The sequence below is a fragment of the Delphinapterus leucas genome, chromosome 17 (genome assembly GCF_059928025.1).
Source record: "Delphinapterus leucas isolate spDelLeu-1000000601 "Yukka" chromosome 17, BTC_Dleu_Yukka2, whole genome shotgun sequence".
Lineage (NCBI taxonomy): Eukaryota > Metazoa > Chordata > Mammalia > Artiodactyla > Monodontidae > Delphinapterus > Delphinapterus leucas.
The window spans coordinates 83821825-83966003 of NC_143145.1; the positions used below are offsets into that span (position 1 = coordinate 83821825).

A 144179-nucleotide genomic window follows, 5' to 3' on the forward strand; every position below is an offset into this window, starting at 1 on the left:
AATTTAATTTATTTATTTTTCGCTGTGTTGGGTCTTCGTTGCTGCGTGTGGGCTTTCTCTAGTTGCGGTGAGCGGGGGCTGCTCTTCGTTACGGTGTGCGGGCTTCTCACTGCGGTGGCTTCTCTTGTTGTGGAGTACGGGCCCTAGAGCACACGGGCTTCAGTAGTTGCAGCACCCGAGCTCAATAGTTGTGGCTCGCGGGCTCTAGAGTTCAGGCTCAGTAGTTGTGGTGCACGGGCTTAGTTACTCCGCGGCATGTGGAATATTCCCAAACCGGGGCTTGAACCCGTGTCCCCTGCATTGGCAGGCGGATTCTCAACCACTGCACCACCAGGGAAGCCCGGGACACACTACTGATACAAGCAACAACTTGGAAGGATATTAAAGACGTTAACCTGATTGAAAAATGCCAATCTCAAAATGTCATATTATTGTATGATTCCATGTTTATAACTTTCTTTACATGACAAAATTATAGACATGGAAGACAGATTAGTAGTTGACATGGGTTAGGAATGGTGGGGAAGGGGTGGATGTGATTATAAAGGGGCAATAGATGGGAGATCTTTGTGCTATGTCTTGACTGCAGTAGTGATTACAGGAATCTACACATGTAGTAAGATTACCTAGAGTTCTACATACAGAAGTCATGTCAGCAAGATGGTAGACTAAGACCTCCCAGCCCTCCTTCTCCCAGAAAAACAATGAACAACTACTCATGGAAGAAAGAAAGTAGCTCTGGGAAAGTTCCAGAATACAATTAAAATGCTTCAGCGACCCAGTGGAGCATAAAAACGAAGGATGGCTGCACAGCAAAGCGTAGGGAGCATTTTACCTGTGTCGGCCTCTTCCTGCAGACTGCACAGCTGAGTGTAGAGAGGGACGCCCTCAGCTGCAGCCTCCTTCTGGGGGGAAAGAGGAGAGCAGGATGGTCTCCTCAGTCTGCTGATGCTGATCGAGGGGCCGAAGACCCCACTCCTTCCCTCTGTGGAGCCACCTCTGCCCCCGCGGCCCCTGCCCAGCTGGAGGCGCCCCTGAGACCCTCTCACCGCACACCCCCGCATCTGCGGTGCCGTTGTGCTCCCCCAGAGCCCATGCCTCCACGACACCCCACATCCCTGGACGTGTCGCGGTGTGACCCCACCCCCACCCCAGCAGGCACCCTCGCACCTCTGCAGGGGAAGGTCTTTCCCACCCAAGCCAGTCCGTCAAGTCTGGTAGGGGCCACCATACACCCACCAAGGCTGCAAGGAACACACAAAATCAGAGAAATGTGACACTACCAAAGGAACACTGAATTTCTAGTAACCAACCCCAAATATGGAGATCTACAAATTGCCCGACAAAGAATTCAAAATAAGTGTTTTAAATAAGTTCAGTGAGAGCACTGATAGACAGTGAGATCAGGAAGACAATCCACGAACAAAACGAGAAGTTCAACAAAGAGAGAGAAATCATTCAAAAGAACCAAAGGTCGGTTCTGGAGCTGAAGAATTTAATGAATGAAATGAAAAATGCAACAGAGAGCTTCAGACTGGATCAAGCAGAAGAGTGCATACTGCACCAATGTCAAGCTCTTTGGTTTTTTTTGCTTTCTTTTTTTTTAATTTATTTTGGCCGTACAGTGCGGCTTGCTCTACGGGATCAAACCGGGGATCAAACCCAGGCCTCCGCAGTGAAAGCACCTAAACCTAACCACTAGGCCACCAGAGAACCCCCAAGCTGTTGGTTTTGATATCATATTATAAACACATCAGATATTAAACTAGGTAAAGGTACATGGGAACTCTCTGTACTATCGTTATCATTTCCTGTGGATCTATAATTATTTCCAAAAAAAATGTTAAGAAAAGGAACAGGTTGAAATGTATTCAAATAATGATTAAGAATTTAAGATAATAGAAATATACTGAAGAAGGAATATTTTTTCTTACTAATAAGGAAAACAAAAGTAGCCTTCAGAAGAAAAATGACAACAAAAAATTTGTAATCAAGCAAAATGACAACACGGGATAATTTTGAGAACATGGTAGATTATAACAAAGAAGCGCTAAGTTAAACATTTCCTCTGAAGTGGTCACTAAGTGTTTCTGGGGTGAGCAGTATTTGCAGAGCACTAGTAACAGCTGGGCTGAGGTAGTGACCTTCTGGCAGCATCAGACTGCAGCCACCAGACCCCTGGGCAAGCTTCCCCCGATCACACTGAGGCGAGGAGAACAATATGAACCAATGTGAAGAAATGAAAACTTGGTAAAGGATGGGCAGAATGTGCACAACAGCAGAACCCAGCCCAACTGACAGATAGGTACGAATACCATGCAGGTTATAAAGAGGCGACAAATTGCTCCAAGACAGCGACTAGGACTAGAATCTGATAACCCAGAGGCTGTGGTATGGTTTTCTATTGAAACATAAAGTTTCTCTCTACAGTCAAAACAAATGGTTAATTTCTTCAACAGGGATGCTAATGACCATGAAAGCATATGTATGAATTAGCTTAGATTTTTTTTTTTTTCTTTTTCTCCTGACTACTAGTTATGTTAGGGGCTAGGCAATACATATATATTTATGAAGTGTGCATTTGTTTTATGACTATTATTTTTAACTGGTAATATTCTCAAACTCAAAGGATCTTGAATCGTATTTTGGATTTTTTTCTTAGTGACAAACAAAACTTTAAACCCTCTTATCTTTTTTTTAATATATATTTTTAATAAATAAATAAATAAATTTATTTATTTTTGGCTGAGTTGGGTCTTTGTTGCTGCACACCGGCTTTCTCTAGTTGCAGCGAGCGGGGGCTACTCTTCATTGCGGTGAGCGGGCTTCTCATTGCAGTGGCTTCTCTTGTTGCAGAGCATGGGCTTCAGGCGCACGGGCTTCAGTAGTTGTGGCGCATGGGCTTAGTTGCTCCACAGCACGTGGGATCTTCCTGGACCAGGACTCGAACCTGTGTCCCCTGTGTTGGCAGGAGGATTCTTAACCACTGCGCCATCAAGGAACCTCAGGGAGTCACTTTGACTAGAACTGCGGCACGAGGGAAGTGGCAAAGAACTCATCCGCCTACTTGAGAGTACATTTTTCAGCTTCATAATATGACAATGAATAGGCCCCTTGGCTTCTTGCTTGAATAGCTAGCAGTGAGAGTTTTCACACTCATATTCTGCTCTTTTCTTCTCGGAAAATGGCAAAATTACCCACCCCTGCCCTTGCCAATAGTTTGAGCCGTATGAATAGTCCTGGCCAGCAAGTTGGATCATTTATTCGCTGGCATGAGACACTTTAAGAGCTCTCTTTTCCCGTTGTAAAGGTCGTGGAAAACACATGTTAATATGGTGGGGTCTAGAACCCTGAGCCAACCCACGGGGACAGCGGCCTAGAGTTCACCTGATAAACTTGTGTCGGGGGAAACCTCTGCAACTCTGTGTTGTTACAGAGGCAGAATCTAGCCCGTGCAGACGGTAGTTGAGAGTTTTGTTATCGGGGAGCCATGCAGTGTATCATCCAAACCTGCACACTTGAGAGTGAAAGGGTGCACTGTTAATAATCACGACAGGAGAGCAGTCATCAACTGGGACTGCCACGAGCAGACCAGGATGGATGGTCACCTTCAGTCTGTGGGCTGAGAATATCTGACCTCCAGACAGCCGTCCAGTAATATTCTCCAGTGGTATGTTGGAATGCAGTTAAAACCACAGCAGACTGTGCAATTTTAAAGCCTAAGTCAATACAGTCAAATATTTTTTCCTAGTCAAATGAAGCTTGAGTGTGAGTTCGTAACCTACGGAACCAATGAGAAATTTCCATTTGAATTATACTTGCAGGTCTCCTATGTCCGTAATGATTAAACCTCCTGGGTTCTTGTGTGAGGTCAAACCACCGAGGAGGCTGTCCTGGCCTGGAGCTATCAGCTCACAGTAGTTACTGCTGAGATGCCCGTTGTCCCACCTGGTGTAGACCCTTTGCTTCTGGAGGTCCTACTGAGTCCGTTCTACCCTACGGGCGTGAGAGAATGTAGTGCAACCAGAGAAATTCCGGCCTCTCCAGCTATACTGTGCATCCATTTTCTCCGAGTTCTCGCCCCTGGCTTGGTAAACAGGTTTTGGTTTTGTTTTGCTGCTCACTGGACGCAGGGTCATCTGTTTCATTCCCATCTGGGGAGGGAGGCCTTGGGGCATAATTGTGCTAACAAAGTCAGCTTTCTGTCCTGCCAACTTCACCTCTCCCACAAGGCAAGCAGCCACATGACTTGCCTACCTGCTCAAGCAGATCAAGGGAAAAGGAACAGATGCAGAATAAAAATATAAACTAGTGTCAGAGATGTATTTCATATTTCAGCCTTTTAATTAGAAATTGAAGGGAGCTAAGGAGACAGAAAGCCCTCTCCCTGTAACATCCAGTGGCGGCTTACCGCTGAGGCCAAAGTCCTCTGTGATTAGAACATCGTTAGTTAATTCCTTTGTAAGAATTCTACATTTTTTAGAGAGCTGTCTAAGTAAAAATACTCCTGGAGGGAAACCGAGCTGATTTAGTATATGAAGCATCTTGGCGTGAATCCCTTATCATAAGTTCTTTCCAACATGGTGCTACTCCTGGGTCCAACAGGACACATTGTAGAGAGGCAGAGGGAATGTTGGTGGGGAAGGTGGGGAATGAGACCACAGAGGGGGCGGGCAGCGTGACGGCACCAGGCAGAGAAGGAGAGCTGATGTGCTGCTCATGTTAAGTGCTGGTGTATAGCTGGTCCTGGCCGGGGAGCTGCGTGATCCAAGCACCTGTGTTCTTGGACTCCCTCTGTCACTTAACCATGACCTTCAAATTGGGCTACACTGAACACTCTTCCAGAGTGTTTGGGGTGGACCAGACTCTGTAAATATCTCCTTGAAAAAGCGTAGACTTTAAGTCACATTCTGATTTATACCACATTTTTGCCAAAAGGAAGGGTGTTGATGATTATTTAGGCCAAGGCTTTGTTTTAGGATTTTTCATTTAAATTCTCTGTTCTGCCCTAATAATGAATTTGTTGACACAACCCCTATTTTTAGTATTATTTTTAGCAAACTATTCCATTTAATGGGATTTTTAAAAAAACACTCTATTTGAAGGCCAGTTGGTTCTGGTCAATTCCTCCTAATTACTGTGTTCAAGATTATCAACCCATTTAGAGCAGGAAGAATCTATGAATACTAGTTATCATTTCAGTGCCTGGACTCATTATTATGGTTCAGTTATCTGATCAATAAAGATAGGCTTATTGACCAAGGAATTTATCATCTTCATCTCAGAATTCAGATGCCATAGCTTAAGCACGTGCCGCGTCATTTTCTTCCTTGCATTATTTGAATACAAGTTTATTAAGAAAGCAATGATGTCACACTTTGCTTCATATCTTGAACATCTATCACAGTTTCTCAGAAAATGTTCATTAAATTTTTAATAGATTCTTTAAAAATTAATTTAAAATTTAGTTACATATAAATGAAAAAAAATTAAATCTATAGTTTCAATGATCTAATTTACAAGCAGTATCCCTAGTGAAAGAAAAGCATCTCTATAGATTAAAAAACATATTAGAGTTGAAGTCACTATTTACTGCAGACAATGAAGTAGAAATGCTTATTTTCCTAAAATAAATTCCTTTTTTGTTGATAATTTTTATATTTCCTTTTCCTGGAAGAACTTCCAGTATCCTATCAATATGAAATCTACTGTAATTGCAAAGTTACAGTTAATACTCAATCCATCTGTTAAAACATGAGAGCTGACCAAATGCCTTCTAACGTAATGGTTAGCTCTGAAAGTCTTTATACTAGTGCCCCATAATTTCCTCTGTCTCTTTATGTACAGCTGCACTAAAATATGAGCTCTAAGAAGGCAGGGCCTTTTCCAGCTGTTACCTGCTGTATCTCCTTGCCCAGCAGAGCTCACATCCTAATAAACACTTGTTGAACGAATGAGCGCATCACTTAACCAGACTGCTTGTCTCTCTCCCGCAGAGGTTTATAGACTATGAACATTCTACTGATGCTTTTTTGGTAGAGCCCCTCCCGCGGGCCACTGTGCTAGGCCCTAGGCCTCTTTTAAGCTCCTCACAATCTATGTGGAGAGGCCTGTCAACACCATAAATTAAATGTGAACACAGCTGTAAGAGCTGTTAAAAATAAGACAATATGGGAATGATAATTCAAAAGGATTAGAAGAATCAATTAATTTGGCCTCTATGAATTTTACTAAATGGAGAGTGGGAGGCTTTTCCTTTCATATACATATACATATATATATGTATATATATGTATATTTCCTTTCATATACATATACATATATATGTATATATATGTATATTTCCTTTCATATACATATACATATATATGTATATATATATATTACAAATGTAATATATATATATTTTATAGAATATAATTCTCACAGTACCAAGGAATAGGAAGTATGAAAATGGGTACACTTCCAGTGTTTTTCTCCTTCTCAGTCATTCATTCATAAAAGACTAATCTTGGGAATTTCCTGGTGGTCCAGTGGTTAGGACTCAGTGCTTTCACTGCCGGGCCCGGGGTTCAATCCCTGTTCAGGGAACTAAGACCCACAAGAAGCGGGCGTGGCCCCAAAACAAACAAACAAAAAACCTAATCTTATCAAATTTGAAGGTAACACTGCATTACTTTTCAAGTTTATAATAGAAGTTTGCCCACAGGCAGCTCTCTGGAATAAGCTTTGATAGGAAAAAAAAAAAAATCTAAAGGTGGATCTGAATCCAGATGCAAGATGGTTAGATTTCTCTTCTCTTAAACGTTAATCATCTCTGAAAATGGAATAACTTCCTCTTTCCATTTACTAGTGCCTGAATGCCCACAGTAGAAAAGATGGTGAAGACGTGGAGAAAGGACGAGAGGAAGAGGCTGAAAGTTTTCATGGAAATAGAGTATCTTAAATGCTATTTTTGTCAATAAAAATATCTTCATTACATTTATTATGTTAGTAGCTTAAAATATATAAACCTATGATATATAGTTAGCTTATTAGGGCAATTTCTTCCCTAAGCTGTTATTCTAATGAAAAAGGAAACCACATAATCATATTTGAGTTCCAGAAAGAAGCCTATTTTGCAAAATTTGAAACAAAGATATAATGTAAATATTTGTCTTAGGGAAATGATTTTAACTTTTTGTACTTTGTCAGAGAGGGGGTGAAATCTGACATGTGGAGGGAACGCAGGTTCCAGAGTAAGAGAAAAAATAGGCAAAGATAACTATACAATCATTAAACAATTATTTCAATTAAAAAATTTAATTTAATTTAATTTATTTTATTTTTGGCTGCGTTGCGTCTTCGTTGCTGCGTGCGGGCTTTCTCCAGTTGTGGCGAGCGGGGTCTACTCTTCGTTGTGGTGCGCGGGCTTCTCATTGCGGTGGCTTCTCTTGTTGCAGAGCACGGGCTCTAGGCACGTGGGCTTCAGTAGTTGTGGCCTGCAGGCTCAGTAGTTGTGGCTCGCGGGCTCAGTAGTTGTGGTGCACGAGCTTAGTTGCTCTGCGGCATGTGGGATCTTCCCGGACCAGGGCTCGAACCCGTGTCCCCTGCATTGGCAGGCGGATTCTTAACCACTGCGCCACCAGGGAAGCCCTTCAATTGTTTAGGACGAAGCAATTAAACTTATGTCATCACTTCAAAATAGTTGTTTCATCTATTTAAGTGCATATAGTAATAAACTATCGAATTCATCAACATTTTAGACCCAATGTTTATCATATGAGATAAAAACATATGAACATAAATACAGCAATCTCTCAAATCTTTATATAAATGATATTTTCTCTTTAACGTGGCTGGCCCTTGTCCTTTTTTTTTCTTATTCTTATTTTCACTGAATCTCTATCAATTTACTTATTAATAAAATGGATATTATACATCACTTTGAAAACCATCTGGCCAATTTAATATTACATAGTATACAATTAGAGTCTTAGGCAAATGCAACAAGATAAGTAACCTTAAGACTTCTCAATTTAGGTGATCAAAGGGGCTATCTGCATAGCTTCTTTGAGTATAAAGACTTCTAAGCCAACAGAAAAGAGAAAAAGAGTTGATGTAGGAATCAGTAGTCCATTATCAGATAAGTTATTTTCAAGTAAATCCTGAGAAAGTGAGAAATGAGGCCTGAAATAGTCATTTAAATGTCTTTGGTATTATGTATTGTCAGACAGAATACATTTTATGTATTGTCAGATAGAATAAAAGGGATCTATATATAAAAACAGGGTAACACAAATAGATGTATATTATGGCTTAATATTATTAGAGATTAAATTTCCAATTAAAAGTCATTTCTAATTGAATATAGTCTGCACAAACAGGTTTCATTCTTAATGTTAAATAGAGCAGAAATTTTGGAAGTATCCACTCAAAGAATAGGGTCAAGTGACTTTGGGAAAGTATAATTTTAATTGCACATACAATTCCTTTATTACTTAGATTTCAATGGTTACTGAATTTGAGAAGCTAAAAGCAACTTTTCTGCTTTTCAGTGTTTTGCTGTAAATAGTTCCAGTGGAGGGAGGTGGTTAGACACAGCAAGGTATGTGTTTTTACATTTGTTGCTTGGTCTCAGAAGAATTGAATTCTTTGCTGTTCCAGGTTCCAGGTTTTTAAAGACTTACTATAAAATAACTTTACATAAATTTTGTTGTAGATTTTTGGTTTTTGTTTTTAACATATTAAGAAGTTTCAGAAAATACAGTATAGCTTTGAAATGCTGGGAAACTAATGGAGTCTGCAGATCGACGTGGCATTCTGGGTGGGTAGTTCAGAGGGAAAAAAAATACAGAAGAGCCACTAAAGGCTCAGGCCCACAGAAGTAGCGGTGGTGCACGATTCCAGGTGATTTTCCCACATGGGAAGGGTTGCTTGAGCAGTCTTTCCGTGCACACCCATCATCACGAATAGCATCTTTGAATGTGAAAAATATCAACAAAACAACATCATATTGTGGCTCAAAGGATTGAGAAAGGCCCATAAAGGAAGAAACACTGGGGAAGGTCCATGAACAATGAGTACACTTTCCTTACTAGGAGATGATTTATAGCCACTGGGAATACCAGGAATGGAGTATTTTCACCAAAGCAAGCCTGTTTTCCACCCAGTTTCATATCTATGAACTATATGTACTTTAGAAAAAAGATGTACTGAAAAAGTCTATTTTCAAACTTTCAGCACTGATCAGAATCGCCCAGAGGACTTGTTAAATTGGGGTTGGGCCCCCTGGATTTACACTTCTGGTGAGTTCCCTTATGATTTGATGCCTCTGGGCCCAGACTGAGGCAGGAAGTAGACTGGCCCCCGGGGCAAATGGTTGGAGTTCGTTCCATGTGGATTGATACTCAGATACTCCGAGGAGAATAACAGGACAATTGAGAGAGGAGGCTGGGCCCTGTCCAGATAGAAGATAAGAGACCACATCTTCCTCATTCTCCAAGTCAGGAGACCTCCCTGACTACACATGCCCAGAAAGGCTCCTTGGAGGTCAAAAGGGGAGTGATGCTAAGTGGCCCATAGGCCTCTTCAGTAGAATCCACCTTGGCTAAGAGACGTGCGCGCACACGTGGGGAAATCCTGAGATAAACCAAATACAGACTCAGATCAGGCAAATCAAAATGATTGGCCAAAGGAAACCAGGAGGAAATGCCCCATAAAAGTGATTCACTGATTCACAAGGGCACGACTCTCTCTCTGAGTCTGCCCGTGTGTCTCTCCACACGTACTGTGCTTTTTTTTCTCCTAATAAATACTTTACTTGTTTCACTACTTTCCGTCTTTGTGGGAATTCTTTTTCTGCAAAGCTGTAGGGCCAGGGCCTTGTCACTGACCTTTGGTCCAGTGGCTAGCATTCGGTGCTCTCACTGCTGTGACCCGACCTCAGTCACTGGCCGGGAACTGAAACCCTGCTTCAAGCCGCTGCAGGCTGAGGCCACCCGAGACCACATTTTGAGAACCACTGACTTAAAGTCTGTTTCACTTTTCTTCTAGAGGATAAGCTACTTTTATGTTGTCATAGAGAAATCCTGAATTTTGACTTTAATGTTTCTCAGTAATCTTAAGTGATCACAGTGGGACGCAACACCAAGGAGACACCTTGGAATAAAACAAAGTGCTAATGGCTATAAACAAAGGTTGTCACGAAGTTAAAAGATTCCCTTTCATCTGTCAGCTCTGAGACTGCTTTGTATTTCCTCGATTTGTAAATTATATAGATATCACTCCTCTGGAATGTAGGGTCTGAAGTTTTCTCCTTCGTTTCCAAATTCTAGTCCTACTCTAGAAACATGACCATCTTCCCCAAAAACCAAATTTATGTTTCTTAAAATCAGTAAGGAAATGCCGTTGTGTGGCTCTTGTTTTTCAAACAGAAAAGTAAGTACAGTGAAACTAATTCTCTTTTATTAGAGAGGAGATATTTATCTTTATTTTTTGTGGGGCGGGGAAGGAGGCGATGGACTTGTAACTGTACTGAAAATAGTACAAGGAAATTTAGTTGCAGAGCAAAACAGTTCCATATTTAGTAGGATTTAGCCCTGGATTTTCCCCAGACATTGCAGGTCAAATGAAAGATACAAAGAAATTCTTTCAGGCCTCAGACCAGACTTGGCACTCACTATAAACCATAACCAAGGCCCATTATGCAAGAGGTGTTTGCAAATAACTAGGTGATTTAAGGTTAATCTGGGCAACACACGAAGACCTCCAATCCTGAGGCTGAAGAGAACATGCAACAACTCTTGCCATGACTTTGGGAAATGTGAACTCCAGGATGGTGGCAGTAGTTTGTATTCTGAATTTGGTTTAGTTTAATAAGCATTTGCTGAACGCCCTGCCAACTACATACTGGCATTCGCCATCTACCTTTACAAGGATTAAACCATGAGCCGCTACAGCTGCTGACCTTCAGCACCCCCTGCAAGCAGCTCAGGTTGGAGATCAGGAATGAGGCGCTCTGTGCTCCGGGAAAAACTGGTGGAACAGGCTTTCAGACAGTCAGATAGTCTCGGAAGATTTTATGAGCCCAATTCTTGCATCTCCTCATACCTAGAAAAGCACTAAAAGCATAAGCAACGACATCTGCTCCTCGTGACTAGCAGCAAGCCTCTGCCAAAACGTGTGTGCACCCCCTGCACTAAAAACCTGTATAACACTGACCGTCCCCTACCTCCTTGGGGCAGCTTCTCAGGGCTATCTGAAAAGCTGTCTCCTGGGCTATAGTCCTGATCTTCCCGCAAATAAAACTTAACTCACAACTCTCACTTTGTGCATTTTTTTCCAGTCGACAGCCTTCTGCGTGCAACTAACAGAGCATTTCCGATATTACAAGGCTCCTGCCTACACAGGATTCTGTATTCATGAAGTATGCACTCTGGCTATGTCCTGCTTAATATTAAAACTGAAGCAACCTGGTGTGAAGAATTAAGTTACTGCAGCGAGTGTTACTTTCCCGTTGCCAGGACCACACTCGCTGCAACACTGGACCAAGAGCTCTAGGAATAAATTGTCTTGTGGGCATCTAGATTAATCAAAGTCTAAACAAATCTCTAAATAATTCTGGATGATGGGATAATTTAAAATTATATCAGCCATTCAACAGCTGCAGAGGACTAGTCTTGCAGGAGACCCTGTACTGGGTGCTGGAGAACAGCAGGGAACACCATAGGCCTGCGCCCAGACTTTGTGGATTACACATCAGTAGGAAGGCACACACTCACCAGAAGTAAATTATGCACGAGAAGTGCTAAATGCAGGCGTAATCAGAAATGGTCTGAAGGTGGAGAACCCCAGGAAGACACTGAACTGTCGGCCGATTTGCTGTTGAATCACTCACCCACAAGAACAGCACTTGGTCCCGTTTGCTAGCTACATCCTTACTGGTAGTCTTACTAAAAATGACATGTGGTCAAGTTTAATGCAGTTGCGGAAGAAGAAAAAGAAAAGTCTAGAACTCTGAAAAATTCCTATTGCAGAATGGGGAAAGTAAAGAAAATGCATAAAGAAATGAAGGGGAGAAAAGAGGGAAAATGCTGTGGCAGGTGATTCATGATTTCAGCTATTTTCCTAACTTGACCATTTTTACTTATTTAGCTTATAGTAGAAGACTTTCGGGTGCAGAAATTCCTGCTTGGGAATTTCAGAAAGCGAACCCTTTAAGACTGTTCCGTGACCCCAAAACGGTGAGTACACAGTTAGGGCCCGGGACCAGGAATGCAGGGGTCAAGGGCACCGCAGACAGAAAGACTGCAGGAGGAGCGGAGCGGCCGCCGGACCTGCATTTACACTCCATTCACTGCAAACACAGTTGCTGAACTGAACGCCGACCAGCTCTTAGCAACTCTGCTCCGTCTGCGAGCTCCTCCCTAGGGCTCTGACCTCGCCTGCAGGGTTTCCGCCAACAGTATCTGATTTAAACGCTTCTGCACACAGATAGCCACGGTGGGAAGCAGCACGGCATTCAAAGCGCTCTAACTGTGCACCCGCGGAGGCAGCCCGCGGACATGGTCCGCACGTCTGCAAGGCCGGCAGCCGCGGGCAGACCCCTCCCGCCGGGCAGCCCTCGGCCCCGCCTCCTCTCCCGGCGCCGCCCGAGGGGGTGGAAGCCGTCCGCCGTGACGGACGGACAAGCGCCCACACGCCGCCGGGAACCGCTGAGCAGCACCAGCTCACCCACCGGCCCGAGCTCCAGAAACAGCCGCCCCACGCGGGGAGGCGGGGGGGGAGGACGGCGGCGGCGGCGGCGGCTACGCGTCGGCTGCTCTCGCGGGATCTCTCTCTGCCTCCGTGTCTTCGGGCTCCGTAGAGATCTCGCGTGGTTTGGGCTAGGGGCGGGGCGAGTCGAGGGGCGGAGTCGGATGGGGCGTCCCCGGGCCTTGTTGATTTCAGCGTCCTCGCGGCGGCCCTCGCGCCTGCCGCCGTCCGCGCATGTCCGGTCCCCGCCGGCTCGGAGGCCGCGGCGCTCGGGCTTCCCCAACCAGCGTCCGGGCCCCGCCCCTTCCCCCGGCGGCGGCGGCGGCGGCGGCGGCGGACGTGTTGTTTTGGCGGCGGCGCCGGCTGCCGCGGAGCCCGCCGAGTCCCAGCGCCTCACCTGCGCCCGCTGCGGCGGGCCCACCGACCGCCTCGCCACAGGTAAGGCAGTCGCCTCGGGCTGGGGGCGGGGTCGGGGGGCCAAGGGGCCGGAAGGGCCGAAGGGGGCCGAGGGATTGAGGGAGTCAGGGGGTGGTCGGGGGCCGGGAGGAGGGAGGTCTGGGCCGGGCGGCCGAGGGTTCGGGGGAGGCTGGGCCCGGGGTTGGAGGAGGGTCTGGGGCCTGGAGGTCGGAAGGGCCGCGGGGCCGGGGTCGGAGGCCGGGAGGTCGGAAGGGCCGAGGGGCCGGAGGTCGGGGCCGGCGGCTGAGGGTTCGAGGGGGCCTGGGTGCTGAGGGGAGGCTGGCGGCCGCGGGGTCCAAGGAGGTGGAAGGGCCGGGGGCCCGGGCTCGGGCCCCGCCGCCGCGACTTTGTTGTTGTCGGCTTCGGAGGAGGCGGACCTGCCCGCGGCGCCTCGCGCGGCCTCGGCGCTACGGCTGGAGGGGGGGGTCTCGGGGGCTGGAGCGGCGCCGCCTTTTCTCGTTTTCGGGTCTCGGTTGGGCGGTTACTGCTGTAGAGTGCGGGCTCGTCCACCGCCGGAGTAGAGGGGACCCAGGCGTGGAACCACACGGGGAGAAATTTTGCGAATCCAATTATTTTATTGTTTGTTTGTTCCCCGCTTCCAGAACTGTGTTTCCATCTATCCTTTTCTTAAAATTTAGAGATCCTGTGTTTTTTAAATTACACATTGGCATCCTTTGGGTACGGAGGAGGAAGTACGGTCTTCCCGATAGTTTTTGCTCTTAGTTTGTTATGTATCATTGTTGCAGAAGTACTATGTGCTCTTTAAGGAAACACAGCGCAGCCGCACAGTGACGAAGTGTGTCCTCCCGCCGCGCCGGCCTCCCACCCATCTACCCCCCCCCCCCCCCCCCCGCTTACTGCCCAGGGGAACCAGTCTGCGAGTGTGGTGTTTAGCCATTAAGGATTTGTCTGTGCGTGTAATAAATACGGTTTAAAAACACAGTTGTCACGTTATTGTAAATCGACTATACTTCAATAAAACAAAAAAACTAAAATTGGGCTCATATATAGTATATAGTTCTTATTGGCCAGTTCTACTCATGGTTGTTTCTCCATTTTATGACATACCTCATTCTTTTAAAAACATACAGAGCTCTATTCTTTTAATCGATGTCCTTTTTAATTGTCGTCCATAGTTCTGTAATCTTTTAGCTTTTAGTTAGCTTTTAATAAGGTCTACAAACTAATGTTTTGAAACGTAATGTGGTAGAACTTTCAGACTGTCTGCCAGTTGGGGATACTTACATATTAGGAAGTTGAGTAATATGTTTACATAGAGCTTAATGGTAGCTTTCAGGAGGTCTGGGTGACTTCATAATGCAGGTTACTAAAATACTTCATTTTTTGTTTTTTTAAGTGCATTTTTCAGAGTAAACTTAAATTCCATATGCTCAGTTGAAAACAGATTCAGTCCCTCAAGTGTGAACTGGCCCCTGTGTGACGAAGAGGTGAAGGTAGGAGGCCAGTGGCCCGCAAGCTTGTGTCTCAGGCAGGTGAACCGTAGGGAGTAAGCTGTTAAGTGGAGGGATGAGAGCAGCTGCTTACTATTCAGGAGGACGGGGAACTAGGGGCTCTGCTACACTTGATATTTCTGCGTGCAGAACTGGAGGCTTTGTTGATCTAATCACCGCCTTGTATCTATTAAAAATGTGCTGTGCGTTCATCTTGGTGCTGGCTTCCAGGGAAAACAACTGAGTAAGGTAATCACAGAGAACCATCTGGTTCTCAACATGTATAGCCTGAAATCTGAGGCCCAGTTGTGTAGCATTTTATTATTTGGGAAACTGTGTTTAGAAGGAATAAAAAAACATCCGTGGCCTTTTTAGTTATCCTTGCTGGTAGTAGAATGCTCTCTCTTACGTATTTCTCACAACATAGGTGGCAGTCTCTCCATTAAATGAATTTTTAAACAGAGGCTCTGACAGATTAAACTGGTGAAGACCCCACTGCCTTTTTAGTGGTGCTGACTGCATTAGACTCAGGCATGCTTCATGCTTCAGACATGCATCCAAGAACCTGTTTTTTGCTCTACTGTGCTGCCCCCCATTAATGAAAATTACCTTACAAAATTACTGAACTTAGAGTTTCCTTCTCTTTTTTGGCTTGGAAACGTTCCTTACAAATAGAGAGATAAATATAATTGTATGTATTGAAAATAATCTAAAGGATAATTAGTGTGAAACTCTAACAATATCTATTTATTTATTTTTATTAATTTTTATTTTTGGCTGCTTTGGGTCTTTGTTGCTGTGCGCAGGCTTTCTCTAGTTGCGGCGAGCGGGGGCTACTCTTCGTTGCGGTGCGCGGGCTTTTCATTGCGGTGGCTTCTCTTGCTGCAGAGCATGGGCTCTAGGCACACGGGCTCAGTAGTTGTGGCTTGCAGGCTTAATTGCTCCGCGGCATGTGAGATGTTCCCGGACCAGGGCTCGAACCCGTGTCCCCTGCATTGGCAGGTGGATTCTTAACCACTGCGCCACCAGGGAAGTCCCTCTAATGATATCTTTTAGATGAGGTTTCTGATGGTGTATTATTAAAATATTGAATTCCTTGAGGTGATGCCATTAAGCAAGAAGATGGGGGATTGTGTTACTTTAGTTTTCAGTCACTCCATTTGATGCCATGCAAAATTTGGATGTCATAGTGAATTGTAGCTATTACAGATGCTTTTATTCCTTATAGACTAGTTTCATTTCATTTAGTATTATTTTTATGAACACCATTACACTCTTTGTAAACTAATATGATGAAAACAATACAAAGAGGGTCCTAAAAAGATTAAAATTTGCTTATTTATTTTGGCCACCTAAAACTGCATCATGACAGGCAGTTTAATAGAGTATATGTCATAATGTTATGGTTATTGATCTGTTTTGGTTTTCCAGCAGATGTGACAACTGTGTGGTTTAAAGAAATATAGCACGTACTGAAGTTAAAGTATGATCAGTTGTAATATGTATTTGAGAAGAAACCCACGTATAGGAAAATATTTGAGCTTTTTTTCCTTGGCATTTGTTAAGGATGGTAATTAGATTCACATTTAAATGGCATATCTGCCATCACTTGTCTCTTGGACGACTTACACTGGATGTGAGTGGGTTATATAGTTGTGGGATACAAAAAAACAATCCAGCACTAGCAAAATGTCTTTAGAATACGTTAGGACTTCCAGCTGTTGGAGGATGGGGAATCCAATTCTGTGTGTGCATAGTCTCAAAAATTAATAAGAGAGATCTTATGGCTCACGGGGAGAAATACAGTTTTCCATTTAGCCTAAAAATCCTTTTGGGGCGGCATACATTTATGAGTAGCTGTCAATAAACTATTTAGGGCCTATGAATGGTAACAGAAGCGTCAGCTATGATCTAGAGTTTAAAATCTAGATGAGATTTAAAAGCTAAGTATGAAAGAACTCTTGTGGCATTGCCTAAAGGACCTGTTCCCTGATAGCTCTGTTTCTAGGGAGAAAATAGCTAAGATGCAAGAGAGGCCAAAAGAGAGGGGAGATAATCTGAGAGTTGGCCCTCAGAGTAGACAGAGGGAAAGGGGAGCCCTCAAAGAGTCAGCTCCGTGGTTGGAGGTCAAGGGAGATAAGAACTTAAAAGTTATAGTTCTTTGAGATACTGAAAAAAAGTCTAATTACGATTATTACCCTGTGGTAGCTGTGTCCTGCTGGGGGTTGAGTTGGGATAATTAACACTTTGCAGTAACAGGCGGGCTCTTGTAAACCTGTAGTAACCACAGTGCAGTAAGTCAGTTCAGTGTATAACCTCAAGTGCAGTGAGCACCTGAGAGCTGTGGACTGTGAAGTGTCATGAGGCCCTTGTCTTCCCTGTTCCTGCTACAGGCCAGCACCTTGGACTTACGTACAGGTGTTACCTGAGATACAGTTCCCGTCTCCCTTTTTTGGAGCTGTGTTTTCTCCTTTCTGGCCGCCTCAGGCCCCCTGGATCCCCCTGTTCATTCCCTCTTTGCTGAGGTCCCAGTTTGCATCACCAGCTTCATTTTATTTCCAGAGCTTCAGACCTGCCTTCTGTTGTTTTCCTTGACAAACTCTTTAAAGTGCTGTCATTTTGTTATCTTGAATCAAATAGATTCAGAATTGAAGTGTTTTCCTTGCAAAGTTCATTCTTTTTCCTTCATTTACTTGTTTGTATTAATGATCCTCACATTTTCTTAGTCATCTAGACTCAAAATCAAAGGACACCTTTGACACTTTGCCCCTTATAAATGATTTGTCATTTTATTGCATGTGGTTCCTGATTCTCCTGCCTCTTTTCCGTTTTCCCAGCAGTTAAGTAATTTTAATCCCTTTGCTTCAACTGCCATTAACAGGAGTCATCCCTAATCTCTAGGTTTTACCATCCCATCATGTTTGCTGCTATCAAATTAATTGTACTAAATGCAGCTGCTATCCCATCATGTTTGCTGCTATCAAATTAATTGTACTAAATGCAGCCCTGATCATTTTTTTTCCCCTGCCTGCAAACAAAACAAAACCCCAAAACTTACGGAGTGTTTCTTCTGACAGCCACTGTGCTGGGTGCTTTGTCTCATTTGGTCCTCGTAATAGTTTTATTTTGTAGGTACTATTATGCCACTTTACAGAGGAAGAAATTGAGAGTTCATGAGCCTGAGGGAGTTGCTAGTGGGTAGGTGAACTGGAGTTGGAATCCCAAGCATGTCTTCCAATTTTGTGTTCTTGACCTTTGTGCCTGCACCGCGTGGCTCCTGATCCAGCTCTGGAATACAGTCCTTGTTCTTCACCTTTGCCTTTTCAAAACTGCATTACGTGGCCCCAGCGCTCCTCCTCAAATTGGTTCCTTGTTTTATTCAGACTTCTGGTTTCTTATGCATTTTCTTTCGGAGTTTCCTCCCTTTCCTGTCTCTGCTCTTTGAGGCCCTCCTTGTGGAAGGCTTGCTGATGCGCTGTATTTCGCTAGGGCTCCTCTTCCCGGCCTGTGAGTAAGGTCTCCTCTCATTCATATAGTTGCTTAACCTTGTGATGAGAACTTTCTACTCTGAATTTGTTTTTGAGTACTCTAAGAGTTGTAATTGGATTAAAAAATGCTCGAAAACAGAAACCGTGTGTTGTGGACGCTCAGGAGATGGGTGTGAATGAATATGAAAATGATCTCTGGTCACCTGCCCTGTTAATGGCAATTTAAGTAGTATTTGACTTTAGTTGGTAGATGACACCCAATAGTTTATTGGAGTTTTTAATTTTGTGTATGTGACAAAACCAGATTTTCTTGTTGTAGGCTATCAAATGAGTTCAGTTTTCAGATTCATTTCTAGGTAATTATGATAAGTTGTTTTATTTTTAAAAATTCAGTTTTGTTTTTTTTGTATGCATGTGTCTGAGTTATTGACAATTGTACATATGTATAATACATGTATATAAGTTCTTAAAATTAATGGTTTGACATTTGAATTCTTTTCGATGCGGTTAAGTTAGACATATTGTCAAATGAACTACAGTGCTCTCATAAGCTCTCTGGCCTCACACCTCTCTCCGCGCTTATGTAGACACGGCCTATCCTGCAGTGTCGTTTATTCCTTTTTTGTGACAGCAGGGAGCTCCAACTTTTTGGTCAGCTGAAATGCACTCACACAGATTATACATAAGTCTGCTTCCTGAAGAGTTCATGTGAAATTTCAGATTATTTTGAATCTATCAAGGTTAATGGTTACCATGCAAAGGTTAAAATTTTATATTTCTCTTATATCTGCCTCTGCATCTTGTATTATAGTGTAAGTAATACAATATAAGTATTATATTAAGTAATTCGTTTCTGCTTTATCATATAAAAATATAATCCTTTCTGTTAGGAGTTGAGAATGTAGGATATCTTGGTGATGGTGATAGGGGGACACATTTGGGGTTTCTTTTTGGAATACTAAATGCATGATTATAAAAGAGTGAGATTGATTCTCAGACTAATTATTAGTCTTCCTGCTCTCGACTTCATAAAGGATTAAAGTAATCACAAATACTTCTCTAAAGATAAAGCAAGTTTAAAATAAATGATTTTGAAAATCGGTACTGCAGTCACATGGTTCAAGGTTTAAGTGCTGTGAGAAGTTTCTAGCCTCAAGATGACTCCTCAGGCTGCCCTTTTCCCCGCTGGGAGGTAGCCACTTATCTCTGGAATGATACAAAAGAAACTATTTGTATGCGAGTAAATTTGAATAAATACTCTTCTTCTTTCCAGTTAGGATGAGGGTCACTGCAAACAGTTTCACTTGCATTTTTCACTGAGCGTATCTCTAATATTCCGTAACAGTAAAGAATTTCTTCATTCTTTAAAAAAATCTTTTTGCAGCCTCAAAGTATTTGCTATATATTGCTACATATGTAGATTGTTTGTATTATCATTTATTTAACCTTATTCCCTACTGATGGACATTTAGATTGTTTCCAGTTTTATACTGTTATACCCATTGAGGCACCCGTTTGAAGGAAGAGAAATAAAAAGTAGATCTTTCTCTCTAGGGAAAAATAAAAATTGAAAACTGAAATGGATGTTTCTTGGGGAATGAAATGGTTTCCTTTTCAGGCCTGATGATTACTGGTGAGAGAAGGACGGGCCATGTGAAGATGCTTGCTGGAGTCCCTAGTGACTGTGGGCGGAAGAGTAGGAATGGCAGTGGCAGTGGTGATTGGCCGCAGCTCCCAGGGCCAGTGTCCGCTCCGCGCGAGGCCACCTCTGCCTGCGGTTAGAAGTTCTGTACTTGGAAAGGGTTCTCCATATCTGGAAACTCGTCTCTGGGACTGTGGCCTGTAATAGTATATTTAACATAGGAAATCTGTTCAGGGAATGAACTAAGATCCCTGGGTGTCATCTAGAAGGAAATGTCATGGCCAATAATACAATATATTTTATGAGGTCATTGAATTTTTTACTGTAGTATTATTGTATGTTCAGGCATAAGATTTAAACTACTGAAATAAATGAAGTTTAACAGATTCCTCCTTCAGCAAACCTCTGTCATCCACATCTGTTCCTCATGGGTTGTTTGGGTAATAATGGCTTTTTAACAGTGTGGTGTGAATCCTTTCAGACTTTATGTATAAACAGAAATAACATTCATGTATCTTAAAAATGTCAGTCAGAATCCTATTGAATAACAAGTCACGGTAAGAATAATGAAAAGTCAGAATTGAATGTAATAACAAGTGAATAAGGTGATGATGGGATGTCAGGTAAATAATGAATGCACTTTCATTCCTTCTGACCAAGGGTGCTATAAATACAGACTGTCATTGTATACAAGTGTAACAGCTGCTAAAGTTGTGTAGCTGGTCTATCAGGTTACTCCTAACAAGTCATTTAAGGTTTCCCAAGCTGTGCCTTTTTTTTGTTTGTTTGTTTTTTAAACATAGTAGATATGGCTTACTGAACAGGGTGAGTTATCTTTTCTTTGTTATTTTTCAGTAATTCTGTTCTAAATATGGGATTTGAGTGTTTTTCTGATAGGCATCAAAACATGAGTTTTTTAGGTGTTTGGTAGCTATGTCATTTCTCTTTATGCTGGTACTGTATATGCTGCCTGGGTCCACATGGCTCAGGTTTTTGTAACAAGGATTCGTTTGCACTGACTCATTTCTGAACACCTATGATTCTCTTTTGGTCACTTATACACACTTTCCTGGCCATCGTAGAAATAATAGGTAAAAAGGTCATTTGTCTTTGTTCATCTCCAGATCCTGCCACATATAATAGCAGTAAGAATTCCTTGTAGAAAGACTAGAAAATATGGATAAAAAAGAAACAGATTGTCGGGAATGTAATCACCCGGGGTGTGTGTCCTCTAGTTAATTCTGAGAGATTTCTGTATTAATGAGAACACCAACTAGAAAAGCCCAGCTTTATAAATCCTGCTGCCATATAAGGCAAATACATTTGGTGATAGAAGCATGGAAAATGTGAGTGCTTGAATTTTCTCTGACCTGGATGCTTTGCCAGGTGACCAAGGCTGTGGTAGGGCCTCAGCTTAGCGTGTCAGGTGATTGGTGCGTGAACGGCCAAGTGCCGAGTGGTTTAGCTGCTGGTGATGGGAGCCCCACGTGTGTCAGTAGGTGGGTTAGTATATCCACCTCTGTTGCTGTTCCTGGTTTAATAATTCAGAGCTTTTATTCTGATTGTGTATCATTGTATTTTTGTAATCATCTTTAAAATACTGGATCTTAAGTTTATTAGAAAGAAATATTTAGAAATGCCATAGCTCAAAAACAAACACAAAATGAGCCTTTCTTTGTTTGACAGTATTTCGAAGGATGGTGTATTTTATCCCTGTGACCCCTGTGAGTCCTGGTACTCTTAGTCTCCTGTTTGCATTCTAGTCTCTTTTTAAAAATTAATCAATTAATTAATTTATTTTTGGCTGCATTAGGTCTTTGTTGCTGCACGCGGGCTTTTCTTTAGTTGCAGCGAGCGAGGGCTGCTCTTCGTTGCGGTGCGCGGGCTTCTCATTACAGTGGCTTCTCTGGCTGTGGCGCACGGGCTCTAGGTGTGCCGGCTTCAGTAGTTGCAGCACAGGGGCTCAGTAGTTGTGACTCGTAGGCTCTAGAGTGCAGGCTCAGTAGTCGTGGCTCACGGGCTTAGTTGCTCCGCGGCATGTGGCATCTTCCTGGACCAGACCTCGAACCCGTGTCCCCTGCATTGGCAGGCGGATTCTTAACCACTGCGCCACCAGGGAAGCCCCCTGCATTGTAGTCTCTTGATGACTAGAGTGGATTTTTAAATTCATGGTCACCTTGATACTCAAATACAAGAGCAGATTTTGGAACACATGAAGGTAGTTACTACAGTTTTAGTTTTAAGAAAAAGCCTGGTAGTGGTCTGTAGTGATTTAACATGTATTGTAAATACCACTGTGAAAGAATTACTTCAGATACTTCTAAACCATTTTAATGGTTTAATGGACTTGACTTTTTTCCTGCAAATAGAGTGATTTTGAACCTTTATTCTTTTATGAACCAGAGAAATTAGAAATGGCAAAAGAAAGATTTAGGCTTTTCTGCAGTGATTTATATAAATATCTGTATTGTAACTGTTCCTGAAATTGGTTTGATTCTGATGGAAAGGGAGAGATCACCATGGTCTTAAACTAGTTGAGCCGCCTTATTGTTTATGGCAAAAAAGCTTTTTGTAAGCTTTCTGTTTCTTGTTAAGGACTTGTTCAGTTGTCACTGTTTAATAATCCCTGGTTTTATTGTGCCTAGATAGTACATCCTGTATGTATTTGGGGCCACACCTGCATATGCACGTGCGCATGGACATCCGCGGCGCACGGCTCCAGGAGGCCCCACAGACACAGTGTGAGTGCCATTCCCTGCGCTGCCTCAGGAAGTCTCCTGTGTGCGACGGATGCTCCCTGGAACGGTGCAGTATGAGATGCTAATATCTTGGTGCTTTAACATTTTCACACTTTTGTATAACTTTCCCTTCATTTAATCTTTACAACAGCCTTGTCAAAGAGTGTCTTGTCTGGTGAGTATCATTAGTCTCATTTTATAGATGCATGAACTGAGATTCAGAGTTAGTTCCTTTTCCTGAATCTGCTGAATCTGCTTTCTTTCCTGTGAAATGATCTGCAGTCTTTAAGGACAGAGGGCTTGGTGCGAGAATAGACCTAGAACTCAAAGCCCGTTCTGCCTCCTAAGGAAGTTAGGTCATCCCTTTCCTTGGAAGTAATACTATTACACGGAGTTTTGTTAAGATTAAATGAATTAAAATGGCACCGCTTTATATGCAGTAAATGCTCAACTAATGAAAGTTGCACTAATGATAAAGGTAGTAATGCCTTATGAGTCACACACTGCTTTTCAAATATCATAAGATCAGTCGTCACTCGGCAGAGCGAGGGACTCGCACAGCAGTAGTGGCCATTTAAACGAGAGTCTAGCCTTGGGAGCAGCCTCGCGTCAGTATTGTGTGGGGGGTCAGGAGAAAAGGTGCCAGCTCTCACGTACAGGGTCTTAACTCATGCTGAACTGAATTTTTGTCAGCCCTCAGAATGAATCTGTGCAGTGGCTTCCCACTGTCCTAAAAGTAAGGGCGGGAATTGAGCAGGGTTGAGCCCTAAGTGGTTTTGAGCTTAGGCACAGCTTCGCCCAGTGGTGTAGCATATTAGGGATGCTCGAGTTTTTTTGTGATACTGCTCAAGGGTTATAGGACTGGGCATACGTTTTCATTTATAAAAAATGATTACATGCCTTAAGAATAACCAAATCAAAAAATTGATGGTTTTATTTGTTGCAGTGTTTCCAGTTAGTGCTTCAAAGTGAATTTCAGGGTCATCTTTAAAGTCCTTGTATAGTCGTCTGCAGTATAGTCATTGTTGTTTCAGGGGACTTCGGGTTGTCTTGGTGTGGCCGTGCCTTGTCTGTAAGAGAAAATGACTTCCGTGTTCCGTCAGGACCACGAGCTCTCTTGCCGCCGATTATCCTTGTGATCTCTTATTTTGTTTCCTGTGTCTTGGTGAGTAGCATGGATTCAGGCCCCAAGTGTACAGATTTAATTCCCTGTGGAGCAGCGTTTGGTTGTAGACTTCGGGCAGTGTGATAGATAATGCCCTCTTCCCCAGGGTGTTCCTGCTTTAATTCCTGGACCCTGTCAGTGTGTTACCCTGTATGGCTCAGGGGAATTAAGGTTGCTAATTAGCTGACTTTGATAGGGAGAGTGTCCAGTATTACTGTGATGGGCCCAGTGTGATCACAGGGTTCCTTAGAAGTAGAAGAAAGAGGCAGAGTGAGGACTCAGCCTGACGTGGCTGGCTTTGAAGATGGAGAAAAGGGTCATAAGCCAAAGAAAGCAGACGGACACTAGACTTTTGAAAATGCAAGAGTAACCCCCCTTAGAGCCTCCAGAAAGGAATGCAGCCCTGCCTGCACCCTGATCTTAGCCCAGTGAGACCTGTGTTAGACTCTGACCTCCGGGACTGTAATATAATGAACCTGTGTGGTTTTAGGCAGTTTCATTTGTGTTAATTTGTTAAGGCAGTGATAGAAAATGTATACAGGTAATAATAACACATTGTGATCATTTGATTCCTTAGTGAAGTGATTGCTAAGCAACCCCTTCCCCCAACAAAATGTTTAGATGACATTACAAAGCTGATAAAAAACTAGTACTGCTGTGTTTATTTTTATTAAAAAATTTTTTTAAAGGCTTGTTTAGAGCGTTTATAGTAGTGTCATTTTTATTTATTTATTTATTTTTGGCTTCGTTGCTGCGCTGGGGCTTTCTCCAGTTGCAGAGAGCGGGGGCTACTCTTTGTCGCGGTGCGCGGGCTCTAGGCGTGCGGGCTTCAGTAGTTGCGGCATGCGGGCTCAGTAGTTGTGGCTCGTGGGCTCTGGAGTGCAGGCTCAGTAGTTGTGGCACGTGGGCTCAGTAGTTGTGGCTCGTGGGCTCTAGAGCACAGGCTCAGTAGTTGTGACGCATGGGCTTATTTGCTCCACGGCATGTGGGACCTTCCCGGACCAGGGCTCGAACCCGTGTCCACTGCATTGGCAGGCGGATTCTTAGCCACTGTGCCACCAGGGAAGTCCTACTGCTGTTTTTAAATGGGGGTGGTCTTGAGCCCTGCCAGGTGGGATTTTCTCTCATTTTTGTAGCATCCTGGAGATACCTCTGAGTTTTTGGAGCTTCGTCCACTTTTTAATGACAAAAGTGGTGTATTGGGTAGGTGAATCAACATGGTGCACAGATGCTGTTGAAGTTGGGAGAACCACAAGTATGAAGACCGTCTTGAAGTTAGTTGTAGTAATCTAGCTAAAATTGATAAGGATGGTGATAGAATGGAATTTTCACTGAGAGCGGTGGGAGTAATTGAAGCGAGTAGCTGCCCTGCAGGGTGAGGGCTGTGTAGAAGGCTTTGGGTGTATTGTGTTTGAAGTGATGGTGGGGACCCCTGGCCCTGTGAAATTAATCTAGTAATTTATTAAATGCACTGGAAAATTTGTACTGAAGAGGAGGGTGACTTTGAATCAGCAGAGCAAGAGAAAGGAGAAATACATATCTGCGCTCAAAATCCTGAGGCAGTATGTTGGAGGAAGGCATGGACAAAATTAACAGCTATTTAAGTAGCTTTTCTGGCGGATAGAAGCTGGGGTCCTTGTGAATTTGCTACATGGAATCCTTCCAGTTTGGGGGAAGGAGTCTTATATTTGAAGAAGTTGTATATACTCTTTGTTCTCAGTAGGAAAGAAAGACTATCCCTCTGCATTCACTGTAAATAGACATAAGTAAATTTCTACCCTAGGCTCCCCTGCTGTAAAAAATGGAAAAATGACAGTAAGGTAGTTGGATAAGGTAAATTATTAGAGATTATTATTTTTGAACATTTTTTTTTTTTTTTTGCAGTACGTGGGCCTCTCACTGCTGTGGCCTCTCCCGTTGCGGAGCACAGGCTCCGGACGCGCAGGCTCAGCGGCCATGGCTCACGGGCCTACCCGCTCCGCGGCATGTGGGATCTTCCCGGACCGGGGCCCGAACCCGTGTCCCCTGCATCGGCAGGTGGACTCTCAACCACTGCGCCACCAGGGAAGCCCGAAAATAGTTTTGTTCTTCCAGAACACGTATACCTCCCCACACAACACACATTAAAATAAAACCAAATGCTCTGTAGAAGCATAAGGATGTCTTTCTGGCTAGTCCTGCTCTTCTCTGGTGTTCAGTGTATCACATTTTTAGGGCACAGCAGCAACGTTTATATGGCTTATTTACCATTTTTTACTGTTGCTTTCTTCCAAAATTATTTTCTGCAAAATGAGTAATACAACAAATCCATTGAATTCTTTAGGGCCTGTTTGTATATTTAGTTTTCCCTCTGTTCCTACAACTCTGGGACTGCATTTTCCAATAAATGTTTTTTGATGGTCTTCTTTCGATTTGAAATGCCACTGGCTAGAAAAAGTAACCTTTACTATTGCTTATCTCTGGCATTTGTTTCAAGAATTTGGCTTTGCTGTTTCCCTGTTCCTTCATTCCTTTGTGGGTCTCTATTTTTAGCCTGCCTACCATGTCTACATGAAATTTAATGAGTTTTTCATTGGTTTTATTTTGTCCTTTTCCAGGTGTGCTAATAATTATTGAAGTCTATACAGGGGAAACAAGGGAACCAGAAAGATGTTGTGTTTCAGTTAACAAGCTCATGTTTAAGCTGACTCCCAGTAGCTGAGGCTACCAGGCATCCTTCTGTCTAAGAGTGTGACCCAGTGATGGATCTCCTGAGAAGGAACTTTAATTAATTAATTAAGTTTTGGCTGTGTTGGGTCTTCGTTGCTGCGCCTGGGCTTTCTCTAGTTGCGGCGAGCGGGGGCTTCTCTTGTTGTGGAGCATGGGCTCTACGCGTGCGGGCTTCAGTAGTTGTGGCTCGTGGGCTCTAGAGCGCAGGCCCAGTAGTTGTGGTGCATGGGCTTCGTTGCTCTGCGGCCTGTGGGATCTTCCTGGACCAGGGCTCGAACCCGTGTCCCCTGCATTGGCAGGCGGATTCTTAGCCATGGCTCCCCCAGGAAAGTCCTCCTGAGCAAGAGCTTTAAGATGGCAGAATTGGCGCCTGCTGCCCTCAGACTCCTAGTTGCTGTTGGCCGTCTAACTTCCCTTTGTGATCATGGTGGACAGCTCTCATAGCACAGAAAAGCTGGTGACAAGTGTTTAACATTTTGCCAAGAAACTAAGATAAAACACAATCACATACTTAGAAGTTTTATAAAAAGGGGTGGTCGTTGCAGGGTATAGCAACTCACGTCAGATCCATGGGACTGTGGGTGTTTTGGCTGGCATAGTATCAGGGTCTCGTGTATCCTCAGTTCATTTTACTGCCTAACTGTCTTTCGTTCTCTGATGGACCTGAATGTAGTCTTTCTGGTTTTCAGGTTTGTATGAGTCTAGCTCGTACAGGAAAGGAAAACCACACGGTACTTTGAACAGGGAAAGTTTAATGTGAAGAATTGTTAGCTGTAATGGGATTGGCTAGTAAGTAAAGAGAGCCCTAAAGAATATAGAAACGGTATGAGGAGCAGCCACTACTCCTGGGGCTGGGATTGAGCGCTCCAGGAAGAGGCCCGCCTGGCGCTGAGATCCAGGCCTTGTTGGGAGGGTGTCTGGCTCATTGGATGGCAGAGAAGTTGCTCTGGTGCCTTCTTGATGGAATTTTCTAGAAATCTGCTCTCTGGGGTATGAGGCAAAAATGCTAGAGAGGTGTTTCACCAGAGGCTGCCTTCCGCAAAGTGGCTAGGGCAGCCGCTGAGGGAGCCAGGTGCCGGGAACCCTCTTGCTCTGTGGGAGCCCGCCGAGACATGGCTGGGCTGTCCAAGGTCAGGAGCCCGCAGGAGGAGTGAGGTGGAAAGCCCGGGCGAGGGACTGAGAGGGACAGGAGGAGGGGCAGAGTAAGGGGGTGAAGACTTGTTCGTGGGACCTGTTCAGTCTGGGAAGAAAGTGGTACTGGCGGGTGTTAGCAAATTGTGGCCCGTGGGTTAAACTGGGCCTGCTGTCTGTTTTTGTGTAGCCTGAAAACTAAGAAGGGTGTTTACATTTTCAGATGGTTGGAAAAATACTAAGAGTACTGTTTCATGATGTGAAAATTCTATGTAATTCAGGTTTCAGGGGTCCATAAATAAAATTTCTGGGACATAGCCACACTATTTGATTTATAAGTTGTTTGTAGCTGCCTTTGCTCTGGAAGCACACAGTTCAGAAGTTGTGATGGAAACTGTGGCTTGCAAATCCTAAAATACTTGCTCTCTGACCTTTTATAGAAAAAGTTAGCTCAAGGACTGGGGACACTGAAGGTTAAGTGTAGTGGTAGAAGGGTCAGCAAATTAGATGCAAGATGTGCCTGGAGAATGAAATAAGGATTCCCAGGGGCAGTGGGTGGGCAGGTCCTCAGACATGAGACAGTTGCTGTTGTTGGAGTTGTGGTGCTTGTTGAAGGTGCCCAGGATGATGGTGAGAGCTGGCGGCAGAGAACCTGCAGCTGAGGCGCCAGAGTCCCCACTGACACTGGGGGAGTGGACACCTCAGGGTCCTCAGTGTGTGGATGGGGAGATCAGTGTGCACAGATAGGAGAGTGGAGTGGGAGGTAGAAATGCACAACGTCTTCCGCACCTTTTCCAACAAGAGTGAAAAGCAGTCGCTGTCAATCTTCTAGGCCTTCTTAAACACGGAAGACTATGTATGTATATGTGTTTTCTCTAGCTTCTTATTTTTATATGTGTGTGTGTATATATACATGTATATGTGTACACACACACATATATATTTTATATGTATATATTTTAAACGCGTATCATGAGTTCACATTGATTCCTCCAGTTCCATCCAGCTCACGAGATATATCCTCGCAGTCTTGCCCCGATCTTTCCATGCTTTGGTTTCCCTCAGAAACACCGTAGGGTTTTTGAGATCTCATTGACAATTGGCACCTAACATCCACAGTATTTTATGTGTCTTTATTATATTTTATTGCTAGATTTCTATACATATGATGAATGTTTCTTGAAATGGAAACATGTTCTTTTGTGAGAGGACTAAGTAGGTCTGTATTAAATCATAAAAACAGCTGTTGAGCACATGGTGTGTGTTATGGAATGTCACAGGCAGTTTACGTAGATTATCCCATATATTTCTCACTAATCCTGAGGTAGTTATTATTATTAATATTGGGTTTACCATGTAGTAGCTGAGGCCTAGAGAGATGGATTATGTGTCCTGAGGCCGCATAGCTGGGAAGCTGTACAATTAGGTTCCGACGCAGAACCCGCACAGTATCCTATGAGCCTTTATTTAAGTATAATTTTTATTTTAAAAGAGCACTTTCTGTTAGAATATGATTCATAATGAACATACAACTTGATGTGAAGTTATGATTTGATATACTAGTACTCATTCTACAAATGATCATTCTACAAATGATCCTTGTAAGGGTAGCAAAGAGTAAAGTGAAATTAAGTTATATTCCTGTTGATGTGGCTCCTGTTGATTTCTGACCAGAATTTCACATTGCGGAGGGTTGTGGCTCAGCACCGTAACCTCTGTGCCTATCAGAGTTCCTGAGACTAGGTTATCAGTTTTTGTTTATTAAATGAGGAAATCATCAAGTAAAGTCTTTTTGTGCAAAACACTTAAAAATTAAAATATCCAAATGTAAGGTAATACTATTTGCTTTGAGTAACTTTTTGTTGAGGGAACGTGTAGTGTTTTAAATACGCTGTTAATAAACATGATTTTACTCACCCATTTTGACTACTGTTTATAGTTTGAAGACCGGTCTAATTTCATTTTAAAATGAAACGGTTTCTTACATTACTAGAGATCTTTAGTTCTGTAAATTCATTTTAGCCAAGTTAAAAGTAAATTTTAAACATTTTTTCTGAAAATATGCTAACTATTTAAGAGACTGATTTCCTTGAGCAGAGACTGTCTGTGTGCACTGAAGCCATCCTTTGACATCCTTTCCTCAGTGTGCCTGTGTCGTGCTCATCTTGCCGGATTCGTGGTGAAGAAGTGTTCAGTGCAGGCTGGAGAGAGGTACTGAACTATAGTTGTAAAAGCTTTTGCAAGCATTTTGATTGCTTAGTTTGGACAGTTTTCTGAAAATGAGATTTATTAACTAAAGGAACCATGGATGACAAATGAATCATTTGAACTTAAAAGGTGAAGCTCTTAGCACTCACTTCAGAGCCCATGTAGCATTGTTATGATTGTCTTAGGACGACAGTTCATTTCTCAGAACTTCTTAAACTTTCTCTGGGTTGTGAGTAAAAATAAGGATAGAAATATTTGTCCCCATAAATGAAATGAAGCTATAGTATCAATGTGGTGTGTGTGTGTGTTTGCATTTCTCAAGGGTCTCAGACCTGCATTTCTAGTCATTTTATTTCTGATAATGTGAATATTAGTAGTAGTGCATGACATAAGATCTATGAATAAGGCTGAAATATCTCTGTATTTAGGAAATCTAGAACAATTTACTCTTTCTCAGTTGGTTTTCTTCATTCATATGGTACAGGTAATACCACCTGTTTTGAAATACCCTAAGGTAATTAGGATATTATGTGAGTTGGTACTGAAATATAACAAGGTGTTTTTGTTTTATGCAGCTTTTACTAGTGTCTGTCTATAGATAAAGTGGCCATCATGGACTTCAGAAAGATGCCATTTTATAGAACTACCATACGACCTAGCAATTCCACTACCGGGCATTTACCCTGAGAAAACCATAATTCAAAGAGTCATGTACCACGATGTTCATTGCAGCTCTGTTTACAATAGCCAGGACGTGGAAGCAACCTAAGTGTCCATCGACAGATGAATGGATAAAGAAGATGTGGCACATATATACAATGGAATATTACTCAGCCATAAAAAGAAACGAAATTGAGTCATTTGTAGTGAGGTGGATGGACCTAGAGTCTGTCATACAGAGTGAAGTAAGTCAGAAATAGAAAAACAAATACTGTATGCTAACACATATATATGGAATCTAAGGAGGAAGAAGAAAAAAAAAAAAGGTCATGAAGAACCTAGGGGCAAGACAGGAATAAAGACACAGACCTACTAGAGAACGGACTTGAGGATATGGGGAGGGGGAAGGGTAAGCTGTGACAAAGTGAGAGAGTGCCATGGACATATATACATTACCAAATGTAAAATAGGTAGCTAGTGGGAAGCAGCCGCATAGCACAGGGAGATCAGCTCAGTGCTTTGTGACCACCTAGAGGGGTGGGATAGGGAGGGAGGGAGGGAGACGCAAGAGGGAGAGGATATGGGGATAGATGTATACGTATAGCTGATTCACTTTGTTATACAGCAGCAACTAACACACCATTGTAGAGCAATTATACTCCATTAAAGATGTTAAAAAAAAAGATGCCATTTTATAATACTGGAAAACGGTAGTTAACCTACTTACATTCTTTATCTTTGCTTAATAAAGCGCTTACTTAGACTTTTTGAAAGTTTTTAAAGGTGCCATCAAAATAATTTGATGTAATGACTGTGTCCCAGTTGAAAAAACGAAAACCAGAAAAGATAACCACTTGCTTAGAATCATACTGTGTGACAAGGCCAGTCTTTGCATTACACAGTACGTTAATATATAGAAAGAACATGTTTGGCGTGAGCTCAGCTTCGGGTTTATTTTATAACGACGTGTTGGAACAAATTAGTGGAAGGGAGCAGACACAGACCATCTGAGCTGATAGTAGCTTCCAGGCCATGGAGCTCTGCTTCGGAGTATTCTTGTATTTTTATTTGAATGTTGTCCTGTGTGACTGCATAATTTTTCAAATAAGCCCCACTTTGAAAGCGTGACCCAAGAGGAGCTGAAAATACGTATGCTTTTCTCTCATGCTTCCCCATCGATCTCATTACGTCCTAAGAAAATTGTCACTTAACGGACTGAAAGCGGACAGCACAGCTGCCATTTCAGTATTCTGGTTCAGACTTTTCCCGAGTTAGAGGAGGCAAACAACTTGCAGGCTGTGGCTCCTATGAGGATTGTTTTTAAGTGTTAAGGATTGTAGTATAGCACTTCTTAATACTCCTTGAAAAATGGAAAGATGTCAAGTAAATATCCTCAAACCTGATGAGGTTCTTCCCCGAGGATTGGTTTTGTTAGGTCACAGACACACGTGTGTAGTGAGGGTGTTTGTGGTCTGCGATTAGGGCTGTGCTCAGTGACCATGGGCTTGCGTGGCAGTGGTAGAGGTTTGACAAGGCCGTAGATTCAGATCTTTGAGTAAGAGGAGAGGAGAGACTTCTGGAGCTATATGAAGTTCTGTAATTTTCAAAATAGAAAAAAAATTCAGATTGAGTTGCTTCATATCTCTTCTTTTAAAAAAATGTGTATTTCTTTATCCCCTCATGTCCTGTACCTTGAACTCTTCAGCGAGCCACCACCTACTGCTTCTGTGTCCATCTGTGAGTTCATGCCGTTGTCCACTGTCCCAGGTGGGGAGGAGGGGAGAATTAGAAGAATGAGGGGCACTGTGGGGAAAGGCAGCAGGGGCAGCTCTGGAGTCGTGGGGCTGAGAAGGTAACTGAGAAGTCCGCACCTGTGAATATAGGCATCTTAGCACTTGCTGAATGTCAGAGTATCTAGTGTGGATGCTTGAACAGTGGCTTATCAGTTTGCCTTTCTTCCTGGCGCTCCAGCTTCAGGGTTCACACTCTCTCTCTAGAATCGTGTCTCACGGAGGCCACTCGCTAGGTGATAACTGCGCCAGATTCCAGAACTGGTGCTTCTTTGTGTTCCCTCTTTGGTCTTCTAGATTGAAAAATGAAAGTTTGGAATGTGCATTGTGTCATAGAAGTGAAAGAAAATGAAGTATTTACTGGATTTGTGTATTATTAGGAGCTTTATATGTAGCGTACTCTTTACTCTTCACAAATTGATGATGTGATTATTATTTTTCCCATTTTATAGATAGGGAAACTGAAGATCACAGTTTGCCTGAGGCTGTACAGTCATTAAATGACATCAGATGCTTAATTTCCCTCAAATCCAGGGGTCCCCAACCCCCGGGCTGCGGACCCGTTAGGAGGCGGGCCGCACAGCAGGAGGTGAGAGGCGGGTAACCGAGCCAGGCTTCGTCTGCCGCTGCCCACCGCTCGCGCCCCCGCCCCCGTCCATGGAAAAATTGTCTTCCACTAAACTGGTCCCTGGTGCCCAAAAGGTTGGGGACCGCTGTTCTAATCCATTCTTTCTTTGGAACCAAGAGTACAAAAGGGAGGAAAAAAAGGAAATGAGAGGTTGAGGAGAGGGAAGGAGATCTGAACTGAACATCTTTTCAGCTAAGAGAATGAAAGGTTCTTCGGAGTGAGAGGTCAGGAGCCTCTGGGTCAGCTGTTGTGTTTCAGGAGGGTCCATGGCTTGACAGACCGGATTTGCGTTGTGGCTCACCCCTGCCGGCTGTGAGCTTGTCTCGTGGTCTTTGAACTTTGTTCTTGTCAGTAAGATGAGGTTAGTGCTTCTTCGTAGGGATGCTGAAGAAACAGACTCCAGTGCCTGGTAGGTAGAGGTACACAGGGAATTGCATGTGTGTGTTATTAGTGGTAAAACAAGGGCAAGCTTTGCATTATCCTTGGACGTGGAGTTAATCAGATGCTCTCAGCAGCTTTTGGCATGGAGTAGCGAACCTTGGCTCACCCTAGTTTTTCTTTTTCTTCCTTTCATAAGTCTCTGTGTTTCCTCGTGTTTGTCTGTCATCATTGAGAAAGGTTCCCGTGCGGTTCTCTCTGTACTCAGAGCGGCCTTGGTCCACGACTCCCATGGCAAGATCCTTGAAGGCTTGAGGAAGAAAGAGCCTATGTTCGTGCCCTCCAGTAGTGTGTTCTCCTTTGTTTGGGTCACCAGTCTCCTTCCCCCAAAGCTGGGTGGGCTGCGTCCCCACCTGCGGGGACAGGAGCACAAGGAGTGACTGCTGGCCACCAGTGCCAGGAAGGCAGGGGAGGGGTCAGCCTTCCGCCTGTTCTCTTCCCGCCCCGTGGCGTCTGTCTGCCACCGGCTTGCTTCCTGCCTCCTTTGACTTGGCTTTAACCTTCCATAAAACATCCCTGAGCTGCCTGAAAGACACCATGATGTTGAATGGAGCTGCCAGTAGTTCTTTCCCACTGCCAGGTACATAAAGTCACAGACCTAATTTTGAAAGCATAGGGCAAGCAGCTTTTGGAGCACTTGGAAATCATGTCAGGTGAGCTTATGTGAATGTGCCCTTTGCTCCTCCACCCTCAGGAGTGAAAACTGTTCTTAGGAGTAAGTGCCACAGCTTCCTTCTGGGACATAACTGCTTAAGCTGTTCAGTCCTTTATTCTGACACTTTGTCCTATTCTACCTTTACCCTTTCTTCTTTTTCTCAGAATCCTTATTTTGCTTTTATTGTTTAATGCAGGACTTGAACACCCCTAAATTTTTTTTTTCTTCTATGTTACAGACAATGGCAGGAGTGGGGCAGAAAAAAATTGTGATTGAAGTAACAGAAATGCTGAGGCACAGACGCTCATTTCTAGATAACTAAAACTCAGTTGTATTCAATGCAGGTTTAACTGATGCCAAAATAGCAGAGAAATCAGAGCCTTGGGGTACCTTAGGAATCAGAGAATTAGCCTCTTCACAGGTGAGGAAGTGATGTTCTGGAGGGTTGCCCAGAGCCATTCAGCAAAGTTATCAATGGGATCAAGGCTAGACCTTGGTCTCTTGACTTGTGTTTGGCACTTTTCCATGATAGAGATGGAATTATCTCAGCATTAACAACTGGCAAACACATTCCATGACCTAATGCTGTAATGGCTTTTTTAATACTGTTTGCTTTACTCATAAAAAAGGAACTGTATTTCAAGTTAGGAGATTATTATTGTTTGCCTTACTCATAAAAAATGAACTGAATTTCACGTTAGGAGATGATTGTTGAATTATCAAAATATTCACTACAGATTTAACTTGCGAACTCCTCATATGTACATTGATTATAATCAGTTTAAAATCTCATGGTCCAGTAGTCAGGGGATTGGTTACTTGGTGCATCTGTCTGATGGAATATCACGCCCCTGGATTTTGGAAGAATTTTTGATGGCATGAATAAATGCTTAAGACATTAACTGAATGTCTGAAATAATATATACAGTTTAATACCAACATTGTGTTAAAAAAATATTGATGCTTAGAAAGTAAATAATAACAGTGACTCTTCAAAGGTTAGGCTTATCAATAATTTTTATTTTACTTGGTTTTCAGGTTTTCTGCAAATGCATATACTACTTTTATAATCAAATCAATGAATATTATAAAATGTAATTTATAATTATACGTACAATTTATATGTACTATGTGATTCATTTTTCACTCAGTTTTTCAGAACAATGTATATGATAAAATGACATCTTTGAAGCTCTGTAGTGTAAATTATTTATATTATGATCTCTTTTTTTGTTCCGTGGTTTTTCTGCTGTAGACTTATTTTATTTGTTAAATGTATTTTTATTCCTTAGGAAACTATTCTCCATGTGTCTTTATTGTACTTCTTCTGGTCTAAATAAATATATATAGCTGTCTTCATTTTTACCTTGTCAGTTTTGTTCAAATAATGCAGATACGCAGTTTAGAAAGTTAAGTGATACTACGAGCCTTGCAGACAAAGCATAGCAGTTCCTGGCTTCACCTGTCCCCCCCCAGGAGGCTCACACTCCAGAGGGAACTTAAAAAGATAGCTTTTACGTCCTGCTACAGATGAAGGGTTAACTCCCATACCCCCTTTACCTCCCTCTCATCCTCCCAGTGTGGTTAAATGACTATTCAAGTTAAATCAGCAATCATGTTTTCTGTTATGACTATGTAAATATTGCCTTCCACAGACCAAATAATGTATTCCAATTCTAACAGTCCCTTTCTTTTACGGTTTTGGTTTTCCCTTAACATCCTGTTTGAGTCATTCAGTGCGCTGCTCATTGTCTGAAATCCTTCCCTGGCTTGCCCCGTCTGCAGGAGGAGGTCCAGGCTCCATGTGCTGTGGCCTGCGAGTTTGCCAGGCCCCTTGGTCCTTCTGGCCTCAGGAGCACTGCTTTCTGTCCCCGGGCTCACCTCTGCGGTGCTATTTGCAGTGTTTGAGCGGGTGTATTGCCCCTGTCCCTTCTACATCCCGAAATGCCTTTACTGCTTTCTGCTGTCTCTGCTTCCCAGGCCTTCTTTAGGCAACTCGTGCGGTCCTTCCATCCCCTCCCCTCCCCCCACTGTGTCTGGGCTGGGTGCCCCCTAACACCTTGTGCAACTGCTGTGCCCTGTTCATCTGAGTTTGTAATCGTTTATGCCAGCTGCTTGCCACATGTGCTCTGGGGTCCTTGAGGTCTCCTAGGATCTTTTCAAGGGTCTGAGAGGTCAAGTACTGGGTTTTTCTACTATAACATCTGAAAACACCTAATGTTTTGCAAAACAGCAGGGCTTGTGGGAAAAATAGCGTTGGGGCACGCCACTCAAAGCCTGTGCAGCCAGCTTACCAGCAGAAACAATACCAATCCCAAGAAAATTTCTGGGACAGCTAAACCCCTACTGGGGTTTGCAGCTGGCATCACAGCCAGTCAGTCCTTCACAGCCTTAAACCCTAGGGTTCATCGTCCTCCTTTGACATTCAGGCCCTGGAAGACCATTTGCTTATGGGTTATCATTTTATTTGCATATAGATGTCATTTTTATTAAAATTAAAAAATCTGAACCTGGGTATAGGCTTCATTAGTCTGTTGTTTTAATTCAGGGAAAACGTCATACCATTTTTACATCTGCATCCACAGTCCCCCAGATCACTTGAAGACACTGTACCATCATCTAATTGTCTTACATAGGAAGGTACTCTATTCTAAGCTTTTCGCTTAAAGTCTTTATGAGCTGCTACGGTATGCCTTTAGTGTGTGGAAGCTTGTGCCTTCCTGTCACTTCAGAACACGAACATGTATTGTAAACCACCACACCTTCATTATCTCCACGTCATTACCGTGTATGCTGAACGTGTGAGCTCATTTGTGTTGAAGAAACATGCACTGCAGCAGGTTGTACCTCCTACTCCGGGAAGCCTTTCCTGACTTCCTCCCTCCTGCATAGCCTTTCAGCTTTCTGTTCAGATCTGTTTCTTTCCTACCAGACCAGAGAGAAAGGAGTCTGGGAAATCTGATTTTGCAGTTGGGCGCTACACGCTGTTGACAAAGGTGATGTTTTTTCCAGCCTTCTGAGTGCCTGGTCTGTTGCAGTAGATCTGAAACACAGATGCACTGCACTTTCTAAAATGGAAAAGTAATTTCCCTTGTTAATACCTGACTGACTCTGCTGCCTATAGTAGATGTTCCTAAACTGGCGTGGACTCCTGGGTCTCTAGGAACTCAGGAGCCTTCTAAAATTGTATGCAACACTTCTAATTTGTTTATTTTTTAATAGAGGGGAGTTTGTGATCAGACTCTCAAAAGGGTCCCCCCCAAAGAAATCACTGGCCTACAGGCTGAAGTCTACCCAGCTCCGTGTAATTTCTCTGCTCTCTTGACTTAGGCTGAGCTGTTTCCTCAGCCTGTAATTCCCTGACTCCCATTACTGTGTTGCACAGTCCATGCCCTTAGGAAAGCTTCCTTGATCCCGGGAGCCAGTTCCCTGTGGGCTCCGTGGGCTCCTTCAGCAGCGTCTGTCACGTGAGCTGTAGCTCCCCATCCTTTACGGACGGTTTCTCACTTGACAGTGGGCGTGCCAGGGCCTTCTTCCCAGGCTTACGGTGGCGTTGTGAGGCAGTACACAGATGGCGGCAAATGGCGGCAGTCCCTGCTCGCTTGGGTCTTCCCCTTGCCTTTCTCGCTGAGAGTGTGAGCTCCCGTGTGGTGCGGTCCACGCGTGCGTTTTGCTATGATGATTTTGGGTTAGAGTTCAGAAGGACCCGAGAAGGGTCAGGTCACTCTTCAGCCATAAAACAGAGCAGAAGGGAAATAATTTTTCAAGCTAGTAGATTACGGCGTTTCGGAAGAGCCGTGTGTAAAATGTCTCTGTGTAAAACGTAGTCGGAGCTGCTCTCTTCAGATCCTCAGCAAGTGCTGCCCGGGGGCGGCTGACGGCAGCCGCCGCAGCCCAGCGTCGCCAGCTTTTCTGTCGTCTCGGGAAGATTTTGAGGACCCGGTGAGAAAGCTATATAACCTGTGCTTAGAGGCCATGCTGTCAAAAACACCTCTAAATGGGGAATTCCCTGGCGGGCCAGCGGTAGGCCTCGAAGATCCCGCAAGCCTCACGGCGCGGCCCCAAATCCCACCACCTTTAAGTGCTGGAATCGCACCCCGCGCAGCGCGCGGTGCTTGAGCTGGAAAGGGTCTGTCCCCGTCCGCCTTCGTTGCGTGGCGGCTGCAGGACGCTCAGCTCGCGGGGAGGATGGCGCAGCGGGCCCTGGCCCTTTGCAAGGAGAGCGGGTGGGGACGTCGGAGCCAGCCGTTTGTGTGCGTGAGCTTGAGCGCGCTAGATAGGAGCGCGGCGCGAGTCTGCAGTGTTTCCCCTGCTTGGAGAGGAGGAGAGACAAGAGGGGCCCCGGCAGTGGGGCAGGCCCTGGGGGCGCGGCCGCTCTGTCCGGCTGCGGTCCGGCTGCAGTCCGGCTGCTCGCCTTCTCGCCAGTCAGGAGCGGACCGAGTGGGCTGTCAGAACTCTGGTTTTTGGCCATATGGGTGTTTTCGTTTCTCGCTTTCCCTCCCGCCTGATTTATCAATTCAGAAATTAATTGATACATGAATTTACTTATTAGCGCATTGAATAAAGCTTAAATTGTGTATTGAATAGTACTATTGAAATTCTTATTTTATCAAGTTGCACTTATGTTTCCGTTCAAAGATGCTGAGTTTGACTTGTTAGAAGTTCATTGTACCTACGTGTGTATAACGTATGTTCTAAGGCTTAAACTATTAAAGTTGTTAACAAAATTTGTGGTCTCATTTATCATGACAGGGTTTACCAAACACAACAATCTTAATATGTATATTTACATATATGTATATATATTTATTTCTATACACACATTTTAAACATGTTCCATTTTGTATCCTGTGTTTAGGTAATCTATTCTTCTTTATGTTAACCTTTTGAATTTATGTGGTGCATTTAGGAATTGATAGTGGATGTTTAAGTTTAGGAACTTTAAATCCAGTATCTCGTGTTTATTTACCTAGGCTTTCCACACTCTGAAGAAGGCCACGTGGCTCAGTGATGGAGGGGCGTGGTCTCTGGAGTCGGGAAGGCCGGGGGCCACGCCCCAGCCGCGCCCCCTTCCAGAGCAGCCTCTCCACCATGGCAGCCACTGGCCACGTGGGGCTCTTCAGCACTTGGAGTGTGGCCAGTGTGACTGAATTTTTAATTGTATTTAATTTTAATTAATTTAGGTCTGGGTAGCCATGTGTGACTGTGGCTGCCATACTGGGCCTCACAGTATGAGGTGATTTAACTTAGTTCTGTGTCCCAGGTTTCCTGTCTGTACAGAGGAGATCAAACTTAAGCTGCCTTTTGTGGTGGTTATAAGAATAAATAAAACAATATATTTAAAGAGCTTAACTCTGTGCCTGGAACAGAATATGTCCTTGAGAAATGGTAGTTAGTTATAATGACTATTATATATTTAATAAGCTGGAATTACTTTCCTTTTGAGCATTCATTTAAACCTGTTTATTTTTATTCTTCCCTTTCAGGATTAATTTATTTTTGGAAATCAAGTGCAATATTAAAGGAAAACAAACCACACTACATTATTGGAAGCCATTTCTGCTAATTTTATTACATTTTACAGTTTATGGTTTGATTTGAATTCTATCATGGGAGGCGCTGTGAGTGCTGGGGAAGATAATGATGACTTAATTGATAACTTAAAAGAAGCTCAGTATATCCGCACTGAAAGAGTGGAGCAAGCCTTCAGAGCGATTGATCGCGGAGATTACTATTTGGAAGGCTACCGAGACAATGCTTACAAAGACTTAGCCTGGAAGCATGGCAACATACACTTGTCAGCACCTTGCATTTATTCAGAAGTTATGGAAGCGTTGAAACTTCAACCAGGATTGTCTTTTCTTAACCTGGGAAGTGGAACCGGATATTTAAGTACAATGGTGGGCTTAATTTTAGGTAATTTAATTTTTGTAAAATTCTATTTTAAAAAGTAAGCTGAGTTTGTATTACTGTTTATGATTTATAGGGTTTGTAACTTTGTGTACAATGTATGTTTGAATGTATATTCTAAAAGTAGTTACCTTCCGTAAGTGTGGAAACACAAGGTCATAGTAGTAATCTTGCCTTATTTTCAGCCCTGACCCTGATAGTTAGCTTTGCGTTCAGTCCTAGACTTAAAAAGTTCTTGGAACTGTTTTTGAACCCCCAGCCATTGTCTGTACTTAGAATTGAACAGTTGGAAGGTGGGAAACTCAGGAGTATCATGTAATCTACTTCAGGTAAAGTGTCCTGACAGCTGGCATCCTGACAGCTGGCATAGAGAGTTTGATGGCTATCAGTCAGTGCCCCATGGTGAAGGGGATGGTGCTGTGCTCTTGTTAGGGTGCAGGAGTCTGTGGGGTATGGAGGGTGTGGCACTGTGGGGCAAAGCACAGGACCGGGGAGAGAAGTGTGTATGTCATTAAGTTTCAGCCATCTCGTTGAATGTCTCTCTGCTAGGCCTTATTTCTGGAGCGAGTATACAGCAGTGATCAAAAGGGACAAATGTCTCTGCCTTCAAGAAGCTTATTGGGTGCTTACTATGAGGGCTAGGCATTGCTGAAAGCACTTGACATACAGTAACTCATTTAATGCTCCCAGTAACCCTGTGAAGTATGTATTGTCATGATTCCTGCGTATGTCGGTGAGTAAACCGAGGCACAGAGGTTCAGTAACTCGCCTAGAGTCACGTAGCTAGGAAATGACAGCTGGGGGATTGAGGAGGCGGGTGGACAAAGCATGCACGCAGGAGCGTCTGCTCTGAGACATTGTGATGTTGGATGGAGGATGAACAATCATGAGTGTCACTGAGCCGCTTAGTATTTACCGAGAACTGCTGTGTGACAAGCATTAAGGTAGAGCATCAGGCCCATAACACGGACTCTTGCCCTTGAGTTTGCAGACTGGCAGGAGTGGAGAGACAGGAAGATGCACGGTTCTCATCCCGTGTGCTGTGTGCCGTGGTTGGGTGTGTGCCCACGTTACAGGGATGAGACTGGTTTACAGAGTATACTCTACAGTGATGGGGATCATGGAAGGATTTTAAATAGAGAAAAGGCTGTACTCTAGGAGGTCCTGGTGCGCTGAGGCAGTCCTGGTTTTTCCTGGTTATCCTAGCATCAATATTAGTGATGTCCTTTTCTTTCCCAAAGTGTCCCAGTCTGCACGGTAAATTATGTGTTCACATCGTACGACTTCAGGCATTTTCAGGCCTGAAGTCCCCCTTCCTAAACACTGACTAGCTCCGTACTTGCTCTCCTAGTCGTGGGACCTGCAGTCATTTCACTTTAAAAAAAAAAAAAAAAGCCCTTTCATCCCACAGCTGAGTCAGTTCCCGATACATAATAACTGGTCAAAAACGGTAACATTATTAATTTCTGCCAAGAAAGAAATTTAGCAGCTTACATTTAAATTTGGTGCTCTGCTGATCCTGAGATAGCAATTTTTCATCAGGTTGGGAATCCCAGAAACCTAGCACTTGTGTCATTAGAGCCTCTTTGAAAATGGAATCTCTAGGGTTTGAGACGGTCTCCAAATCAAAGGAACTTAGTGGAGGGGGAGTAGGGAGAGCTGCTTTTCCAAAGTGGGAGCTGCCTTCCTTGAGCCCGTGCATTTCTTGACTAGCTGTGGCTGCTTAAGACTCAAGTCCAGGCCTCACTCCACGTCCAAGCACCTGTTGTTCTGCCTTTCACTGTTCTAGCCGGCCAGCTGGCTCCTGCTGAGGGAGGGCAGTTTAGCCAAAGGCCTGGTGGGGGGAGAGCACGGGTCCTAACCAGCTGCCTGACCAGCAGTGAGGTCACCCTCCTAAACTCCATTCCTTAGTACTTGTCTCCAAGAAATTAGATGACTGGGGCCAGATGCATTTGTAGGCCGACTGCAAACGTCATCATATCTTGAATGCTTTCTCCTCTATACCCGCGGGCATTGTGGGGAAACAGACCCTGGTTTAGGTGACCCACAGTGATGCCGCTTCCTCCTGTTAGCAGGCTCCAGGAGGTCGCGAGTCTTCAGTCACATGTGTGACCGCGCTGACTGGACAGTATTCCAGCGTTTGTCTGTGTGTGGTCCTGCAGTCAAGACCAAGATAGAATACCTCTCCTTTTGCTGGTAAATAATTCATTTCATGAGAAAGATAAAGACATTTTAAAAAAGGAAAGGCAGAGAGAGCGGAGTCTGTAAGACTGTGATTACAGTTAATAAACCTTGGATCTCTCCAGCTTCTGAGGAAGCTAATCTTTTTTCCTCCTGCTCCCCTTTTTTGGTTTGTGTTTCTCGAGCATTTAATTAAAGTCAAGGAGGGGGATACATCCGTAAAAATCACTTAGAACCAGCTCCACAGGGGGCTGCTTCCGTGTTGCCTGTAATAATCTGAGAGCCGTGCGTCGGGCTTGGCCCAGTGCTTCGCAGTGGCCGTAGCAGCAGAAGCTGTCTCCTTGCTGCACTGCTCTAGCACCCTGGCCCTCAGCCCTGCTCTCCAGTCCCGAGACGGGCGGCACGTGCTCCCTGTGGGCAGCACTCCTCGCCCGAGGACACGCTCCGTGTGATCCGGAGGCTCTGGGCCGCACCGGGAGGGCAGAGCCCCTTGAGGGATCTCCCCTGGAGAGGGTGGGCTGCAGTCCTGAGAGCTCTCGTTCAGTGAGAGCTTAGGGTGATCCTGGCTGCAGGAAGTGTCTTGTGATTCCACCACATTTGGAGCAGCTACTCATAAATGGAATTTAGTTTTGCCGCGCACTGAGAAAATGGACTGCTCCAGGTTCTAAATCATGCCTCCTTCTGGACAACTTGTTTCGTTCCCAGTTGAAGATAAATTCTTGTTCCGCTCTCTTCTCCTTAGGAGTCTTCCTGGAGCAAAGGGTTTCCACACAGAATCTAGTCCTTAATTGACCCTCCTTTCAGTGCTGTCTTCTCCAGGGAAGCGCATTGAATGGGGTGCGGGAAAGAGGTCTCTCGTGTCCTCATTAAATATCAGAACCACGCAGGCACGTTACTCTGATCATCTTTCTGGTTCAGGTGGGGACGCTTCGTCTCCATTCTGGTCCTTTGTGCTGAGGGATTCACCCCTTATGTAACCCATAATATCAAACTTAGGTGTTGCTTATAAAACCTGTAACCTCGGGCTGAATGACTTTCTCAGCCTCTTGCCTAGGTCCTGAGTTAGCAGACGTGACTGTGGAGAGACTGCCAGAATCACCCAGCACTGCGTACGCCGCTGCCTCAACTCTGCAGCGTTAGTTCCTACAGGTCACACGGTGGGCAGGCTTGCGTGTCTGATGGGAAGAGCACTGCCAGTGTACCTAAATGCCCTCACCTCCCAGGGGGCTGGTCAAGCTGCGCGTGGCCGTCATGTTTGGTCTCTGTGCTCTTTCTCTTTACCACAGGACATTACGTGGTACTTACTTATTCAGCTACACTGACATTGCCTTTGACCTCAGACATTCATGTTTTCTCTCTCACTTTAGCCCTCTTCCTCACTTGGATGAAGTTCTAATTTACATGCCATAAAGTTCACCCATTTTAACTGTACATGTCAGGGAGTTTAAGTCTGTTAGCAGAGTTGTACAAACATGACCATAATCCAATTTGAGAGCACTTCCATCACCCATAAAGATCCCCTACCCCAGCCCCTGGCAGCCACTTAGCTACTTTCTGTCTCTGTAGATTTGCCTTTTCTGTACCTTTCATGTCAGTGGAGTCATGCAGTCTGTGATCTTGTGTGTATGGTTTCTGTCCTTTAGCGTTACATTTTCAGGGTTCATCTGTGCTGTAGCGTGTATCAGTGGTCCATTCCTTCTGGTGGCTGAGTAATCCTCCGTTGTGTGGGTGTACCACATTTTGTTTGTCCTTTCACCAGTTAATGCTGATTTTGAATGATGCTGATGTGAACATTCATGTACAAATCTTGTTGGAGACGGCCAGTTTCATTTCTCTTGGGTGGATTCCTAGGAGTGAAATTGCTGGGCTGTATGGTGAGTTTATGTTTAACTTTTTAAGAACTTGCCGAAGTGTTTTCTGGAGTGGCTTGCACCATTTTATATTCCCACCAACAATACACGAGGTTCTAGTTTCTCCATAGCCGCACTGATGGTTTTTTTTTTTTTTCTTTTATAGCCATCTTAGTGGGCATAAAGTGGTATCTTGTGGTTTTAGCTTGCACTTCCCTGATGCCTAATGATGTGGAGTATCTGTTCCTGTGCTTTTTGGTTATTCCTCTATTTTCTTTGGTGAAATGTCTGTTCAGATCTTTTCTCCATTTTTAAATTAATTTGTTGGTGTACTTATTATTGAGTTGTAAGTGTTCTTTATATATTTTAGGTACAAGCCCTTTAGCAGAAATATGATTTTCAAATAATCGTTTCACATCTTTTTAAGCACCCCTTTTAGAAAACCCCCATGGCTCACTTCAGGCCTGAGAATGAGGGAGATCCAGAGTGGTCTTCTGCCTCATCTCCCCCATCTTTTTTGGTGAGACAAAACCCATTTTGTAGGTTTCCAGGGTTCTCTCTAAGGTAGATTCTCTTCTCTTCTTCTCTGCATTAAGCCAAACCTCAGTTTTCCCTCTATATTTCTACCCTACTTCTTCTTTTTAAGGAGATTATTATTTTTTTTTTCTTTTTAAGAATTACAAAGACTGTTCTTGGTATGGGCTTTATTTTGGGCTCTGAGCAAATCTGTTTTGAAAAGAACCCTTGCGTCTAGGCCACTACCATTTTCTGAGACCAGTTAAGCTCCTTTACACCGTTACTTCTTAGCCCTGGTTGGGCTCCCGTGCATCTTTTTTCTGCCCATATGCCCTGCATTGAGTTGCTACCATTATTGTGTTTCTTGGGGCTTTCCCCTCACTTCTGGTTGTGGAGCGGAAGTCATTACTGACAGCCGGCTCCTTCATTGCTGCTCCTGTGGAAGTCCCCAGATGATGGTGTTTATGGGTGTTACTGCTGATTGTTACAGGGCAGCTAATAGTGATAAAAATACAGCTTTAGGGAACAGTGCAAGCTGTAGAAGTTTTACCAAGTTTTCATAGTAATTTCTTCTGGTTATATTTCTTCAAGCTCTCCTTCGAGGTTGAAAGGCCCTTCCCTCGGTGCTGTGAAAAGTCTCAGGTGGGTCACTTTGCATCCTGAGTTTTTACCTTCAGGCTTAACGCTCCCCAGCCTGGAGCGTCCATGCACCAAAACCAGTTGAACTGTATTTGCGAATTTGCCGACTTGCTGAAATGCGTCTGTAACGCTGATGTCAGTGTCTGTCATTGGCGCACACGTGCGGGTGCCGGCGGGGGCGGGTTGGTGGTGGTGGGAGCCGCTCTGTGGGCGTGGCCCCAGCTGGCCTGGGTCGAGGGATGGTTCTGCTCCTGGTTTCAGCGTCTCAGAGCAGCGGCCAGAGGATCGAGTCACAGTGCGGTGCGAGCAGCTTGGGTGCTGGGCCCCTTTCTCCTGAAGCTCGCTTCTTGTGCAAAATAGAGAAAGTAGACTCCACCAGGGTGAGTTTTTAGGACCGAACGTTATTATCTCTGTGAGGTACGTATGTATGTGTATGTGTGCGTATTTCTCTAGTAGCCGTGGTGTAGCATTTGCTTCGTAAGTATTTTCTGGACTTTACAGAACATAAACCACCTCAGACACCATGTGCTGACTGTGTACTCCAGAACACTCCTCACCCTCTCTGAATTTGTGTCTCTGTGTGAAATGACTTGTGAATCTCCGTCTCCCGGCGACTCCCTCCGGAGCTGGCGCCCACGCCCTGTCTCTCCCTGGCAGTCTCCTCTAGGCTGAGCTGGGTGCCGGACTGAGCACCCGCGTCAGAGGCTCACCTGTGTCGCAGGGCTGCTCCTGGAAGCTGCCTTCACGTCGTCTGTGCGGGAGCTCCTGCAGCCTCAGCCCGTCCAGCCTCCCTCACCTTTGGTGGAAAGAATCTTCCCCTGGATTCTGCTGCTCTTTGCGTTGCCTTTACATACACTTCCTCTGTCCTTTTGTGGAAGCTTCTTTGGCTTCAGCCTATGGTGAAGGGTGGCTCTTCCTTCTGTCTTCAGGTCACCTCCACAGGCAGAGGATTCCCAGGTTTCCAGCACCAGGTCTGTCTGCTGAGCTCTGGACACTCCGCATCCTCCAAGCTGGCCAACAAGCTGGATACTTGATTATGCAGTGCTTACTGCACGCCTCTTCTTCAGTGTGCACGAGATTCCCAAGTTCAGCCTGTCTCCAGCTCAAGTTGCCCTTCCTTACCCTCGCCCACACAAGACAGAGCAGCTCAAGTGGCTTATACCTCCTGTGTTTGCATTTTGGTGAAAGGTACTTTTTCCTACAAAAATTACTCAAGGCAGGGCCTGAACAGCAGTCTCTCTTCTCTGTCCTTAACTTCATCTTGCGGGATAGGCATGTTCACAGGGTTAGAAACCTGAAAGAACCGCCAGGCCCCTCACCTGTCTCCTCGCTTTGTCTCATCTTCCCACCTGAAGAGCAGTCAGCGCATGGAGCCCTGGGGACACCTCCGCTTCGGCACAGACTCGCAGGATGCTTAGAGGGTGGCAGTTGACTTGAAAGCAGAAGACCTTTCCTAGGTACAGAAAGGAAAGTCTGTATTGCATTTTAGAAGATTTCTAGCAAACAGCTAAAATTAGTAAGAAATTTATTTTCAATGACATATACTTTTCTGTAAGATCTACTTCTGTACAATGCCTCATTCTGTGATAAAATAGATTTGACACATGAAGACGTGACAAATACACATTTTTATGCTTTGTATATATATCACTTGCCTCAGTCTTCCTTGTGAACCTTTTAAATTTGGGATGGTAGCTAAGTTTATGTACTTTATCATTCTCCCAAAGAGTATTTATTATACGTGCCATTGAGCCCGCTGCTGAGGATACAGCAGTGCAGAAGACATATCCCACACCCTTGAAATCGTGCACGTCGCTTCTGAACTAGCAATAGAAGCGTTGGGTCAGATTTATTGGCTGTTCTTCATTTAGTTCAGGAATTTTTATTGAGTGTTGATGTGACTTGGTCACTGCACTGGCCCTGGAGTGTCTTCACAGGTGAATATGCAGTACAACAAAAGGGCTGATGAAATGGCTTCCATGGAAAGTGAGTGCGTTAACAGAGTTGGATCAAGACCTACGACTGTTCACGTTACCTTGTAAACCATGTTCTGCTCTGTCACAGTTGCGCACACTCCTCAGTTTACTGACTGCTTTGGCGTAGTGTCTGGTGTAGGCGTGTGAGAGATGGTCGTAAACTACTCTGGCCACGTTAGACTTGGGTATTATCAGCCCACTGGGTGGAAGTACCTGAAGCAGCGGATGGTGACATGTGTTCTTGATATTTGGACATTTTAGACATATAGTTTACTTAGGATCTTGGGGCCATGCTCCGTAACTGTTTAAACCGACACTTTCAGATTTCGTGTAAACATATTTTTAAGATTCACCTGTAGTAAAAGAAAACAGTACTTATATCCATAAGCTGAGAGAAGCCTGAGGGACTGGAACGTTCTGGTAAATTCCAAGGCTTGCTTCACGAGGCCTTTCCCAAACCTAGAGAGCAGAGAACAAGTCTCCGGTCTTAGGTATGTCCCACTAGCTAAAGAATTTTAAGCTTAACATGGCAAGATTCAGTAAATGTTTGACAGTGTCTTTTGTTAATATGCTTTGGTAACGTGATATAATAAGGCGGAGAACCATAAGAAAATATTTATATCGTAAGTGGAAATGCATTCGATCAGTTTCTCTTATCTGGTTATCGGTTACTTAATCTTTTGCTGATCTCATTTTTTCTCCCCTTTTCTTCATCTACCTTTGCAGTATTTTGTTTCTTGGCGTTATACCCCAGGGTGTCCATGGAAAGAAGGAATTAAACCTATTCTTGTCTGCTTTTCACCTGTTACCATCTCTGAATTCTTCTAAAGTTACTTGTAAATCTTCCCAAAGATGCCTACTCTATTCAACTGGAATTAGTAATAAAATATCATTGTAACTTGTTTAAAGGTGTTTTTACATATACAGTTGGTCCTCTGTATCCACGGGTTCTGCATCTATGGATTCATCTACCATGCATCAAGATATTGAGGGGAAAAAGTCCAGCAAGTCCCTAAAAGCAGAACTTGAATTTGTCACGTGCCGGCAACTATATACATAGCATTTACGCTGTATTTCCTATACGTAGCATTTATGTATTGGGTATTACAAGTAGTCAAGATGATTAGGGGAGGATGTACAGATGTGCAGGGTGCACGCGGATACTACCATTTATACGAGGGACTTGAGTTGCACAGATTTTGGTATTTGCAGGGGGTGGTCCTGGAACCAACCCCCCCCCCCCCCCCCCGCCCCAATACTGAAGGTTGACTTTTAATTCTCACTGAGAAACTTTATGCTAATTTCATGGAAACCGAATAACTGATTCACCTACTCCCTCTTGTGGTAAATATTTAGTTTTATCCCGATGCTTTTATTTGTAGTTATTAACTCTTGATTATCGTTTTAGCAAACGAGAGCACAGATTTGAATAGTCCAAAGAGATTTAAAAAGTCATTTAGATTGGGCATGGCAATAATTAGGAGGGTGTAGCTAGGGTGCTCAACCCAAGCTGCCTTGTTAGAGTCACCTGCAGAGCCTGGGCCTCACCCTGAGAGATTCCCTCCCCCTGTTTACAGTTTAAATCAAATTAAATTTAATCGACTTTGAAATTTGATTTTAAAATTCACAGGTTATTCTAACATGCAGTCAGGGTAGAGAACCACCTATAAGCTGCAGTTTTGCTTCTACAGTTAACCAGTTCTGTATTCAAGGGGAGAGCATGTTATAATTTCTAATGATTTGTACCCATCTTGTACTTTATGGTGTGTGAAAGACTTTTACATAATTTACATGATTTTCCCACAGACCCATTCCATACAGTAGGAAAGACCTCACATGCTAAGTGACTGGTCTGATGATACAGCTGTAGCAGGAGCCAGGATTGGAAACGAAGGCACTGGCCTTAAATCCACCCGGTTTCTCAGCACCCCGCAGTGCTTCGGTCTCACACGGACTGTGACTTGTTCATCTTCAGAGCTCCTCTGGTTATGTGCTGTGCACTGTGAGGTGCTTTTTGCTTGTGGCTGTTCCACGGATTAGCTCTCCGCGCAGCACGGAGGACACCAGGCATCCCGGGTGCTGTGCAGCTCTCAGGTGCCCGGGCCTGCACACCACACTCGGTGCTTCAGAGGGGGCGTGGGGTGCTGGGCGTCACACAGGGTCAGCAGCCATGTAGGTAAGAAATGGAGGTGTTGATAGACACTTGATCTAGACACTAGACCTAATAATCAGCGACCTTTATGTATAAGCTCTCATTATTGACTAGCTGGAAGATAATAAATAAGCTGGTTTAGGTCCAAATACTACAAAAGAAAAACAGTCTTTAGATTATTTTGTTATATAGGAATTTTGTTATATTATTGCTCTTAATAAATGGACTTTTGCCAGCCTTAAAAATAATTTCTAATATAGGATACCTATGCTTTTCTAATACCTGTATTTGTCTTAATAAACTTTGACTTCTGTGTAAGTTTCTGTTTTCTCTTTAGTATTTAGCAATTAAAGATAGTGGTCACCTGTCAGTACTTTGATTTTTTAAGAATTTATATGACAAAAATTAAGCTTTTATTATTTCATAGAAAAATCTCTTCACATTGGCACATACAAAATAACGCTGGCATCTATTCAGCACAGTCAAATTAACGTTTCATCTGTTAGATGGTGATAGGGAGTCTTAAGCTCTCGTCTTTTGGATGCCATTTCAGTTTTCTCCAGCAACAGTTTATTATGCCTTTCTATTAGAATTATTGTACATTACTTATTTATTTGAAAATCTTGTACTTTTTTTAAAAATCTCTTTGACTAAGCTCATTATTTTTTGATCGAAAAAGTTATACATGCATGTGTTAAGACACACTTCAGACAATAGAGTGTAATGGTGAGAATGCCTCCTTCCCACCCCAGGCATCTTAGTCCCCTTCCCTAGAAGCAGCTGTGTATGCTTTTTTAGTTTTCTGTGTTTTATTCTTCCATTCTATTTAATACAGGTGTCAAATGAGTTGTAATAAAGAGCATCGCACTGCAGTTTTATCATATGCTTGATGTGTTCTAGTTGTATATCACATTCTAAATAAATGAGATACTGGTGACATTGCCATTTAAGTTCTGCCTTCTATTAATGCATTCTTTTCAATTTATTTTTTTCAACATGTTAATTACTGTTCAGTTTATTAGTGATAACTAAAGATATATCTCCATGATATTTTAAAATTAAGCAATTCCACCCGTTAAAAAGTCATGAATGGTGTTTGTACTAGAAATTAATGATAGTATATCGTACATGTGTGTTTATGATACTATCAAACAAATCCATTGTATGTTAATGAAATTGTCTTTATTTTGTGTCAAGGTGATGTGAAAAACAACGTTAAGAAATTTTCTTAACAAACTTTAAACCTTATTTCCAAAAGGTGCCACTTTGCTTTTAGATACTGTATAAGCAGAAAGCAAGAAAAGGAAAATGAGACCAGTGGTGTCTTGAGTGACAAGCAGCCTACGTAGTCCCTTTTGACTTAGAGCTCTTAAGTTCAGACGCCCTCTGTTACTAAGGCAGTCTGAAATATTGAGCAGAAGCCTTGATTTCTACATTCTCTACTTGCCGCCTTTATTATAGTGTTTATCCATTCGGTCCTATTGGAAGCTTCAGCCCCAGCAATAGTGACCTTTTTTTATTGACCTCTCATCCATATAGCCCTCATTTTGTTTTCCAGATGGTTGATGAGTATAACTAGATTCTTAAAATGAAAAAAGTCTCCGTTATGTTTTACGTTCAGTGGATTACCTTAAAAGGGTAGAAGGAAAATTAGATTCATTTCCTAGAGCAATATTTTCCTTACTATGTATATAATGTTAAGTAACTGTAGTGTAATTTGAGTTTTTTTAAGTGAGGAAAACTTTACTCAGTGTTTCCTAGCCTTTTTTGTTTCCTTACGGAAATTCAAGTTTTCAAAATAGTCAGATTCAATACTAAATTAAAAAGTGACGTTACTACGTGTACTTCTCTAAGTTTATTTTTTTTGTGCCATTTTCGTTTGTTTTTTGAAAAAGGAAATTCTAGTTTTTGGCAATTTGTCTTTGGTAATATTAAGGAATTACAAGAGATCTTAAAAGATATTGGATGGGTGTCCCAGTTAGCAGATGAAGACTAATGGTTTGACAGTAAGGAAACAAAAAATGAGAAGCAAAACATTTAAGATTTCACTGATCAGAATAACTTATTTAAAAAAGTATAAAGCATTTCAAAGGAAGGTAATGCTATAAGTGTTGTGGTCTCATGGACCTTTTTATCTAATCTTTTTTTTAATCTGAATACATTTTCCAAGTAGAATCAGTTTTTTTTTTAATTAATCAAATGCAATAGAAATATAGTAGGTTTATCTGCTTTTGACCTGAAGATAGTATCTGAACATTTTGGTTTAATTTTTATAGTTAGGTAATTCCTAGATTACAAACCGGTAGTTTCATGTGCCCCCCTGTACATTCAAAAATGTTAATTGAGGACTGATTTTTTTGTTATTTTAAAGTTCTTAGAGGTCGGTAGAACTCCAGTATATGTTGTATTTTTAATGGCATTCAGTAGGGGGCACATCCAGTTAAGTAGTTCCTAAGATACATACCAGATACAGAAAATAACACACACACACACACACACACACACACTTTTTCCTGAGAGACCAATCTCAAAGTAAGACAGGAATATAACAAAAGCGTAGAATGGAAAACCTGGTTGGCTCAGTCTCAGAAGTTTGGGACGAATGAGATGACTAGCTCAGAACAGTGTGTTACTGTCGTGGGGTTGTGGGGCAGGCACAAGACACAGTAGCCTTAGGAGACGGGAAACCTGTTGGTCACATTCTCAGCCAGTACCAGGGTGGGGGAAGGAGCAGTCCCTAGGTCGTTGCCCTGTACCTCGTTCCTGGACTGTCACTCATCCTTGGCTGTGTGCAAAAAGAAATGCCAAGTAAGCGGTGTAAAGTGGGCGGGAACAGGAGAGTCAAACCAGCTCCGCCCGGCGCCACACTCCCCTGGACAGTGGGAGCTCCAGAGGCAGAGGGTGTGGTCTCAGCCCTGGAGGAAAGGAGCATTCACTGGGTCGGGGGTGGGGGGGTGGGGTGGGGTGGGGAGTGCTGTGCGAGGCCTTTGTCATACCTGTGTCAGCCCGTGGATGCAGACATTTGAGAATTACCAAATTTTTAACAAATGATAAAGGAGAAGATAATGGTAATTAACTTCAACTTCATATAGAAATATGATTATCTCTTTGGCAGTATTGTCCTGACAGATAAGCTACACCCTGGAGAGAACTCTTTGTGACTTATTTTTTTTTAAAGCAGTGTAAATAGGTTTCCATATAGCTTTTAAATCTGTGGCTAGCAGAGACATATTTCAAGCCCTCTTTAAATGCTCCTGTGATAGATAAATGAGCAGAAATTAAAAGAGCTCTATAAAGACATTCTTAATACTTTTTATAAATGCTGCTGCTACAATTGCAGGTCCTTTTGGAATAAATCATGGGATTGAGCTTCATTCAGATGTGGTGGAGTATGCCAAGGAAAAACTGGAGAGCTTCATCAAAAATAGTGATAGCTTTGATAAGTAAGTATTCATATCTATAGTTCTGCTTTGAAAGCACTTGATAAGTAGACACGTGTGACATGTCTGTTCCTCACTACTGTTAGTTTATTGATCCTGAGTTGTCAGTTGAGTGCAGCAAAAATCAGTGTGGTATAAAATGAGAGAAAAAATTAAGGTAGAAAACTGCTGTGATTTTTATTCTGTGTACGTATATAGTGAATTACAAATAAATAACTTCTATGTTTTAATTATATGCTACTGTCCCTTTATTAGTAGGGTAATGTTCCATTCATTAAACGTCATACAAGTACCTTTCCTGAAGATAGAATGTAAAGATGTGCTTGGCATTAGAATACTTTTTGGGAACTGTGTTTACACCTTTGGGATAGTAATTTAATAGTCTGCCCTCTTTGTTTGTAGCATAAGAGTGATACCTGTTAGAATATGGAGGACTTTCTTAAAAACATGAAGTTACTTAGTAATATAGCCAGAGGAAATTATCATCGAAGTATATTGATATATCCTGTGAGGGCTGTGTTTGACAAGTTTGCTTATAGAACCATTGTTTTGAACTCCTACTTTCCCTTAGAAGAAATACTGCACAGGCGTTGGCCCTTGCGTGGGCAAGGAAGTCTGTTTGCTGTGTAATGTCCCTAAAGTTCAGCAGTGGTAGTACTGTGGGGCAGAGACTGCTTCTGCTGAAGTCCGTGAACTCTTGTGAAACTGGAAAATTTGGAGGGCATTTATCTCTCTCAACTAGTCATATTTTCAAAGAGAGAAAGGCCTAAAACGGATAGGAATCAAGCTTAGAACCTAGTCCCTTTACTGTATAGCAGAGCTTTGGTCCAGGGTTCCAACCCAGCTTGTTGGGAGTGGGCCTCACTCAGCTCTGGCCTGGCCTGGCCTGGCCTTGCTTGGAGGTGGGGACCTGGGCTGGGGGTGGGTTCCGAGCTGAGGGCTGGTCCTAGGGTTCAGGCCTGGGGGTCAGCGCTAAGAAGGAAGCAGGAGGGCCTTTGAGGGTCTCCTGGAGCGTCTTCCCCTCTCTCCTCCCTTCTCTGCCCCTTCTCCCCTTCCTTCCCTGGCCCTTTTCTTTCCGTCCCCTTTGCCATGGCCAGTTTGTATGTGTCCCCTGGCAAGTGGCACTTGGTGGGTTGAAGAACAGAAAACCGAGGTGCCGCAGAGTCCGCAGTGCAGGGGGAAGGACCAGGGAGGGAGTGTGACTGGGTATTACCGGCGAGCTGGGAGCTGCGAGCGTGCCTGTGCTCAGCTCGGCTTTGGCTTTGTTCTGTAATCAAGCCAGTGGATCTGAGCAAGTCCCTTGAATTTTCTGCAGCAGTTTGCTGAACACAGTTCTTTATCTTATTTATAAAGAGTTAACATTTAGTTCATGTTTTTGAATCATTTTTCAAATGCTTACCATGTGGGTTCATATTCTGTTTCCAAGAATAACATACTGTTTGACAGAAATAAAATAGTTCTGAGTTCAAGTTATTTGATAAGAAATTGAGTTTCAATGTTAGTATCCTTTTGTGTCTTCATCATTTCCGTCTGTCTTATAATTAGTGGTATGGTAAGTGCTTAAGATACGGGCATGGCTAGTTTTTATTTTGGTTATTAGAACTATGGAACTTTGTTGAATTTATTGAATTTCTATTGTTCTAAGTATTTGCTTTGATGTTGAAACTTAACATACACATAAGACCTTTTGAATACAGGTAAACTTGGAAAATATGAAAGTAATATTACTAAAAGCAAATGTTTAAGGTCTTATCTTAAGAACTACTATATATTAGATAATATATTTCAGGTGTTAACACATAAAGGCACAGATAATTCACTTTTGGGTCATGAATCAGGCAGAACAAACTCAAGGAAGAACTTTGAATCATTGAAGTACCTCTTTACAATATCTGTGGAGTCAAGTTTCTTGCTGACAAGTGGGCATGGTCCTGGCAAACAGTAAAATATGTCATTCTTTATTTCTGTGTTGATGTAATTTAAATATTAAGTAATCTATAACACAGATAATTTTGAAGGTTTTATATATTTAAGTGTCTCAATTAAAATTTTTTTTTCTAAAATTGTTTTCATGTAATCGTAAGATGATCAAATGTCCTTGGCTTGTATTTCTTGAGTGTTGTTGTTACCGTGTTATACAGGTTTGTTATTCATAAAATGGTGAATCATCAAATATGGTGATATGACTGATCTGAATGTTTCTTTATAATTTTTAATGGTCTTGTTACTTTAGTTAATCAGACTTTATGATATGGTTGTTTCTGAAGTGTTACAACTTACTTTTAAAACAGATTCTTATATTAATAAACTATTCTGAAAAAAAAAAGACAGTTCTGGAAATGTTATCTATTCTGGTTTTCAAGTCGCTCCTGAAATAGTGGTTACGTACTTCAGATTATAAAGGTATCTTGCACATACAAGGGGTAGTAGGTACTGGGAAATGTTTCGTTTTGCACAAAGTCGTGAGTTGGGTGGAAGTTAAGTAATCAAAGTTGAGTCATTTAATGGGCTCCTTTAACATCATTTGGTTTTGGTGATAGAAATGATGAAGATGTAGTAGTTTTCTTCCTATCTTACTTGTGTTTTGATGATTTCTTTGATTTTTCTTGGCGTTTGTTGATAATATTCCTAGTTATTTTCAATTTTTAAATTTGAAAACCTTGCTTTGGAAAGTGATGTTTAAAATTCCGTTCCTAAGCAATTTTATTATATTTAATTGTGTACGGGTCATCAAAATACGTTTTAATTAATAAAATATAAAGTAACTCAGGAAAACAAATTGCTATTTATGTATTCCTTAGTACTGTTCCTTAGTACCAGGCTATCCTTGATTGTGTGTAACACGAAGACAGTAGAAAGCTAAAACCTAATACTTTTCCAGTCTTATTTATCCTGTTGGTTTGGATCTTTTTTATCAGTTCCTTTTTTGAAAGTATTGTCATGTCACTTATGATTTAAGTTGTATCTTTAAAGTTTTCTTATGTATATCTATTGGAGATCATAGTGAACTCTCAAACATAGTAGGCGGGAAAAGATTCAGTAAACTACTCAACATTAGAATATGTAATGTAAGATACATATTTAAAAAACAATATACAGGTGTATGTTTCTGTGTGTGCTTTATGAAGCAGGCTTGGTTCCTGAGTCTTGAAAGTACTATTTCTTCTTTCAGAAAAAAGATCCTTAGTATAATGTGTATACTTTTAAACTTTCTTTCTATGTCTTGGTTCTGTATCAGCAAATGAAATAATTTGGAGAGGCTACCCTGAATTTACTGTACTTGGAGACAGGAGGGAAGGGGGAGTTCTCTTGTGTGGTTTATTCCTTTGCTCTGCCTGTGGTATACCCACATGCACCGAAATTCCCTAATGAACTGACATTTGATTTCAAAGGTTCTCAACAACACTGGCAAGCTTTTTCAGATGAAGGACCAGATAGTGGATGTATCTGGCCTCCTGGGCCAGGCGGGCTCTGTTGTAGCTGCTCAGCTGTGCCACTGTAGTGCAGAGGCCTCCTGGGACACCCTGTGGAGGGGTGGGCGAGGAGTTCTGGTACCACTTCATTGACAGAAACAAGTGCGGGCTGCATTTGGCCTCTTCTCCGTGGTCTGCCGACTCCTGTTCTGCCCTTCACACACACGCTCCGCGACGTTTTTATCTTAGCCCAGTGGCTTTCACGAGCGAAGGAGAAGTTTGGGGAAGGTCAGGTTATCTGAATCAGTGTTTGTGCACGTAGAGTAAGCAAAATAATCTCTCCAGCTGTGTTTACTTGGAAGAGTAAGTCAGTTAAAGGAGCGTGAATTATAAACCTTTACCCTGTAAGTGCTTTGCAAGTAAGTGGTAATTGGTGTAGCATTTATTTACGGCTTCATTTATGTGTTTGTATAGAGCCGACTTGGCTCCCTAGAGGGCATGCTTCGGGGTGTGCCGTTCCCTGTGAGACAATAGGTCCTGTCTCCTCTCCCCTCCAAGGAAGCTGTACCTGATTTTGGAAATACTCTACTGTCATTAGCCACAGGAGTGCAGCGTAGCCTGACTAATTGAAGGTTTTCATTCTCTTTGAATGGAGGACTGTTGTCTCTACATAGTTTGTTGTAGAAATGAGTCATGAAGACAGTAATGAGATGATAAAATAACAGCAGGTAATGTGTATTATCTGTTCCTTAAGTACCAAGTACCATTCTAAGTGCTGTACCCACAGTCCTAGAGGCAATATTGATGTCCACATTTCCCAGATGGATAAACAGGGCTAGACAGTCCATAACTTCAGCTAGGCCAGTCTTTGTTTAGTTCTGATTTAGCTATGATGATGTAAAAACTGATTTATCTTAGTGTTTCTTCTCAGGGGTAAGCTGTGCCAATGAATTACAGCCTAGCGACTTGGCCCCAGATACAAAAGTTGAAGCAGCACTTTTATTTCCATCATTTATTTATTTTTTCCAGATTAGAATTTAGGGACTGCTGTTAGCATGGTTATGTGCACTATAGCATTTTTATCAGAAAGCACACCTACCTGTTCATTAATGAGACTTACTTGTGGTATGGGTGATGGAGATGGGCAGGAGAGGAAGCGTGTCCCTCAGGGTCAGTCAAGGTACACACTTTAAATTACCTTCAGAGCTAGTGTAGTTGTCTGCATTTTAGAAGATTTGATTGATTTGTGGCAATGTCTAGTGTCCTAATTTTATTTTTAATTATAGGCTCCTTTTCCACATTATATAGTTTGCATTGGAAAAAATTAAATGATACTGTATTCTATGAGTTTATCACTAGAGCAGTCCTGCTTCATCTTTAAGAGAATTATGGCATACTTGAAGTAGTTTCGCTATCTTAGATATATAGTCAATATTATTTCAAACTAGTTCTCGGATACTTGAACACTTTGGTATATTAATAATGTTCAGATGGTAGTTGTATGAGAGATATTATAGGTTGTAAACACAGTTTTTAATCATGACAAACATTGAAATGGTGGGACAGAAAAATGCTTAAAAATAGTCATCAGGGCTACCAGTTATGTATTTTAACATTGGTTAGAAATGGCATGGGTGAAAGTTTGATGGCTTCTAACACATTTTAGGAGAAGAAATTATTCCGGGAATAACATACTGTTTGACAGAAATAAAATAGTTTTTATCCCAAGTTACTTTATAAGAAATTATTGTTGAAATATATGAAGACTCACTTTTATACGACATACCTGTCACATTCCCTATAAAATGTTTAGAGATTGTTTTTGGTCCTGTGGAGTCTCCTAAAGCTCTATTCAATGAGAAATCTGTGTATTTACTCTTAACACTGTGGTTTAAATAATGCTTGAATTATTCTGAAATGAGTTTGATACAGTTGGAAGGGAAACCACTTAAAAAGGTAAAGTCTTTGATTTTTAAAATTTTTTGAAATTCAGTAGCTTAATCCTTGGTTGTACGAGTTTTTGAATGGTATAACTGTACTTGGAGATCAAGAGATTAATGTTTCCTTGGGTTTTTTCCCAATGGAAGGTTGTGAAGTTTTTTTTTTTTTTTTTGCGGTACGCGGGCCTCTCACTGTTGTGGCCTCTCCCTTTGTGGAGCACAGGCTCAGCGGCCACGGCTCACGGGCCCAGCCGCTCCGTGGCATGTGGGATCCTCCCGGACCGGGGCACGAACCTGTGTCCCCTGCATCGGCAGGTGGACTCTCAACCACTGTGCCACGAGGGAAGCCCTGAAGTTTTGTTTTAATGAAGTAGTCCTAGCTGTTAGAGTTCAAAATGTATATTATGACAAAGTGTTTTAAGAAAAAGAAGTGTCTGTGATTCATTTGGCAGGTTGTTTTGGACGAAGTATGAGAACAAGATAGGATTCTTTCCTTTGTCCTTGAAGTCCTTTATTCCACGGGAATAATAGTCTGAAATTTCAATGATAGTATCCTATGGCACATGATAAACTAGGTGTGCAAACTGTCAGCTTCCACTCCAACGGTGCATTGAAGGGGAATGTTGTTTTTTCTACCCTCAGTCAGCTCCTAGACCTAGACTATCCATCTAAGAGGGAAGCTGCAGGGCAAGGCTAGGGCACCCTGGTCTCCTAGCAGCTTATCAAGAGAATTATATGGGCAAGTTGGCAAGGTCCCTGCTGTAAGTGGAATCGTCTGTCCATCTGGAGATGAAGGTAATCCAGCATGCACCTGTAAAGAAGAGCACCGCTGAGGTAAGTGATTGGACTTCGGGTGCTAGTTTGGCCAAGCGCTCATGTCGTAAACCAAGCTATCTGTGCTCTCTCTTTTCCCACAAATGATTTTCCGTGCACATTTTATTTTAGTAAGGGCATGTCAAATAATTTTCCCTCTCGACATAAGAGTCTAAAAAGCCATTAGATTTTCAGGTTTAAATCAATAAATAATTATAAGTCTAAAGTGGATGAATTTGTAGTTATTACATTTTAGAACTGTTTAACTTTTTTTTTTTGTATACAGGTAACTAAGTTACCTAACTTGTTAGGAAGTATAATTTGGTGTAATATAGGAGTATAAGGTATCTGTATCTGGGAAATTTTGTTTTGGAAATTTTCTTCAAAGGATAAAAATGATTGCTACTTTTCACATTACTAACAGACATAAAATTTTAATGAGCTCCCCTAAATCAAGTATGAAAACTGGAAGAGAACACAAGAACCATACTTTTAGGATTAAAATGATAACCACGTAGGAAGTCTCCTTTTGGTAGGTCTCTTATCTTTCTTTTTTTTGTTTATTTTTGTTTTGCTGTTTTTTTTTTTCCCCTTCTCAGGTTCCATTTGTGTGTGGTTGATGTGGAAAGGTGGAATTTGGATTTTTTCTTTCACTATTTTTAAACCTAGATTTTATGTATAAATCTATAAATAATGTAGCACTATTTTATAATAAAGTGAAAACTTCTGGTTAGTTTATTACTACAGTCTTCCAGATTATACAGAATGGTATTTTTGTTATATGTCCTTTGCCTATAGAGGTTTGTGGAAACTTGGGGAAGATGCAGCTTTCAGAATCTAGTTAAAGCTGAAGGAGGAAACTGTTCTCCTTATTTTCTTCTTTACACTGGAAGAATTAGTAGCAGTTGTAATTGACTCTAGCCACACGGTAGCTGTCATCCATGCCTCAAATCAGTCATTTGTTCTTCATACGTATACGAGCACATCCGTAAACATTTGCCTGAAAAAGTTTAATCATACTTTTGAAAAAATATTATTAGTAGGATTTATATGAATTTATTTACATGAAATGCTATTTTAAAAATGAGCCATAATTTCAGTATCAGAATACAGAATGTCTAAGTCAGATCCTCACCTCTGCCTCGTCAGAAATACTAAAGCTCATCTCTAAATCCTTTATTAGGAAAGATAATCTATAACCCATTTGTGTATTTAAAAAAATAATGTTATAAGTACAGGCAGTTTGAGAGTTGTTTTGTTTTCTTTGGTAACGTGAAGGATTCGTGAATTATTGGTGAAGGTGAAGCCATAGCTCTAAGTGTAATAAACAGTACCCGGACGGAACACTGTCTCTGCTAGACATGTTTCTTATAACTAGTAAATTACTATGTGCTAGGTGTTTTTGTGCCTATATTTAAAAACATTCACCTTTCTACCTGATATGTCCTTGAAGCTTTACTATTTTGTGTCTAGAAATAGTCCAATCCTTCTACTCTTTTTGGAATGTTGTCTCAGGTTCAGTTAAACTTTAAAATTTGAGTATGCTGGTAAAGGAAATTAATTTGTATGTTAAATGAAAGTGTAAAGACCCATATGCATTTGTTAGAGGTATGTGGTCCATTTGCATTTGTAGAAGTTATTTATAAATTTAGAGGTCTAATTTTTCTCTATAATGATTCTTTGTAGTATTCCCTAAGTGGAAGCAGTTATACTTGTTCAGATCTGCATTACAAGGGAAAAGACTTTCTTTCCTAGAATAAGGTGGCTTATTTAAGATCTTCAGAAGGGCCCCTAAAAAGTACCTTTCAGGGGCTTCCCTGGTGGCGCAGTGGTTGGGAGTCCGCCTGCTGATGCGGGGGACGCGGGTTCGTGCCCTGGTCCGGGAGGATCCCACATGCCGCAGAGCAGCTAGGCCCGTGAGCCATGGCCGCTGGGCCTGCGCGTCTGGAGCCTGTGCTCTGCAACGGGAGAGGCCACAACAGTGAGAGGCCTGCGTACCTCAAAAAAAACCAAAAAAAAAGTACCTTTCAGTTAGAGGACAGTTGGTTTGGTTTATTCATTAAAGGCAAAAGTGTTTGTTTGTTTTTTTTTTTACTGTTTGAGTTTTGCTTTTTTTTTTGGCACTTGGGGAAAAGAATCATGTATTTTGTAACATGAAGCTACAGTTACTTTTGGTTATCCAATTTAGTAAAACAAGAACCATCATATTGATATAGAAGGTGCCATGGGCACATATTTTTCCTGTAACTGTTTCTGTGCAGGTTTCTCTTCTAGTCCTGGGGTTCTTGTGATTAACATATTTAGTTTGTCAAGTTTGGGTTCATATTCAAAGTTGGTAGGTGGAACAGCTGACAAAACAATTGTTTCTTATGTTTCTCACCTACTTAGTAAGTGTTTTTTGAGGCCCGTAATAGGTGATGGAGATACAATTAAAATTCAGAGGAAGTGTTCAAAGAGATACCAGGAAAACCAGGAGAATATTCCAAAGGGAAGTTTGTGTTAAGAGAAATATTTGAAGCTCCTGTTTACAGGTGATAGAGTTAGAAGGGTAGTAGTTCAGTGTTTTCAGTTTATGTGGCTGTTGAAGTATATACACACACATACACATATACACACACATACACACACATATATACATACACATATACACACGCATATAAAGGAAATACTGAGATATTTTACATTTTCATACTAAATATTTGAGATCTTGTGTGATTTTTATCCTTTCAGCACATCTCAGTGTGGACGAGCCACATTTTAGGGGCTCGTATCCACATGTGGCTAGTGGCTACCATCTTGGATAGTGTGGTTTGATTGTCCTGTCTTACCTTTCAGATCATGGCTTAATCATTTCTCAGGGAGCCTTTCTCTCACTCCCCAGCGCTGTCCGTTTCCTTGCATCCTCAGTCTTATTTATGGAGTCATATACCTTTAGAGCATTTATCACACTTGTAAATTAATCTTTAATTACTGAGATTGTTGTCTATTCCACTAGATGCAGGCCTGAGTGTTTCCTGTTGTATTTCCAGCCGACACACAACTGGTGCTCCAGAAGCAGTATTTGGAATGAATTGTCCTAATCGCTAGTGTCAGGCCACTTGGCTAGAGTCACACATTTGATTTTAGAATCAGACACTAAACTCCTTCTAATTCATTTTGCTGGGATGAGAGTATATAAAAATATCACGAATATGAGAAGTGGTTTTAATTGTAAGTTGTTTACTTGTAATGATGTTTTGCTAGATAATAGTTCTGTGAGCTATCATGTATTTTTAACTAGTAGGAAACTTTTAAACTATAAGCATATTTTTAAGTTGATTTAACAGACTTAATGGTAAAAGAGGTTTAATAATTCAGATTTTTAAATTTAAATTCCCTGCTCACGTTCATCCTGAAAATTTTAAGACTGGCTTAAATTATTATAAAATTAAGTTATTTAAAATGAAATTTTATAAGCATGAGGGTTTTTAGATTGAAAATACTGGTCTTGTTTCTTTTTAAAGGACGCTTATCTTGAGTTTGATGAGATAATTAAACCACGTGATCCGTATTATTTAGTTATTTGAAAGCCAGATTTTGGACAAGCCTAGGTTGTGTTGAGTGTAAGAGAGGAATTAAACATTGTCCGTTACATAGGTAAGTTCACACTTTTGTGTGTATTATGCAAGTAGAAAGAATGAGACACGATTAAGGAGTTGGGTAAGATTTCATTGTGTATCTCATATCTGAGCTGTGTCTCCAAGTGATGCTAGGCGTTTATCAAGAAGAGAGGGAAGGGCCTTTCAGTCAAAGGAACAGCACAGACACATACAGGAGACTTTGTAATATTTCCTCTAAGTGATGAGAAGCCAACAATTCAACCTGTGGCTGCAGTGCAGTGTGTGGGGGGTAGGGGGCAGAGCCAGGGAGTGAGTCTGGAAGTGGGGACATCCAGGTAGAACCGTAAGGAGCCCCACATGGCCCTCTAAGGGGCGTGGACCTGTGCTGAGCAGCCCTGCGGGAAGCGGTGGAGGGAGGGGAGAGCCAGAAGGCGTGAGCGCCGGCGCGCAGTGCCGCAGAAGGAGCGGTGGCGCGGGGCCGGCCCTGTGTGGAGCCCCGTGTGGAGAGGAGGGTGCAGGCTCTACACTGACCCCCATGCCCCCAGCCCCTCCACCAAGGGGACAGGAAGTTGAGGACGGCATCATGCTGCGAAACTCTTCTTTAAATATCGATGACCGTAGTGTGTCTGTACTTTAGTGAATTTTAATGGGAACTTACTGCGTAATAAGTCTGTTAATTACCAAAGGACAGGATACGTTTTACAAAATAAAAGTGATTATGATTCAGAGTCATTTTTCACCGCATGCCAAAACTTTTAATGTAAATTATTTCATCCTCAAATGATAGCCTGATTTTGCTGTGTGGTCAGATTAACATCAATCAACTTAAAAGTGAAAGGATGTTTCATGAATTAATTTAAAAATATTACCGTACGTGTTTTATTAGTGAATTAGGCTTTTAATTATGTATTTTAGAGACCGTTTTCAGATTTGCCAGAACTTAAGGAATAAAGTAGAAGTCTAAATAGGATAGTTTGTAAAAGCATAACTCGATATACAACGAACCAACACTGTAACCAGGAACAGGCGGCCTGGATAAGATGCCTTTGCTTTGAAACCATCCATCTCTCTTCTTTTGTTGTGTAGGGAGATCACGGGGGCCAAAAAACACTTCATTCTGCTCTCTTTTCCAACCCTGTAACATAGTTCTGCCAAAATGTATTAGGAAAATCTCCCTACTCTTTAGTGGTTGCAAGAGCATAGGGTAAGGGCACCGGTGTCTTTTCCTGACAGGCTTTGCCACTGTTAACTGCAGCAAGATGCCCGCAGTGGAGACTGCACAAGCCCTTCCATGTCCACTGGCCCCTGGCTTCTTTTGGAAAGAGCGGGGGGAGTGAAGCCTTTTCTCTCGTTTGACCCTTGGGATTCTCATCCTTATTGTATGTCCTTTGTGGGCATCGCAAGGTTGCTGTTGTGGGCATCGCAAGGTTGCTGTTGTGGTGGCTTTTTCACTATATTCACCTTTTAAGCCTTAAGTAAGGTTTCAGTGTGGCAAAAAAAAGGTTAATGTTTTGAAAAAATGTACACTGCATCACTGATAATAAAACAATATATTTGATCAGTGTTAAACTTCATAAATCTGATATTTCAGTCAAACTTTATAATATTTTATCCTTATAATTAATTTGGTAACTTCACTATTTCAAGAAGCTAGACTCTGTTAATTTGTTTAGATCTGATCTTTTGCTTAATGAGGTAAAATGCCGTCTGTTTTCCGTATAGATTCGAGTTCTGTGAGCCTGCATTTGTGGTTGGTAATTGTCTGCAGATAGCGTCAGACAGCCACCAGTATGACCGGGTCTACTGCGGGGCTGGAGTCCAGAAGGACCACGAACACTACATGAAGATACTGCTGAAAGTCGGGGGCATCCTGGTCATGCCTGTAGAAGACCAGGTAGCTTCCACTGTCCTTTCACTTGACGTAGGAGACGCACTTAGCGTAAGACGGGAAGCGTTACCTCAGTGAAAGGTACACTGTAAGTGTTAAGGAAGAAATAAACACTCTTCACAGATCTGTCTATAGAGGAGAACATTGAAACGGGCTCTTGACTATTAACCAAGGCAGGTGCGGAAAAGACCCGTTAACTAGGGTTAGGAGAGCCGCGCTGAGCTGCTCCCTGGTCCGGGTGAGGGGCGCGAGTGCCACTGAATGTGGTAACTGCTTCCAGCTGAACATATGAAAAGGAAATCCTGTTTGCGGTTTGGTTTGAACTGCTTAACTCCATTCCAGAAACGAGTAAATTTTTGGATCTTCTCTTAGTATATGTAGGCGCATTTGAAAGTATTTTTCACCTATTGTCTGCCTTTGGTTTGGAATTATTAGGTATAATAAGTGTATGAAATACTAATTTATTCAGAAACTGGGCGGCTCTTTTACTTTGAAATTTTATAAATATACATGGCAAAAAATATCTCTTACATTCATATTAACCTACATCTGAGATGTTTAAAGCACCTTGTGGTTTGTAAGTAGAAGATCGATTGTCCAAGATGACTGGGACATAGTGTGGTCGTTTTGGAGTTTGTGTATCTGAGGGTCCCCTAAGTTCACACATGTGATTTGCAGGTCAGAGGATTTCACCATCACCACGTACTGTGTGTGTCAGTTATTAGAAAGAATATAAAGCATTCATTAAAACACATTCTTGGAAAAATGTTACTTGAATGCTTCTGGAGTGTTGAGACTCCCAGATTAATCGTCTTTTTCTGTTTTCCTTTAAAGAGACGTTTTTAAACATTTAAAATATGGTTTCCCATTGGTATTTTATTGAATATTTATTATATACTATTGTACTAATGTAAAATATAATAGGCTGATTGCTATAATATAAATTGAAGATACTAATTCATCTTCCTTCAGTCATGTACTGAGCTAATATTTTTTCTCTAGAACTGATGGTGGGTATTTGCTGAGTGGGTAAAACTTCTCATCCCCTTGTGACTAATTACATATATCTATGAAATGTCAAGTTGGGATTAGAATTAGAATCTGTATTTTATAACCACCATGGAAGATCATGAAGTTGATTCGTTGGTACAGTAATGAAAACGTCTTTTTACTAATACAACACTTTAACCAAACAACTGAACCTGTGTGAGACGTGTGTTTTGGGGGCCAGTGGCAGGTGTGGGTTGGAAGAGTACCCCTAGAAGCCCTCAGACCCCAGATACAACCTGCAAAGTCATGCCTTTTGAGCTCAGGTGTCTGTCTTGAACAGCAAGTATTTGTAATTCCTCCTGTATCATTTTATGGTAAATATTTAAACGAAAGTAATTTGCTTGCATTCAGATACAAGTGATTATATAGCAATCACTGCTGTTATTCTGTTAAAACAAAATTGTGACTCTAAGGTGATCACACTTCCAAGATTAAGCCATTCTATTTCTTTTCTCCCTCTAAATAGTTAACACAAATTATGCGAACTGGACAAAACACTTGGGAAAGTAAAAACATCCTTGCTGTGTCATTTGCCCCACTTGTGCAGCCGAGCAAGAATGACAGTGGCAAACCGGACTCTGTGGGCCTCCGTAAGTAACCGCTGGGCCTTTCTGACTGGACTGTGGCTTATGTTGTTCAGCAGCTGTGCTTGGGATTAATGGACTGTGTTAATTATGAAGAGTTAAGTAAATAATGCAGTAATATATTCCATGGATTTATTTATTTATTTTTTTGGTAAAGCTCCTACCTTGCACCAGACCCTGTTAGCTGCCTTCATGGAGGCATGAAAAGAAGGGGCAGGTCAAATGAAAAGATGACTTTATTACTTACAGTTGTGAAATTATTAATTGTGGTAAATTTGTTGGCATCATTTTCCATACAGAGGGACAGCAGACACAAAAGCCTTTCTTTAGGCTGAAAAGAGCTTGCTCGTTCCAAGACCAGCAATAACTTTCAGGGTCGCTGAAGCTCCTCGGCTGGACTGCAGAGGACAGCTGATGGAGACTTTCCTTGTCCTCAAGGAGAGAGTCAGTGTTGATGGGGGTGGAGTTGTTTGAAGGTAGGAAAATGGTGGAGGAAAAAGAGGGCTCTAAAGTTTTACCCTGAGCCCCTCACTGAGTGATGGTACCATTTATTGCTGTTGAGGACTGAGGGTGAATAGCTTGGAAATCGGTGTAGGAAGATCAGAGACTTTTATTTTGGCTGGGCTTGAGTTTCCCATTAGGTAGGCATGTGGGTGTCACCCCGCTGCACGAGCTAGGAGGATAGGTGAGGAGTCGCTGGGACTGGGCCTGTGATCCACCAGGTCAGAGCTGGACCACGAGCAGAGGCAGGGCCGAGAAGTGGGGGGGACAGCAGTGTGCGGTGTGCGAGACCGGACTTTGGAGAAGGCGGGAGCGCTGAGCTCCCTGAGGGCTGCTGAGACCCTGAGGAAGAGCGGTGAGCGCGGCCGTGGTTGGCCCAGCGTGTATCATGGCTTTGGAGACCAGTAAGTAAAGTTCTTTGCCAATAATGAACTTTAGAACTTTACCATAGTAGACTTCTTGGTTTAATTTGCTTTCTAAATGAATTTATTTCATAGGAACCTGGGAGAGATTTCATTTTATTTTCAGGGTTATTTTACCCTCTTGCAACCCATGTGGTTTTGTGGTCTTTTGGGGTGTTTTATTTTATTTTATTTATTTACTTTTGGCTGCATTGGGTCTTTGTTGCTGCGTGCGGGCTTTCTCGAGTTGTGTTGAGCGGGGGCTACTCTTCTGTGCGGTGCGCGGGCTTCTCATCGTGGTGGCTTCTCTTTGTTGCAGAGCACGGGCTCTAGGTGCGTGGGCGTTAGTAGTTGTAGCATGTGGTGGCACGCAGGCTCTAGAGCGCAGGCTCAGTAGTTGCAGGCACGGGCTTAGTTGTTCCGCGGCATGTGGGATCTTCCCGGACCAGGGCTTGAACCCATGACCCCTGCATTGGCAGGAGGATTCTTAACCACCGTGCCACCAGGGAAGCCCTGGGGTGGTTTTGAGAATTAAATGAAGTAGTGTTTATAAAGTGCTTAGCGGGTAATAATGGCTTAGTAAAGAATAGTGTTGGGATTTTGGGAAGGTCAGTAAATTACACCCGTTTCCCCTGCTCAAGTTCTTACCAGTGGAGAGGTGGACTTGGGGACTAGGTAGCTAGGAATTGAAATGGAATAGGATGTGTGGAGAATAAGAACACGTTTGCTTTTCTGTTAAAATAAGTTAAAATAGGTTTCTGTGTAGAGAACATTATTTCATTAATTATAGGGAATAAAAATGTGAAAGAATGTTAGCACAGAAAACCCCTAAAAAATACATGTGCAAATCCTTTGCCAAATGTATTTTGTAGCTATGAAATTGCTCATATAAGCAGTTACTAAAATGTATTTATAACTTTTCCTCAGGTTCATCACAAATTTTTATTCAACTTAAAGTCATATTTCTTTCTTTGGTATAAGACATTATAAAAGTAAATTTCACAGCAGGCCCTTTAGAAGGGGTGAAGGAAAAACCCTACACCAACTAAAGGAAAGCTCTGTTTCCTTTATACACCACCTGCCGAATCCTCCTGTCATCCAGACCTGTGGGTTCTCCTCCCTGAGCAGTCCTGCAGTCTGCGGACCCCAGCGAGCTGGACTGGGGTCTGGTGCAGTTGCGGCGCTCGCCGGTGCTAGCACAGACCCCGCAGGCTGCAGGCTCTGTCCTCCTCCAGCTTCTCACAGGCTGCTTGTGAATCAGGTCCCCATGACCCCTCCTAGAGTTTGATAATTTGCTGGAGCGGCTCCCAGAATGCAGGAGCACAGATTAATCATTAGGTTGACTGGGGAAACAGCCAGATGGGAGTGATGCCCGGGGCGGGGGGTGTGGGCGGATGCGGACCTCCACGCCGTCCCTGCAAGCACCACCCTCCCAGCGCCTCCAGTTGTTCACCAGCCCAGAAGCTCTCCGAGCCCTTTCCATTAGGGGCTTATATGGAGGTTCGATTGATTAAATCATCGACTCTCGGTGACTAACTCAACCTCTAGCCCCTTTCCCGTCTCTGGAGGGGTAGCCTGAAAGTTCCATTTCTCTAATCCCATGGTTGGTGTGCCCGACAGCCAGCCTAGCACCTTGAAGGGCTTAGTGAAAGTCACCCCGTAACATCAAGTCACGTGTGGTTGAAGGGAGCCTCTCATGAACACTAAAAGGCACTGCTTTTCACTTTGATGCTCTCATCGCTTAGGAAATTCCACGTGTTTTAGGAGCTCTGTGTCAGGAAGGGGAAGCCAAATGTACATTTCTTCTTATAAATCTCAGTATCACAGAGGTCAGGAGATTTCATGAACTGTTGAACTGCACCACACTGAGCCATACGAAGTTGCGGTTTTGTAGGTTAAAAATGGGGTTTGACCTAAATCCAGTGCCCTTTTCAGTCTTACTTAACAAATAAAAATGAAAGTGCTGACTGCTAGGTTCCTATAAAATCTACATAGAGACCACCTTTTGGGAAACAAATAGAGCTGACGTGTGTGTTAGAGATAACCTTCATTGTAGTTTTGGCCTGAAAGCTTCAATTCACAGTAAAATTTTATAGCAGTCAGGACTAGTGTTGTCTGTCCGGTCCATTGAATCCTTCTCGTGACTAGAAGCATTAGGAACAAGGAGGGTTGCAGTGCAGAAAATACTGGGATTTTTGAATAAGTAGGGCTGAGAATTGTCTAAAAGTGTTCGTATTATCAGAAAAACGTTTAAATGAGGCTCTTGTGGGTGCTACTTTAGGACCTGTGAGTGTTAGAAGCGACTGAATGGAGCCAGGTCTGAATCCTTTCCCAGTCCGGGTCCGGTCGGTGCTTCTGAAGTCGGGCTGCCCCGGCAGTCGTCGTGGTGACCGTGTCCCTGGAGGAGCAGGCAGTGCTGGCGGAGGAGGAGGACAGTGGACGTGTTGGGAGAGCGCCCGGGGTGTGGGCGGGTCACACCCACAGGGACGGCCGAGAAGTCTAAGTACTCCTTCTCTTCTTCGTAGCTTCTGAAGCTCTATCCCCGCTTGTTCTCTACCCCGCTTCCTGCAGTGGTCCCTTGACCTCTGGCCTCCCTCCCGCCGGCGCCCCCCGCGGGGGCCGTCCTGGCCTTTGGGGCTGATGACCCCATGACTCCCGTCTGCAGCCGGGCCTTGCCCCGAGCCCGGCGCTGGAGGAACTGCCGCGGCTGGAAAGGGCCGGCACGTCGCGTGGCCTCTGGGCCCCGAGCACCTTGCCGGCCCCTCCCCGCTTCCCTCGCCCGGCACTGACGGGCTGCCCCGTGTGAAAGGCCCACGGGGTGGTGGCAGCGCCCAGACCTCCATTTAGGACACACAGCGCGAGCAAAGCAAATCTTTATCTTCTCCTCCCCGAACTGTGCTTTCTCTTTGTCATGTGGGTAATCAGCATTACATCTGCCTCGCCGCTCGGGCCAAGACTCCGCGTCCAGTCCGCGTCCAGTCCCCGTCCGTCCTGTCTTCACAGCAGAACTCAGGCTTATCCCCTCTCTCCGCCCCAGCGTGGTCCTGTCTCATGCCGGCCCTTGGCACGCCCGCTCCTTCCCTTGCCAGCTGCCACCCCACAGAGGGGCCGGGCCGTGCTCTTCCATTTTGGGTTTCAGTAGAAGAGTCTGAAGAAGAGGTTTTGTAGCAGGCCAGGAAGTATGTGCTAAGGGATCTTGGAATTGGTCTAAAATGCCTCCTGCCTGGAGTTTTATGAAAGACCACATCTCCCGCTGCAGGATGTGCCCAGCTTGTGACTGGGCAGAGCCCCGGGCACTAGGGCAGGAGGGAAGCACCCAGGACAGGATGTGTACCCTCAGGCCCTTTGTGGGGGGGTGAGGAAGGGCCCCAGGCCTCTTTCCTACCCCCCGCCCCCAAGGGCTCACAGCTGAGGGCAAAGAGCGGCCACATACACATTCGGATAAGTGACATGATCACAGGAAGGTTGGGAAGGAGGTAGCTAAGAACAAGTACCAAAAGTAAGGGGAGAAGTGATGAAGGCTTTCTTGTGCTGTTGAACTGAGGAGGGCTGTGTTTTGTTTTGTTAGGTATTTGAGAAGAATCCTTGATAAGGGTTTTATTCCCACAGGGGTGGAAACTAGGAAAAACGGATTTCTGGTGGGGACCTGAGAATTTTCTTTGTCTGGGTGCAATGCACTGGAGGAGGCCACCAAGAGGGGCGTGTGGCGCTAGGCCTTAACACCTGCGCGCCGGTGGGAGGCAGGAGTGAAGCAGACAGGGCCTGTTCCGACTCTCCCCGTGTGCTAGATAGAAGCGAGCGTCAGCAGCTTAGGTCTGTGGTGTTTCGGGGCTGCTAAAGTGTGCGCCATGATTTCTGGGGGCCCTTTACCTGTGAACCAGTTCTGCCTGTTGATTTACAGAAAGATGGAAACTGCGTGTGCATGCGTGTAATAGTTTAGAGCTCAGACTGAGGCAGCTGTTCAAACAGTGCCTTCATTTGAGGTTTTTAAACAGGTCCTTTACATGCTTTTCAACATCAGAAAGTACAGAAAATGTGTAGGGTAAAAGCTCTTCTATTCTTGTCCCCTAACTGCTTAATTCACATGCGCTCCAGCTGTTGTAAGTTATTTATCCTCCCCGAGAGGGTTTATGCTCATACCTGGGGATGCGCACACGTCCGTACACACAGACCCCGGTGCCGTCCGCTGTCCTCAGTACTGCAGTGGTCTGGCACATAGTAGGCGCGCTTCCTAAAATCTGTGTTAGATGAACGTCAGTTTTTTATGTCCTGTCTCCTAATATTCACTAAGAAGTGAACAGTATATAACGTTGTACTTTTTATGTTTTTCGTGTGTTTTTAGCCCCCTGTGCTGTCAGGAATCTGCAGGACTTGGCTCGTATTTACATTCGACGCACACTTAGAAGTTTCATACACGATGAGATGCAGGCCAAGGGCGTTCCTCAGAGGGCTCCGCCCAGAAGGAAAAGGAAGAGGGCCAAGCAGAGGATTAACACTTACGTCTTTGTGGGGAATCAGCTCATCCCTCAGCCTCTGGACAGCGAGGAGGAGGAGAAGATGGAAGAGGATAACGCGGGGGAGGAGACGGGCCGCGGTGCCGCCCGCGAGCAGGAGACGCCGCCCCAGAACTTGCTGAGGGAGAAGATCATGAGGCTCCCCCTGCCCGAGGCTCTAAAAGCCTACTTGACGTACTTTAGGGAGAAGTAACTTAGAGCAAGAAGAAAGAATGCCTACTGATAATTCCTTTAGTCTTGAAAATGTAGCATTTGTTAGAAGTTAAAAGAGAATTCTTTCTTTCATCAGAGTGAATTTTTAGTGGAAAAAGTATAACTTGTTTCTGTCTTGGTAATAAAAATGATGTATTCTGTGATTAAAAAGAATCCCTTTTATAAAATATATTTTTCTTTAAATCTTGTTAAAATTGCTGTTTTAACTTGGAGCGACTTCAAGAGTGGAATGTAACAGTAGTCAAGACTGGGTCCTTCAGACCCTCATCTGGTTCCTTACAGACTAGTAGTGGTGAGGGTTGGATTTAATCTTCCATAAGGTGAAATAATCAGGAAGCATATGTAGTCTGATTCCAATTGCAGCCATTTGCATTTCCTCCATGAAACCTTTATCTAACAAGGAAATCAGAAGCTTTGTGTGTTGCAGTCACTATTGCTGAGTTGCTGTAGGTCTGTTCCGGGCAATGTATGAGTGCAATAACAATGCAGATACGGAGTAACGTAGCTTTAAAAAGCCTCCTTTCAGGGAGTTCAACAGCACTGCTACTCTTGCTCTTGAATCTGTTGCCAAAAGACATGGGGAAAACATCTGCTTCTCTCATAGAGATTTTAGGAGCGCGTCAGGTGAATATTAAAATAAAACGTATGTACTTAATACAACTCTTAGTTTGGGTGGACCCTTTACATTTCCAGTATTTAAAAATGATGAGGTTATCTTACTCTGAAGATTTAGAAGATAGTATATTTAGGACGGTTTTCCCTGTAGTCCACTGTATAAAGTATTTGCTTTAAGAGAGTCCGTTGTTCTACGCGACTGTTGATGGCTCATCGGTGAATCGGCCTGAGCGGGCTGGTCACAGGTGCACTTTAGCAAAGGAAACTCCTGGTTCATTGGCAGGTTCATCCTTGACAAGCAGGGCTGCGCCAGCCTGCATTTGCTTTGAAATTCATCCTTGTAGCATAGGAAGTATTCACAGAAATTATATGTAGATGACCTTTTCTTTGAAAATTCGGAATCATAGTGTAATCTTTGGGACCTACACTGGGCTCATTTAATTTCTTCCCATGTTTTTATTTTGTTCTTGTTTCTTGTGGTAAAGTAACAGTGATTTTCATTTTTTTGATTAATACCCCATACTACTGTGTTCATTATTTGAATGTCAGTAGTGAAACAGGTGGTAAATGCCATTATTAGTGTGTTTCTTTTCTTCCTACTAGGGCCTGAAGAGTCATGCCTTGTTTAAGAAAGTATACAGTGTAGCATATTTACTATTTAGTGTTCCGTGGATTATATATTTTTTAGAAGGAAAAATTTGAGAGTATCACTTATCACCACCAGCATCACTGTTACAACTGTTGAACAAGTATGCTTGAGGAAACGCAATCGATGTGTAGTGGAAGGATTATTATGTCTCTGCAAAGATTCAACCGTTAGATGAATGGTTTAAAAAAATCTCAGCTCTGGTAATTCCGCACATCTAAAAACAACTGTTTGAAATAGTCTAAGCATGAATCACCCCAGGTAAATCAGGATATTTTAGTAATGTGAAAGATAATTTCGTGGAAGCTGTTCGTTTTTTACCATTGACTGGGCTTGGGCGTTGGGGGTATCTCCACAATTTTTCTTAGGCGATTACTAAGCTGTTATTGTTAAGAAATGCCCCATTCATTTCTATCAAGGAAAAAAAAATAGTTTCATACTATTGTCACGTTAGAAATGTTCCTTTTATTTTGAAATCAGTGTCCATTTTAGAAGTTTAATTTTGGGTTCCTGGTGCCCACATATTTTTTATCTAGCCGCCCCCCCACCAGCTTTGTTGTTTTCGGGGCAAGTGTTCAGATAACGTCAACACGACGTTTTCTTAAATCGTGGTGTTAACTATTCATGAGGGACGTTTTTGTTAAGGATATATTTGAAGATGGAGCTTTTCATATCAGCTTTTATTCTGTTGGCTTTGGCAAAATGTACAGTAGGTTTTCATAATCATCGCCTATTTTTTGTCATTGAAATGTATCTTTTGTGTTTTTAAATGCATTTATTTCACAGTTGTGACTTTACTATTGACTTTAAATAAAGAAGTAGAAATAAAGAATGAAATTTTAAGCGAAAGCCCTTTTATCTATTAATGGGAATATATTAGAATGATTAAGAATATTTTGGGTGTTTATTTTTTAATGAATCATGTTATATTTGAGTGTGGATAATTATGCTTTATAGGTGGAGAGGTAGCAAATAAAGATGAAGTAATTGAAAATGATGAGCAGTGTATTCATGGGATTTTACAGTGGGGTAATTATTTGTTTTGCGGAGAGAAAGTAGGCCTAGGGAGGGAGCACGACGACTTCCCCCCTCAGTCAGATTGCTGCTTGGAGATGGCTTGAAATAGCACCCAGGATCTGATAGAGCCCGAGAAACTGCCGGCAACACCATTAACTACCAGGAACATCGTTTAAATCTGTACTGCTTATTGGTCCATATATCTGGTTCTAGTACTAATGAAGAAAAATGTCATTAAGATAGCACACATAGTAGTTAAAATACAAAATGTGGAAGTGTTGGTTTCCAGCTGTTTGAGAGGACAAAAGTGAAGCAAAACCTGTTAATTCATGGGAAAACTTGGAAAATTATTTTAAATAAACAGTTGCATATAATTAAGCATCGTTCTCCAGTGGCCTGCCTTTTTTCTCTTAGAAAATGTCAGTACACCTATGGATATATGCTGAATTACGGTATAGAATTGTCTGTATTTGGACATCTCATTTCCTTTTGACTGTTGCCACCTCTGAAGGGTGTAGGGTTTTAAAAAATTTATTTTTATGGGGCTTCCCTGGTGGCGCAGTGGTTGAGAGTCCGCCTGCCGATGCAGGGGACACGGGTTCGTGCCCCGGTCCGGGAAGATCCCACATGCCGCGGAGCGGCTGGCCCCGTGAGCCGTGGCCGCTGAGCCTGCGCGTCCGGAGCCTGTGCTCCGCAACGGGAGAGAGGCCACAACAGTGAGAGACCCGCGTACCGCAAAAAAACAAAACAACAACAACAAAAAATTTATTTTTATGAACTATTCAAGTAGATACGAAGGATATTTATAAGATGCTTGGAAAGTCCAAGGAATGAGTGTTCATGTACGTACATGTGAGTACGAACCATGAGGCTTGACTGACAGCACTACCGTTACCTGTGTGTGCCCCTCTTCCCCGCTCATCTTAGCCCCCCTCTCAGGGTGCCCGTTTGTGACGGTCACACCTGGCTTTTTGCCGCGGTTTTACACATACGCTCGTATCTCCAAGCGGTATGAGTGGAATCACCCCTGTTCATTCCTGTGCACCTACTTTTCACTGCACGTTGTCTTTCTGAGGCTGGTCCCTGTTGTCTGTAGTGATGCTAGATTCCCACATTCCCACTTTTTTGTTCATTATTTCTTCTTGACTCTTAGATCATCTCAATTTTCTTTTGCCTAAAGTACATCTTTTAAAATTTCTTTTGGTGAAAGACCCTGGGTAGCTAGCTCTTAGTTTTGTCTGTCTGAAAAAAATTTATCTTTGTTCTTGAAAAATATGACTAATTTTAGGATGACAGTATTTTTCTCTAAAACAATGGAGTTACTTCTCTACATTCTGGCTTTCATTGTAGCTGTTGAGAAGTTCACTGATAGCCATTTCTTTGAAGGTTATCTTTTATCTCTGTTTTTACAGTTTTGTCCTGACATTGTTAATACTCTTGCCTTGGCATTGTTGATTTTCTGTAGTTTCATATAATGTGCTAGGTGTTAATTTTTATCTTTAATCCTACCTGGTATTTGTTTTATAGGTGTGTGGATTGGCCTCTTTGATCAGCTCTGGAAATTCTTGGCCATTTTCTTTTCTTACAGACATTGCCTCAACTTTTTGCCTCTCAGCATTGGATTCTAAATAATTTATTCAAATATATCTTCCAACCACTAATTCTGTCTTCACTTGCTTTAAGTCTGCTGTTAAACCCTTACACTGAGTTTTAATGTCTGTTAAATTTTCTAGTTCTGCTTTAAAAAAATTTTTAAAAAATAATTTCCTGCTCTTTATTAATACGTTCAATTCGGTAAGCACACTGAACCTGTTTTCTATTCCATATCTGATTCCAGTATCTGAACTCTGTGGTGGGCTTCTGCTTAGGATGTCTCTGAGGGCTAGCTGTGACGACCCCGTTTCTCTTGTGCTTTGTGGGCTTTGACTGAGCGTGTGGAACTCTATCTGTGAGAGTTTATTAGAGGCTTTGCCAGAAGCACTGCTGGCTCACGGCCTCTTTAAACTAAGTCCTGGGTTTAAGGGTTTCACACCACTCAGGGAGAGGGGCCTGGACATCCACGGGAAAGCTAAGCTGGGGACGTTACATCTTCGGGGAGGTTTTACTCCCTCCTCATAGCAAGTTTTGAAATAGGCAGTTTTCTCTGCGTTCTCTGGGGGAAGGAGGGGATAAGGTGGATTATTTCTAGTTCTCCTTAATGAACTTTATGGGGACGTGGAGATTCCAGTGAAGCCCTCCCCATTTAGGAAGGGGCTTTTCCCCTTCTTCCTGTAAGCTTGCTGCCCCAAATCTGAAGTTAATGTCGCAAAGTTAAGCAAATACTCCAGCTGAATGAGACTCCAGTGTTCACGTACCTTGCTGGCTTCCCTTTTCACTTTGTTTTTGGACCCTTGTATATGTCTTACTAACTTGCTCACTCAGCACACTGATGCCTTTTTAAAAAAAAAATGTTTCTAATGCTTTATCTAGCACACACAGTTTTCTGCTGGAGAGTTTCCTAAGGCCTGCAAGGAAAGGTCCCACAGCCACGATGAGGCTGGTATTCATGTGCTCCTCTGGGCCTTGCAGTTCTTAGCCTTATACTCATGGAAGGTAACAGTAGGGTGTTCTTTTTCATTGACTGTCAAGATTTTAAAAGTAGAAGGTTTTTAGTCTTTCCTTCCAGAAAAATGCCCTACGAATATAATGTAATATTTATTATATTGAATATTTTGAACTGAAAACGACGCACAAACCCGCATGTCTTGTCCGAGTTCTCCAAATTGCAAACATCACCAAGAGCGTCGGAATTGTTAGCGGTGGGCCTGAAAGGACGAAGGTGGCTTTTTCGTTTATTGATATAGACAATAAGAGACACACGAACGATGTCAAGCATAGTTCAAGTTTATTTTAAAATCATTCTTGTTCATGGAGATTTGAGTTTTTTCTTCTGATTTTTGTATTAAAAAAACCCAAAACCCCACATATTTAAAAGTTGGAACATTCTGCCAATAGAGGGCAGTGTTCACCTACAGTAGAATGTAAAGGAACGAAGAATTGCTGAGAGAAGGAGAATGAATTTGTTTCTTCTTTATACTCATAAGGTTGATAAAATTTGACAAAACGTTCTCCACTCACTACCTCTGTCTCGCAGCCTGGTCATCTGGAGTTGCTGCCTAAATTAACCATCCAAGTTTCACTTTGTTTTTCTGTTTTGCATTTTTTAAAGTCCTATTTTAGGGATGAGCTTTGTTTGAAAGTTTCAGTCTTTAAAGATAAAACCAAAACCTTAAATACCTGCTTACAGAGTGCCCAAAAAGTACACGTTGAACTGCAAGACATACTTGTGGCAGAAGTCTTCTGTTTCCAGCGGTGTCGCCGGGAGAGGGCCTCCCGCCCCCGGGCACCTAGAGGGTGAGAGGCGGGTCTGCAGCCGCCGGGGCGGCGGGTCCTGGAGGCTCATCGGTGCCACTTCACGTGCTCACACGCGTGACCGTGGGTGCGTCTGCTCCAGGGCCGGGCGTGGGCGCTAAACACTCAGTGTTAAAGGAAGAAACCAGAAGCAGCTGGTGGGACTCTCTTATTAGTGCAGCGCTTTGGGTTTCAGGAGTGGAATAATACAGTTCGGAGTAGGGAGTATGTGTCCCTGGGTCAGCCAATTATTACTGCGCTCGCCCTTCAGGGTTTGGAAGTGTTACCGGATAAAAAGAAAAGCTGTCCTGCGTGGATGCAATAAATAATGAACCAACGTGAGCTGCCGAAGCCCGGCCGGGGGCTGAGAGGCTGGGCTCACGGAAACAGTGGAGCGACGCGCCAAGAGGAGGTGCCTTTGCCGGGCGGCTTTGGCGCTGACGGGCCCTCTTCCCCGCGGCGCACCCCGCCCCGCCTCCTGGCCCAGCCCCGCGCCCCCCCCGCCCCCGCGCTCCCCCCCTCCCCCGCGGCGTGCGCCCTCTACCCGCCGCGCCTCTGTCCCCCCAGGTCCCGCCCCCGCTCGGGTCGTCGGAGCAGAGTCCTCACTTTTCCGCAACCCCAGGCTTCGGCGCTTAGACTGGAAAGCGCGAGCCCTGAAGCGGTGAAAGGAACGGGTCTCCTAGCATCTTCCAGAACTTACCACAGAGAATTCCCATCTTCATTCCTTGGGTAATTTGCCTGCATAGAGTCCCAGTTTAACCCCTTTATCGTCGCCCCCCACCCCCAAATCTTCCCTTCCCTGAATTGGGTGAAGCAGCCGCCCACGCCGCGTGCCCCCGCTCCCGGCTGGGCCTCCCCGCGCCGTGCGGTGGGCGTTGCTCCCGGGTACCCAGAGCAGCCGGGAGCGCGGGGCGGAGGCCCGGGCGAGCAAGCAGGTCGGCGCCCGGGAGACCACGCCGGAGTGGGCGGGCAGATGGGCCTGGGTGCTCACCCGCCGTCCTCGCCTTCCGTGTGGGGAGAGAAACCGCATCACTGAGCTGCCCTTCGGGTCGCACAGTGTGTGGAGTGCGCACCCTTCTCACCGTGGTGCTCAGGCTTTACGCCCCAAGAGGAGAAGAGGAGAAGTGCCTCCAGGACGAGGCGGTTGGAAGGGCCCAGCGTCCCCGGTAAAGTGTCTGCCGGTCGTGGCGGGTGCGCGCGGGAGAGAGCCGCCTGCCCCGTTCGGGTGCATCCCTGGGCGGGTGAGTCTCACTCTCCCCGAGTGAGACTCTGGGAATTTTGAGCAAGAGGTAGGACGAGCAGCGCCGGGTCACTTTTCGTCATAATCGTGAAATGAGGATCTAGCTGGGTAATGAGAGTTCAAGCTGGTGGTTGGTCGTTGCACATAAGCCCACTTATATTCGGCCCAGAGTAATTTTTGTTAAGCATCTTAATTTTATGTGCTCATGAATACGAAAAACAGCCTTACTGTAAAAACCCACAAGACGCATTCTTGAGCCCGGGGCCGCTTCTCGTGTGGTGGCCAGAGGGCAGGGCGAGCGGGGCCTTTGGCCTTGAACCTTGCCTGTGTCGTGTTGCGGCGTCAGTTTCTGCAGAAGCCCCAGCGCCAGGCACAGGGCGGCCTGTCCGTCAGGTGCAAGGTCGGCGGTCGGCCCGTGCCGGACACCCTCTCCTGGAGGCCCTGAGCGGAAGGGAGAGGGCGTTGTCCTTGCAGCTGTGCAGAGCCTTCCTCGGCTGGAGAATGACGCCCAGTGGCTGGACCCTCAGGACCCCAGCCGGGCCCCCTGCGAGTTCCCAGCTTCCTGGGGTCTCGGTTTCTTAGTCTGTAAAATGGGGATGCTAGCGGTTTTCGCCCCCTGGCGTTATTCTCAGATGACATGAACTCGTGCGCGTTACACGCTTAGGAGAGGATCTGGTTCTGCCCAGCGCTATGGAAGGGTTTGCAGTGACTACTGTTTACGGCTCAGGGCATGAACTTTGGACTCATATACCTACAGGAAGCTGGCTGGCAGGGTCCTCTGAGGGGAGCAGCGGGGGGGGGGGGCGAAAGACGACCTGCCCTTAGTAGAGTGATGGGCAGCGACTGACCTGCAGCTGGAGTCCTGGGGAGCGGGGACAGCCCGGGGACAGCCAGCTCCTGAGTGGGTGCTGCCCTCAGGGCTTGGGGCCCATTGATAATGAGCTGGCTGTAGTTTTCAAGAAAATATGGAAGTCAAAAGTGAAATTCCCTGATTTTTATTTTTAAAAAATTTTTTTGGCCAAGCGACACGTCTTGCAGGTATGTTAGTTCCCCAACCAGGGATGGAACCTGGGCGCTAGGCAGTGAAAGCGTGGAGTCCTAACCACTGGACTGCCAGGAAGTTCCCTCCCTGACTTTTATTTTTATTTATTTATTCAAAAAAACATTTATTTATTTGGCTGCGCCAGGTCTTAATTGCGGCACACGGCATCTTCGTTTCTGCATGCGGGATCTAGTTCCCTGACCAGGGATCAAACCTGGGTCCCCTGCATTGAGAGCGCAGTCTTACCCACTGGACCACCAGGGAAGTCCCCCTGACTTTTCAATATTAGCAGCTAATTAAACAGTTTTTCAAAGTGAAAGCCTCGACCACGTGTATTTGCAGGTTGCTTTCAGCCCAGAACCTTCAGTTTTTGACCCGTATTGGAGACAGGGTATGAAAGCCGAGAGAAATATATGCAAAGTCTGTACAGATTGGTCCTCTACTTCTTTGGGGCCAAAAATCTTTGACATAGGATTACATTTTCATGCCAGCAATATCATGAAGGACCACAACTAACTGATTAAGATGAAAATTCTGAAAAAGAAAAGGCAGATCAGCCTTTGAAAGCAAAGGCGTATGGGGCCTGGCTCAGTTTCTCCCTAACAGCAGAATTAAGTTTTTGTTAAAGCACATTTAAATATATGTGTATTGTCACATAACAGTGGAAACAGTGTAAAGAACACATTTAACACTATAAATGGCCAAAGTGCTAGTAAGTGTTAATTTGTAGTATTGTTATATTGATACTTTCCTTGATTTTTTTTCTTTCCATGTTTTTAGAATTTTAACCTTAATGTAGAAAATATTTTTCTTAACCATAGATAAAAAACTTCACTATATTTAAAGATTATGGTTAATCAGGGCTTTAAGATTAGAAAAATGCAAAGCTATTCCCTTCCTCAATTTTAATTTGATTCCATCTATAAAGATATCAAAGCACATATCGTTTACCAAATATTCTATTACCATTTTGAAACTCTCAGGACTTCCCTGGTGGTGCAGTGGTTAAGAATCTGCCTGCCAATGCAGGGGACACGGGTTCGAGCCCTGGTCCGGGAAGATCCCACATGCCGTGGAGCAACTAAGCCCGCGAGCCACAACTACTGAGCCCAGGCGCCGCAACTACAAAAGCCCGCGTGTCTAGAGCCCGTGTTCCATAACAAGAGAAGCCACCGTAATGAGAAGCCCACGTACCACAACGAAGAGTAGCCCCTGCTCGCCGCAACTAGAGAAAGCCCACACGCAGCAACGAGGACCCAATGCAGCCAGAAGTAAAAATTAAAAAAAAAAAAAAAAAATTGGACCACTACTGGAAATTGTGTAAATCGTATACGCTTAGTGGAAGGACTTTTCAATGTGAAAGTTTCAAGATACTCTGTTTCTTAGCAGAAAGTTGAATTTGACGAATGGTAAATAAAGGTAACCAATCAGGTAAAACTATAGCAAAGTGCTCTGTTACACCTGACTTCCAAGAGGAGCCCCAGGGCAGAATGCAGGCTGGAAGGGACCTTGGAGGACTGGCCAGGTCTGCCCCAGGGGCGTCTGGTCTCCCCCGAGGGTCCCCGTTCTCCACCACATCCCTTCGTAGTCTTGGGTTCGGCAATGGATGCTTGGATACTGTGCACCAAAAGCACACTGACAAAAGAAAAAATAGATAAATTGTTCTTCATCAAAATCAACAACTTTTGCACTTCAAAGGACACCATCAAAAAAGTAATAAGACAGAATGGGAGAAAAATTTCAAATCATGTATGAGAACCCTTTTACCTCAACAATTTAAAAAACCACATAAACCCAGTCAAAATTGAGCAAAGTATTTGAAGAGCTATTTTTTAAAAGAAGGTACACAAATGGCAAATAAAACCCATCCGGAGATGCTCAACATCATTAGTAATTAATGAAATGCAAATCCAGAATGAGCTACAACTTTAACTCTTGAGAATGGCAAAATAAAAATGACAGAGGATAACGTGTCAGCAAGGATGTGGAGAAACACTGCTGATGGAATTGTGAAACAGAGCCCGTTGGAGGACAGCTTGGCAATTCCTCAAAACCTTAAACGTAAAATTACCATATGACCCAGCAATTCTGGTCCAAGAAAAACGAAAACATGATATTGATTCTTCCAATCCAAGAACATGGAATATCTCTCCATCTGTTGGTGTCACCTTTGATTTCTTTCATCAATGTTTTCTTTAAAAAAATTAATTTATTAATTTTTGGCTGCGTTGGGTCTTTGTTGCTGTGCGCAGGCTTTCTCTAGTTGCGGTGAGCGGGGGCTACTCTTTGTTGCGGTCCGCGGGCTTCTCATTGCGGTGGCTTCCCTTGTTGCAGAGCACGGGCTCTAGGCGCTCGGTCTTCTCACTGTGGTGGCTTCTCTTGTTGTGGAGCACGGGCTCTAGGCATGCGGGCTCAGTAGTTGTGGCTTGCGGGCTTAGTTGCTCCGTGGCATGTGGGATCTCCCCGGACCAGGGCTCTAACCCGTGTCCCCTGCGTTGGCAGGCGGATTCTTAACCACTGCACCACCACGGAAGTCCCTTTAGCAGTATTTTTAAGTGGAGAATTGATCTATAAATAATTCCTGCCTACAGAGAATTTTCCAGTCTATTTCCCTCTCTCCTTCCTACAAATATTCATGGAGTGCCTATTTTATACTAATAGCTAAAAAAAAAAAAAAAAAAAAAAGCTATATTTTGCTTCTTGGTCCTTCCCTCTGGCTCTTATACCAAAAATGGGAACATAGATAATAAAGAAAAAAGTCCCCAACCCCCCAAATATATAGAGTGCAAATTCTCAGATGTCCTATGTAGGAAACTGTGCAGGGATGGAACATTGCCAGCAGGGGTGGGTGTGGGGAGAGCTTACTTAGAAGCATCAGGGCTGGCCTGCCTGAGAAGGGGGTTGAAACCTACAGAATGAGGAGACAGCCATTCAAAGAACTTCCAAGCAGAGGAGTGAAGTCTAAGGCTGAGTAGATTTTGGCTCTTAGAGAAGCTGAAAGAAGGGCAGTGGGGCTTCGTGGCTGGAAGGAGAGTGTCTCAAGACATCGAGTAGAGGAAGCGAGTAGAGGAGAACCTCCTTCAGCCAAGCCTGGGCAGGCGAGCAGCCCCTGGGCCTCTGTCCCTGGGAGCCAGGGTTTGGTGCTGGCAGGGTGCACCCAAAACCCGAACGTCTGCTCTTGTGGCCATCACCATCACGTGGCCATCACGTGGCCATCACGAGGACCATCTTCTGTGGTCCCAGAAGATGCTTCCCCTCATCTCCTGCCCTAATGCCTCAAAACAAAAGGGGATGTTACCTCTCCAAAGGCTGCCGGGACTTTTGGGAGATACTGGTGCTAACCCTGGAGCAGAGAGGCGATTTGAGCTGTAGGAACATGTAGGTAAGAGAGAACACAAATACGCTACCTTGTCACATCCCTCCATTCACAATAGCATGACAGCCATTCTCATTCACGCATAATCAATTTCCCAATCTCATTGATCATCCGTTTCCTTGATTCTCTTCATGAACCCATCCCTGGACTGGACATACTCATAAGTTAGCAAGGGATTTGCATCTTCCTCTTGAATTCACACACTCTACGTTTGAATATTTGTATGTCTAGACATAATGTGTGTGAAGTGTGATAACAGACTCTTTACGCTGGTAACTGTATAAACTTGGAATGCTTAATTAAAAATAGATTTACTTTTGTAAAAATATTTAATAAGGTTTAATTACATTTTTATAAGTAAAGATTTAATTTTAATACATTTGATTTAAAATTTGATAGATTATGATTTGCATTTAACTAGTTTAGATTATTATATATTTTATTTTTCCAGCTTTATTGAGTATAATTGACAAAATTGTATATATTTAAAATGTACCATGTGATGATTTGATCTGTGTATACATTATAAAATGATTACCACAACCAAGTTAAATAACACATCATCACCTCACATAGTTACTCTTTTGTTTTGTTTTTGTGAGAATGCTTTAACTGTACTTTCTCAGCAAATTTCACATCGACAGTACTATAGTCACCATGGTGTACATTAGATCCTCAGAACCTCTTTTAACTGAAAGTTTGTACATTTTGACCAACAGCTCCCCATTTCCCCCACTCCCAAGGCTCTGGCAACTACCGTTTATTCTCTGATTCTGTGAGTTCAACTTTAGTTTAATTTTAGGGTTCCACATATAAGTGATACCACACAGTGTTTATCTTTCTCTGTTGGGCTTATTTCACCTAGCACGAAGCCCTCCAGGTCATCCACGTTGCCAGTATCTTGGCTATTGTGAACAATGCTGCAGTGGACCTGGGAGTGCAGGTAATTTTTTTGAGATACTGATTTTTTTTTTTTTTTTTTTTTTTGCGGTATGCGGGCCTCTCACTGTTGTGGCCTCTCCCGTTGCGGAGCACAGGCTCCGGACGCGCAGGCTCAACGGCCATGGCTCACGGGCCCAGCCACTCCGTGGCATGTGGGATCCTCCCGGACCGGGGCACGAACCTGTGTCCCCTGCATCGGCAGGCGGATTCCCAACCACTGCGCCACCAGGGAAGCCCCCTGAGATCCTGATTTTGTTTCCTTTGGAGATATACACAGAAGTGGGATGGCTGGTTCATATGGTAGTTCTATTTTTCATTTTTCTGAGGAACCTCCATACTGTTTTCCATAGTGACTGCACCAGTTTACATTCCACCAACAGTGCACACGGGTTCTCTTTTTCCCACATCCTTGCCAACGTTTGTCATCTCTTGTCTGTTTGTTAACAGCCATCCCATCCGAACAAGCGTGGTGATATCTCATTGTGGTTTTGAATTACATTTTCCTAATGACTAGTGATGTTGAGCATCTTTTCATCTATCCGTTGGCCATTTGTATATCTTCTTTGGAAAAATGTCTATTCAGGTCCTTTGCCCATTTTAAAATTAGATTATTTGGGGATTTTGTTATTGATTGTATAAGTTCTTTATATATTTTGGGTATTAGCCAGGTATCAGATATATGATTTGCAGATATTTTCTCCCATTCTATAGGTTGCTTTTTCATTTTGTGGATGATTTCCTTTGCTATGTAGAATTTTTCTAGTTTGATGTAGTCCTGTGTTTGCTTTTGTTGCCTTTGCTTTTGGGATCAGATCCAAAAAATCGCCAAGACCAATCTTAAGGAGCTTTTCTCCTGTGTTTTCTTCTAGGAGATTTAGGTCGCAGTTCTTACATTTAAATCTTTAATGTATGTTGAGTTAATTTTTGTGAGTGGTATAAATTAGTGATCCAGTTTTATTCTTTTGTGTGTGGCTGTCCAGTTTTCCCAACACCATTAATTGAAGAGGTTATCTTTTCCCCATTGTGTATTCTTAGTGCCTTTGGCAAATATTAATTGACCGTATATGTGTGGGTTTAATAGTGGACTCTCTATTCAGTTCCATTGGTCTCTGTGTCATTTTAATGCCAGTATCATATTGTTTTGATTACTATAGCTTTGTAATGTAGCTTGTACTCAGAAAGTGTGATTTCTCCAGCTATGTTCTTCTTTCTGAGGATTGCTTTGTCTATTTTGGGGTACTTTGTGGTTCCATATGAATTTTAGGATTTATAAATGTTTTTCTATTCTCGTGAAAAATGCCATTGTGTTTTAATAAAGATTGCATTGCACCTGTGTATCGCTTTGGATAGTATGGATATTTTAACAATATTAATTCTTCCAATCTGTGAACATGGGATATCTTTTTATTTGTTTGTGTCTTCAGTTTTTTTCATCATCGTCTTATAGTTTTCAGCACACAGATTTTTTTACCTCCCTGGGTACATTTATTCCTAAGTATGTTATTGTTTTTGATGCAATTGTCAATGGGATTGATTTCCTAATTTCTCTTTCAGTTAGTTTGATGGAGTCTTTAGGGTTTTCTAAATCTAAGATTGTCATTTGCAAACAGAAACAATTTTACTTCTGCCTTTCTGATTTGGATGCCTTTTATTTTTTTTCTTACCTAATTGCTCTGGCTAGGACTTCCAGTATTATGTTGATTAGAAATGGTAACAGTGGGAACTCTTGTCTTGTTCCTGATCTTAGAGGAAAAACTTTCAGCTTTCACCACCAAGTCTGATATTAATCGTGGGCTTGCTATATATGGCTTTTATTATGTTGAGATATGTTCTTTCTAAACCCTCTTTGTTGAGAGTTTTTATCATGAAAAAATGTTGAATTTTGTCAAATGCTTTTTCTGCATCTATTGGGATAATCATTTGATTTTTATCTTTCATTCTCTTAATGTGGTGTATCACATTTATTGATTTGTGTATGTTGAACCGTTCTTGCATCCCAGGGGTAAATCCCACTTGATTGTGGTGTATGATCCTTTAGATGTGCTGTTGAATTCAGTTTGCTGGTATTTTGTTGTGGATTTTTGCATGTATTTTTTGTCAGGGATATTGACCTGTGATTGTCTCTTCTCGTACTATTCTTGTTATTGAGAGTAATGCTGGCCTTGTAAAATGAGTTTGGAAGTTTTCCTTCAGCTTAAAATTTTTGGAAGAGTTTGAGAAGGATTGAGGTTAATTTGTCTTTAAATGTTTGATGGTATTCACCATTGAAACCATCTGGTCCTGGACTTTTCTTTTTTGGGTGTTTTTGATTACTGACTCAATCTTCTTACTAGTTACAGATCTTCAGATTTTCCTTTTTTTTGATTCAGTCTTGGTAGGTTGTACTTTTCTAGAAATTTATCCATTTCTTCTAGGTTATCCAGTGTGTTGGCATATAATTTTTCATAGTAGCCACTTATGAACCTTTGTATTTTTGTGCTGTCAGTTGTTATGTCTCCTCTTTAATTTCTGATTTTAATTGAGTCTTCTTTTTTTCTTAGTCTACTTACAGATTTGTCAATTTTACCTGTCTGAAATCTAGCTCCTCCTTTCATTGATCTTTTTTACTGTTTTTCTAGTCTCCATATCATTTATTTCTGCTCTGATTTTTGTTATTTCCTTCCTTCTGCCAACTTCGGGCTTAGTTTGTTCTTCTTTTTCTAGTTCTTAGAAGTGTAAAACTAGGTTGTTTATTTAAGGTCTTTCTTTTTTCTTATCGTGGGTGTTATGGCTATCAACTTCCCACTTAGAACTGCTTTTGCTGAATCCCATAAATTTTACTATGTTGTGTTTACATTTTCATTTGTTTCAAGATTTTTTTAAATTTCATTTTTGGTTTCTGTTTTGACCCATTGATTGTTCAGGAGTGTGCTGTTTAATTTCCACATATTTGTGAAGTTTCCAGTTTTCCTCTTGTTATTAATGTATGCTTTCATCCCATTGTGGTTCAGAAAAGATATTTACCGGATATGATTTCAATCTTCTTAAATCTGTTAAGCCTTGTTTTGTGACTTAACATATGATCTATCCTGGAGAATGTTCCATGTGAGCTTGAGAAGAATGCGTATTCTGCTGTTGTTGGATGAAGTATTCTGTATATGTGTGTTAGGTCCATTTGGCTAATGTGTAGTCTAAGTTCAATATCCCCTTATTTATTTTGTCTGAATGATCTATCGTTAAAAATGGGGTATTGAAGTCCCATGTTATTGTTACATTGCTGTCTATCTCTCCCTACAGATCTGTTAATATTTGTTTTATGTATTTGAGTGTACCAATGTTGGGTAATATATATTTACAATTGTTATACTCTCTTGATGAATTGACCTCTTTATCGTTATATAATGACCTTCTCTGTTCTTGTTATAGTTTTTGACCTAAAGTTTATTTTGTCAGATATAAGTATAGCTACCCCTGCTCTCTTTTGGTTTCTATTTGTGTGGAATATCTTTTTCCACCTCTTTACTTTGAGCCTGTGTCCTTAAAGCTGAAGCAAGTCTCTTGTAGCAGTCTATAGTTGGGTCTCTCTCTTTTTTAAAAAAATCCATTCAGCTACTCTGTGTCTTTTGGTTGGATAATTTAATCCATTTACATTTAAAGTAATTATTGATAGATAGGGACTCACTGTTATCATCTTGTTAATTGTTTTCTGGCTGTTTTGTGGTTCTTTTCTTTTTTTTCTACCTCTCTTGCTTTCTTCCTTATGATTTGATGATTTTCCGTAGTGGTGTGCTTTGATTCCTTTTTCTTTGTCTTGTGTGTATCTACCATAGGTTTTTTTGCCTTGTGGTTACCATAAGGCTTACATGAAACTTCTTGTAAATGTAACAGTCTCTTTTAAGCTGACAGCAGCTTAAGTTGTGTTCCTTTGGTGTGTCACGTTTTTCAGTTTTTTTATGTTTCTTGTAGCCTTGCTCTGATGTCTGCATATTTGATGGAGCAGTCACCTCTTTCATACTTGACAGACTGGTTTTGGTGTGGAAAGACCTTCACCTGTGCGTGGGTGAGAGGGTGTGGCTGGGTTGGAGTAGTGGTTCTGGCTCTGGGGATGCCTCTGTGTTAGGCTCTAGGCAGCTCTGTCAGCTGGGGGCAGTGTTGGTGAAGATTGCAGGGCTTCTAGAGGACCAAGGCTGTGGGTGTCCACAGTGGTGCTGAGGGCTGCTGGGGTCTTTAGTGGCAAAGCCTGCTGGGACCACCCGATATTTTTTTCTTCCATGGGGGATGTCGTGGCTGAGGGGATTTTTTTGGCAATTGGTCCAGCTTGTGGTGGCCTTCATGGTGGTGATGTCACTGGTGTTGGATGTGTGGGTGCCCATGCAGTAGCCGTGGAGCCGGGGTCTGGAGAGGGGGCACTTGTGGATCTGCAGTGGCTCCTGCGTCCGGGGTGCTGGCCAGCCTGCAGCAGTGCTGGCTCGGGGAGCCCGAGTTACAGGTGCAGAGCCATTGTCTGGGGTGCAGGTGGGCACAGAGGAAACAGAGCAGGCTTTGGGGGCTGGGTGTGTAGTGGGGTGAGGTTGCTGGCAGCTGTGGTCATGGGGCAGTGTAGCAGAGGCTCCTTTTGGTGGGGGGCATGGCAGCATCTCTCTCCCGGGGGGCCTGTGCATATAACACTAGGGGTCCTCCACTAGGGAAGCTGCAGGAAATCTACAGCTGCCGTGCTCCCCAGTGGCAAAGGCTGCCCGGTCCCCACAGAGCAGGCCGTGGGCACCACAGGGGCACCTGCTGCTTGCCTGGTGTTGTTGGACCCCCCTCTTCTTTGTTCCTCACTGCCTCTGACGTCTCTGCTGAGCTGAGCTCCCCAGCAATCCTTTCTGTGCAGTTTTTCTCCTTCTTTTGCTCCACTGTGTTGCTGTAGGTTCTTAATTGAATTCTTTTTTGTTTGTTTGTTTTGTTTGTTTTTTTGCGGTACGCGGGACTCTCACTGTTGTGGCCTCTCCCGCTGCGGAGCACAGGCTCCGGACGCACAGGCTCAGCGGCCATGGCTCATGGGCCTAGTCGCTCAGCGGCATGTGGGATCTTCCCGGACCGGGTCACGAACCCGTGTCCCCTGCATTGGCAGGCGGACTCTCAACCACTGCGCCACCAGGGAAGCCCCTTAATTGGATTCTTCAGCCCTCCTAAGGCTATTTTCAATTGTGAGTAGCTGTCTAATTGTTTTTTTGTGAGGGGAAGGAAGGCTGGTATCTCCTACTGTTTCATCTTGCTCAGTTTAGATTATTTTAGAAAAATAAACTTTGTCAAAATACATATGAAAATAATTTATTCAGTTTTTACATTTGATTTGGATTTTTATGAATATATATTCAAACAGCCTTTGGATACAATTATGTTTTAAAAATTCTTTAGATCATTGAGAAATATTATAGTACATGCTAAGGAAGGGCTGGAAAAGAAGACACAAAAATAGAGCTCAGAAAAGGGGAAAAAACAGCGGAAAGTAGGATTTTAGAAGCAATCTGCTTAAATTTTTAAAATCTGAAGATAATGAAAGAGTAGGCTTCTGTCATGCATGACCCATATAAAATCTGCAGAGTTCATTACACATTTTTCAGGTTTAATTACTGATCAAAACAATAAAAACAAGCCAACTGGGCATTGCAAATTGTTTAGATTTTTACCACTGATCAAAATAATGAAAATGAGCAGAAAATTATTCTCATCAAATCCAGTTTTATCAGGTCTGATAAAATTTATGAAACTACAGTCTTTAGTAAATGAAGCTTGAGTTACTGATCAAAATAATGAGAATAAGTGACAAAAGTATTTACATCAAATTTCTAACCCAGAAGCACAAAGGCGGTTCTGTCCAGTGCGAGATGATGACAAAGAAGACGCCTTCCCAGAATCAGCAGATCGGGAGAGAAGGTCAGGACTGGGGGCCCCGCTGTCGTCTGGGAGCTGATCCTGGAGGGTGTGGCCCTGCTCCCGGAAAACAAGCTGATTCGGGTTCATGGTGAGAAACCTTTTGCATTGGATGAAGAAGAAATAGAAACGAACCTTTAATTTCGCAGACAATCTATATTTTGTTACTACTTTTCTATGTTTTATAGCTAATTTTGGAGAGCAGCTTTTGTCAGTGAAGTTATTTGTGATGGAGGCATTTGGGTTCTTTATGAAGAGAATATAAGAAAAGCACTATTATAGAGAAAAGCACACATAATACAACGGCTAGAATTGAAAAAATCCTGGAGAAATAGCAAAAAATTGGTAGTATTTAACAAAGAGAAGTAATAGTCAATATAAAAACATTGGTATGATGTTCTAAAAATACTTAGCCAAACATATTTAGTCAAATAAAATGACACTTTATTTTTTGACAGTGTCCAATATTTACTGAAAACAACGGATAGATTCTAAGTATAGAAGAAGTAACTTTGGAATTTGAGGCTAGAATGTCTGAATATGTCAGATAAATATAAAAATAATAAAACAAATTAAAACTATCTAGAATGGGGCTTCCCTGGTGGCGCAGTGGTTGAGAGTCCGCCTGCCGATGCGGGGGACATGGGTTCGTGCCCCGGTCCGGGAAGATCCCACATGCCGCGGAGCGGCTGGGCCCATGAGCCATGGCCACTGAGCCTGTGCGTCCGGAGCCTGTGCTCCGCAACGGGAGCGGCCACAACAGTGAAGAGGCCCGCGTACCGCAAAAACGAACAAACAAACAAAAAAAACAAACTATCTAGAATGATAAAATCAAGTGAAAATTTTAATATAATGGGAATATTGTTAGGAACCAGATATTTATTTTTTCATTTATTATTTTTAAAAAATTTTTATTGGAGTATAGTTGACTTACAGTGTTGTGTTAGTTTCAGGTGTTGCAAAGTGAATCTGTTATACATATATCCACTCTCTTTTAGATATTTAAGAGATGCTGAGATCTGTAATAATGATTCATATGAAGGAAGTTAAAATATTTCATGGTATTTTCCATGATGATAATTTTTCATATTCAATCCGCCTTTACAATTCTATATGTAAAATCTGTTAGGTTTTTTTTCTGAGTCTAAGTATCACTTTAAGAATTTTATTAACAGTTGCTGCTGCCTCAGTGAATAAAATTTCTCCAAACTGAAAACATCTCTCCGAGAATTACAGTGACTCTAGAAATGAGGTTTAATTTGGCATTATTCTCAACAGAGCAAGATTATGTGGACAATCTGGATTGTAAACACATAATTAGTGATTTTTTTTGACATGAAGGCAAGAGATAAATTTTGTGGAATAGATATGTGAGTATTTATGAGTTCTCTAGGTCTTCCTTTTATTAGTCATTTACCACCGCTGGTCCATCATCAGAACGTCTCAGCACAGGTGATGATTGTGATATTCAAAAGATCTTATGATTGTGGAGGTATTCTTGTCAGGAGAGGGTGGCAGAATATATTTTATTTAATAGCTTGGTTTCCATTACTTGACAGTGTAGACGCACAGTGTGGGTCTATTTGTAGTCCTGTCCAGACTCTGCAGTGGAAGTGCTTGGCCTGGGTGGACGAGCCTCCATCATTCAGTGCTGGGGCCTCTTGTGTTCTATGTCCAATCAGTGTTGCCAGATGAACGCATATTACCTGGTACTCCCTCCTGCAGTTCCACTTGTCACTACGACTTGCCTTTCAGAGCCTGGATGGACTGGCTCATTCTTACGGAAGCATTTCCCATCCCCCATCAGCCCGAGCCATCGCTTCTCCCTCTGCGCTTCTGCAGACCTTACAACTGGCTGCATCCCACAGAGGGTCATCGCAGATGCTCTCAGCATCCCCTCTGTCCCTGTATCAACGGCAGCCTTAGGGCAAACACACTGGTCCTTGCAGCTTCCCACAGGACTTGGCATGGGGGTATTCAGTACATTTTTTCTTTTACTGACTATGATATTTTAAGAAATTAGTATACGTAAATCCTATAGTAAAATCCCTATTCCTCCACATTTATGAAATAAGCACTTGTGGTTTTGTCCTTTTGCTGCAGATTTTTTAACCTTGTATTAAATACGTACATAACAGACACTGTTCATTTTGAGACTGGTGAATGATTTTTATAATGTTTCAGGATAAATCTTTATAAGTTGTTATCAAAATAGCCAAGAGAAAGAAGAATATAAAAATAAGTTTCAGATCTCTGGTGGCTTGATCAAAGAAATACGTAGTTTGAGGGTCAAAGATGCATTAATCTGTTGAGGTTAAGTGTGATTTTCTATCAAGTCAAAGAAAGGAGTGCACGCTAGTCTACTGGGTCTGAGAGGTTGTGTGGACCAGAGCTTCGGCACAGCCAGGCTCTGGGTCAGGATCTTCCTGCCCTGCTTATTTAATTGTAAATCTGCTGTTGGAACCACCTTTACTCTGCTTGCTATACATGATCTATTTTTAGCTTCTATAACTTTCTCAGAAAACATGATACCCCCTTAAGCACCTTATTTCTTTTTCGTTTTTCCGTCCTTGTGAAGGAATCTTCCCGGCTTGACCTTAGCTGAATTCCATTCTGTTCTTTTGTATTCTGCTTGCTTCAGGCAGAAAATGAACCAGATCACTGATGAACCGTTTGGCATGAGACGTGCGGGTTTCAGGACTTCACTGAGGTGCTATTTCAGGATGACTGTGATATTATGGGTCAGAGTGAAAACAGAAAAAAGGTGTTCTTTTTTATTAAAAAGCAGTTCCAAATGAAATGACATCAGTTTATAAACATTTGAAATGTGTCCTCATTTTCCACCGGTTTGGTAGAAATAGAGGGATGATTGCAATTCCTGGGGGTCTTTACTCTTTCCTTCAGGACGTTCTCTGTTAAGGATTCTGCCTGGTATTCATTGTCTCACACCTGGGAGGTCATGTGATGGCAACTTCAAGAGGAAAACGAGTAATCAGTATCCAAAAATAGTTTTTAAAAATAGCCAATAGCAGTTTACGGCTTTGGATAATCTTTACTGAACAATGGAAAGGGGAATTAGATTTCTCTGGAAACTATTCTGTTAGATTTTACGCGAGCAAGAGAGATCTGTTTGGAGGACGGATCCGTGCCCTGAATGGTGACTGTGCTTTTCCCGTTTTGCTGTGTAAATGGTCACGTGCTCACTGATGAGGGGCTAGTGGTGCCGGCTGGAGGTGCCCGGGTGTTGGCTGGCACGCCCCGCCTTTCCAGGTCTTCACCTCCGTCTTGACCTGAGATACCTCAGCGACCAGCTTGGAGAGCACCTCCGCCCACACACATAGTTTGCTCATCCTTTGTGAGCAGACTTTGTCATGTGGAAAGTTTTCTTGGGGAGCTGAGATGTGACCACCAAATTCACTTCCATCTGCAAAGCCAGGATTTTCCCCACCGCCAAAGGAATTCCTGGGGCTGCTGTAACGTGGTGCTTTGTTACAATGCAAGCAGGTATCACTGATGTCATGACAGTAATTTTAAATAAGGTGGGCATTGAGGAAATGAACAATAAGGACAGAAAACCTTACTGCAGATGTATGGCCACACCTAACCTCCCCCATCTGAACCCATTTGGCCAGAGGTGGTGGGTGGTGGTCTTTAGTTTGGGTTCATGATGCTGGAATACACGATCTATATTAAAACAGCCCTAACTGGGCTTCCCTGTGGTGGTGCAGTGGTTAAGAATCCGCCTGCCAATGCAGGGGACACGGGTTCGAGCCCTGGTCTGGGAAGATCCCACAAGCCATGGAGCAACTAAGCCCGTGTGCCACAACTACTGAGCCTGCGTGCTGCAAATAATGAAGCCCACGCGTCTAGAGCTCGTGCTCCACAACAAGAGAAGCCACCACAATGAGAAGTCTGAGCACCGCAACAAAGAGTAGCCCCTGCTTGCTGCAACTAGAGAAAGCCTGCGCGCAGCAACGAAGACCCAACGGCAGCCAAATAAATAAATAAAATAAAATAAAATAAATTAAAAAAACAACAACAGCCGCCCTAAGTGTTAATTGAAATTACAGAAGTACATATCTTAGCTGATAAAGAAAGGAATTTGGAGGGAGAATACACTAACTACGAAAAAGCTACTTACGTTTATAAACCTTGATTCTCTTTTTGAGATTATCGAGGACCAGGTAGGATGACAATAAAAGCAAACCCCTTCTGTCCCCCACCCAGCTTCTTGCGTCTGGGTTTTCTTTGCTGAATCTGGACATGATCAGAGGGCAGGCCAGGAGGATGCAGTCGGGATTAAACCAAATATTCTGATGCAACATTCCTTTTTTTTCTTATCGGACCTTTGGAATCCATGGTGACTTGGAGTCAGACAGCATCATCTAATACATGAGCTTTAGCTCAGAGAAAACATGAGCTCGAGCATAGTGTAAAAGAAACGTGCCAATTCATTTATTCACACCTCACAGAGAAATCATTGATTGGAAACGGTGGTTAAAATTTAGAAGGAAAATAAAAAACATTTTGACAGGGACAAAATCTGCCGAGGAAGTACTCAGAAAACGAAGACTGGATAGTATTTGATCTTGAAAATACAGTCTTTAGTGGCGCTGTATGTCTATAGCGTCTCTTATGTTATTGTAAATTGTATTCTGTTAGTAATTTTAAGCTTTCAAGTAATTAAAATTAAAAGGGGTCTGCTCCATATCTAGCATGGTGTCTGAAGCATTTTGTCACCAGGTCACATTGATATGACCCACGATGAGGTCTCTCAGTTTCCCTTTGGCAAAATAAGAGCGATGACATTTCTGTTTGAAAAATCATTGCAACTGTCTGTAAGTACTTTTCCTCTATGGATATGTATATATTTAAATAACTGGCATTTTCTCTGGAGAGACTTTGCATTTCCCCTGCCGTAAGCAGAAAGTTGGAGACTGCCAAAGCCATAGCAGCTCTTGTCCCAAGCCAGGGAAACTTCTCTGTCTGAACTGCCTCTTTACTAGCAAAGACAATGTGTGTATTTTTGGGTTTTTTTTTGACAATGTGTGTATTTAAGGCCGCTGTTTCTTAGGTTGTCTAGGTTGAGCGTTGGGTAGACAGCGTAAGAAAGAAAGAAAGGATTTTGTTTTCTGTTGCCTCTTCCGTGATGTTTGCGGGGCTTGATGTGGGTGATTTAATCCACCTGTGGCCTCTGGTTCAGATTGAAACTCAGGATGAACTGTGAGTATTGATGTGGTTCATGTTCATGAAGGTGCTGACCTGTGCTCCACTTCACGTCATTTGTGCCCTTTTCTCCCTTATTATTGGAGGGTGTGTGTGTGTGTGTGTGTGTGTGTGTGTGTGTGTGTGTGTGTGTTGATGATGAGGGATCTTGGAGGCAGTGCTGTGCACCATCCTAAACCTGGCCTGGGATGCTTTTCATCAGTCAGCGCTGTGTCACCTGCCCTAACAGAAGAGTACACTCTGGGTGAGAAGCAGGGGACCAGAAAGAGAGAGGCAGTGCGCATGGGGTCAGTGTGGCTCATCCCAAGTTTGTGAATCACGTTTGTCTTATTGAAGGCCTTTCTAAAGTATTTTAATAGTTAAATTCAACAACATGTACCAGCCTCCACATTCGCTGCGGGGTAGATAAGTATTTCACTTAACAGGAGAGGAAACAAAAGATGCTGAAGGTGATCTTGACGAGGGATCTGGCTGGGTTCTGGACCTGCGGTATCTCCTGAGACTCCCAGTTCAGTCCACACCTTTGCTCAGAGCTTCAGAAAACGCCCAGTGATCCCCGTGGCTGCTGGGTCTAGACAAGTGGACTCTTGTAAACAGGGCTTTGAAGGCCTTACAAGGAGTGTTTGGAGGTCAGCCAGGGCTGGGACTCTGACAGGGGGTTTCCCTCCACCCCGGGAGGCTGCCCCCTGCCCAGGAAGCCGCGGGCAGCACAGGTCCCCTTGCGTCTTGATGAGACCTTGAGGGGCGGCCGAGGGGCCGTGTGTCAGGATGCTCTGCCCTCAGAGGACTGGGGTTCTGGAGCCTACGTCACGTTTCCTTAGATACCACTGGGCATTGGGACTGACTCCAAGAAAAAGGCTTTCGGGAAGCTTCGGTAACTGGAAGGGTAAGTGAGTAAGAGAACTTGTCTCCTGCCCTCTAAGTAGCTCTGGCTCAGATGCTACTTCGGGTGTAAAATAATTGTCTGACCATTTATCTCAAATAGATTGCTGTCCATTTACATCTCACGCCTCCCTGGAGAGTCCTAGGACATAACCTGGAAGATTATTCTTATATAAACATGATCATGTGCACACATTCCTGAATCAGGTCATTGGTGTCAGTGAATAAAGCCTACAGACAAAGGCACTGAATACTGGTATCAAAAGGTTTAAAGCTGTTTTAAAAGAATTCATAATGATTCCTTTTTTACAATTTTTTATGTATTTATTTCTTACTTTTTGGCTGCACCATGTGGCATGTGGGATCTTAATTCCCTGTCCAGGGATCGAACCCTGCACCTTCTGCAGTGTAAGTGTGGAGTCTTAACCGCTGGGCATCCAGGAAAGTCCCTGATTCCTTTAAAATTGTTTTTTTTCTCAGGTTATTATGCGCTAAATTGATCCTCTTACACCTAGACTAGTTAAGTCTTTGAATTTATAATGAAATCTAAATAAACTTGAAAGAAACAACAGGTAGTTTTAAAGCAAATGAGGTTCTTAAATAAAATACATTCTCTGCTTAGTTTTAGTGCCCTAACTGTGAAAATGAGCACTGCCCTTCCCAGGTAATTTTTATTTTCTTTTATTTTTTAAAAATTTATTTATTTTTATTTATTTTTTGGCTGCGTTGGGTCTTTGTTGCTGTGCATGGGCTTTCTCTAGTTGCGGCGAGCGGGGGCTACTCTTCATTGCGGTGTGCAGGCTTCTCACTGCAGTGGCTTCTCCTGTTGCAGTGCACGGGCTCTAGGCACCCAGGCTTCAGGACTTGTGGCTCGTGGGCTCTGGAGCACAGCCTCAGTAGTTGTGCATGGGCTTTAGAGCGCAGGCTCAGTAGTTGTGGCATGTGGGCTCAGTAGTTGTGGCTCGCGGGCTCTAGAGCACAGGCTCAGTAGTTGTGGTGCACGGACCTGGTTGCTCCGCGGCATGTGGGATCTTCCTGCACCAGGGCTCAAACCCGTGTCCCCTGCATTGGCAGGCAGATTCTTAAGTACTGCGCCACCAGGGAAGTCCCTTGACTGAGCACTCTTGATGCAGCAGTTAATTTGCTCCTCACAGAGGATGCTGATGAAGGTACTGTTATCACTCCCGGTCCTACCCACCAGCCTGCTGGCACCACATTAAGCAAATTGAAGAATAAAAATCATGTGATCATCTCAATAATGTAGAAAAACCTGTTGACAAAATTCAACATCCATTTATCATTAAAACTCTCAACAAAGTGGGTTAGAGGGAAATACCTCAACATAGTAAAGGCCACATATGGCAAAATTACAGCCAACATCATACTCAACAGTGAAAAGCTGAAAGGATTTCCTCTACAATCAGGAACAAGACAAGGATGCTCACAACCTAAGTCAACCTGGTATTGGAAATCCCAGCCATAGCAACCAGACTAAAAAATATAATAATAAAAAGAATCCAAATTGGAAAGGAAGAAGTTAAACTATCACTGTTTTCAGGTGACATGATACTATATATAGAAAATCCTAAAGACACCACCAAAAAACTATTAGAACTAATAAATGAATTCAGTAATGTTTCAGGATAGAAAATTAATATACAGAAATCTGTTACATTTCTATATACTAACAACAGACTATCAGAAAGCGAAATTAAGAAAACAATCCCATTTACAATTGCATCAAAAAGAATAAAATACCTAGGAATACATTTAACCAAGGAGGTAAAAGACCTGTACTCCCAAAACTATAAGACACTGATGAAAGGAATAGAAGATGACACTAACAAGTGGAAAGATATACCATATTCATGGATTGGAAGAATTAACATTGTTAAAAGATTACTAGCCAAGACAATTTACAGATTGAATGTAATCCCTAACAAAATACCAATGGCATTTTTTTTCACAGAACAAGAACAAATAATTCTGAAACTTGTATGGAAACACAAAAGACCCCAAATATCCAAAACAATCTTGAGAAAGAAGAACAAAGCTGGAGGTATCATCCTCTCTGATTTCAAAGTCTGCTACAAAGTTACAGTAATTAAAACAGTATGGTACTGGCCCCAAAACAGACACATAGATCAATGGAACAGAATAGAGATCCCAGAAATGAACCCACACTTATGTGGTCATTTAATCTACAACAAAGGAGGCAAGGATATATGATGGGGAAAAGACAGCCTCTTCAATAAATGGTGTTGGGAAAACTGAACTTCTACATGCCAGAGAAACAAACTGGACTACTTTCTCACACCATATACAAAAATAAACTCAAAATGGATTAAAGACTTAAGTGTAAGACCTGAAACCATAAAACTCCTGGAAGAAAACGTCGGCAGTATGTTCTTTGACATTGGTCTTAGCAATATTTTAATGGATCTGTCTCTATAAAAATACGCAAGGGAAACAAAAGCAAAGACAAACAAATGGGACCACATCAAACTGAAAAACTTTTGCACAGTGAAGGGAACTATCAACAAAATGAGAAGGCAGCCTGCTGAATGGGAGAAGATGTTTGCAAATGACTTGGAGATGCCCTGGCGGTAGAGTGAGCTCCCAGGATGGCTGTGCCCTGTCTGTGTCCCTGGGAAGCACAGGGTCCCCTCCCCTCCCTGTCTCTCACCCGGCCTCCTCCTCGGGAGGCCCTCCAGGACCAGCTGGTGGAGGTGCCCAGTCTCCTATTGGGTCACTGCTTCCACCCGGAGCCTGGGAGGTTTTGCACATCTTTTAGGCCTGGAGCCTCCATCCCCTTAGCCCTCTGCTCCCCTGAGAGTCAGCCCCACTGGCCTTGGCACCAGACTTTCTGGGGGCTCGTCTCCTGGCACAGGAGCCGGGCTGGGGAGCCCCATGGGGCACAGACCTCTGTTTCCGGCTGAACCTCTGTGGTGTGATCACCCTCCGTCTGTTGGCTGTTCATCCTGGGGTGGGGCTCAGCTAAACCGCATCTCGCCCGCCCCGTATCCTTGTGGTTCCTTCTTCGTGTCTTTAGTTCCAGAAGCTCCTTTCTGCCGGTGCTGCTTATGGAGATGCTCTGGAGAGTCGTGGCTTTGCAGGCTTTTCGGGGCCCCTGGGAGGCTGGGTCGGGGCTTCCCGAGATACTGTCCTGGTCACTCCTGTTATTGGCTTGCTGTTTTAATTTTTATGTCTCTGATTATGAGGGTTAATAGAGTTTTGGATATCTTTATAGGTATTTATGTTTTATCTTTTGTAGCTATTTATATTTTGTCTTTAAACAGAGAGCAGTGTTAATATATTAACTAACAATAACTGTGTCAGTATGTCAGTAGTCTACCCGCAGCATTAACTTGCCTTTAAAATATCATGGTCATAGGTTTCTGTGTTGAGTTTGGGAGGAATCATAATAATAAAATAGCAAAAATTTATAATGCATATTATGTGCTAGACACTCGTCTAAGTACCTTAAATGATTAACTCATTTAATCCTTGTAATAAACTTATGGAGAAAGTTCTGTTATTGTCCCCATTATAGAAATAAGAGAACAGCAATGTGTCCAAGGAGACACAAATGACAGGACAGAACTGAGAGCCAGGCTCCAGGGCCTGGCTGAGCCTGGACTCTACTGTGGAGAGACTTACTGAAATCCCGCCTGGCAAAGTTACGTTAAAAGAAGTGTAAAAACTCCGTGTTATTACTATAAATGTACAACTTCCCAAAGAGTCCTTGAAAGAATTTAATCACGGGAGGCTTCTTTCTCAAAATACTATCGTGATCAATCTTTGTTTCTAATACCTGCCATCTTTTATTTAGAAAGAGACATTCAGCTCCTTGGGTTGAGTTATTTCATTTTGGGCGACATATGTCTGGGGTCAGGAGCCTCTGTGTGGGATTTATTAATAAATCATAATAATGAAACCCACAATGGTGGCTTTTAAAAAATAGCTTTTTTTCCCGTCAGGAATTTGCTCACGGCTGGATGTTGGGAAGCCCTCAGCTCTTTCCTGAGCCGAAGCTGCGGCCCGAAGGCCCAGGACAAGGTGACCTGTGAGTGGCTGGGTCGCCTCACCTCACACCTGGGCTCTTCCTGCCACAGAGCGTTGCTTTCTAGGTCTTCCAAGGATTGCATTAGATGATATCTTTTTACCAAATGGTATAAAAATAAACTTATCATGAAACTTACCGTTTTTTTTTTTGTTTGTTTGTTTTGTTTTGTGGTACACGGGCCTCTCACTGTTGTGGCCTCTCCCGTTGCGGAGCACAGGCTCCGGACGCGCAGGCTCAGCGGCCATGGCTTACGGGCCCAGCCACTCCGCGGCATGTGGGATCTTCCCGGACCGGGGCACGAACCCGTGTCCCCTGCATCGGCAGGTGGACTCTCAACCACTGCGCCACCAGGGAAGCCCAAACTTACCGTTTTAAATGTACAATCCAGTGGCATCCACTACAGGCACCTGCTGTGGAACCAGCGTCACATCCATCTCCAAATTTTTTTTTCATCTTCCCAAACTGGAACTCTGTACCCATCAAATAACATCCCCCACCCCCCCCCCACCCCCGGTCCCTGGTACCCTCCATCCTACTTTCTGTCTTGGTAAATTTGATGCTCTAGGGACCTCATATAAGAATCGTACAGTATTTGTCCTCTTGGGACTGGACAATTTCACTTAGCATAATGTCTTCAAGGTTTATCCGTGTAGCAATAGGGTGGCTTTGAGAAATTATGTATGTAAAGCAGTTAAGACAATGCCTGGCATATAGTGAGCTCTTTATAAACTGTTACTGTTGATATCCACTGTATTAGTTTCCTATTGCTACTGTAACGAACTCCCACAAACTTTGTGGCTCAGAACAACACACATTTATTCTCTTACAGTTCTGGAGGCCAGAAGTTTGAACGCAGTTCCACTGAAGTCCAGGTGAGGGCAGAGCTGGCTCCTTCTGGAGGCTGCAGGGGAGAGTCTGTTTCCCGACCTTTTGCAGCTTCTAGAGGCGCCTGTGTGTCTGGGCTCAGGGCCCCTTCCTCAGCTTCAAAGTCAGCAGCATGGCGTCCTCTCTTCTGTCCGATCTCTGCCTCTGACCTTCCATCTCCTCTAACTTTCACCGTCCTGCCTCTTTCTTACCTCTGACCCTTGTGGTTACCCTGGGCCCGCCTGGATAATTCAGGGTCATCTCCCCATTGCAAGATCATTAATTTAATCACATCTGCAAAGTTCTTTTCGTCATATAAGTTAACATATTCATGGGTTCCGGGGATTAGGGCGTAGACCTTTTGGGGAAAACTTCATTCAGCCTACAACAACAATAATGCAACAGCTGGTGATGGTAATAATAACATAGTATTTAGTAATGGAAAGAATGTCCTTATACCTGAACAACTCATCACAACAACAGTGGTACCACCTGGGAAGTGGTTAAGTCTCAGCAGTAAGCCAGACCTTCTGACGCAGAATGTGCGTTTCAGCCAGATCCCCCGAAGATCTGAATGCACGTTACTGTTGGAAATGGTGTCTGCCCTTCATCGGGTGCCTTAATGAGGACAGTATGCACAGATAAAGACGGAGCCTCGATTCTCTGTTCCCTGCTTGATCTTCCTGACTAATGACATCACCACGACACTGCAGACTCCGTGTCTGCACCAGAGTGTTGCCGACTTAAGCCGCATATGAGAACTGGAGGTGGTTGTAGGATGTAAGGGCGTTTGCTCTGTGAGGATTGCTGACTCTGATTTTACCTGAAGGGAGTGTGTGACAGGGGACCCCGTCTGCTCTCTGCCTTCAGGTAAGGACTGTGCCTCAGGGCGGTAGGTATCGATTTATGACCCTGGGAGCAGAGTAGCGATTTGCCTTCTGGGTTAGATTAACTAGTCTGAAGGTGAATAAAATCTGCTACGCTAGCACATGCTTCCTTTAGATTATCTGTCTTTTTTATGAATATGTATTTGAAGATAACTTATTTTAAAGCCTTGCTAGAGAGGTGGACAGCTTTTAAATGAAGCATGGAAGACCAGCTGGGCTAACAGAATCAGGGGTTTTGTTGATTTTCTTCCTCTTATTTGGTTATTTTGTTTTGTATTATTTTGTTTTGACTAGTGATTGAGGTTTTTTTGAAAGCTGGAAGCTTTACCTTGACAGAAACGTAGGGAGAAAGACAACAGTTCTTGGGAGGAGCCTCCAAACCTGTCCAGAGATGCAGCCTTTATCACGGAACTGTCCCACTGCCTCAGCATCTCTTTCTAGAACATCAGGGTGAAGGACTGGTCGAGACTATTCTAATTCGGTGTTCCATGTGGGAGACTTCCAGCAGGGTCACGGGACTCACCTCTCGTGTTCTCAGGTTTCTGCCGTGCTAATATTGCCAAGTAATGTAATTTTGAGTCTCAGTGACTCCACGCTTGAGTTAACACTGTCTTTTAATTTTCCTTGGAGGTTTGAAAGAGCAGAGCAGGAAACACTGTCTACACTTGATTTATTAAGTGTTAACCTAGAAGGCAGTGGATGGTTTGGTCTGTTTTTCTCTGCCTTATATATAGAGGCATGCATGCCTGAAATTGCTGGGCAGAATGACTGTTTGTATTGTCTATGTCGTTTATCTCTTTCCTATTAAAACGTTAAGATTCTCATACAAAACTGTGTCTTGATACTGATGAGCTGTGAATTCCTGAAGGGCTGGAGACGATTCACCCTCCTTCCGAGATTCCCTTTCTCAGGCCTGAGCTATCATAGCCAAATTGTTTCCATCATTTTGAAAGGACAACTGGAACTCAAATAGACCAATTTATCTAGGCCATACACAGAAAGGAATTTAGGGTACTGGAAAAATAGGGTATTTTCAGATATGTCCTCTATTTTTGTTTTAGTTCTCTTCAGTTCTTATTCTCAGTAAATGATGTAAACACTAGTTAGTCTGAACTCATTGTTTATTCTCCCCTAACAGACTCTTAAAAAAAATTCTTGGAGCTGTAAGTTCTAAAATAATTTCCAAAATAATAAACTTAGATGCTATCCTATTGACCAAAGCTCCATAATATACTGAAAGTGAAGTTTCTTTGCTGATACAATGAGACCTCAGCTTGAAAGATACACTTTCCCAATGTTCATAGCAGCACTATTTACAGTAAGTCAAGACACAGAAGCAACCTAAATGTCTATCCACAGAGGAATGGATAAAGAAGATGTGGTACATAGATACAATGGAATATTACGCAACCATAAAAAAGAATGAAATAATGCCATTTGCAGCAACATGGATGGACCTAGAGATTATCATACTAAGTGAAGTAAGTCAGACAGAGGAAGATAAGTATCGTATGATATCACTTATATGTGGAGTCTAATATATGACACAAATGAACTTATCTACTAAACAGACTCACAGACAGAGAGAATAGTCTTGCGGTTGCTAAGGGGGAGGGTGGTAGGGGGAGGGATGGACTGAGAGAGAGTTTGGAGTTAGCAGATGCAAACTTTATATAGAGAGAATGGATAAGCAGCAAGGTCCTACTGTAGAGCACAGGGAACCATATTCAGTATCCTGTGATGAACCATATGGACAAGAACATGAAAGAGAATGTGTGTATGTGTACAACTGAGTCACTCTGCCGTACAGCAGAGATTAACCCAGTATTGTAAACCAACTATACTTCCATAAATAAAAGAAAAGAAAGATACACTTTTAGACAAGGATGTTTGGTGTTAATGACAAAGTAGGTATTCAAGATGTTTGTTAACATGAAATGAAATACTCTTGTGCAGGTGTGTTACTTAAAATGCACTCTGGGCCGGGCAGACCTCCCTGTATCTCTTCTTTTGTTTTTTTCCTTTCTTTATATTCCACCCTCTTCTGTTGCTTTCTCCTTCATGTATCCTCCTTTTCCAAAAATGCATCATCAATAAACTTGATTTCTGTTCGTGGTAAGCACATGGTGTGCAGATCTTTTACTCCTCTAATTTTCCAAAACCAAAATCTGCCCGTCTGAGTATGCTTGAGTACGCTTGAGTTTCCTAGAGGTCTGCCAGCCCTGGGGCAGCCCCTTGGGCACAGTGGGAGCTGTGGTCGCCCCTTTGGGGATGGAAAGAGAGAAGAGGGAAGCAAAAACTGTGCTGCTTATCTGGTTTCTTCCAGATGCTCCTGAAATAAGTTTTACTATCCCAGGCAAGGCCAAGGCAGGGTTTTCCCTTTCCCCTCGGCCTTAGCTTTGCTCCCAGATCGGATTCTAAGGTGACTGTTCCCAGGGTTGTGCTTGTGCCCCAGACAGTTGCTGAGCACTGACCACACGATGGGCACCGTTCAGAAAGAACACACAACTCAGACTGTCATTAGGGCTGTTAGGAAAGGACCTGCTCCAGAAGCAGCCGCAGGCACTGAGTGTTTGTAGTGAACAGAGAGCAGTGCGTCGGTGGAACACACGTGGGATCCCATGTCGGTATTTCTTTATGTATAAGCACCTCTTATGAGTGTTTACTTTGACCGTAGGGTCAGAGCTTTCCTCTTAATTATCTTTGTATCCACAACATATAGACAGTCACCGGCATAGTAGACAATTGGTAACCTGCTCATAGACTAGAGATTTCCCCCTTATCACTGCAAAACAAGGACTGTGGTTTGATCAAAGCCAGATTGTGAAAATAAAGCTATGATTTATTCACAGAATGTGCTGTAATTAAAAACTGGTTCTGAAATATGGGATGTATGAAGGAAAGAGAAACAAAATCCAGGAAAGGTTATTTGATTGTGTTGACTTAAAAAAATAGACTTTATATTTTAGAACAGTTTTGAGTTCACAGCAGAACTGAGTGGCAAATGCAGAGATTTCCCATATACCCCCTGTCCGCCCGCCCAGACAGACACAGCCTCTACCAAGCTCAGGTTCCCGCCATCAACATCCTCCTCCAGATGGTACATTTGTTACAATCAATGAACCTACACTGACACCTCATTATCACCCAGAGTCCATAGTTTACAGTAGGGTTCATTCTTGGTTTTGGACATTCTGTGAGCTTTGACAAATGTATACGGGCATTATACTATCATACAGAGTGTTTTCACTGCGCTAAACGTCGTCTGTGCTTCACCTGTTCACCCCTCTCTTCCCTCTAACCCCTGGCAACACTTATGTTTTTATTGTCTCCGTAGTTTCGCGTTTTCAGAATGTCTTATAGCTGGAATCACACAGTGTGCAGCCTTTTCAGATGAGCCGCGTTCACTTAGTCACGTGCGTTTAAGGTTCCTCCCTGTCTTTTCATGGCTTGATGGCTCGTTTCTTTTTTAATAGTCCAGTGTCTGGATGGACCACAGTTTAGTTTATACATTCATCTGCTGAAGGATATCTTGGTTGCCTCCAAGTTTTGGCAATGGTGAATAAACTTTCTATAAATATCTGTGTGTGGGTTATACTGAGGATATATGTTTTCAACTCATTTGGGTAAATCCCAAGGAGCACAATTATTAGATAATAGCAAGAGTATGAGAGTAGTAAGAGTATAGTAAGAGTATGTTTACTTTGGTAGTAACTGTCTTCCAAAGTGGCCGCGCCATTCTGCACTCCACCCACAGCGGGTGAGGGTTCCTGTTGCTTCACATCCTCAGCAGCATTTGGCGTTGTCAGTGCTCGGATTCTGGTCCCTTCTAACAGGTGTGTAGTGGTAGCTCATTGTTTTAATTTGCATTTCCCAAATGATGTATTATATGGAGCATCTCCGCGTATGCTGATTTGCCATATGTTTTTACCTTCTTTGGTGAGGTGTCCATTGAGGTCTTTTGTTCAGTTTTTTAGTTGGATTGTTAGTTTTCTTATTGTTGAGTCTTAAGAGCACTTTTTATATTTTGGCTAGCAATCTTTTATCAGATATGTCTTTTGTAAATATTTTTGCCCAGTCTGTGGCTTGTCTTCTGATTCTTTTGACCTATCTTTTGCAGAGCAGAAGTTTCTAATTTTTATGAAGTCCAGCTTATCAATTTTCTTTCATGGATCGCGTTTTTAGTGTTGTACCTAAAAAGGCATCACCAAATCCGAAGTCCTCTAGATTTTCTTCTATGTTAACTTCTAGGAGTTTTATAGTTTTGCATTTTTTTTTTTTTTTTTTTTTTTGCGGTACTCGGGCCTCTCACTGCTGTGGCCTCTCCCGTTGCGGAGCACAGGCTCCGGACGCGCAGGCTCAGCGGCCATGGCTCACGGGCCCAGCCGCTCCGCGGCATGTGGGATCTTCCCGGACCGGGGCACGAACCCGTGTCCCCTGCATCGGCAGGCGGACTCTCAACCACTGCGCCATCAGGGAAGCCCCCTGTGCTGACTTTTAAAGGAAAGTTGAAAAGCTTTCCTGCTTGCATAGGGAACTTGATTTTTAATTAATTGTTTCTCCACTGAAAACTGTTCTACAAACATGATTATTGTAGAGTACAATGCATAGCTTTTATATATGTCCCTTAGGAGTACCAAATCCCCCTCATTAAGGCTCTTTCCTAACCCAGTTCTACTAAGATTGGTGCTACATTTTGAAAAGGTTATAAAATACAAAGTCCTTATATTTATATCTGATGTTATATGTATAAGGTAATTTATCTGAGCTGACTACATCATAGATCTTTTGTAGCGGCCACATAAAATACTACACAGTATCACACGGGGTGATCTTTTTAAGACACAACTTGTGTTGTCACACTCGCTTGCTTAAGACTTTCCAGGCAGTGTCCATGGTCCTTGGGATGGACTCAGACCGCCTTCAGGGGCCAGGGCTTGTCCATCTGAGCTGGTCCTGCCCCCTCCCAGCTGCTCTCTGTTCTCCCAGGACCCGCCCCTTGTTCTCAGTTTGCTGAGTCAGTGCTGGGAAAAGCTCAAACTTCTGGTTTTCAGATGCTCGTCCTGGCTCGTCCTGGCTCACGGGACCCATGCAGTGTCCCTTTCTCCGAGAGGCACCCCTGACGCCATCGCCAGCCTGCACGGCTGCCCCTTGTCTCTGGGTGTCACGTCCATCGTTGTTACGCTGTCCTCTGCACGTATCTTCCCATCTCCTCTCAGTGCCGCCTGTGGTCTTGTCAAGTCTTCCTTTTCCGTCTCTGTTACCCATACCTGTCCACCCACCACCGCGTGTGTTCCAGGAATGCTGGGACTCTGGGGGGTCGTGTTCCTGCTCACTCCCCATCAAGGTGCCCGGTGTCCGGCCTCGCAGTGAATGTTTGCCTCGCAGGCAATCACTACAAAAGTGGTAAATATATTAAGCCTTGCGAATGTGAAGTGTTATAAAAGGTAGGAGACGCAAAGGGGAGATACACACAGATGCGTGACGCAGGAGCAATTCTTTGAAGAGAAACTAGTTTCCTCTGTCCTTTCCTCCGGGTGGCTTTTGCCGCCCTTTTGTTTTGGTTCGTAATATTCATGTGGCCACCCCCCCCCCATCCCTGCTGTTGGTTAGGCGTTGAGGCTGGAGCAGCCTTTGAAGGCGTCCCCTCAGGCTCCACTGGGACCTGCGTGGCTTCTTCCTTACCGCGTGGAGAATCTCCTCTTTCCAAGTTTAAACGATTTCTTAGGCGTAAATGGTAATTTAATTTAATTTAATTTCATGCCTTAAATGGTAATTTGTGAGATTTGTTTTTTCAACTTTTTACCTTAATCTAATTCTAAATCTAATTCTAAGGACCTAAATCTAACTTTTTACATTAACCTAATTATAAATATGATAAACTCACATGAGAAAATAGCCATTGGATTAGCAGCAACCCAGAGAATAATTAAAATCACATACCCGGCATTTGGACTAGGAAAGCTTTCAGTGTCGATGACTACCTTGTGGTTTTGTACTGATGGATGGACGGATGGCTGGAAAGCCAGGTGGGTGGCGCTGATGTGCCGCACTCTCGCAGATGCACTGGTATCGCGGTACAGCAGCTACAGAGGGTTGCCTGCCACGGGGCAGGCACTGCGCCCGCGGCGCCCTTACGGGCTTTATTAGACCGGACTTTTGCCACAAATCTGTCTAAGAAAAACAGAATATGTAAGCTTGTTTGAAATCTAGAATCTGGTTTTGTTTATAATCTGTGTTTGTTTTGTAATTACTTGGGTGAGATGTAGGCTTTTCAGCAAACAGATGGGAATTAAAAAGAGGAAGACAAAATGATATTTGGAATTTAGTACTGTTTTTGTGTCTTCTCCAGCTGTTTGGTAGTCATGATATTAGTTCTACCGCATAATCCGACTTCAGATGAAAATATAAGATCAGTGACTGTGGAGGTCACTTGTGCTTCTGTCGACCTGGAACAAATATTAGCCTGCCAGATATTTTTCCAGCAAAGGCGGGTTTATTCAGAGCTGCAGAGAATTGCCATTCGGGGTCTGCAACCATGGCAACCACAGCAAGTCCCCGCAGGGCAAGGAAAGGAGAATCTTTTATAGAGGGGAAAAGAACTGAGGAGGGATGTAGTAAACAAAGGGTCCATGGCTTGTCACTGGCCGAGTCCTGGCCAGGAGAGAGGAGTCCGTCTTCTTCCTGCTGGGGTCTGCTATCGGCACAGGCATGAGAGCTCCCCCTTCCGGCCTCCCGGCTCTATTTAATTGAGGTTTCTGTTTATTGTTTTTACACTTCAAATTGTGCAGTTATGGGATGTTAGCAGGGGCTATGCGTCCTAAGTGAAAGGCTTGTTCTAATCTAAAAGTAGGACAAAACAGATATTTTTGCTGACTATTTGGAATTTGTTGCTAATGAGAAATCGGCCAAAAGCATTTAGCATTTAAAAATATTTTAAAAATATATTTTTAATTAATTGATTAATTAATTTTTGGTTGCATTGGGTCTTCGTTGCTGCGTGCGGGCTTTCTCTAGTTGCGGCGAGCGGGGGCTACTCTGTTGCGGTGCGCGGGCTTCTCGTTGCGGTGGCTTCTCTTGTTGCGGAGCACAGGCTATAGGCGCGCGGGCTTCAGTAGCTGTGGCATGTGGGCTCAGTAGTTGTGGCTTGCAGGCTCTAGAGCGCAGGCTCAGTAGTTGTGGCGCAGGGGCTTAGTTGCTCCGTGACATATAGGATCTTCCCAGACCAGGGCTCGAACCCGTGTCCCCTGCATTGGCAGGCGGACTCTCAACCACTGCGCCACCAGGGAAGCCCCTCAAATGGAATATTCTAAAAGGTTGATGAACGAAATCAGTCTTTTCAATAGAGTTGACTCTTTTTTCAAATACTACTTTCTTTTAATGGCTCAATGTAATGAAAATGTTAGAAGAATTCACACCAGATTCATAACCGTTGTAAATTACTTTGTTTCGCTGGTCTTACGTTAAGTGTATGCTGTTTTAAGTGCTGTTTAACGTTCCATGAAGCTGTTATCTTATAACTTAGACTTTGAGTTAAAGAGAGGTCCAGATAAATAATAAAGAACCCTGATTAATAAAGAAGCCTCATGGGCAGGTGTGAAGGCCCGGCTTCTTCACTTTCTGTCTCTGTTTGCAGAGTCATGTCTGCTGGTTCTTGTGGTTTCCCTGAGAACGAAAGGGCATACGAGTGGCAGGTGAGGGCAGATGTGCAGGCATGTGTGTGAATGCCATTTTTCTGGGCTGCCCCAGCCCTGGCGGGGGCAGGGTGCCCACGGGGTAGAGGAGGGGCACAGGGGCTCCACTCAGTGGGGGACCTGGGCCCAAAGGCACCGAGAGTGGTTGACCCTGCCCCAGGGCTGCAGGGACGGTGGATGGAACCAGCCCTGCTTCCCCAGCTCTCTCTGTGGGAGAACTGGACCATGAAAACACCGGTGTGATCGGGATGAGGGTAGAGCTGCAATGGAGACGCACACAGCGGGTCGGGATCTGTCTTGTTTCCATCACAGAATCACTGTTAGAATTTCTGGAGATTCATGGTGATTGTAGACAACCCTTATTTTACAGTTAAGAGAGCTGAGACTCAGGACGGAGCGATTTAGCTAGGGCTCCATCATTAGTCACTGGCTGAGCCGAAACATCAGTGCAGCGTTGTTCACATGGTCAGTGATCCCATCTAAACCGAGCGAAGGGAATCTTAAAAAGCCAGTAACACCGCCTACACTTCAGGGATGATCTTTTACCTGAATTTGAATATTTGCCTGTTGACTAGTTACGTCTGGGTATTTGCAATCCATATTCACAAAAAGCGAAAATGATAACGTGTATTAAGGAAAACCGGACCTTCCCCATCAAATTGTTCCTCAGGTGTCCCCTCCCAGGATTATGACTCTGGCCGGGAGCGCTCGCTCATCCTGATATTGCAACACCTGGCAGCTGGTGGAGCCGGAGGTGGCCAGCGTCCCGTCCCCCCGACAGCTCCCAGGAAGGAAAGAGTATGCTGCCCTTCAGCACGTCCTCAGAACCTCACCTGGTGGAGGTGCTGCCTGAAGCTTTGTAGCTCAGTTTATCAAAGAACAATAAAATAAGTGGTGTTAGAAACGCACATTTACACAAACTGTTAGGATTTGCACTCGGTTTATTTAATCTCTGTTTCCTGCATTTCACGTGTTAGTAAGAGCAACACAGCTTTCATTTCTAATTCTCATGCTTCTCGCTGATGAGAAAGGGGCAGATGTGGACCCGCTAACGTGGCCAATGTCTTGCCCTGCCTGTGACCCATCGGCAGAGCACGGTGTGACGCTGACGTGCCAGGGCCCGGGCGACAAGCCTTGGTGGAAAGCTTGATATTTTCGAGGCGTGGCTGTGAGCACCATGGGGGGAGGGGACAACCATGAAAAGGCCTTTGTCCTCAGGACCTTCCTATGTGGTTGACTGGGAAAGACACCACGTGCCCCGGAGTGAGTCTCTTCTGGGCCGACTCCTCGGGCAGAGCCAGGTGAGCCCCCGACGACCTCCTGGGCACGGTGCTGGCGCTGCCCCTGGGTGGCACCTTATCGCCTAAGAACGGACCTGGCGTCTCCGCTGGGGGCCAACCCCAAGGGCAGACGCCCTGGAAGCCACGGATGAACACAAGTTCAGGTTCTCTCGAGAAGGCTCTGCCTCCCGACACGTCTTTCTCCTGTCTCCTGCGGTGCCCTTTGCTGACTGGTGGAACAGACACCTAGGTTGTGGCCATCACGGCTCGGAGACACCAGGGTATGATGGGCCAAACACGTGGGTCTCTGTTCCCCGGAAGGTCTGGACGCCCCTCCCAGGCTCCTTCGACGACAGCCTTACCCTGGTGAGTCCCGAAACAGCCCTTTGTAGCCCCAGACTCCCTTCCGAACGCTGGACGAGTGCATCCACCAGCCTCTGGACACCGTGGCTCAGATGTCCTCAGCAGAGCCCAGGCCGCAGTCTTCCCGCGCTGGCCCCGGGCCCGCCCCTTCCGAGATGACCCTCGCGCGGCCAGCAGCCCCAGGACCCAGAGGCGGGCCGAGAGGTCTCGTGGTGCTCGGCCCTGCCGCCCCGGACTCCCCACCCGCCGGGCAGGCACACAGACGTTCCGTTCCGCCCCTGAGCACGTCTCCGCCGCGTCCGCACGGCTGTTCCCCGGGTCACCCCTCCGCCTTCATTTTCCCCAGTCTAGCGCCCTGCGCGTCCGACGCAGACTGCCTGTCAAAACAGGTGTGATTAGGGCACTGCCCTATCTGATGTCTGCCGTGGCTTCCCGTCGCCCCCAGGGAGGGGTCCAGGCACGGTTCGGGCGGCCCTTGCTGCCTGGAGGGAGGCCGCCTGCTTCCCCGTGGCCCTCCCACCAGAGCCCCGTCGGGAGCCTTGCCGTCCCTGCGGCCGAGCCTCGGCGCGCCAGCCCTTTGCTTCCTCCGCGTGGGGCTCAGGGCAGCCTTTCCTGATGCTCCGCGCCAGGTACCGGCGCCCGGGCGGCCCTGAGGCTGAGCCCATCTCAGCAGGTGCCGTCCGGCTGTGGGCCTGCCTGCTGCACCGGGAGCTCTGTGAAGGCAGTTCTGCGTCTGGGTTCCGTTGTGCCTGTTTCTTTCTTTTCACTTTTCTCCCTTGTCTCTGCAAGGCATCGAGGCATTAGGAAAGCTAAATTCAAGGGTCTGGATTCGAATCCGCGTCAGCTGGACTCGAATTGTGTTCTCTCTGCCACATGCCTCTGTCTTCCCTAAGTGAGCTGTACGCTCATCAGGAAAGTTAAGACTTTTGGGAATGCTGTTGTTGACTGAAAGGAAAACGCACAGTGTCAGGTCTGTGAGGCGGTCTTATTCAGGGTCTCACTGGGGACTGCAGCCCCCTGGGGAGCCCCTCTGAACTGAAGAGGCATTGGAGGGGCGGGCGAGCGTGCGATCTCGGCTGAGGGCTGCGAGCCGTCAAGCACGCGTCTCGGGCCAGGCTCCTGCTACTCACGGGGAACAGACATGTCAGTTAATGTTTTCAGTGCTTCGCTAAGTGTGGGAAGATACAGGTGTTCGGGTTCCTGAAATATATCTGTCTAAGGGCCTATCTTGCCTGTTTCCCCAGAGCACAGAGTACCTCACCCTCTTCTGCGTCCTGAGCTCCTTTCAGGGAGCACAGCGACCGCAGTGGCTGATGACGCGGTCCCCGTAGAACTGGATGGGGGGCAACTTTCTTTATTTTACACTGCTCAGGAGGGAGAATAATTGCTTTTTATAGATTTTTCCAAGAAGTTTTGCTTGCAGACATTGAGGAACTCTTTGTCTTTCTTTCCTTCCCTCCTCGCTTCCTTCCTTCCCTTCTTGCCTTCCCTGCTTCTTTTCTTTCTTTCTTTCTTCCTTCCTTCCTTCCTTCCTTCTTTCCTTCCTTCCTTTCTTCCTTCCTTCCTTCCTTTCTTTCTTTCTTTCTTTCTTTCTTTCTTTCTTTCTTTCTTCCTTCTTTCCTTCCTTCCTTCCTTCCTTCCTTCTTTCCTTCCTTCCTTCCTTCCTTCCTTCCTTCCTTCCTTTCTTTCTTTCTTTCTTCCTTCCTTCCTTCTTTCCTTCCTTCTTTCCTTCCTTCCTTTCTTCCTTCCTTCCTTCCTTTCTTTCTTTCTTTCTTTCCTTCCTTCCTTCCTTCCCTCTTCCTTTCTTTCTTTATTCCTCTCTCTCTCTCTTTTTCGGTATATGGTATTTTTTAAAGGAAAAACTCCTGTGTTTCGCATCTACATCTCGTCTACATTACTCTCAACACTTCTGACACTTCAGGTCACCGAATATGCGGGGTTTTCCCCACACCAGGCAATTCTGTGACACCAGCTGGGCGTCCTACAATTCAGCTGACTTCTGACACTGTTTACCTGGAGATGGCATCAGATCCACAGTCAAGGGCTCAGTCCCACAGCCCTGCCCGTCCCCCCCGAGACACCACTTACAAGTCCAGGGTGTCACCTGTGGACCAACTAGCCACAAATTGTAGGTTCCCATGACCTCTTACTTGAATTCCATTAATTTGCTAGAGCAGCTCACAGAATTTAGGGAAGCAGTTTACTTATCAGATTACCTCTTTATTCTAAAAGGGTATATGTAACTCAAGAACAGCCAGATGGGAGTGATGCCCGGGGCGGGGTGTGTGGGCGGATGCGGACGTCCACGCCCTCTCTGCACGCACCACCCTCCCAGCGCCTCCAGCTCTTCACCAGCCCAGAAGCTCCCCGAGCCCCCTCCTTTTGGGTTTTTATGGAGGCTCCATTACATAAGCATGATTGATCAAGTCATTGGTCACTGGTAATTAATTCAACCTCCAGCCCCTGTGTCCTACCAGTATGTTGGGGGTGGGAGGACGAAGGAGCGGGGCTGAAAATTCCAAACCTCAGATGGATGGTTGGTTCCCCTGGCAACCAGCCCCCATCCTTAGGTGCTTCCAGTAGTTGCCTAATTAACATAAACCCTGGTGGGGTTGGAAGGGGTCCATTAGGAATAACAAGACACTTCTTTCTCCTTTATCACTCTGGGGCTATCTGAGAACAAAAGATTCTCTCTCCTCGCTCTTATTCCTTAGGAAATTCCAAGGCTTTAGGAGCCGTGTGCTAGGACCAAATGTGTATCTATCTCTTAGAAATGACAGTAGCACAGCTATAGAAATAAATTCTTGAGTGTAAAGAGCGATTCTAGTCTTCAGTGCCAGGTAAAACACATCAGACTGCAGTTCTGAGGCCTCGTCCGCCACGTGAAGGCTGTCAGCCGATGACAGCTCCACCTTTGGCGGGACCTCTGTTTCGGGGCTCCTTTCTGCCTGTGAACGTTGGCCCAGCGAGGAGGCTCTGCTGGGTTTTTCTCTGGCTTTGTAACCTCTGAGAGATCAGCCTTGGCTCTCTCTGTCCCCACCTAGGAGCTTCCTTTAGTGCCTAGATATCCTGGGGCCATGATGGGACAGGCTTTGGGAAGAGGATGGGATTTGCCCTTGTGTGTGAGTGCCGGTGCCCTAGTTTTATTGTATTTGTCAGAATATAACATCCGTTCTTATCTGTGTGTCCATGGGCCCTTGGTCTGAAATTATTTAAGGCCGGCGGGGAGCTGGCAGCAAGAGGAAAAAGTGCCATGACAAATATCCTACTCTTGTTACCGAACCAAACTTGGGTCCGCTAGCCTGCCCGCGTTAAAGGCAATCTACTGACACCAGGTTTTGGTGGAGGAAAGGGCAATGTTTATTGTTAAGGCACCAAACAAGGAGTCCAGGACAGCTAGTGCTCAAAAAGCCCGAGCTCCGCGATGAGTTTCAGGATGAATTTCAGGAAAGCCAGGTGATGGAGGGGGTCACAGGGTATGTGATCAGCTCGCCAGTTCTCTGATTGGTAGATGGTGAGGTCACAGGCTGGTGTCACTCAGATAAAGCTTATCTTTAGTCTGTGAGCATTTTAACACAATGACAAGTTCGGGATCCTGAAGAATTAAAAACATCCAGCTATGATGGTTATAAAAGTAGTGGAGGCGCTCATGCCGATAATCTGTATAAGAATTTCCAAGTCTATTTACAAAGAATTGGAAATCTCCAGTCCTTGGAGAGTCAGATGACTTGTCACAGGAAACTGTAAAATGAGATACCTCAAGCGGATGTGTTCATCTTTGAGTTTTATAGCACTTGAAAAGACAAATTACAACATTCTTAAAAAAATTTCTATTAAAAAAAAAATGACCAAAGCAAATGTGACCGGTAAGCAATGAAAAGTACCCTTTTAGGGCACCATAGGAAAATATAGGTAAAGGCAAACTATTAAGGTTTAGCTGTGATTGGTATTTCTTGGTTCCCTGTGGGTGGCTGCCACCTTTTTTGAAAAGAAAAACAGTTATAATGCTGGAAAGTAGGTCATTGGATTACAGGTAACTTACACCTCAGTCGCCCAGCCTCCAATGCAGCCAGTGACGCTGGTGGTCCTGGACCCGGGCTACTCACAACAGGAGGGTGAGACGTCCCTACCCCTGCTGGGTCCAGAGACATTCAGCCGCAGGTCTCTTCTGTCTCATTCCTGGTAGCAAGAAAATAAGCCACTGTTATAATGAGGAGGAAGAAGCCCACATGCCGAGGGTGGAAATGTAAAAGCTTGTCGCAGACTACACGCTGAGGGCTGCAGCCTGACAGCCCCCCAGGTCTTCTGGGATGTGTCTGTTTGAGCCTGGTTCAGACTTTGTTATTTGCAGCCTAAGTTATGCCTAACGGATACAATAGGAAAGATAAACAAACAACCCCCCCCCCCAAAAAACACTTGGATTTGCACATCCTTGGATGGTGAGTAAAGCCTTGCTTTTATAAGCCCCAGTTTCCCCCCAGCGAGTGCTGGGGGGTCTGGGGAAGCGTCTCCACCTTCTCCCTGGTGGCTGCAGGAGCTGCACACACAGTGGCTTCCTGCCTGCCCTGGGGACTGTCCAAAGCTACTGTTTTCATCTTTCTCATGTTACCATTTACTTTCTGCTAGGAATTAGACCCAGACAATAATCTGGAAGGAATCATGGCACGCGTTCAGGCTCCTAGACCATTGTCCTTAAGGATTCTTTTTTTTTTTTTTAAATGAATATTTAGATCTGTGAATCAGCAGATTACTTCAGTTCTTTCTGATTATTTTATTTTATTTTATTTTTTTATTTTTGCTGTGTTGGGTCTTCGTTTCTGTGCGAGGGCTTTCTCTAGTTGTGGCAAGCGGGGGCCACTCTTCACCGCGGTGCGCAGGCCTCTCACTATCGCGGCCTCTCCTGTTGCGGAGCACAGGCTCCAGACGCGCAGGCTCAGTAGTTGTGGCTCACGGGCCTAGTTGCTCTGCGGCATGTGGGATCCTCCCGGACCAGGGCTCGAACCCGTGTCCCCTGCATTAGCAGGCGGACTCCCAACCACTGCGCCACCAGGGAAGCCCCTGTCCTTAAGGATTCTGAACTGTCTTCTTTTTCATGGGGCTTTTTCCTAACGAAAAGTGTGTTTGCCTTTCACTGATCCAGCTGCATTTTGCAGCCCAAGCGCTGTAGCTTATAAAAATGCGCAGCACGAGGACAAACTAGGTAACTACACCTCAGTTTAACTGTTCTCTCAGATTGAAAGTCAGTCCCATTCCATGGAATAGCGAGGGGTAGAAGAGCGTTTTTGTTCTATGTGTGAGCATTTGAAGCCGAGTTTGCTTTAGGGTTTTATGGTTTTCAAGGGGCACTGTTGAAGCCGGAACTGCAGTGGCCCCAGGGCACAGCTGCCAAGAAACAGGGACCAAAAGGGAACTGCTTCACTAAACACAGAGCTTTCCTTTGTCATTGGGATCTTGCCAGATGGGAATTTAGTGTTTTGCAGGCAGGCATCCCTGTGGATGCCTTTTGTTCCTGACATTGGTGAATGAGATGGAGGCCTCACCGTAGGTGTCCGAGGAATGCTGGTCCAGGTGGGACCCCACCTTCGGATGCTGGAGGGATCTGTGAGTGCCCGATCAGCCTGTGGTTGAGGCCCGCAGAGAGAATCAGTATCTAGGAATCAGAAAGGTAAAAGTAAACTCTTGCATTTAAATTTTCATATTGGAACTGTTGGGACTCAGGGTGGGCCACCTCCAACTATGCCTCAAAATAATCAATGTTGATTATTTTGATTGATTTTTTTAAACATCTTTTTGGGAGTATAATTGCTTTACAATGGTGTGTTAGTTTCTGCTTGACTGATTATTTTGAATTAAAGTTACTTAAGAAATGGCCAGGGCAAGGGGGACACTCTGACCCTCCTCTCTGTCTCCCTGAAAGCAGGAAATCAGTCTCTCATGTGAAAGGTGCTTCTCCCTGCGTCCAGAGGTAGAAGGACGTCCTTATCTCCAGAGATTGGGAATTCTGCCAAGCAGGCTGGGTGAACAAAACTTGTGACTCCTCTAGTTGACTCCCCAGGCCCAAGGTCTGTTTAGATTCTTCACTAAATGAGCACCGAAACCCAAGTTTCTTTGTCCTGTCAATTCCTCACCAATGTATTGTTTCTTTTTCTAAAAAGTATAAAAGCTGCCTGCTTTGACCACTTCTTGGGTCCCATTTCTGTGAGACCTCCATGTGCACGAATTAAAATTTGTTTCTTTTTCTCCTGTTCATCTGTCTTGTATCAACTTTATTATTAGTCCAGCCCGAAGAACTCAAGAAGGGTAGAGGTGGAAATTTCACCCTCCCCAAAACAAGAGTCTTCCAAGTGGACCAAATACCAATTTTTTCACAAGACTTCCATTGAACCAGATGTGTAGGAAGAACCACCACATTCACTAATTAGATTCTCATGTCTGTATAAAAGTGAAGAGTAAACACGTTAAGTTTAACAAACCTAATGTTCTGACATTGATAGATACATGAAGATAACGGCTAAGCCACTAGCAGTTGTGGAGAAAGTTGAAGGTTCGCGTGTTATGACACTGATGGTTTCAGTTGTTCAGAAAGTTGAAGATTTGTGTGTGATGGTGCTGAAGGTTTCTTAAGGTCCTTGTTTATTCAGACACTAAGGACTTGTAAAGTAGGAAAGATTAGCCTAAGAAAGCATTTGACAATATGCAAATGATTAGACATGCTAACTTGGCTCCTTTTTTATGAGCTAAATAATTCCATATACCATACGGTTCCATAGACCTGAATGGTTCTGTGTTTCTTGAGGGATGTTGCTGAAATCTGTGATTCCGGAGCACGGTGGGGTCGTCAGGTGACATGGGACTCGCCCTTCCTTCCGCCTGTTAGACATGAAGCTTCAGACCAAGCTCCTCAAGGATTCAACTCCCTCGTCCATAAAATTAGAAAACCAAGCAACAAGCAAACAACCCAGTATCCTTTGGGCCTCTTCCTGCTGAGCCTGGTATTATTCTCCCCCTTATCCTGCGTGAGTATGTTAGGGGGCCATTGCCTCTGTATCACCAATAAATGCCCCATTTCAAGACCACTGAAGATTAAAATCATATTTTTATCTGTAGTTTTCATGATGACACCAGAGCCCTGACGTATCATTTTATAGACGACGGAATGAGGGGTATCAGGAAAGTAGAGCAGAACATCCAAGTCAGCAAATTTGAAAAAGAGTCAAAAACAAGAGGATGATGTGGAAGAAATAAAGGTGACACGGGAGAGGAGAACAGACCACACAGGGGACCTCGTGTGCTGGCCCAGGGAGCAGAGGCAGCAAAGACGAGGGGGCCCTGGAGACCAGGGCCACGGCGGAAGATGCCCACCGAGGAAACCAAACACCATTGCACTTACTGACGTCGTCGTGATGCAGGGTGTAAAAGTCTAGAAAGGAAGTCTTCCCTTCTCATCCGTGTCAGTGAGGTGTGTCTATGTTTAGTGTTCATCTTTGAACCGAACTCAGTTCATCAGTTGTTACCGAACTCGGGTTTGGCTGCTCACCACTCAAAAGCCAATAATTCGAGAGACAAGTGTCAATAGAGAGGAAAGGTGCTTTCATCAGAAAAGCCGGCAGTCTGGGGAGAAGGTGGACTCGTGTTGAGAGACCAACTCTGAAGATTCTGCTCAGCCAGGACAGTGTTGAAAGGGGAAAGTGGGATTTAAGAATCTCGGTGAATCATCGAGGCAGAAGGTTGATTCTTCATCCTTCTCCATTATGTGCAGACTGGCTGACTCTTCTCTGATGTTCTCTTGCCCACGTGGTCTGCCTGCAGGATTGCTAAGGGGGCCGCTGGGGGGTGGGGGTAGAGAGCTAGCCATTCTTTAACTACTTAATTCTTCATCTTCTTTTTATCTAGGAAAAGAACAGGTCAGGCAAGGCATGGTGTGCATTCAGGAGAGCCCAAGTCAAGAGTTAGGTTCAATTGCTTAGTGATCTCATTCCTGTAATCAGGTTTTTAAGGTTAGAGGGGGACAGAAATGGGGAAACAGGAAAGGGGCAAAAGAGCTGCTTTCAGAAGCAACGGAAACCTTAGGAAGAGTTGAGGGAAACGGCAAGGATGTGGGCAGGTAACGCTGCCCGGTGATGTCTGAGTAGTGGACACTTGGGGAGGTTGGAACTGCTTTATGGCTCTGCACTTTCTTTCTTTACAGAAGGAGGAATATCAATACCTCCTTGACGCTTTCTGTTTCCTTGACAAAAGAAAACTGAACTTTTTTTTTCTTAACATCTTTATTGGAGTATAATTGCTTTACAAAGGTGTGTTAGTTTCTGCTGTATAACAAAGTGAATCAGCTATACGTATACATCTATCCCCATATCTCCTCCCTCTTGCGTCTCCCTCCCACCCTCCCTATCCCACCCCTCTAGGTGGTCACAAAGCACTGAGCTGATCTCCCTGTGCTATGTGGCTGCTTCCCACTAGCTACCTATTTTACGTTTGGTAGTGTATATATGTCCATGCCACTCTCTCACTTCGTCCCAGCTTACCCTTCCCCCTCCCCGTGTCCTCAAGGACATTCTCTTCGTCTGCGTCTTTATTCCTGTCCTGCCCCTAGGTTCTTCATAACCATTTTTTTTTTAAGATTCCATATATATGTGTTAGCATATGGTATTTGCTTTTCTCTTTCTGACTTACTTCACTCTGTATGACAGTCTCTAGGTCCATCCACCTCACTACAAATAGCTCAATTTCGTTTCTTTTTATGGCTACTATTCCACTATATATATGTGCTACATCTTCTTTATCCATTCATCTGTTGATGGGCTTTGAATTTGTAAATTGAGTGGGAAAATAGCAGACAGTGCAAAGAAAAAAAAGCATCTGGAAATATATTTCATTTGTTCAATCAGATTCATTTTAGTTTGCAAAATGGCACATTGGAAAAAACACCTTATGTCATCATTTCCCCCCCTTCTTGTCAATTATTTTTCTCTCTGGACGGTTCTCTTCTCTGGACAATTCTCCCTTGAATTGTTCTGTGAAAATTGCTGACACTTTATTCCTTCTAGATTTTCAAGTGCTTTCAGAATTGGATTATTGTGGTAATAGGATCTCAATATTTAACAATCTCAGTGTTTAAAATTGAATGTTTTCCTGAATATTATACTCGGAAAAGCTTTTTTTGTTCCCTTGAGCCGTTCAAAGAAAGTGCAGACAGCTCTCCAGAATGACTGCAGTGTCTGTTCACTAGAGATATGTTTAGACAGTCTAGTGGGGATGGAACGCTATCTGAGATTTCCTCAGTGCCATAACAGGATGGTGCTGGGTGAGAGCGCTGCAGTATTACTAAATCAGCAAAATGATGTCTTGGATTCATTAACAGTGCGATGTAGTCAGTGACTAGCAGTCAGTCTGTGCAGCAGAAAAGGGATCTGGAGGCCCAAAGAAAGTACAGACATATTTGTTAACTCAAAAATATGAGGCCTAGAGGAAAACATTCCATAAAGTGTGACCAATTTATGCAATGGTCATTAGGGATGACAGTTTCACTCATTACAATAGTCTAATCTTAACAAGAGGTTGAAATCACAATGTACTCTCTATTTTAAATAGCTTTAAAGGGCGTTTTTGGGTGATTATTGGATCTTAGTTTTGCAGTTTCCTTCATTGAAAGCGCTGACAAAACAATTTACATTTTTATTGCATGGATTTCACAAATATAATTGTGTAGAGAATTAGAGTGATACAGAGGAAAGGCAAAGCTTTTTTTTTTTAATAATAGTCCACTTTTATTTTAATAAAGCTCGTGACTATTTTGCTTGGATCTGACATCTAATATACTTTGGGAATACTTTCAGCCCTAATTAAGATAAATGGCCCACGATGGTAAATTCAGATTTTGTTAACCAGCTCTTCTGTATTACCAATGATTTCTCAGAAAAATGTGTGTTTCTTTGTGGCAAGCACTTCATTTTCTCATTGCATTTTTTTCTACTTTGATGACAAAAGGGTAAAACCCATTTCACTAAACGGGCCTTGCAGCATGTGAGCTTACACCTTGTGGAGCTTCCGTGGCTGAGCAGTTGGTTCTCAGCGTCCATATGCTGGTGGCTTGATCTTCAGCTCAGCGGTCTGAACTGGTTCCACGGAGTGGGAGCTGGGTTGGCCAAGTCTCGTCGGAGGACCAGGCTGATGCGAGGCTGCTCTCGGGGTCAAGGCGTCCTTTTCCACCCGCAGGGGTCCCTGTTTGGATGCCAGGTCACACCGTCACTTTACAGCCAGCTGCTGCTTTCCAGAAGACTGCTCTAGGGATTTAAAGTTTCTTCATTAGAAAAGCACAGGCAGGGACTTCCCTGGTGGCGCAGTGGTTAAGAATCCGCCTGCCAATGCTGGGGCTACGGGTTCGAGCGGAGCAACTAAGCCCTTGTGCTACAGCTGCTGAGCCTGCGCTCTAGAGCCCGTGCGCCACAACTACTGAGCCTGTGCACTGGAGCCCGTGCTCTGCAACAAGAGAAGCCACCGCAATGAGAAGCCCACGCGCCGCAATTAGAGAAAGCCCGCGCACAGCAACGAAGACCCAACGCAGCCAAAAATAAATAAATTTATAAGAAAAAATAATACTAAAGACCCCCCCACCCCCACTTAAAATAATAATTTAAAAAAGCACAGGCATATCAAACCTCAGAGGTGCCTTGGGTGGTATTTCAAGTGAGATTTTGTATGTTTTAGCCTCACCTCTGCCTTAGGACAGCTCAGCAGATATTATAAATTCTTGGTAATGTTTAAGTACATCTGTCTAACGAGATTTTCTAAAGAGAAGGGATGTAAACCAGTTTCAGGTAATGCTTTCCTTATTAAGCCATTTAGAAAAATTCAGCTGGATTAAACCCCAAGTATTGGTTAACCTGATTTTTTATTCACTCACATTTTAGGAGAAAGATAAAAGTGACCTTAAAATTAGTTCACATGAAGGATTTAATTGTGGTCAGTACCCTTTTGGCTCAGTCTTCCATACTTTTTCTTTCTGTGGTTTATTGTTGCATAATGTGAAATAGTGTTCAGAATTAGAGCTCCGAAACATTGCAAAATTGTAAATGAAGAAATGTATTTTATTACCCATTAATCATAGGATATTAAAACATTTCCAAAACAGGTTTGAAAGGAATATTTTATTTACTTATTTAAGCATAGTTGATTTACAATGCTCTGTTTAGTTCCTGCTGTACAGCAAATTGACTCAGCTGTACATACATATATTTTTTCTCATGTTCTTTTCTATTGTGGTTTATCACAGGATATTGAATATAGTTCCCTGTGCTCTACAGCAGGACCTTGTTTATCCATCCTATATATACTAGTTTGCATCTGCTAACCCCAGACTCCCAATCCATCCCTCCCCCATCCCCTCCCCCTTAGCACCCACAAGTCTGTTCTCTATGTCTGTGGGTCTGTTTCTGTTTCATAGATAAGATCATTTGTGTCATATTTTAGATGCTACGTATAAGTGATATCATATGGTATTTGTCTCTTTCTGACTTATTAATTCTTCACTTAGTATGATAATCTCTGTGTCCATCCATGTTGCTGAAAATGGCATTATTTCACTCCTTTTTATGGCTGAGTAGTATTCCATTGTATATCTATATCTATATATGTGTACACCACGTCTTCTTTATCCACTCATCTGTCATGGGACACTGAGGTTGCTTCCATGTCCTGGCCATTGTAAATAGAGCTGCTGTGAACTTGGGGGTGCGTGTGTCCTACACTGCTGGTGGGAATGTAAATTGGTGCAACCACTGTGGAGAAAGGAATATTTTAACAGTTAGCAGAATTTAATAAACCAAATTGTACAATCTCCTGAGCATTGTGTCTAATCTAGATGTGTCTGTATGGAACATGTGTCTAACATTCAAACTTTGCCATACAACGCAAATTATTTTTTTTCTTCTGCTATAGAGGCTAAAGTCATTAAGTTTTTCTTGTACTAGAAGAGCTAAAGTCATCTATTTTGTTTATATTAACTTTGATACACGTGATAAATGTCTAAACACTTATTCAAGAAATGTTTATTCAGTGACTGCTATGTCCCAGGCACTGTTCTACGTGCTTGCAACAGATGGGCGAACTAAACAGAACCAAGCCTCATGGCCTTACATTTTAGCAGAGAGATGGAGAAAATAAGTGAGAAACATGGTAAATAAACATAGTTTATATGGTAACAAATGCTACATAAAAAGGAAAATTAGAGCAGGGTAAAGACAAGCAGGTGTGCTAAGGAAAATCACATAGACACAGTGTTTTTTACTGACACATAATAAAATCAACTGTATACCACCAAGACGTGCTATACTTTTGGAAATGCTGGTCTAGACCAGCACCTCCATTTGGAAATTGTGGAAAGTCCCCTTCACAAAACAAAGACACTTGAAAGTAAATTGACCAAAGTGGTTGGATTTGAGAAAATGGCTTTGTAACCTTAGAGTTATAGATACACATTTTATAGGAAAACATCATCAGGGCAATTGCAAAGCAGGCAGTTAGCAAGGCAAAAATTTAGGTACAAGGGTGGTATTTCCCTGAGTTTAAACATCAGTATTATAATGACCTAGAATAAAAAGATACAAAAAAAGTGGCTGGAATCTAGAGGTCATAGTTCTCTGGTTCCCAGATATGTACTGTTTCTTTTTCATAATTCTGGAGTGTCACGTCATGGTAGACTCTTAACTCTGTTGCATCTTTGTAATTTTTATAATCAGAGGACAAACTGTAAAATTCTCAAACAAAAGACCACAGTGCGTCTATGTGGTCAAGAGACAACGTCAGGTTCGCTTGAAATGGAAGGAGGAAGTTGCTTCTACACAAATTTTATTGTTTACAATCTGGAATGTGATGAATTTTGTCTTTTTTTTATTCGGAATTTCAGAAAAGGGCTGGGACACAGGGGGACATTATAAAAAAAATATCCATTGCTTACTGTAGAAAACCGAAAGGAAAAAAAGTTAAGTGCTGTCTAGCATCAAGTTTTTGAAGCTCACAGAGTTGTAGCTTTGGTAAAGTTCAAACAGTAAATTCAATTAGTAAAGCAATGCCTATCATGTGAACAAACATGACATTTAATGTATTAAGTTCTTGTCATAGGCTAGTCACAGGCTGAAAAGGGGCAGACACATGGGGCTTCAGCATCACGAGTATGGGTTTTTGTAGTGGATTTTGTGATTTTTTTTTTTTTTAAGTAGGAAAGACTTCTGACAGTAGATTGTTTTTTCCTTACGAGAAAAAAAGTAAAAGCTCGAAGACAATTTTATATTACTTTGCTCTGGAAAACATTAGAAGAAACAAAAGCAAATACTCTAAACTAGTTGTCCAAGAAAACATCTTAGCACAGCATAAACGAAAGCAGAATATTTGCCACTCAAGTTCACGAGAGGGCTTCTTAAACACGGTGCATGTAAATTGTTTATTCTTTTAAAATGTCTACTAGAATTAACAAGATTATGAGCTGGACAAACAAATTAAATAGAAAATCCTTCAGAGGGTGATTCTGTGTGGACATTAGAAGTTTCACTTGGGACTCGGCAGTATTTCTTACCTGCAGTTTCTTTTTTTTTTCTCTCTCTCTCTAGATGTGGTGTGCGGGCTCAGTAGTTGTGTCACGTGGGCTTGGTTGCCCCGCGGCATGTGGGATCCTAGTTCCTGGACGAGGGATTGAACCCGCGTCCCCTGCATTGGAAGGCGGATTCTTTACCACTGGACCACCAGGGAAGTCCCCCATTACCTGCAGTTTCTGATCAGGTGGCTCAGAGGGACTGGCTCTGGGTTCCAGGAACCTGTGTTCCGGGGACCACGTTGTGAGAAACGCTGGGTTAAGGTCAGAGTTCACAGTTTGCAAGTTTGGGCAAAAATAAAAGCTGGAGAAGCAAAACCAAAAACAAGCCAAATCCTCAAATTTTGGCAAAGATACAATTATGCTTGTTCATTTGAAAAAAAATGCAATGAAATTGACAGATAAGTTAATGATCAATTTTTAATAAATAAAGAGCATATAAGGAAAACACCCAGAAAGTTTCCTTTGGCTGCTTTTTGTGGTCAGCTGTTAATGGGAAACACCGCGTCTCTTTTGCTATGAAAAAAGTCCTCAAAATGAAAAATTTATGCTGTACTATGAAATTATACCTGTGTAAAATCAGTTTGATTAATGTATTCAATTCGAGTCACTTAGCACAGAAAAGGAAAGAAGTTCACTGAGAAGTGAAAGATGAATGCAGTGGTTTTCCCCACAGTACGTCTGGTGCTTTACGTACATTTAACCTCAGCTGATTAGCAAAGATTCCAGAGAGTGGCCACAGTTTACAGTGTAGAGAAGAGTGTCTCTGAAGTGTTATTCTGAATACAGAGGAAATGTGGTGATGAGAATGAGATCGTGAAACGTGTCGAAGCTACCTGGGTGTTCAGATTCCATGGTCCCTCCTTGTGACCAAAGAGATTGTGTTGACATAGAAAACAGTCAGGAAGTTTAGTTTTGCTGCTGCATTTCAGTGTAGCTCTGGATTGGTTGGATAGATTTGAAAACGATGGAACCATTTTGAAGCCGTGATAGTCCAAGTGCAGTTCTGGGAACGTGGTACCAGTTCACACTGCCTCTTATTTACTCTTCCTAAACTCCAGCCTGTTCCTCTGCCCACCTGACAGATGCAGAGACTTGGGCAAGCGAGTTTCAGTGTCTTTCATGTAGGATGAAGGGAGGGTGTGGGTTGATTCTGATCCGAAAGTTCTCGTGAGAGCTGCAGAGTTCTCTGCATGGCTGTGTCCTTGCTTTCCCCACCATCGTCCACAAGTTTCTCAAACACCCACCGCTATTGGCATTCACTTTCCACGCTAATTTCCCAGGACTGATGCCCGAGGGTGGTGTTTCTGCGTCAGCTGGGGGCCACAGCATCCCAGTGGGTACGTCAGTAGAGAGCCTGCCGCCAATAGTAAGTCAGTCGTTCGGAAGTTTTCTAGAGGTCAGTGCCCTTTGTCCAGCTTGTTACGGAAGACCGATGGATAAAGTAACAGGAGGTGCTTCTGCAGTGTGAGAGCTGTTATGCAAATTGAACATCCTCTACTGAAAAACTGTGGAAAAATAGTGGAGTAAATGGTCATGCTTCTTAAAGTGAGCCTGGATGGGAAACATGGATTTTTCTAACATTGTAAAAATATTTAAAGGAGTATTCTGGATTAATACAGTGTTTTTTATTGAATACTTTCAACATTCTAACAAAAAATAAATTGATTAATGGCCTATTTCAGTATTCATCTAAAGTCCAAACTTTGGACTAGCGGGTCTCTACCTGGCCTACATACAAGACTCACATGGGCCCTTTTAAATTGTACTCAGGACCGGGTCTGTCCCACATGACTTACATCAGCATCTCTGGGGAGGGGCTCAGGCATCAGGATTTCAAAACTTTCTTCAGGTGAATCTAGCTGGCAGCCAGGCCTGAGAACCACTGTCTTAAGATGTTTCCCGTCTAAGTGCCGTTTGAGTTGCTTCTAAGTAATTAAGGAATGTGTTTTCTTTGTTCCTATATCTGAAAAATCTTGCCTCTATCTTTTAAGAAAATTATTTATTTTTGGCTGCGTTGGGTCTTCGTTGGTGCGTGTGGGCTTTCTCTAGTTGTGGCGAGCGGGGGTTACTCTTCCTTGCGGTGTGCAGGCTTCTCATTGCGGTGGCTTCTCTTGTTGCAGAGCACGGGCTGTAGGCGCGCGGGCTTCAGTAGTTGTGGCACGCGGGCTCAGTAGTTGTGGCTCACGGGTTCTAGAGTGCAGGCTCAGTAGTTGTGGCGCACGGGCTTAGTTGCTCTGCGGCATGTGAGATCTTCCCGGACCAGGGCTCGAACCCGTGTCCCCTGCATTGGCAGGCGGATTCTTAACCGCTGCGCCACCAGGGAAGTCCAGCCTTTATCTTTTTTTAAAACTTTTTATTTTGGAGTATAGTTGATTAACACTGTTGTGATAGTTTCAGGTGTACAGCAGAGTGAATCTGTTTTACATATACATATATCCACTCTTCTTTAGATTCTTTTCCCATATAGGCCATTACAGAGTATTGAGCAGAGTTCCCTGTGCTCTACAGTAGGTCCTTGTTGGGTATCCATTTTAAATAGCGCAGTGTGTACATGCCAATCCCAAACTCCCAATCTATCCCTTCCCCCCATCCTTCCCCCTTGGTAACCATAAGTGAGTTCTCTACGTCTGTGAGTCTGTTTCCATTTTGTAAATAAGTTCATTTGTATCAGTTCTTTTTAGATTCCGCATATAAGCAGTATCACATGGTATTTGTCTTTCTCTGTCTGGCTTACTTCACTCAGTATGAGAATCTCTAGGTCTGTCCATATTGCTGCAAATGGCACTCTTTTGTTCTTTTTATTCGCCTTTATCTTTTAATCGAGTACCTAAACCTCCCTCGATGGAAACACAACCAGACATTCAGAGTTGGTTTTGCTAGGATTAGAGAAATGGGCAGTGGAGAGATGCTCGTGTACATCAATCACGCTGGAATCTGTTTAATTACAGCAATGTAGAGAGGGGTGGGAAATACATCACCGAGGTGATGCTAATTGCTTTAATGAGCCGCCAGGGACTGAAAGGAAGGGATCCCTCAGCTTGGCCAAGTGGAACGGAGACGGTTCCATCGGTTCCAGACTGAAAGCGAAACCTTAGAATTTCTAACTCTTCTTCTAAAACAAGGGGAAAATGAATTATCATTGAATAATGCATTACATCTGCTCTGGAATGATAGTCACCGCAAATTATTCAAAGCAATGTCTGGAGACCCGCTGAACGTGAAAGAGGAGGTTTTAATGCAGACTTTGGGTGAAGGAGCCAGGGGCGGGGGCTCGCTAGTCCACAGCCACCTGCATTCCTGCATTTCTGTTTTATTTCATCTGTGATATAAATATAATGATCTAAACAGGATGAAGATAAACATTGTTTATATAAATACATGTGAAGTACTAATAACGAAATTGCTAATGCTAATGTATGTAATTTATGTCATCTAAGTAGAATGTGCTTTCCTGAAAGTACTTGTAATTATATAATTTTGAGTAAAAGACTTACTAACCAGCAGTCATTAGGAAGCTTTCTAGAGGAAACTCTTGCGGATAGCAAGCACCTTGAAGGCCTACATCATTTTACAATCCGCCCCTCCCTCAACGTATACTGCCTAGCAGAACAGATTGCTTTTCTTATGCACCATTAAGTACATTTAAGCCAATAAGCTCTTCATTAAATCTTTTTAGAACAAGAGTAATCACCTTTTCTATTTCCTTATTTAGTTTTGAGTGTATTCCTCCATTTTTTTTTTTTTTTCGGTACACGGGCCTCTCACTGTTGTGGCCTCTCCCGTCGCGGAGCACAGGCTCCGGACGCGCAGGCTCAGCGGCCGTGGCTCACGGGCCCAGCCGCTCGGCGGCATGTGGGATCTTCCCGGACCGGGGCATGAACCCGTGTCCCCCGCATCGGCAGGCGGACTCTCAACCACTGCGCCACCAGGGAAGCCCTATTCCTCCACGCTTAAATGAAAATCTAAAGAACTGTTCTGTTCTTTATCTATAACTTTCCTCATATATGCATCTATTTTGTCTGCTGGTTTCTGCTTTGAAAAAGCAGCACCACGACCAACAAAGACTGTTCCAAAGTAGCATGTATGTGTGTGTATGTATTTGTGTGTATGTGCATATGTGTTTATGTATTTGTATGCATCTGTATGTGCCTGTGTGCACGTGTGTGAATGTGTATATGTGATGTGTGTGTTTTTGCGTGTATGTGCGCATGTGTGCTTCCCTGAGCCTCGAGTCCTGTCCCGTGAGGAGCAGTCTCCTGCCTTCTCTGTCCAGATGCTCCTCTGAGTTGAACCAGTGTCTTAGTCAGCTTGGGCTGCATAACAAATACCACAGACTGGGTGGTGAACAGCAGACATAAATTTCTCACAGCTCTGGAGGCTGAGGGTCCAAGACTAAGGTGCCGGGGTGGTCAGATTCTGGAGAGGGCCCTTTCCCTGGCTTGCAGATGGCCGCCTCCCGCTGTGTCCTCACCTGGTGGAGAAAGGGCTCTGCTGTTTCTTCTCTCACAAGGGCACCAGCTCTATGGGATTAGATGTGTCAGGGGCACGGGCATTGGTGAAGCATTTTTCTCCAGGAAACCAGGCTGCCACTCTTTGTTCCCATTGGTGGGATGGAGGGTGGTGAAGAGAAAGCTGCTGTGTTTTCCCCAAATGAATTATGTTTGGGAGCAAAACAGAACTGTGATTTAGTAACTCTGAGTATATTATCATCTTTTTTCAGATAAATTCTTGTTTCTAGCTTTTTTCTCTAAACAGTATGTACACTGTGATCACATTTCTGTTGACAGTGAAAGATGTTCTTCTGTGTCATTTATAGCCTGTGTGTGTGTTAAGAGCCTGAACTGAAGAGATATTAGCCTTGGTTTCAAATTCTCTTAGTAGATGGGTGATGTTGACCAGAAAACTGAACCTCAGTCTCTGTTTATCTTCTGTGAAATAAGGATAGTAATGCAGAGCACGAACCCAGTGTTTGGCATGAAGTGAATAACTCGTTCTCATCCTAACACAAGCACAGTCCAGGGCAGCAGTCATGATCCAGAAAACACAAACCTTCAACATATTCTTTATGACATTGAGCCTGACCAGTGTTTTGACTGTTTGCTACTTAGTGCTCATCTCTGCCGGTAAATGCAAAGATGTTATTATTGCCTGCAACTTTCATGGCATTTATTTTTATGTTAGAATGGACATAATTTGTTATTTCTAGCATAGTGGGCTCATTGAGTAGTATTCTTGAAATGGATAGAGGATCCATGGTTTTTAGAAGACGTAGATTGTGTTTAAATCCAGGGAACCTGCCTGAAAATACGTTTGAAAATTCCCCCGAAAATAGTTATTAAAGGCACAAAATTGTGACTCTGCCTCTTTTCTTGGGCTTTTGATAAGACTCTGTACAGCTTCAAAGCATGGTCCGTGATGATGCTTTTTTTTTTTTTTTTTGTGGTACGCAGCCCTCTCACTGTTGCGGCCCCTCCCGTTGCGGAGCACAGGCTCCGGACGTGCAGGCTCAGTGGCCGTGGCTCACGGGCCCAGCCGCTCTGCGGCACGTGGGATCTTCCCGGACCGGGGCAGGAACCCGCGTCCCCTGCATCGGCAGGCGGACTCAACCACTGCGCCACCAGGGAAGCCCTTGGATGATGCTTTTTGTTTGGAAGATTTAGAGGAGAGGCTGGGAGCATGTCCTCTGCTTTGCTCCTGTGTCTTACTTATTTCATCTTGTTGATCTGTCTATGCATAATGTGTTAATGAATATTTCTGGATCTTTTTGATTGATCTCAGTGTTTTATATAAGCTGTGATCTTGCTTTGACCTAGGTCACTGCTCATCTGTGATTTGCGGTACCCGTGGATTGGAGCGAGGGCAGTGCCCACGGCTCCTGGAGTGTAAACAGCGTCGGCATCATCCACCGACGTGTGGGGTTGGACACCCTCAGGCCCCCCCCACCTGCTCACCAGAGCCCTGGCGGGCCGGGGAGTGGGTGGTGCGTCCAGCCGTCGGCGCTCAACAAGCCCTGCAGGGGAGTCTGGTCAACTCTAGTTTGAGACCCATCAAGTCATACAACCTCCTGTCTGTCTTGAATACCTATGTCTCTATCCCTGAACTTTTTATTGAAAGACTGGAGACAATAAACACTATTTTATACAGTTACAGAAGTTAGAATGTTTAGTTAACGAGGTAAGCTTGGGTAACGAGGAGGTGGGTGGGGAGAAAGTCGGCGGTCCGAGGCCATCGCGGTGCTTAGGAGGCAACAGCCGAGGCTGGAGCTGTGTGTGAACAGAGAGGCTGGGGCTCTCTGTCCTCGAGGTCACGTGAACCCTGTGCCAGGGGGAGGACCCCAGGGCCCCATCACCAAGGTCAAAGGGCAAGGGCCTTTTTTATTATGTGGGCAAGGGCTCTCTGGCACTGAGCTGGGTGATGTACAGCGATGAGAGAACACAAACGTAAGCCTGTCCTCACAGGCTTAGAACTAATTAGATGGAAGAGATAAGGCCTTTGCCCAGAAGCACATCATCCCCACATGGTTGGAAATTCTAAGCCAAGTGGGAGGGTCTAGTTGACTTTGGATGGGGGACTGGAAGCTTCTGGAACATGGCATGTCTCCTCTGCTGGAGAACAAATGGGAAAGGAGGGCTAGCGGTCAAAGGCCATTCTGTGCTGAGAGGACCACAGAGAACAGACGCTTGTCAGAGAGCGAATGGCCAGGACAGAGGAAGGAACCGATGTGTATGCAGACGCAGGCGGGGCATCGGGGGAGGTAAAGATAATAGTACCCGCAGCTCAGCCAGCAGGAACCTGAGCGCCAGGATTGCTCACTGGGGACTCAGCTCTCACATCCTTCCTTCTACTGAAGGATGGCGCAGAGGCTTGGAACTCTTAGTGACTTCCCCAAACAGCACTGATTACTGACTGTTATACTTGAGGTGTGTAGGGGAGAAAACTGTAAGAGATGTACTGGATTAAGGATCTACACAAGTGACTTTCAGAATGTTTCCATGTTGACTTTGCATCAGGAAGGCCGTAAAAGGGAACAGTCTTCCACTGGACAGAGATGAGGGCTTGTAAGGGCAGGCGGGTTCCGAGCGTGAAGTTAGCGCCCCGGAGAAGCAGGGCGGCGTTTGGCAGACGAGGGGTTGTGTGGTTGCGGGGTGGCCAGGAACCAGGAGCTGCTCTCAGTTTCCCACGGACTCGGGATGTCATCACGACAGAGGCGGCCGGGTCACTGATCGACAGCATCACAGCCCAGGAAAGTGAGACCCAAGGAGGGAACGAGGTTTGTCTACAATCTAAGGAAGCATTGCAGGGCTGCTAAGTAAGCACTTCGGACAGTGACAGATCTGGATTGAAACTGGCTGTGCTGTCCACTACCTGAGCAGGTTGGTGGCCCCTGGGCAAGTTACCTAGGTGCTCACGTGTAATGCCGAGGTGGCCTGCCAGTGCAGCCGGGTCGTGGTGAAACGTGAGCAGGCTTTTGCTGTCGTGTCCATCACAGCCAGGACGGGAACCCAGACTCCTGACTCAGGTCCAAGCTTCTCCCATGTTAGTGCCGAATACCACCCGGAATCTCAGAAGAAAGACTTAACCAGATGAAGTTCACGCTGTAACCTGCCTCACCACTGTGCCGCTTGCCCTGGGGAATGTGTCATTCAATAACAGTCACGTTAAGTGAACAACAGAAGCCCCCATGTCTGAGGTTATCTGCAAAGAGCAACCTATAGGAAGGTTCTCTTTCCAAAGTCGTGGCATCCAGTTATTTTAGGGGTTTTCCTTGACGCTCAATTCAAGACGCCGATTTGCCATTATTACCTTCACATTTTAGTTCACCGGCGTGGAGAGAGTCCAGGGCCCAGGGCGATCCGGACTCGGTCCTTGAATCCATCTGGGCACCAGGCAGCCTGAGGTTCCTGCGTCACTGAGCAGATGCACGACGCTGCACTGCGATCCCTTCTTCTTTTCAGGATCCAGAATCAAGGGCCTTCTCAGTAGCCGTAGAGAAAAACAGTCAATGACTTGGATTCTGCTCCTTATACGTAGAAAACGGGAGAAAAATGTACGTTAATTCAGAGACACTGAATATATTTCATAAACTTCAAAGAGATGAAAAGGCATTTTTGAAATTTAATGGTTGAAAATACTGGACTAATAAATTGGTCATGGAATTTAGTGCGGCTTCAAGTTTTGGGTCAATTGTTTTAACTAGTACATTTAAATATAACTTCTTCTTATTTATGCCTCAGAGATTTTTAAAAAGACAATTATTTAGCATCTGTGATCTGTTGGCATTTCCTAATTAAATATTGAACAAGTTATACCCACATCTAGAAACCTAGAAAAGCCTAAACTTCTCCTAAGTCTGAGTCGCTGGAGGGCTAAGGTCTTTCTGTACATCAGCTCTGGGTTTAACCAGACTGTTCACACAGGCCGGCTTTGTGACTCTTGGGTTTTCACATTTAAGGGATCATAGATTTTCTGCATTAAAAGGATTGTAAAAGTTGAAAACACCTTCTGCTTGATTCTTCTTTATGAGGTACTAGTTGGGTTGTCCTTCTAGCCTTTGTCGAAATGTCTGAGGTCCTGAGCACTGATTGTTTCCCAGGGCTGTTCATCTCGCTGGACAAACCTGACTTAGAAACTGAGAACGTTTCGTTAAAGCCAAAATCTGTCTCCCTCCCTACGGCTGCTGGTCTTTGTTGCTGTCTTTTGGGAGGAGAGCCGTAAGCAAATTTTTATTATAATAATATTGTTCACATTCAGAAAAGAAGTATTTGTTCATTTTAGAAACTTTGGAAAACATAAAAAAGAATGAAAAATAAAATGAAATTCCCCTACACTGTACCCTGCAGACACAGTCACTGTTAGCATGTGGTATCTTTTTTCACAGGTTTCCCCATGTGTGCTTGTAAACACACTCAGGTGTGAAATTGCAATGGAACTCTGGCCCCTCACATTATTTTCAGAACTACATCTTACGTGGGAAACATTTCTCCACGTCATCAAATAGTCTTCAAAAGTATGGTTTCAAATAGTCCAAAATTGGGATGTGCCATAATTTATTTACCATTCCCTGAGTTTGTGGGTCACTCAGTTCACATAAACATACATGTAAAAACTCGGAATTTCTTTCAAATATTTGAAGAGGGTGTTCAGGTCTCCTTTGTGTCTTTTCAAAGTTAAAAAACCCCTCAGTTTTTTTTTTCAGTTGTTTCCCCTCTAACAGTTTCTCTGCCTTTCACCATCGAAATTGCTTTCTCCTGAATTTAATCTTGTTTGCTTGTACCTTTTACCTACAACCGAACGCAATACTTTGGTTGACAACTGAGCATTTCAGCGCAAGTTAGGAGTGTGTTTTCCTATAATTGATGAATGTTCTTCTGTAGTCTAATAGTGCAATGTAAGAGTCCATTAGCTCTTTCACTGACAAATCCTGGCCAACACTAGCTTTACACGTAATCAGTTATTTTTAGTTAACAGAACCCCACGAGGGGGAGCGAGCAGTGCTGTGCTGTCAGCTCCAGGAGTGCACTCAACGTCCAGGAGAGCCAGCGGGAGCTGGGCTCGGGTCCCAGTTGTGCGGCCACAGCCTGGAGTGACCGGGCAGCGAGGCTACTGAAGGAAGACTTTGCACTGGTTTACACTTTTCCTCAGCGTTTGCCATCTGTGTAAAATAGAGACAAAAATTAGCACATAAGATGTAGTCACATGATTTGGAAAATGATACAATATCTAATTCTTCTGTACTTTGGGAGATAACTCAGACCTTTGTTTCCAAGTAGGATTTGGTAAAAAGTGAAAAGGTGTAAGGGTCTCTGTGGCTGCCATTTCTGGAATGCTACAGAAGGAGAAAACGTCATAGGTTTTCTTGCAACTTCTAACTCCTGAGAAGGACACTTTACGAGATTTTTATGTGGGGCATATGGATTTCAGGTACTGTATAACTGAACCGACAGACTGATGATAATTTTCATGCTAATACAGACTGATGGCAGCTGACACCTCATTATTAGGGTTGGCAGGAGTGGCACCTAGCACAGAGCTAGGTAGAACTCACCTTTCTCCCGGTGAAGACACCTCATTCAGTTCAGAGGTTAAGGAGATCGCCAGTGCCACTCAGCTAGTTAACAGTAGACCTTAATCCAAAACCCGATGCTTTTTCTACTGCATCGTACTTTATCAGCAGTGGGCAATTTAGAAATGATGAATAAATCATAATGTTCATTGTTCACCAGTGCATTTGTTGGATCAGAGAAGCTGTGGGAGGATGTAACGTATTCTGTGTTCTTACGGCGTTCATGGACAGGTGTGTGTGTGTGTGTGTGTGTGTGTGTGTGTGTGAAAAGCACCATTTTGTAAACGGTTTAGAAATGCCACTCCTTAGATTACCATGTCTCTCTTTTGGTTTCTGAGGTTCAGGGAAGCTAGGGTAGCTTTACTTCTGTCAGTATGGCGACCTTGCTTTTGATAGTTATTTTATAATCTTTGGTTAATTAAATCAGGAGTCTAACGTTATGAGCGTGTATGCAGTGACTATGGTGTGCCCACGTATGTGATAAATTCCTGCCAATCTGTAGTTCATCTGAAAGCCCGATGTTACCTGCCATCGGGGGTAACAGTCTGACCAACCATCTCCTGATCAAGAGATTAAATGGTGCCATCAATTACAAATTGGCAAAGAAGCTTGAAATGTTTCCAAAACCTAAGTGAGCAATTATAATCATTCCGTCATTCCAGTCATACAGTCGAACTGCTGACTAGGAACTGCAATGAATTATACAGTATTGTTTTGCTCATTAAAAAACATTTCTCTGAAAATGAGTCATAACAGAACAACTTTTTTTTTTCATTTTAATTACTAGAAGCAAACAGTAATGTGCCCCAATGGAAAAATCACTTTAATCCAAATCAGGAGATCTGAAATATAGTCCCCTTTGTAGGGCAAGTTAATTTTGTGAACTTTTCTAGACTGTGTTTCCTTATTCTTAAATCTGGTTTGAAATATATGGTTGATAAGATTTCTTCCAGATCTTGTTTCTTGGTTAACCTGAGGGATAAGGTAGGTTAGTATTTTAATATATTCATTCATTATTATTCATTCATTCATTGATTTGTTTATTATACAATTTCTGAGTTACTTCAGTGTGTAAACTACTGTATTATTTATTTTTAATAATATTTATTTTAATTAATGTTTATTTTCTTCTTGGAAGAGCCCATATCCCTCTATCTATGCATTTGTCCTATCCATCATTTGTCAACGAATGTTCTTTTTATTTTTATTAATTAATTTATTTTTGGCTGTGTTGGGTCTTCATTGCTGTGCACAGGCTTTCTCTAGTTGTGGTGAGCGGGAGCTACTCTTCGTTGCGGTGCGTGGGCTTCTCATTGTGGTGGCTTCTCTTGTTGTGGAGCACGGGCTCTAGGCGCGTGGGCTTCGGTAGTTGTGGCACATGGGCTCGGTAGTTGTGGCTTGCGGGCTGTAGAGCGCAGGCTCAGTAGTTGTGGCGCGTGGGCTTAGTTGCTCCGCGGCATGTGGGATCTTCCCGGACCAGGGCATGAACCCGTGTCCCCTGAATGGGTAGGTGGATTCTTAACCACTGCACCACCAGGGAAGTCCCAACAAGTGGTTTTTGATCACTGTATTGTATGTAGGAACATTTCAAAGTTTATAATCCTTCCGAGCAGGTAGTATTTCTAGAAATATCTGGGCCATTTTATACAAATATATTTACATCTAAACCTCACATACCATTTAAAGGAAGAATACTTTTTTAATAGAAGATAATATTGCTAAATATATTATTAGAATTTTTAATGACATTGGCAGTTATAACGATGTCAGAATTACGTATGTAAATGGCAGATGGAGAATTCTTTGACACGAGTCATGACTCTGTACCCTCAATTGAAACATGACAGCAGCAGTCATGCAACTCTGTACAAATAGGTTGTAGATACTATGGAAAAAATAGGTTGAGTAAAATCCTTCTTCGAAGAGGTCTTTCCTTCCTTCCACCTGTTGTGTTACTACTGTGGTCGAGTCATTAGAAGTGAGCTTTGTATCCCGGTAAAGACGGGTGGAGGTGGGGGGATAAAGGTCACCATAGTCCTCAGCTGGCTGGTCCCTGAAGCTGCTGCAATGCAGGTAAGCTTCCTAGGGTCGGGACAAGGGTTCCTCACTGGTGACATCAGAAATGGAGAGCCGGACGCTCTCTGTGCAGAGCACTTTGTTTGTCCCTCTGTTGTACCACTGAAGCTTTACATACTGCTGCTACGACGATCTGTCGCCTTCAGCTGAACTGTGTGCCCAGGGGCAGGGACGGTGTCTTGTTCACCTTCGTGTCCCGATTACTTCTCATGATACGTGACATGCCATTGGCACTCAATAATTTAATGAGATAATAATTTCAATGAAAGAGAATGTTGGTTGTGAGAAAACATCTCTCGCAGACTCATTGTTGACTTGCTTAGTACTTCCTTAGGAAGCTGTTGTATTCCTGGGCCATGGAGAAAAATTAACTAATTCATGACTTTGCCTAAACTCAAGCAATAGTATTATGTTGGTGTTGACAGGTGACATCTGACATGTCAGTATTATTTTCCAAACTAAATGTCCTCGGTTGGCATGTTGCTATAAATAGAATTTATTTTGGTGTCAAGTAGCCACAACCTAAAGCAAGTGGTGTAGTTGCCTTTGACTCTGGGGGGTAACTGGCCCTGTAACCAGCTGCACTTCTCTGGACGCATATATGGCACCCGATGTGTGTAATCGTCTGTGAACAGTGCACCTGCTAATGGTTAGTGCAGGATGTGTCTAATTCTGCCTTAACTGTGTTCAGTCCATTGGTGCTATATGATTGGTCATAAAAGGAGAATTAGCTCTCAAGCTTCTGGAGATAACGACAGAACTGATATCAACATATTCTAATCTTTCTCCATTTTTTTATGTTCCCAGAGACTTGAGGTTTAACAAAATCAGAGAAATTCTCAGAAACACCTTCAAGAAACTCAAGAATTTGAACACTCTGTGAGTACTTGTTGCTTAGCTGTGGGGTTTCTAAAATTATGAGCTAGTTGGACTGCAGTTTACCATGAAAAGCCATCTTGAAAGAGAACAGCTACACATGAGATGGGCACCTTGCTAGGGGCCTCGTAACCAGCAGAATTCTGTGCTTCTTTCCAGTGCCTGTATTTTTGCTACCTTCTGAATTAGGAGATATTCCTATTTGTCTAATTGTCATTTATAGTCTTTTGGTTTAGAAAAGCTCATGAGGTTGAAGGAACAGAGAAAGAGTTGTTAACGACTTGTCTATGGGTCCCATCACCAAAGCAATAGAAGTGCAGTTAAACCTCATGACTTGCTGACTCCAAAGCCCATGCTCTCACCAGGGTGCTGCATGTCCTTCTCTGTAATACCGTGAAGACATTTAAAATCATGTAGTCAGAGGAAAAATGACAACTTTATGGCTAAACTCCAATAAAACGTTTCAAGGTTCGACGCACTCATTTTGTTCACTCTGCAGATACTTGTGATCTGTTGTGTGCGAAACAGTCTGCTGGCTTTGGATCCAGATCAAAATACACATGACTCTGCTTTAAAACAGCTGATAATCTGACCTTGTGGGTCCAACAACAAAGACCCCACTGTAAGACACAAGTAACGAGAACACAGTAAGTGCCACGAGGAAAGAGTGGAGAACTCTGGGAGATAATGACAGACCCTAGAAGGACTAGCAGTGCTTAAAGTCATTCTGTGCCGAATCTAGATTAATCCACAGGTGAAAGCGCTGAAACTTAGGAATATGCGTTGTTCTTAGTACCATGTGGGTACGTGTCTTCTCGTCAAAATATTTTCATAAGAGAGTTAGAAATATTACCAATTTAGCTAACTTCTCACCGTATGGCAGCCGAGCTAGTCCTCTGACTTTAGGGTTGAGATCATGACTTTCCACTTGTACTTTTCCATCTGGTTTCTTTCCAGTAACTGATGTCCAAATACACATACTTTATCACAGTGTCTCTGGTTGGGATGACACAAGAGCATGAGGGAGTAGGGGCGGCAGGGTTTACTTCTTGTTTATCATTAAACAGTGGTTCTCAAGCTGTGTTGTGTGAAGACGGTTTCTGGGGTGCATGTGGACAGAAAAATGCCCAGCCCTCCCCCCCAGAGACTCTGATTCGGCATTTCTCAGGAGCAGCCCAAACGTTTGCCTCTTAAGCAGTGTCTCTAGGGGTTCTGCTACTTGGGAAGCCTTCCGCCACTGTCTGCTGAGATACGTTGGTGATAAATAACCAGATATCTTATGAATTTATCAAATTGTTAATGTTACCAAATGTTATCAAATCTCTTCATTAGAGCAGAATAACAAAATGATAATCTCTATTGGCATTTGTCCACAGGTTTCAGTATAGTACGTGATGCTTTAATTATTAATGAATAATCCACCTCTTCGTTTGGTAGAAAGCATACTTATTATCAACTTGTGCCTAAGTATTTTTTTAAAAAAATTATTTATTTTTGGCTGCATTGGGTCTTCGTTGCGGTGTGCAGGCGTCTCATTGCGGTGGCTTCTCTTGTGGAGCACGGGCTCTAGGCGCGCGGGCTTCAGTAGTTGTGGCTCACGGGCTCAGTAGTTGTGGCTCGCGGGCTGTAGGGCGCATGCTCAGTAGTTGTGGCACACGTGCTCAGTTGCTCCGCGGCATGTGGGATCTTCCTGGACCAGGGCTTGAACCCGTGTCCCCTGCATTGGCAGGCGGATTCTTAACCACTGCGCCACCAGGGAAGTTCTCTTTGTCTTTATTTTTAACTCTCTATATTTTAGAGAGATTAATCCTTTATATTACTACAAATACTTTCCCATAGTTTTTCATTTTTCTTCTGACTTTAAGATGTTTTGTTGTTTGCAATACTAAAGTCTTAGGTTTAAAAATTTTGGTAGTTAAATTTATATATTGTTTCTTTTATTACTTTTAATCTTGGAATCATAATTAGAAAAGCTTTTCCCATACCAGGTTCATAGAAGAAGAATTTATCCATGTTTTTCTTTTAGTAGTCATATAGTTTCATATTTTTACATTTAGATCCCTGAGCCATTCAGAACTTATTTTGGGGTTTCTTTTGAGGTTTGAATCCAATTTTATCTCTCTCCAAAAAGCTACCATTTGTTCCAACTCCATTTATTTTAAAAGTTCAGTCACTTTTATCATATACAGAATTTCCATATGTTCTTGAGTTAATTTTGAACTTTCTGTTCTTTTCTACTAGTAGACTTTATTTTTAGAACAGTTTTAGATTTACAGAAAAATTGAGCAAATAGTACAGATTTCTCATAATATCCCCTTCCCCGAATTGCACATAGCTTCCCTGTTATTAACATCTCACCTTGTGGCATATTTGTCACAATTAATGGGATGGTATTGATATATTATTATTAAGTAGAGTCCATAGTTTATTCAGACTTCCTTAATTTTTACCTGAGATCTTTTTGCTGTTTCAGGATCCATCCAGGAAGCCGTCTTCATTTAGATGTCGTGTTTCTTTAGACCCTTTTTTTAATAAAAATATTTATTTATTTAATTTAGTTTTGGCCATGTCAGGTCTTAGTTGTGTCACGCGGGATCTTCACTGAGGCGTGCAGGATCTGTCGTTGTGGCGTGTGGGCTCTTCCTTGTGGTGCACGGACTTCTCTCTTGTTGTGGCGGTGGGTTTTCTCTCTCTAGTTGTGGCACACAGCCTCAATAGTTGTCGCTCACAGGCTCAGTAGTTGTGGCGCGTGGGTTTAGCTGCCCCGTGGCATGTGGGATCTTAGTTCCCCAACCAGGGATCGAACCCATGTCCCCTGCATTGGAAGGTGGATTCTTTACCACTGCACCACCAGGGAAGTCCCCCGGTTTTTGTTTTTTTTTTTTTTTTTTAACTGAAAAATGGTCATAGAAACCAAGGTCTGGTAGGTTTCTGTTCCTTTTCCACTCGTTTGTCTATTCATGCGCCAACACCACATTTTATAATAGAGGCTTAATAGCCTACCCCTCCTGCTGCCCCATCATTGCTCCTTTTCCGTTTTCCTAGCTGTTCTTCATGTTCTTCATGTTTATTTTTATTTGAAATTCAGGATCCATTTGTGTAGCTCTTGGGTATACACATAACAGTGTAATTGTTGGACCATGGGATAAGCTATGCTTAAGTTTAGTAGATACTACTAATGGTTTTCTAAGGTGGTTGAACCAACTTCCACTCCCCAAAGCAACCTAGGAGCAATCCAGTTCTTCCAGACTCACACCAACACTTGACATTGTCAGTCTTAATCGTTTTTAGCCATTTTTGATGGTTGTAAATCATATTCCAGTGTGGTTTTAATTTGTACTTCCCTTATGACTAGTGATGTTGAACATATTTTTATATGCTTATTGGCCATTCAGATATTTTCTTTTGTAAAACGCCTGTTTGGGTCTTTTGCTCATTTAAATTGGGGTGTCTGTCTTTTCTTTAGCTATAGAATTTCTTTATAAATTTTGGTTGGGTCCTCTGTCAGTTATATGTAATGTGTACATCTCTCCGTCCGTGGCTTGTTTACTCACTTAATGATAATTTTTTATTTTAATGAAGTTTAATGTATCAATCTTTAATGGTTAGTACTTTTTAATGTTATATAAGGTATTTTGGCTACCCTAGGATCATAATCTTTTTTCAAGAATTTTAGAGATCTGTTATCTACCTCCAGTTAGCTTTTGTGAATGGCGTTGGTGGAGGGTCAAGATTCATATTTTCCACGTGGGTGTCCAGTTGCTCCTTCACCTCTCTGAAAAGACCATCCCTGCTTCCCTGGTTGCAGTGGCGCTTTTGACATAAGTTAACTGAGGATGTAGCTGCCTATGTGAGCTGCACAGCTCTGGTCTCCGTGCTCTGTGCTGTTGGGCCATCTGTCTGCTTGCACCACTACAACGCTATCTTAATTACCATTGTTCTACAGCACGTCTTGAAGTCTGGTGGTGGAAATCTTACAAATTTGTTCAATTTCCACAGAAAAGCTTCCTGGTACTTTGATTGGGACTCTATGAATTTATAGATCAATTTGGGGGAATATGGACTTCTGTACAATGTTGAGTCATCCAATACATGATACAGACTTTCTTTTTATTCAGGTGTCTAAAATTTCTTCTTAGCAGTATTTTTTACTTTTATTGTTTTGGTCTCTATTTATTTTTTGAAAATTTATTTATTTAATTAATTTATCTTTGTCTGCGTGGGGTCTTCGTTGCTGCGCGCGGGCTTTCTCTAGTTGCGGTGAGTGGGGACTACTCTTTGTTGCTGTGCGCAGGCTTCTCATTGCGGTGGCTTCTCTTGTTGTGGAGCATGGGCTGTAGGCGCGTGGGCTTCAGTAGTTGTGGCACGTGGGCTCAGTAGTTGTGGCTCGAGGGCTCTGGAGCACAGGCTCAGTAGTTGCGGCACACGGGCTTAGTTGCTCCATGGCATGTGGGATCTTCCTGGACTAGGGCTCGAACCCATGTCCCCTGCATTGGCAGGCGGATTCTTAACCACTGTGCCACCAGGGAAGCCCCTGATATCTTTCTTAAAATTAATTAATTTTTTTTTTTTTTGCGGTATGTGGGCCTCTCGCTGTTGTGGCCTCTCCCGTTGTGGAGCACAGGCTCCGGACGCGCAGGCTCAGCGGCCATGGCTCACGGACCCAGCCACTCCGCTGCATGTGGGATCTTCCTGGACCGGGGCACGAACCCGTGTCCCCTTCATCGGCAGGTGGACTCTCAACCACTGTGCCACCAGGGAGGCCTATGTGTTTGTATTTTTTCAGATTTTTTCCGGTAATTGGTATCTAGTCTCACAGCACTGTTTTCAGAAAAGATACTTGATACGAGTTCAGTTTTCTTAAATTTACCAAGGCTTGATCTGTGACCCAGGATATGATCTGTCCTGGAGAATGTTCCATGAGCACTTGAGAAGAAAGTGTATTCTTTTGTTTTTGGATGGAATGTCCTATAAATATCAGTTAAGTCCATCTTGTTTAATGTATCATTTAAAGCTTGTGTTGCCTTATTTATTTTCATTTTGGATGATCTGTCCATTGGTGAAAGTGGGGTGTTAAAGTCCCCTACTATGAATGTGTTACTGTCGATTTCCCCTTTTATGGCTGTTGATCATGCCATAAAGCACCTCAACATCTAAGGCAGTTGACCATTTGCCTTTTGTATTGAGGTGCTCCTATGTTGGGTGCATAAATATTTGCAATTGTTATATCTTCTTCTTGGGTTGAACCCTTGATCATTATGTAGTGTCCTTCTTCGTCTCTTTTAATAGTGTTTATTGTAAAGTCTATTTTGTCTGATAGGAGAATTGCTACTCCAGCTCTCTTTTGATTTCCATTTGCATGGAATACCTTTTTCCATCCCCTCACTTTCAGTCTGTATGTGTCCCTAGGTCTGACGTGGGTCTCTTGTAGACAGAATATATACAGGTCTTGTTTTTGTATCCATTCAGCCAGTCTGTGTCTTTTGGTTGTAGCATTTAATCCATTTACATTTAAGGTAGTTATTAATATGTATGTTCCTATTACCATTTTCTTAATTGTTTTGGGTTTGTTATTGTAGGTCTTTTCCTTCTCTTGTGTTTCCTGCCTAGAGAAGATCCTTAGCATTTGTTTTAAAGCTGGTTTGGTAGTGCTGAATTCTCTTAGCTTTTGCGTATTTGTTAAAGGTTTTAATTTCTCCATCAAATCTGAATGAGATCCTTGCTGGGTAGAGTAATCTTGGTTGTAGGCTTTTCCTTTTTATCACTTTATATATGTCCTGCCAGTTGCTTCTGGCTTGCAGAGTTTCTGCTGAAAGATCAGCTGTTAACCTTATGTGGATTCCCTTGTATGTTATTTGTTGCTTTTCCCTTGCTGCTTTTAATATTTTTTCTTTGTATTTAATTTTTGATCATTTGATTAATATGTGTCTTGGTGTGTTTCTCCTTGGACTTATTCTGTATGGACTCTCTGTGCTTCCTGGACTCAATCGATTATTTCCTTTCCCATATTAGGGAAGTTATCAACTATAATCTCTTCAAATATTTTCTCAAACCCTTTCTTTCTCTCTTCTTCTTCTGGGATCCCTACAATTCAAATGTTGTTGTGTTTAATGTTGTCCCAGAGGTCTCTGAGACTGTCCTCAATTCTTTTCATTCTCTTTTCTTTATTCTGCTCTGAGGTAGTTATTTCCACTATTTTATCTTCCAGGTCACTTATCCGTTTTCTCTGCTTCAGTTATTCTGCTATTTATTCCTTGTAGAGAATTTTAAATTTCATTTATTGTGTTGTTCATCATTGTTTGTTTACTCTTTAGTTCTTCTAGGTCCTTGTTAAACGTTTCTTGTGTTTTCTCCATTCTATTTCCAAGATTTTGGGTCATCTTTACTATCATTACTCTGAATTCTTTTTCAGGTAGACTGCCTATTTCTTCTTTATTGGTTTGGTGTGGTGGGTTTTTACCTTGCTCCTTTGTCTGCTGTGTATTTCTCTGTCTTCTCATTTTGCTTAACGTACTGTGTTGGGATCTCCTTTTTGCAGGCGGCAAGTTTGTAGTTCCTGTTGTTTTGGTGTCTGCCCCAGTGGGTAAGGTTGGTTCAGTGGGTTGTGTAGGCTTCCTGGTGGAGGGGACTGGTGCCTGTGCTCTGGTGGATAAGGCTGGATCTTGTCTTTCTGG

General features: G+C 43.4%; 1 protein-coding gene across 12 annotated transcripts; it reads left to right on the forward strand.

Moving 5' to 3' along the window:
* Positions 1–12921: 12921 nt before the first annotated feature.
* On the forward strand, positions 12922–74130 carry PCMTD1 (protein-L-isoaspartate (D-aspartate) O-methyltransferase domain containing 1). Of its 12 annotated transcripts, XM_089899177.1 has the most exons (7): positions 13465–22577; positions 25560–29726; positions 39381–39810; positions 52459–52561; positions 64046–64217; positions 65728–65851; positions 71090–74130. In XM_089899177.1, the coding sequence occupies exons 3-7, from the start codon at positions 39504–39506 to the stop codon at positions 71452–71454; spliced, it is 1071 nt and encodes a 356-aa protein (XP_089755303.1). In that variant the 5' UTR covers positions 13465–22577; positions 25560–29726; positions 39381–39503; the 3' UTR covers positions 71455–74130. The 12 variants fall into 12 exon arrangements, with proteins under 12 accessions (XP_089755302.1, XP_022412575.1, XP_022412592.1 ...); XM_022556862.2 differs by lacking the exons at positions 13465–22577; positions 25560–29726 and adding an exon at positions 13067–13173; XM_022556863.2 differs by lacking the exon at positions 25560–29726 and having other exon boundaries at positions 13465–22685.
* Positions 74131–144179: the final 70049 nt, after the last annotated feature.

What these genes read in the sequence shown, in the direction of transcription:
- PCMTD1 (XM_022556862.2), top strand. Translation starts at nt 39,504, where the DNA reads ATGGGAGGCGCTGTGAGTGCTGGGGAAGATAATGATGACTTAATTGAT. An exon ending in AATGGTGGGCTTAATTTTAG is followed by an intron (nt 39,811 to 52,458) that starts GTAATTTAATTT and finishes CTACAATTGCAG; the next exon opens with GTCCTTTTGGAATAAATCAT. An exon ending in AATAGTGATAGCTTTGATAA is followed by an intron (nt 52,562 to 64,045) that starts GTAAGTATTCAT and finishes TTTTCCGTATAG; the next exon opens with ATTCGAGTTCTGTGAGCCTG.